The sequence below is a fragment of the Genypterus blacodes genome, unplaced genomic scaffold, assembly GCF_046128005.1.
Source record: "Genypterus blacodes isolate CSIRO-AG114 ecotype Tasmania unplaced genomic scaffold, CSIRO-AGI_Gbla_v1 ptg000438l_1, whole genome shotgun sequence".
Classification (NCBI taxonomy): Eukaryota; Metazoa; Chordata; class Actinopteri; order Ophidiiformes; family Ophidiidae; genus Genypterus; species Genypterus blacodes.
In genome coordinates, this window is record NW_027467208.1 from 4271171 (window position 1) to 4415349 (window position 144179).

The following is a 144179-nucleotide window of genomic DNA, read 5'->3' on the forward strand; positions in this document are numbered from 1 at the left end:
GTGTGTCAAATCTGTGTGTCCAGTCCGGTCCCCAGTCGCCGCCATGACACCTCATCGCTTTGAGCCCAGTTGACTACCTTAAAACACATTACAAGCTTCAAAATGCTGGTGAGTTTGCAAAACGGGCACACAGCTGATGTCCAGTGTCTGTGTGAAGATAAACGCGAGCTGGCCAGGTTTCTTACAATGTTGCTGTTGTGAAATATCATGTTCAAACACTTTTTGCCTGTTTTATGGAAGCTGGTTTGTGTGATGTCATCGCGTGTGAAAAAAGTGGTTGTTTTTTAATTGTACGGCAGGCAGAAGCTTGAAACCTGTTGTGTGTGGTTGTAGCATTATTCTGCTCATTTTAAAAGTGTGTGGTAGTTTTGCATGACTGATTGATTGATTGATTGATTGATTGGTTTGTCCGAGAATTGACACCTATGTGGGACATCGCTGACTCAAAAGAGGACAAGCTGTGGCAACAAGGCCCATAAAATGGAACTAATGCATCATTAGGTATCTGTATTTACAAGTGGAAATCTCTTTGAAAACGCAGGATTATTCACTGAAATACTGCAAGTCATTTATCAGCCATTCTGAATTTCTTTACGATGAACTTTGGCGTACATACAAACTCCAATGTTCATCATTCTTTGATTTGTAAAGAAGCTGTAGTAGTTCTATTTATCTATCTCAAATGTGGAACACAAGTAGAAAACATATAGATATTCACAAAATCAGTTCTTGCACATTATCATATAGTTCTCTTTAATGGAATGAAACATCACTGTTCCTCTCAGCAGGGTCAGGTAGATGTTTCAGTATAAATACATTATGCTGTGTTAGGAAACAAAGGGGCGCTGTGTGCTAATGACTCCCTAGTACACAGTATGTACTATAGTGCATGTGGGAAAATATTCCATTAACTCAGGTCAAGCTGAGGTGTCGTTCCAGCTTGGGTATGCACTAAAGTTGCTGTCCATCAGTGATAAATCTGTAGAGTCTCATTTCAGAAAAATCAGGAGAAAGGAAACTGTGCTAAAAATGTTGTATTTACATGTTGAAAAGTACTTCAGGTTGGTGTTGAATTATCATTGTATACTCTGTCTGAGCTGCTCAAATATCACAGAGCTGGTTTTCAATTAGTCAACAAGCAAAGAATGAGGAACTTGGAAACTTGAATCTGTTTAACATTATTATTTTTGGCTGTGAGAGTGTTTGTATTTCAAATGGTGTTTCCTAGTGACATATTTTCCATATCCATGTTCCCTCTGCTCTATCAGCTTTAGGCACAAGTGCTTTGTAGTTTAGAGTTTAGTTGGCATAATTAACATAGCAGGTTGATTTAAAAAATACAAGCAGGCGAGTAGGAATTCCTTGTGCTATAATTGCATGAGAGCTGGCAGGTCAACCGCATACCGTTCTATTGTCTGAGTGTCACCTGTGAGTCATTTCTGAGAACTTGTTCACACCCGTTACGGTAAGCAGTTGTTTTTGATGGGAAATTCCAGTTTTGTTATTATGGGTAATTCATTACAGGCTTCATTTTCAAGACAACTGATTTGTAAGTATAAAATCATTACTCTACATTTGCGGTGAGTCATTCTGAAATTATAAATTAAATTAAATTACAATCACTACACCTGGCAGTAGGATGCCTCATCCAGGTCAGATAACATGCCAGGGATGATGAAAATGCCAAACACTAAAAGATTTAGTACAAAAAAATAAAATCAAACTAGTGATCATGACATCCAAACCTAAATCCAACCTCACATGATTTGAGTAGAAGTATATGTCTATGTAACTCAGTTCAGACTTAACTAGCTGTATGTGGTAGTTTTTGTGACTTATAATGGCACAAGCGGAGTGGAGGGGAAGCAGGACTACTGACGCATTTGGCAGGATGAGCAGGGGGGTGAGGAACCTTTTAAATGTTGATTTATAATGGAGACAGGGGGATCTGGGAATTTTGGAACTTTGAGAAAACATTGACAGAAGGTTTTATGTAGTCAATGTCAGTTTCTTTAAAATTAAAACCAATCTCAATGACATAAATCAGGCTCAGTATGTCCCATGATGCCCCTCTTGTTTCACTGAATGAAATCATGAAGCCATTACATTTATTTCATTTTCATTTTATTATTCAGTGGTCATTTCAAGCAGATTTACCACATTGTACAAATGAATGAGACAACAATATCTCAATGCACAAGTGAGAAAGACAAATTGATGACAACACACCACATTATTGTGTAGCCCATTATCACAGACACTGTCTCCAAGGGCTTTAAAGGTCAGAAAGCTCCCAAAAACCTAATCGTACAAGGATAAATGTGGATTTTCCAAATTATGTGTTATTGTACATTTGTATCCCTATGAATTACAGCTGGAAAAGTGAAAAATTTAGCAGAAATAGACTTAAAAGAAGTCCTCTCTCTCCTAGCCTCTCCTCTCATTGCATTTCAGTTAATCACCCCCCAGTGAGCTCCAATGGATGTTATAGGTCCACTGTGCCGACCACTAATTGAGATCAGCTCGCTCCTGTTGTCTTTCGGATACATGTTGAAGGACTGTCCGTGGGGCTGCCCTACAATCAGAGAGCGGCCAATGCTGGTGATGAAAACCAGTCCATTCACATAGTTATATGAGTATTGCCCAGAAATCTGGATAATGGCCTCTCCTTCAAACAACTCGATCATCTGGGACGGACCATAATGGTAACTAGGATAGGAAGCCCAAATGTTGCCAAAGCGGAACTGGATTCTGAAAAGTGGAAAACAGACATATATTGTATATCAGAATGGAGCACTTGCCACTGAAAAAATGGACACAACCAAGTGTGATGACCAATTGTTACCGACCAAACTTTAATTCAGGTTTTGCTACAGATTCTGAATTAGTCACTACTTTCTTACATCACGGCAATCCAGCAATATCTCCGGGTTTTTTTCAAATGAAGAGTTACGGTACATTTAATAAAAAGTCTCAGTCCCCCACTGTCCCACAGCTTATGCTTATATGCTTATTGTCAACATTCACCCTCGGATGTAGTGGAAGAAGTCCCAGACTCGCACGGCAGTGATCCTTCCTTCTCCTACCAGGCTGAAAGAGTTGCCATATGCCCCGTGCCCCGCTTCAGGAGAGTAGGAGTACTCGGCTGTGGAGGCAAGAGGGGCACTTTCAGCCACTTTTCAGGAAATAAGTGCAGGGGATGAAACTTTGAGCAGGAGACCGCTGACACTTATCTCACACTTATACTTACTTAAACTTAAATATGACTGATTTGACAATAAATTTCAGATAAACCATAGCATTTGGTCACTTACATTGAGCCAAAGGAATGGCTACCAGCACAGCAAAGATGGCAAGAAAATGCATTCTGTGCATAAAACAAAACAACATTTTTATTTTACTTGGTATTAAATTGATTGACTCATTTGTCAAAATTTAATTGAAAATATAAATTTCTCACCTGTCGGATTTTTCGTTTAAGCTCACGCTGTGACCAAGAAATACCTATATTCAATAGTAAAGAAAGAAGTGGGCATCACAGGATCAAACAAGGTAAATACTCACAGCTCAGTTGTGCATCCAAGCTGGTGGCTTGTCAGCATCAGTAATGTCACACATGGACGTGTGGCATTATTTATACTGCCATCAGCTGTGCTCTTTGACAACGCCCTCCCGGCAAGCAGGTACATCAGCATTACAGATTTGTAGAAGGAAATACATTGTGGCAGTGTTCCGTGGTAATGGAAGGTAGTTATCTTTAGTATTTGTTTTCTGTTCATATGGGGATTAAATTTGGGGTTAAAAAAACGTTGAGCACAAAACAGATCATGCAGTATGGCTTGTTATCGTGTTCTGAGATGAACATTCATGTGTGTGTGTGTGTGTGTGTGTGTGTGTGTGTGTGTGTGTGTGTGTGTGTGTGTGTGTGTGTGTGTGTGTGTGTGTGTGTGTGTGTGTGTGTGTGTGTGTGCGCGCGCATTTGGCACATTGGTACTCACCGAACTGCATTTCTGGCTGTGGCACATAGTTGGTCTCTGTGCCAGACCACAGAAAACAAACATAACAACTGAGGTGAGATCAACACAAGTATCTACCAAAATAGAAGCATAAAGTCTTTGGATATCCATCGACCAGCTTTAAGTGTCTCTTCGTCCCCCTTTAAGTTGCAAGATAAAGCCTGGTATTTATTGCAAATTTTGGAGTTATGGCTGAGAAGATATTATAACTCCATGTGATGGCTTAAATGCCCCACTGGGCAGACGGCTGATGGACAGCTTCTGTGTGATTGTGTGAAGCTAAATGCTTGTTAATCTGCTCGGCTAGGTTGCTAACGACTTTGCTGTTGTGAAATACGAAAAGGATTGATGGTTTCTTTGAGAATTGACACCTATGGGGGACAGCGCTGACTCAAAAAAGGCCGTGCTGTGGCAACAATGCTCATAAAATGTATGTATTTGCCATTAACCCAAGTGGAAATCTTTTTGAAGAAACAGAATTATTCACTGTAATACTGCAAGTCTCGTTTCAACCATTCAGAATTTATTTTCCATGAGGTTTGGTTGCGCAAGGACACCAAGGTTCATCATCCACTATTTGATCTGTATAATCACTGTAGTTCTATTTATCTATCTCAAATGTGGAACAAGTAAAAAACATATAGATATTCGCAAAATCAGTTATCGTATAGTTCTCTTTAATTGAATGAATCAAGCTGTTCCTCTCAGCAGGGTCAGGTAGATGTTTCAGTATAAATACATTATGCTGTGTTAGGAAACAAAGGGGCGCTGTGTGCTAATGACTCCCCAGTACACAGTATGTACTATAGTCAAGTGCATGTGGGAAAATATTCCATTAACTCAGGTCAAGCTGAGGTGTCGTTCAAGCTTGGATATGCACTTAAGTTGCTGTCCTGTTAACTGCAACATCAGCGGCTGGGTAACGATCATGTCGTCTCTGTTGTTTAGGTGAGGAGCATTTGTGCCAGAAAATATATCACGATTTGGGACTGATGCGTAACACAAGTTCAATCGGTGATAGATCTGTCATGTGTCAGATTGGAAAAAATAAACAAAAGTAAATTGTGCTAAAAATGCTGTATTTAAATGTAAAACGTTCTTCAGGTTGGTGCTGCTTTGATTATTATTGTATCTCGTGCCTGAGCTGTTAGTAGGTTGCTGTGCGTACTGCTGAAATATCACAGAACTGGTTTTCAATTGTTCTGACAATAAAGCAAAGAATGAGGAACTAGGTCCACTTGGTTGTCATCATTCACATTAAACTGTCACTCAATCAGAGCTATTCCAGAGAGACATTGAGAGGCCTTTACCTGGCGGACGGATGCCTCATCTAGGTCAGTAACATGACAGTGATGATGGGAGAATATATCTGGATAACAAATACAAAATGCCAAAAACTAAAAAATGTACTACAAAAACTAAAATCAAACTAGTGATCATGACATCCGAACCCTAATCTAACCCCTCTTGATTACAATGGAGTCGGTTATCCAAATTAATATGTGAATGTATATAAGTCTATTTGACTAAGTTGTGACTTAACTAGCTGTATGTGGTAGTTTTTGTGACTTATAATGGCACAAGCAGAGTGGAGGGGAAGCAGGACTACTGACACATTTGGCAGGGTGATGAGGAACCCTTTATATGTTGATTTTGGAAGTTTGACAAAACATTGAGAGAAGGTTTTATTTAGTCAATGTCAGTTTCTTCAAATTAAAACCAATCTGAATGAAATCATGGAGCCATTACATTTATTTAATTTTCGTTTTATTATTCAGTGGTCATTTCAAGCAGATTTCCCACATAAACACATAAATGAGGTTACAATATCTGAATGCACAAGTGAGAAAGACAAATGGATGACAACACACCACAGCAGTCTGATTGTGCCACACAACCAGGTCAGGTCTAGTTTAGTTTATTTGTGTAGCCCATTATCATAGACACTGTCTCCAAGGGCTTTAAAGGTCAGAAAGCTCCCAAAAACCTTAACATACAAGGATAAAAAAGAAATCTCGGGTGAGGCAATTCTAGAGACAGTACACATACATTCCCTCTACTCAACTGGCTAAATGTGCAATAGGACCTGCGAGCAGCACAGCAATGCAACTGTGGTCGATCGTAAAGTCTCAAATGTGGATTTTCCAAATTATGTTTCATTGTACATTTGTATCCCTATTAATTTATTATTCTCCTAACCCTAACCCCTGGAAAAGTGTACAAATCAGCAGAAACTGACATAAAGAAGTCCTTACCTAGCCTCACCTGTCCTCTCATTGCACCACTACCACTAGTACACCACTAGTTTGCATTAACCTCGCCCCAGTGAGCTCCAATGGATGTTAATGGTCCATGGTAGCGGCCACTAAGTGAAATCAGCTCGCTGCTGTTGTCTTTTGCATACATGTTGAAGGACCGTCCATGGGACTGCCCTACAATCAGAGAGCGGCCTCTGTTGGTGACGAAAACCAGTCCATTCACATAGTGTGAGTGTCTCCCAGACAGCTGGATAATGGCCTCTCCCTCAAACAGCTCGATGGTCTGGGATGGGCCATAATGGTAACTATGAGGTATGCTAGCCCAAATGGCACCGAAGCGGAGCTGGATTCTGAAAAGTGGAAAACAGACATATATTGTATATCAGAATGGAGCACTTGCTACTGAAAGAATGGACTAAACCAAGTGTGATGTGTCACAGTGTTCACAACAGCAACATCTATTGAGGAAGATCACATAGTGTATCAAATTAACAAGATTTCATCTGGACGGCAACTGTGCAACCGACCAAACTTTCATTCAAGTTTAGCTTCGAATTCTTAATTAGTCACTACTTTCTTACATCAAGGCAGTCCAGCCATATCTCAAGTTTTTTTGATATGACACATTTAATTAAAAAAAGTCTCAGTCCCCCACTGTCCCACAGCTTATTGTCAACATTCACCCTCGGATGTTGCCGAAGTAGTCCCAGACTCGCACAGCCGTGATCCTTCCTTCTCCTACCAGGCTGAAAGAGTTGCCATATCCCCCGTACCCCACTTCAGGAGAGTAGGAGTACTTGGCTGTGGAGACAAGAGGGGCACTTTCAGCCACTTATCAGGAAATAAGTGCATGGGAGGAAACTTTGAACAGGAGACTTCTGACACTAATCTCACACTTATACTTACTTATACTTGAATATGACTCTGTAACTGATTTGACAATAATTACAGATAAACCATAGCATTTGGTCACTTACATTGAGCCAAAGGAATGGCTACCAGCACAGCAAAGACGGCAAGAAAATGCATTCTGTACAAAAAAACCCCAAAAAACATTTTAATTTTACTTTGCATATAATTGATTGACTCATTTGTCAAAAAATATATAAATTTATAGAAAATATTAAATTCTCACCTGATTGATTTTTTTGTTGAAGCTCACACTGCGACCAAGAAATACCTTTAGAAAAAGAATATTATATCTTTAAATTAATGTTTTTGCCCATATTAGTAACAAGTGGCCACCACAGGATCAAACAAGGTAAATACTCACAGCTCAGTTGTGCATCCAAGTTGGTGGCTTGTCAGCATCAGTAATGTCAAGCGTGGACGTGTGGCATTATTTATACTGCCATCAGCTGGCAACGCCTTCCCGGCAAGCAGGTACATCAGCATTACAGATTAGTAGAAGGAAATACATTGTGATAGGCGGTAGGTCCTGGCAATGGCATGTAGTTATTTTTGGTATTTGTGCTCTGTTCATTTGCTGGAAATGCATTGGCATGGTAATTTACTGTCTGTTCATGGGTATTATGGGATTTTTTTTTTCCATTTGTAGATTTTTCACACCGTTGTCTGCTTGCATTTGTGCATTCTTTCGTAAAACTTTCCAGATTGTGATGTGTATAAGGACATATGTGATGTAAGCTGCATTTATTATAAACTATCCAATGGTTTGCCCAATAGTTTAATATAGTTAAAAAAAAAAAAACATGTTTCAATCATGTGCACATATTTTTTTAGCAGTAAATCTCTTAACCTGTACTTGGCCTTACCTCCACCCTCAATCATTTGGCTCTTGTCTTTCCGGTTCACTTCGCCCTGACAGCAACAACTGTCTTACAAAGCTACAAAGCCTTTATTTATTCTTCAAATTCGGAGAGTGGAAATTACAAATTTTGTTGAAAGTGGAACCCAGATGGAAACCATTTGTCAGTACCAGACAATAAGGTGTTACTCTCCTGTTTGGAGATTCAGGGCTCTGAAGTTTAGCCCCTCCAATTTAGCTGAACAGGGCAACTTGGAACTTTTTGAAATATTAAATCCTAAACAAAAAATGGTGACGTGACAAAATAGTATGACCAAAAAAAAATCACAGTATATTTCAACTTTACGCATATCATAACTTTTCCATCATAGTTCTAATAACTCCTCTCTAAATCAACAAGTACAAAATGATTATTTCGCTTCATCCGTAGTTTGGGGTTAAAAAGGGGATGAGCAGAATGCAGATGTCATGTCGATGCTTTCCGACCTGCATTTCTGGCTGTGGCACATTGTTGATCTCTGTGCCAGACTACAGAAAACAAACATCACACCTGAGGTGAGATCAAAACACAAGGAGTGTCAGAGCACGCATGTGCTTGATCAAACAAAACGACTTTCTCTGAGAAATGTTGAAACTGACACAAGTAATCAGACTCCACCATTCCATTCTTTATTCCATATTTAACAGATCTGACACATGTTCCTGTGACCCTGTCTCTAATATTATCTGGGTGTTTAAGGCCCATGCGGCTTGATTCTGTTCTCTAAATTCCTCTTCTTATTTAATACTATTGTTTGGCTGAATGTTATCACTTTGTCGATTTGTAACCATTGTAAATGAGGGTTGTTGCTTTTCGTCCTCAATGTGTCAAAATAAAGGTGTCTGTAATGCATAATTATAAATGATGTCATACTCACAATAATGAGAAAAAACTCTTCAAGTATCTACCAAAATAGCAGCAAAAAGTCTTTGGATATCCATCGACCAGCCCAGGTCAAACTGTCTTTTCGTCCTCTTAAAGTTGCAAGATAAAGCCTGGTGTTATTCCGCAGGCTTCCAGTATATCCGGAGGTCAAGGTCACACCAGCAGAGTGATGACCACAGCGTCATCCTGTCCTTGCCACAGCATCTCCACGTCGAACGCCATCTTCCCGTGTTTCCTGGCCCTCATCAGAATCCCCACCACCTTATCCGAGATCCGCACGTACGGTTCACTTCGCCCTGACAGCAACAACTGTCTTACAAAGCTACAAAGCCTTTATTTATTCTTTAAAATTCGGAGAGTGGAAATTACAAATTTTGTTGAAAGTGGAACCCAGATAGAAACCATTTGTCAGTACCAGACAATAAGGTGTTACTCTCCTGTTTGGAGATTCAAGGCTCTGAAGTTTAGCCCCTCCAATTTAGCTGAACAGGGCAACTTGGAACTTTTTGAAATATTAAATCCTTAACAAAAAATGGTGACGTGACAAAATAGTATGACCAAAAAAAAATCACAGTATATTTCAACTTTACGCATATCATAACTTTTCCATCATAGTTTTAATAACTCCTCTCTAAATCAACAAGTACAAAATGATTATTTCGCTTCATCCGTAGTTTGGGGTTAAAAAGGGGATGAGCAGAATGCAGATGTCATGTCGGTGCTTTCCGACCTGCATTTCTGGCTGTGGCACATTGTTGATCTCTGTGCCAGACTACAGAAAACAAACATCACACCTGAGGTGAGATCAAAACACAAGGAGTGTCAGAGCACGCATGTGCTTGATCAAACAAAACGATTTTCTCTGAGAAATGTTGAAACTGACACAAGTAATCGGACTCCACCATTCCATTCTTTATTCCATATTTAACAGATCTGACACACGTTCCTGTGACCCTGTCTCTAATATTATCTGGGTGTTTAAGGCCCATGCGGCTTGATTCTGTTCTCTAAATTCCTCTTCTTATTTAATACTATTGTTTGGCTGAATGTTATCACTTTGTCGATTTGTAACCATTGTAAATGAGGGTTGTTGCTTTTCGTCCTCAATGTGTCAAAATAAAGGTGTCTGTAATGCATAATTATAAATGATGTCATACTCACAATAATGAGAAAAAACTCTTCAAGTATCTACCAAAATAGCAGCAAAAAGTCTTTGGATATCCATCGACCAGCCCAGGTCAAACTGTCTTTTCGTCCTCTTAAAGTTGCAAGATAAAGCCTGGTGTTATTCCGCAGGCTTCCAGTATATCCGGAGGTCAAGGTCACACCAGCAGAGTGATGACCACGGAGTCATCCTGTCCTTGCCACAGCATCTCCCCGTCGAACGCCACCTTCTCGTGTTTCCTGGCCCTCATCAGAATCCCTACCACCTTATCTGAGATCCGAACGTACCTGTCGAACAGCTCCCCGAACGTGATGCGGGTCAATCCGTCCCTGTCCGGGTCGGCCATTGTCCGGATGACGTAGCACATGTCAGCGATTTCGCGGTGGATGTGCTGCTCGGCGCGTTTGGCCCTCTCGGCAGTTTTGGTGCCCTCCTTTGGACGCCCATAGCCCTCTTCACCTTTCTGGATGCGTAGGGACATGGAGTAATCGTGGTCAAAGTACTCGCTGAAAGGGTTTAGCTTCTGGTTGACTGTGTGTTCTGAGGCCCAGTTCTGCCAGCGACTCTTGAGATTTCCCACAGCACTGTATTTCTTGGACAAGACATTGATCTTGTTGGCGTCCTCTGCTTCCTTTTTATACCTGAGACATGTTTAGAAAATAAATCATGTTGTAGTGCAATACGATTTTAGTTAGTTTGAGCGTCTACTCACATTGAGACAGAAGGTCGTTTGATCTTCATGGCAGACTCGGATTCCCCCATCTTTTGCTCCTCTTCTTGTCGTCCACTCTCTGCGTCCACTCTCTCCCTCTCCGTCTCAGGATTGCTGCCGTCCTCTCTGTGTCCCTCCCATGCTCCTTCCCCTTGTCTTGTAGGTTCCTGCTGCCTCTCCACCTCCTTCCAGCTCTTTGTCAGGGAAGACACCATGTTGGAGCACTTCCTGCGACGTGTGGGCGAGCTCTTCTCCTTAAGCTTCCTGTCAATCTCCTCGCTGAAAGGCAGAGCTTCCCTGACGAGCATCTCGGTCAGGAGTCCAACGCCGGCGCTTTTCTCTTGGGCTTTGCTCGTCACAGTCTTCACCACCTGCTTTGTCTTGATACAAGACTCAACTGGTGGATCCTCACCTTCTGTCTGAGATGCACGCTGGGTCTCCTCATGGGAAGTCGATGTCTTTTGAGTCTCTCCAGAAAGACTAACCTGAGTTTGAGATGCTTCTCTTGGGTGTGCCTTCCCTGCAGACGGTGCAGCTTTGGAGCTCCGCGTCTTTGTGGGCTCCTCTGCTGATTCTCCTGTACTCGATGGAGCCCAGCCACTGGGTTCGTTGGCCTGCTTGGTCTCGTTCTCCTTCACCCACCGCTGCCAGCTGTGCGCCAGGCCGCACACCATGCTAATGGCGCGGAGCTTCTTTATGTTCTTGTTGGTGGAAGGTTTCCTCTGAGAGACTTGGCCAGACGTTTTGTCAGACATGATCACGTATCCAGGCACGAGCAGGCAATCTTCCAGAATAGATGTCTATGTGGCTGAATCTCCTACGATTAAATGCATGAATCTCCTTCAGTTTGCTCTCCCGGTTGCTTACCACCCTCACGCTCGCAGCAGTAGCACTAAACCAGGGTGAGCAAACCCTAACATGATGGAAAGTATGTGAGTCATCCCGGGCCGCCACACTGATCGTCTTTCCCTGACACTTGTCACCCCTGAGGAGTCGCGTTTCATCCCAGATTGCGGTGCTACATAAAGAGGTAAACAGGCCAGTGGAGCAGAGCGGTTAAAGGTAACCAGCACCAGGGTGAATGTACACGCAAGTACACGCAAAGTAAAGACGCAGTAAAGAGTTTTATATGTCGTTTCGTATTTTATTGATTCATGGTGTCACTTGACAGATATTCATCTCCCCACACTGCAGCCACAGCAACATGCAGCAGTTCATTTGAAATATCTACAACCATGTGACTAAGACTAATCCGATTTTAATTTTAAGTTAAAAGTTTTTTTTATTGATTGAAAATTCCTTACTTTCATTTTTCTCTTAGAATTCCATATAAAATTCTTTATTTGAGGAACCAGCATTGAGTGTCATACACCTTTGATGCTTGGTGTCCACTTTAGCTCTACTTTTGAAACTAAGATTAACATTTTAAACTTTAAAATAAGAGCATGAAGTCATGATCACAGATACAAGGAGACATTTAATCTGAGGCACGGGGGAACTTGTGATGGAGTTCGGGTTTAGTCTTGCAACGAACACAGCTGGTGATGAGATCGTGATTCGCTCAAAGAGCAGCGACCCATCACGACCCTCCACAGCTTGCAATTTGCATTCTGAGGCCGCTGTGAGTTTCTATTGATTGTAAAAGTGAGCATGCGCTCAGTTGAACGTTTGGAAAGTTTTATGCCTGCTGTTTGTGTGTGTGGGTGTGGTGCAAGTATAAATAGATGTGGCATATTCACACGCACAGCACTGAAGTTACAGCTGTTGGCTCTCTATCATGAGAGCGGAAGTGAGTGTAGTTCTCAGGCTGTGTCGAAGCTGGCGTCATAGTCCAGGCTGAGAGGGAGGTTAGTGCGCCCCTAAGAGGACAACCTGCTTCATTACTTTATTTTTTTTAAACAAATGAGGGGAGGAGAAGAGAATAACTAACTTTGCCAATTCCTTAAGAAACAGCAAAATGCCTGAATGATCATATTTGCTAGTCTACACACACACACACACACACACACACACACACACACACACACACACACACACACACACACACACACACACACACACACACTGATGTTGTAACAAGAAACAATTCCATTCCAGGATGACCATATTTGAAATACCTCAACATCACATTCGGTTAAAATAACAACATGTAATTCTAAAGATAGCACCCTGTCAATGGTATGTAGACACAGCACATCCTTGTTCCTTGTATGTCAAATACAACCCATGTTATGTTTGGGAGCTTTGTTTTGGATTAAGTAGGATGTCAAATGTCAAGGTTCTGCTTCCTGATTATTAATTAAATAGCAGATTCATCTTTTGTCCATAGTATCTGCCCGGATATCATCAGGGACTTCGTTGCAGTTTATAAGGGACGGAAATGAGAGTGGATGTGATGGCAGCAGCTAACCAGCAGAGGTCGCTCTGACTTAAATATTGGGAACACTTGAGTGCCAAATGATATTTCCAGGGTTTCAATATCTCATGCTTAACTCAGTGACCGCCTCTCCTGGACAGCAAAGTCATTAGTTTCTTGATTTTTTTTTTGAAAATCTTAAACTATAAAACACACTTCAGTTTATTCTTTGTAGAGTCAGCTTTTCTTCATAAATTCCTATCAGTAAACCCTGAGAAATAGCTGTGTGTTCACAGTAATGAGAAATCTTACTGAGGTCTTCCAAAAGCCTCATCTGATATCCAATATATGCAAATAATACAAGTAAAATATTTATCATTTCTGAACAGTAATATTTCATACGTAGGCTGCAGAATTAATATTGTGGGAAATTAATATTGGCGCCATTTTAAAAATTTAATTCTGCTACTAAAAGCTCTATTTCTGAGCTTGCTGGCTGCTAATCTAGATTCTATTTTTAATGGCCTCAGTTTCTCGGTTTGATTTTCATTCATGTCTCTAAAGGGATAAGCATAAGCTGCAGGTGGAAAGCTGATACTTTTCTAGGTGCTTGGTATTGACTGGACTGGGTGGTCCCACACACTCCAGGCCAAGGAGGTCCAGATCTGGAGTGAGTGCACCTGTGTTTCCTGGTGCTTATCGACATGAGCACTGTTGCTCCTGCTTGTTTACCCGTTCACGTCTCTGAATCTGCAACTACTTTTGAGATTGTTGTTTGTTTCTGTCTGATTATTTGTCCGAATCTTTGGTTTATCGCGATGTTGAGATTAACTGATTCATGATTCATTTTCATGTTTAAAGATCATAAGAAAAAACACCACTGGCGGGTTTGGAAATGGGGTCAACTGAGAACCTTTCTCTTCTCAAGCCGGCATTCCATATTTCCCTGGAAAGCTCTGGCAAGTTACAATCCTGTCCCTGTGTGCCTTGTGTCGGCCTGGCTGGTTGCCATAGCTACAAACTAGTTGTGGTGTAGGCACATCATTGGAAAAAAGCCTTTATATCCACCAAAGCAGTGCTAATTGATCTTTTGGAGAGATGGGCAAGATGTGCACATTAGTAGAGGTAGATCATGGTAGAAGTAGTAGAAGTAAACATTTGATTATGTTGTGAAAAGGACACAACATATCAAGCTTACTTAACATCAGATTCTGTGGTTTGCCAGATGTTGTTTTGAGGTCAAAGTCAACATTCTCCCAGTAGAGTTTGGCCCAAATGATGACTATGACTAGGAACATACCAAGATTCTGTTTCATCAATCACCAAAAATGTTGAAATAAGTACAATCCAACATGATGAAATGCTTAAAGGATTAGTATTTGCTTCTGTTGTGTTATAAATATCAATAATTGTGATGTGTGTGTGCCCTGTGATGGAGAAAGGATGCGTTCATTTAGCAGCAACACTCCAGCATGTGATTCTGATACAGTAGTCGCTCAAAATTCAGTTTAACATATAAAGCTCCATCTTCAAAAAACAAAATACAACACAGCTGCGACTAGAATCAAGAGGATGCTGTTGTCTGTAGGGTTTGATGGATTTACTGCTGTTTCCAACCTTATCAACAATAACATCTGAAACTGTCAAACAGGCTGCTCTTGATGAGTTATTTATTTCAGAAAAACAGGATAAGTGACATTTTTTAGACTGACCCAAACTCTGTCCTGGCTCAGGGAAGTAAACCATGGCAGCAGAAACACTGGGATCCATTACTGCTTCCTTCTGAATAGGCTGCATGTTATTGATTGTGTTTGGCTGTGCCACTTGGCCCTCATAAATAAAGGTGGAGGGACAGTAAATTGAGGCTGGGCTCTGGACGGGGGGTCAGTGAGGGCTCCTGCAGGGGGACCGACAGGCTGATGGAGAGCGATGACGGAGCCAGAAGAACTCATTAGAGCCGGCGAAGGAGCAGTGAAGTTCCCGGGTTTGGATTTATAAGCTTCATGACAAAAGTAGGAGGACGAGGAGGATGAAAGAAGGACAGGGAGGAATATGATAACACGGGGAATCAGGAGTATTTAGGGACAGATGGTTAGAGAGGATTTACACAGATTACTGCTTCAATGATGTCGATTAGAGACGGTTTTTGTATTTAATTGATAAATGATCTTGGCAATCTTAGCTGCTGATGCTTCCATGTATGAGGAACTGATATTAGTATCAGTTTTGATGGCTTCTGCTGGAGCCGACAGCCTTTCATTGCTACACAGCGGCTGTCAGTCTCACTACCACAAACCATCAAATCATGTTGTATTCTGGAGGATGAGGGAGACGCTGACCACAGCTCATATTTTCACTCTTCATCACTTATTTGTCTAAACCACAGGCGTTAGTACTCAAACCCAGCGTTCTGCACCATGGACTTATTATTAACTACGCAGTAATCTCAAGGTGTTTGTCTCCACTTGGACATAATGTTACGCCAATAGCAACCATTTCTTAATCAGAGAATCTAAGAAGCCAAGATAAAAGGAATTTCATGCATGTGTTGAGAGATAAATTGCAATCTTTGGCCCGTGGGGTATCTTGGATATTAGATTTGAATCGTAATGTTTCTTAAATCACTTTATTTCATGAGAAACGCAGATTTTTGTCTCCAAAGGTTCAGGTCAACATATTTTGAAATGTTCAGTCAATTTGGAAATCTCCAAAATACATGAACATGATATGAGTGTTTATTATTTCTTTATGTATTTGGGGGGAAAACAGTGATTCAGCGTATGATCTAAGCCCCGACGTTAACAACACAGACACTTTACAGTTGGTTGGGGACTTCTGAGTGCGACGTTGATTTGAGGGTCTTGATGTCAGTATTAAATGTGATGATTTCAGCTTGACTTGCATGTGGTGAGTTTATGGTCTCATTGGCTCCCTGGTGCCGTGTTAACATCATACTGGATGTTGTGTCAGCTTTTAAATATGTTTTTCCTAATCAGCGGTTGATTCGGTCCCAGTTTTACGGTTGAACCGGAGACATTTTGGTCATCGCCTCAAAACGATCCAGTGTTTAATTTGACTCTTTGAAATTTTGGCTTCGTCTGTTTCCGCGAAAGCCAAAAGTAAAAGTAAAAGGTGATATTTGTAACTATGGTATGGATTCATGCAGTTTGATGGCTTTCAGGCTACAACACGGAGGAAGTGACGAGGACTTTCCACTTCCCTTTGCTTTGTGTTCATGTGTAAGTTGTCTCGGTGGGGCGTCGTGGCCCCGAGCCTTCACGCTGCAGGTACTGTATTCTGTCGTATCTGATTTGGATACGGTCCAACGCTGTCCGTCTCCCGTCTGGGCCCCGGCTCCCTGTGGGAGGCCCATCGCCTCGCAACTTTCCGATCCCTCCTTCTGCCAACGGCAAAGGATACACTTTCAACAGAGCAAACCGGCCACGCAGAATTTACAGTGGTCATATTGCTGCTGCTGTGTGTGTGTGTGTGTGTGTGTGTCCTCACTGTCCATGTGATGGGATTAACATTTGCCAGAGACTAAACTTCCTGTAAGCAGTCCTCGGCTCTGTCCCCACACGCACAAAGAACAAGCATAATACCCACATAGGTGTGAAGATTGTCACTGTTGCTAACCGACCCTGATGCATCTCTTAATAGCGAGAGTGTGTGTGTAGACCCACTTCACACTCCACTACCTTTAGACTCTATAGAACACATTCCAGCGAAGGTGTCGGGTCAGTGCCAGCGCTGAAGGACACACAGAGGTTTACAGGCTGCAGTAATTTGTTTAACCTCTGATTAGGCCGAGGAATGTCAACTATGAAGAGACACTACAGGTCCCGACAGCATCGTTTGACACTTTGGCATCTGTCACTGCCATCAGCCAGCGAGCAAGAGAGCTCACCATCTCAGACAATAGCCGCTCCTTTGCCTGGGCAGAGAGGGAGGCTAATCTTTGCGCCATCTGGTTTGGTCCTGAGGCGGAGGAGGAAGAGAGCATGTTTCTTTATCTGTCTGATTTATCTCACGTCTTTCTGTGCCAATAGGCTTCCTTTGCATGACATATAGCTTTTGTATAAAAAGATTAGAGCTGATGGTGAAGATATCATCATGAAAGGAAGCTTTGTGGAGTTGAGTGGAGTCTGCATAGGGAGAGAGGCAAAGTGGGCCAAATCTCTAAAACCACGTCTATCGTCACATCGATTTGGAAGGAAAACTCCACCCTAAATACAGATTGAAATCATTAGAGCGGCACGTGACACTGACCACATGTTCCAGAAGGTTTTTTAACGAAGGTAAGGTAGTAACTTTGGTGTTTTACGCTCGGCTTCAGAACATCATTGTAGCTCTGGCAGAATGAAAACAGAACAAGAATAGCTTTCCCTGGTTTAAGCTGTTTCCCATGCACACATCAAATTATGCAATTTCAGTATGCTAATAAACATGTCACTGTATTGATTTACAAGGTCCAGATCCACTTTATCCCTCCTCCATATGTACTTTTCAGTAAATATTCTGCAGAAGTCTGTATTGTTATAAGCTGGAAGTTATGCAACACATCTACACATGGATCACTTGATGGAATCATTAATTTCATGCTTCATATCCAGCTCAAGATCTTTAGTTTTTTTCCCCCCCGTGTTAATGAGAAACAGAAACTGGCTGGTCAGGGGGATGTGGGATGTTGACGTCTCCATGACAAATACACTTGGATGTAACTGTTACTTATGGCTACATGTTGTATCCACACAGACAAAGAGGCAGCAGTGTTAATTTGTCCCTTTTTTATACACAAAAACAAACAGAACAGACCCCCATGTGAGAACAATCGAATGGGTAACATCAATAATCAAGACTACTTTGTTTGCAAAACAAGCTCACCGCAGTTATGATGGATCTCAGCACTGGAGTCTGAGAAATCCCATCGTGACTTCAATCGATCGAGTCGTACGCTCACATGCGCGCCAGCCGGGTTAGAACTAGCCGACGGCTGACAAATTGGGGTTAGAATGAGGTCTGACTGCTTCAGTGTCTGTCTGTTGTTAATGATCTTGTATTCAGGTCACAGCTTGGAGTATCGTGACCGTGTACATGTCTACAGTTGCGCCTATGTGGAAACAATTACATGTGGATCACCACCTTTAATATTGTGATTATAGAAAGGTCACGACATGTTCTTACATCTCCCATTACTTCTCGCTGAAACATGCAAACGTACATTCTCCATCCCTCCCAAGCGCACAGCTGTAACACAGTAACATCACAGATTACATACATCTGCGCTAAAGAAGTAAACTGATCACTCCGAATCTGAACCTTGGCATGTATTTGTCTCCTATTGGCCAATAAGCAAGCCAGACGGATTTCGGTTTCAGGATTTAATCCAATAATAATCTTGCATCTTGAACTGAAAATAATCACACTGCAAGTATAAGTGACCCCCGGAAAACTATTTTTGCTAAACGGACTACACACTCCACATATCAACATCTACATTTATAAAGGTCACCTTACAAATGAGCGTGCGTCATACGTGATGCAGATACAAACACATGTACTGTACAATACAAGACACTTACAGATCCGCTCACTTTGGATATGGTATACTGTGGGGATAAGGAATACTAAAAAAGAACACGCACAATATATAATACAGTTGACAGGTTTATGGTTTGCATTCGTCTCCTCTCGGTTCAGTTCTGTCCTGCAGTTAAGGAGTCAGTGCTGTTTTCCTGTTTAGAAAGGTGCAGATCTTTGCAGAAAGTCCTCCACAAATCCCAGGGAAAATGGAGATATCATGGTTTGACATTATGCTTGAATTGTGAGATAAGACACACACATACAAGTTCGCTTATGTAGTTCAAGTCTGTGACCGTGTGTGCAGAATTCAGTTCAGTCAAAACAGGTCCTGGCGTTCTCTCCCCCCGTTTCCATATCTGCTTCTCAGTGCGGTGAGCTGGGAAGGTTAGTATGTTAGGGCCGTAACATTTCAGCAAGATCGATCAGATGACCCCCGTGTCCGGCGAAATGAGATGAGACACGACGGAGGAGAAGGCAGGAAGCACCTGTCCAGCCTGCTTACGTCGCCTTCTGGAAGGTGAAAGAGCTGAGAGGTTCCAAAGTCTAGGAGAAGTCGAGCGGGCGGATCATCATGGTGGTGGCTCGTAGTGAGTAACTGGGGCCCTTGAAGTAATGCCACTTGATTCCGTTCAGCTTTCCCACGTGTTGCCCGTGGGTGAAGTACATGCCGTTGAGGTTGGACGGGCCACAGGCATCGAACCACCAACCTGTATGGCAGAGGGCAACCAAGAGACAGTATGTTATGTTCTTAATTCAGTCGTGATGAAGGTCTAGGTCTAAAGCGGGTCGTGGCAGGGTTTCAGGCACTATCCCGCTGCTATCTCAACGCTGTGTTGCTGTCACTGGGAACGCCGACGTGCCAATACCTGTCGCTGAGCCCTCCAGATCTCACCCTATTTAAAGCAAGCGTGCGTGTGCAGGGGTGCTAAGTGGGACATTAGAATAGAAAATAGCACGCATCAGTCACACACAGTCCCAGATGGCAGAGTCTCTCCTCCATGCAGACCTGAATGCCACTGTGACCAAATGAGATTTCATAATCACCCTCCAGCAGCCAGGACCTTCTCTGCCCTTGGTTTGGGAAATTTCAACATTGACGTCTTGATTGTCACACATTGTGTACACAAGTAGCCAACATCACAAATAATGTAACCCAGTTAGTTTACCATCTTTTACAGCTGGCAAATTAGATCCCGGTACTAGTTAATGATTAGTATCTAGTCAAGTGTGAAGGTGTGTATAATTTTTCATGAATGCTTAATAAATAAATCACCTGTTGAAGGGGTTTTCCACAATCTAATACCTCAAGGCAGCAGGGAGTACAAATAGAAAGTCCTAAAATAAATTTGCTTTGCTATGAATGTGGTTGCGGAATGTGTGAGCATTTTCCAGTAAAGACTCTTTGCTGTGTTTGTTGATGGTCTGGCGCAAAGTGTGTGTCATGCAAAGTACTGTATTACTTTATCGGCATGAAAGTTTGCACAATGCAGTGAATCTGTCTGTTCACTTAGTGCCAGTTTGAACTACAGGCCACACGCAGACACAGTGTCACACACATAAACATCAGTGTGCAGAGCAGAGATCCATTAGATTTATGATCAGTATCCTCTCACTCTGCAGGCCAGGGACTTTTACTGACTTGTAAAAACAGTGGGGGTGTCTGCTCTTGGAAAAGGGGAAAACAAGTCACTGTCATCTTGCCTCCCAGTGTGGCTGGATACACTGTATATAGAGAAAATGTGTGTCTGTATGCTGCCCTTACAAATATGTCAATCCTCCATATCCTCTCACACAGGATGCTGCAGGTCGTGCTCATAAACGTAGATGAGAAGTATTAACCTCTGACTTTTCCGAGACACTTGCGTCATTCGATCTCAACTCTCCTCTTATAAATAAAAGCATTAAATAAATCAAAAGGTGTGTGTGCTATAGTTAGACACAGGCACTGGCAGGGACCAGCGCGGCCTCTCAGAGCAGGGGTGTTGATTGGCGATTAGATGCCAGTTCCCTTTGACCCACTGCATTCGCGGTGACCTCAGAGGTAACGCTGATCTTAAATCTGCTCGGGTATTTAGAAACGCTTGATTAGTACCAGGTCAGGTCTCCTCGGTAACAGGGCTGCCATGCGGTGACAGCTAGGGTCACCGGTCTCCGCTTACACGGCGGGAGAAGCAGAGTCAGTTTAAATCTCCCTGACACTTTGAGCCTCGCCCAGGCACTTTTAGAATGCGCGTGTGTTTCCGACTGCAGCGCCGTGCGGCCGAGAGAGGACGCAGAGTACCGTCTGATGGATGGAGATAGGTCTGCGATCAGACATGTGAGCCCACTACAGGGACAGATCAGGCTCATAATGGCCAAAGTAATGACAAAGGCGGTGCACATTATAAGGTGGTCATGGAGCCAATCAGAGAAAAGAGGTTCTGGAATGGTGAATAGAGTGCATTTGTCGGTGTGTTGTGTCCTCATAAAACACTTGTGTTGTCTCCCCGGTGCCATTTGGAGGCATAACCAGGCTGCAATCTTTCATTTTAACTTCTCAAGTGTGACAGGACTTTCTCGTTTTGCAGTGAATGCGTGCTTAATCCTTCTTATGAGTCTGGCTGCACTTACCCCCAGTGAGCATGAGGGCGCACTTGCACATGCAGTTATCATTGTCCACGTCCTTGGTGCTGAAGTCTGCTCCGTGGATCACCAGGCTGCTCTGTCTGCCCGCGGTCCCACTGTGGCTCTTTAGGAACAACCTGAAAGATGAGAGGAGGAGGAGAAGGAGGGGAGGAGGGAGAGGGGAGAAGAGCACAGCGGTGTGAGCAGTGTAAGCAATAAAGACTGCAAGCAGACATAACATGTTGTAAGAAAACGTCTCCCGCGAGGTATTTCGTTTTGCTGTGATTGAGCACACGTGGAACACCTGGAACAACATGAGGGGAGTATATCTATATATATATACATATATAAAATAAAGACGGAACGAGAGGATACATATGAAAGATATATAGACGGGAAGAGAGAGAGCGAGAGAGAGAGAGAGAAAGAGCGAAGAGCAGAGGCAGAGCTAGGAATGTCCGGTAATCGTGTTTCCATCTGCACAGCCACTGTTCATTTATTTACACCGTGTGAAGCGCAGAGGATATGAAGATTAAGTCATCAAATACCGACCGGTAAGAGTTACTCAACTATACGTTCAGCTGTCTGTGAACCCTGTGTAACTCCATGTTCACCCACAGCTGAATAGGTTGGACACACTCCCAGACAGTAGCGCTTCAGTGTTTCTCTTTGTGTTTGTGTGCCCAAGAGTGCCGTCCAAGTCCAAGTACCCGGCTGGACCCAAACAAGTCGACTTGACGGCTCTTTTTTTATCCTAATCGGTAAATAGAATTGATATTTGGTCAGTAACTCAGTGCGGGAGTCAACTCATTTTTAATTGTTTCAATTGTGCGTTGTGAGGACCCTCAACAATCGCTCGGCAACCAAAGCTTCTGACATTGAGGACGATCACATGCTCGACATACCCGGCTGAAGGAATGTTATTATTGGCTCGTTCTCCCTGTTGAATCTCTTGACAAAACATGGTGCATCTATCAGACTGATAATAAGACGCTGGAATGGTTTTTTAAAGTCCCACACATGCTCGGTGCTTTAGTGAGCAAAATTAAATATGAGCTTTTTGTCCAAGGAGCGTCCCCCAGTGAAATCACTCTCAGGCCGAGTGGGAAGAGACACAGATCCATCATCAGAAGCAGCACCAGATCCTTTGGTAACGTCCCTGAAAACACTCGTTGGCTCGCCCTAACCTACTACAACAAACCCCTCGCATTTTTCTCTTCATGTTCTTTGCTTCTCTCACGCTGTTTCTGCTCCGCTGTCTCCCCAAAGAAGAGCTCGTGGAGTCGCCAAAGAACAATGTTGCAGCACCGTTGCCAGCGAGACCTCATTGTTGTTATGGAGCGCGGGTTCATTCTCAGCGAAAGTAATTTCCTGAGTTGCTCTCTTGTCAACAGGGGACCATGGGCGTGTCGCGACCCTCACGCCCTGTTTTTAAGTTTTCCGATGAGAAAGTAACAAAAAGCAAAAAAAAACAAAACCACAGAAAGACAGTCGATATTTTGAAGCGATGATGAGATGAAGCGTGTAGTTCGAGAAATAGGGGGGGTTGAGTCCCCAGGAAAGAAGGTCATTTAATGCGAACGACTCCTGTATTTGGACAGCTGTGTAAATGGCTGATTTGTACAGCGAGAGTCAAAAAGTGTGACTGCAGGTCACAGAGGGGAATTCACCAGCCAGTAAACCAATACCTGGAATCCTACAACGTCAAGGGTGAGTCATAAGTCTAATCAGGGGCACAAAATGACCGCTGGACATGAGTTTGGATAAGGGCCTGTGTGTATATTACAGCACATACATAGGAGAAGAAACGTACTGGTTTGAATAAGACGTCACCCGACTTTATTATCAGATATCTACACGGCAGCAGATGTCTCCGTCGATGTCTCGCAGCTCGCATTCCCAAGCGCTGCCTCACTTTACGGGCAGCGCCGTTTCTATCGGTCTAATTCCCGATTCCGAGGAATAAGCAGGGCAACGTCAGCGGCTGAGCTCTGCTACCGCTCTGATACAGACCAGGCTTTTATTGCGCTTTCACTCTCCTTTCTCTCTTCCAAAGCCTCTCCGTTGCCTGTTGCCAGAATGGCCAAGACGGGATTTTCAAGCTTGACACTTTGACAGGCCACTTTAAATAGTCCACTGAGCCTGTGTTTACTGTGTGCGCTGTGTGTTTACCAGGGCCCACAATCTCCCCCACCTCTCCCCTCAACTCAACGGACATCTGCAGTTTTTCTTGTCAGGATCCATTATGCTCTCAAGTGATAAGTGGGATAATCCAAAGACGGATCGAAAGATGAAGTCAAGGGGGAGAGATGCTTTTGGCCATTCTTCAGAGAGAGCGAGAGAGAGAACGAGAGAGAGAGAGACATGAGGTCTGGCAATACATGTAAATTAAATGTATTTAGGTACCAACATCTGCTCCGCCAGATCGGGGAACTTACCAGGCAGCGAACACCTGCTGATGGTTCCCTCTAAAATAACTCGGTAATGAGACGGGCCTCGGCTCATTAATAACCAAAATGCTGAGCTGTGAGGGCCACGGCTTGGACTTTCTCAACCACACCTCCAGGGAGGGAGCGGGGGGGTTTGGTGTCGCGCCATCTCATTCCTCTAATATTCACCGGGGATACTGGGATTGTTTGTAATCTCTCAACATGTTTAGAATCAAATCAAAGTGGGGACTTGCAGAAGTGGTGCACGTCATCATTAAAGCTTTGCTGCATGATTCAGTTATAATGAGCCAAGGCCCTGGGGTATTACAGCTGTATGCTGTGTACGTGGGAAATGGCTTTTATCAGGGTTAGGTAAGGATGACTGTGATGTGTTTATGTGCGATCATTTCCAAGTGAAACTAGATAACAGTGATTGACATTTTATCAAACTATCTCTTAAAAACATTCTTATCAGACGCATTAAATTAAAATCTGAGAAGCTTTCATTGTACTAGTAAGGAGCACAATGCATTCTGTGTTGTAGCATCACGCCTTCGTTCTTGATTCTCTGATTGGACAAAAGAAGGCTGAGAAACGCAAAATCAATTGGCAAAGCTGGTCAGGAACAAACTTAGCTAATGGTTTCTAATGGTTCAGTAACGTTACTCATCTGTTGTACAATGTTTGGCACATAAAGGGTTTTGGGAAGCACCGCCACAAGACATGCTTTCCCTCAAAAGTACCTTAAAGCGTTCCTTTAAAACCCGATGTCAAGAGGTTAAAATAAAACCTCAGTCTGAGTGTCCAGACATGAAGCACTGTGCGACTGCAGAATCTCAAAGTTTGTCACTAATGCTTCAAAAAATTGTAAGTCTAACTTGGGAGGGGGGGGGGGTCAAGAACCTTTCCCATCCCCCCAACAGATACTGAAAAATGTCCCCATACAGAGCAGAGATGTTGCTGGTCTACAGCTGAGCATGCTGGGATCGAAGAGGGAGAGCGAACAAGAGAGAGAGAGAGAGAGAGCAAACGAGAGAGAGAGAGAGGGGCCCCTTAGCTGCTAACATGTCTCCTGTTTGCACTCGTTCTTTTATCTGCCATGTCCCATTTCACAACACGAGGCGTTACTCTGAGCAGAGGATATAACTGCCACACTGTAACTCTAAGAGAGAATTCCCCCCAGAAAGGTGTGATGATGAAATGTGTGTCACGCTGTACAAAGTTCAATGGGTCCTCCCGGCGTAACACTCACAAATGAAATGTTGAAATATGTATTTGCAAGGCGTGAATCATTACTTTGAAAGCTTTAGATTGGACTCAACCTGCACTTGCTTTAAATGCCCCCTCTCGTATTTTGCCAGACCAAACGGATCCCTTTGCTCGTTTCCTTTCATCTCCGACATGAAGGCGAGAATCCAGTCAGCTGAAAGCCCAGCGCGTGCTGTTACACACCTGGCAGCCATTAGCCTCCTGAACTAAAGTCTGATTGGCTCATTGCAGAGGTTAATCACCCTGACCAATGGTTTGCTTCCTACCGCGGGGGGCCACAGAGTCGTCTGGCTGACTGGCTGCTCCTTTGCCACTGGGTGTCACATACGCAGCCTCATTGAGACACGTGTGCACTCTTATGGTACCATGGATGGATTATTGGATCCTTGTTGTGTCCTTTTTAAGAATCAGCTCAACTTGTCTCCAGCAAGAACAAAAAGCTGGCAGAGACGAGTCAGGAAGGGATTATCAACTTGTTCTCCGTCTGCTGCGGTTTATGGATGTGGATCAAAGCAAGAGTCAGATTTTTGAGATTTCAGTTGTGCATTTCGGACACTGTCAGAATTTTGTCTCATGCCGTCTTTGATCACAAGGCTGCTGAACTGTCAGCCTTCCTGCCTCATACTGAGATTAAGAGATGCTGGTTGTGGACTTTGACAGTTCTCTCATGTCTGTTGACCTTTGAGGTAATCTCAGAACAGAACCTAAAGCTTTTAGAGACGATGTTAAAGTGGGCTTTACTTTAGGTATCTCGGCATTTCAGTGTGAGTGTTGGAAAAGAGAGAGGTCACAGTGCTTTGGAATCCAAATCTCTGCCAATTTCTTACCTAAATCCCTCCATGCAAAACATCTAGAGGGGATTCCATCTGATTCCACGGGAAATGGACAGGGATTTCTGTCCATTTCCATATGGAGAACTGAATGGAAGAGGCTGGTCGTCCGAACAAGAGGGGATATTGAATAAAGATGTAACATCTTTTTTCAGAAACAAACATATATCGTTCCTTCTTTCCAGCTGTCTCTCTCTCAGTGTATATCTGAAGCATTCTTCTCAGCTTGTGCCCCTGCATAGATTCAACTGCTGTGCGTGTTTCTGTCTCATGCTATCGTGAAAAAGATGTTTCTCCTCAGTTTCCAGGGTGCTACATACTGTGTATTGGGCCTCCACATGCACATTCGTGTTTTAAGACGTATTAAACTGTTTAACACACTCCAGCTCAGACATCCACTTGACCCACATACCACTGCTCTGAAGTAGCTGCATTATACATTAAATTCTTATTGCTGTAAAAATGTTTACGTACGTCCACGGCCTGGCTTTATGTAGAGACGGTTAACGCAAACTTATGCATTACACAACATCTGCTGTCCTGCATATATCTCTTGCTCTCTATCTTTCTCAGGAGACTCATTGAACCTCTTCTATCCATTGTACTCAAACAACACTGGTGTACTTTCAACAACCATACACAATACTCATCATCAGTATTTAGTAATTAGACTAAATGCACCTATACTTTCCTCTCCCTGTTTGACCTAGCTCACTATTAAAACTCCATTTGATACATTTAATGGGGGAAAAGTTCCTGTCTGCACAATCATGCAGATTTAGTGGACCTTTAGTGGTCCAGTTAGCGTAATAACCCGCAGGAGGCGAGCCAAGGTGACATTAGGACGTCACTGATGATTTGAAATAATTAGAACTTCGACTAAAAGCCATTGGGCTGTTTTTATTTCACCTTGGGGGACATTACAATCAAACAGATGGATAATTAGGGTTCGCCATAATTCAATAATTCTTAGCTGCACTGTAGGAGTAAAACCTAATGTGATGAGTGTAATGTGCCGTTTGCCTCCTTCTCCTCTGTCGTTCCCTCTCCACCCCCTCAATTTCTCTGATTAAGCCCTTCAATCTCTTTTACGTCTCTTTGCTATTTCTGCTCTCCGTGTCACACAGGTCTTCTTTGATTTCCCCCCCTGTTCCTCTCCGTATTGATATCTGGTACAAAGCGTACGTTTGGCATCAAAGCGGCGCTGATAAATGACTGTGATTACCGAGTGTGTAGATCTGATGGCTATCACTACAACAATATTTGCAGGTCGGCAAATTACATATTTTCTTTTATTATTTTCTTTTCTGTAACCCTCGCTTGTATCAAAGCCAACCGCTCGGCCGCAATGACATGCCACTACTTGCTTTGTAAAGATAGTAACCTCTGCAATTACAATGTACCCCCGGTTACAATGACGAAGAAGAAGAAGAAGGAAAAAAGCTCATTTCACAATATTATGCGGTTGTGGTCAAGTGGGAACTTTTTAGGTCTGGTTGACCCACATTTACTGCTCAAAGTGTTTGTATATTGTACAACATTATAACAACACTGCTGATGTTAGCTTACATTGTGCAGATGTTGCTGTTGTACATTTGCCACTTTAGCTCTGCTGCTGCACTAATGATCCACTTATGAGAGTCACTAGTGTACAACTGCCGCAGTACCTGTGAATGTGGTATAATGTGCATGTTATTGCTTACTTAAATAACGTTTGTTTGATGATAATATCGCATAAATGCATAAATAAAGACGTTCTGCCAGTATTGATATTGCTTTTTTTATATCACATTTTTTTTCCCTCCCAAAATGTCACTTAAACATTGAGGCGCCACAAACCCTTGAAGTTAAAAATTGTTTTGGATTGTGCAGACTCGACTGTGCTAACAAGCTGTAATGACTTGTCACCTTATCAGTTATGATTTATGGCAGCAAACTATCAGAGAAGAGGAGTGCATAACTCTGAGTGGCCTTTCAACCCGGGCAAGAAAGAGACGACTGGGACTGCTACTTTTACTGATCTTCTCTGAGAAAACATGTTGATTTTTCATAATGATTGTAAATTTTGGAAGAAGTGCGGATGCTCACACGGACTTTCCGGGGACTTAAAGCAAACACTGGGCTGTCGTTACTTGTAAAATATATATCGGTAGTTACAATAAAGCCATCCATCCTTCAGTGTTGTATTTACCTCCTCAGCTACTAGACACTGATGTCACACAGCCGGAAACACCTAAACTCCCACTGTTTATAGCCTCGCAGTGTTTCCATTGTCACAGCTTCAATGGTAACAATGAAATTAAATACTACCTAAAGGATTTCATTTTGTTTTAATTTCGTATTTACTTAACTTTGTTTGGTTTGACTTCATTTATTTCTTACAGATTATGTACTGATGTAACGCTAGAAGGTGAACCTACAAAATTGAAGTTGGGAGTGAAACAAGAGAAGAAGCAGGCGTTTTCTTTGGAAATCTTTACTTTGGAGAGCACGGTAATAAATGTGACATTTATACCGGGTACGCAATTTAATTTATGATGGATTAGAACCCTATATTCCAGAGAATTGCATTCCCCCCTCTCTCTCTTGCGCGCGCTCGCTCGCGCGCGCCAAGCAGAGTAATTTCCGTCTCGGAGCATGTTTAGATGAAACCGTGCGGCTGGCAGCGAGGCAGATGTTTCCTGGCTGGTGACGCTCAATATTGTTCATGATAAATGCTGAGGCGCGTGGTAAGTTGGACGTGGACACTATTAAAACGATCCTGACCAGTCTCCAACTGGTACTTGTCAGTCTGTTCGAGTGTGAGTGTGTGTGTGTGGGTGTGTTTGGTCAGTTAAGTGTTAGCATGACTCAAGAGTTCCAGTAAACCAGCACGGATGATAAAAATTATCCCAAGAGAAACCAAAATACTATCACTTATTACTAAATCGCTTAGAATGCCACATCACTTAGTGCTATCGCTATGTTCCCCACGCAATAAACCCAATCTGGAGAGCTTGTCGCAGACATTTAAAGAAGCAGGGAGGTGCCAAAGCAGAGGGAACAGAGAGAACACGGGCAGCTTGGGTTTGTTTGGGATCAGGCCATGTGGTTTGTCTTGGCTGCCGTTTCAGAGGAGCAGCGTGCGATTATCATACCGCAACTACTTTCAAGAACAAATCTATTTATAGAGATCCGCGTGATAATTAGACTTTGGAGCAAGAGCGAGCCTGCACCAGAAACCTGCTGGAGTGGACGGGACAAATGCAACCACTGCTTTACTAATTCAAAAGAGCTGTAAATGATATAAATTGAAAGAGATTCAGATGATTAATCCAGATCCGTTTACCAAAGTCAGTTTAAGCTGATTTCTATGTGATTGCATGGGTTGCATATGACAAATAATGGCCCTGTGTACTTGCTAATCCATGTGCTAAACTGAGGCCAGGGTCAAAAATATATATAGTAAAGGTAACCGAGGCGATAGAGTTACACTGGGTCCTCACATTGTGGTCACGCAAAAAACCTCAACTGTGTGTGAAATTCAAAACAAAAAAACATCAGCATGTCTTCCACCCGAATGAAATCCATGACTGCAGCTCCTCTGAGGAAACCGCAGAGCTCACACCAGGTACGGGCCGAGATGGAAACCTTGTAAAGTGAAACCCTGTCACCGCGAAGACAGTCGCGTAAATTAGATCCGACAACCAGCCCGACGGCCCCCCGCTACAGGGAAACACTTGACACCGGTATTCTTCTGTGGAGCTTGGGTGCAAAGAGTCAGGAGAGGTCGGAGGTAAAGGCTTTTAAGCCATGAAATCCCTTTCCCATATTTCACCATTCAAAGTTGAAGAGAAGGCATTTCAAAACTAAACGGAGCTCTTATCAGAAGAGAGGTAATCCACTGAAAATTGCAAAATTGAGCCTGTCGGACCTTTTTTTCCCTCTCCAAAGCCAGCAATTGCTCGGAACGCCAGTGCTTCCAGTAGTTTTTCACATCTGACGGCTCCAGGCATCTGCCACAGTTTGAAGCCTGTTATCATCAAGCTCCTTCCAAAGGAATAAAGAGAGCCGCTTACAGGGGGCAAAGCATCAGTCGACGGTAACAAAGACTGGCTCGGGGGGGAATTCGCAATGAGACGAATATTGGAACCGATATACATGACGGGAATGATTTGATTGAAGCGTCTGGAAAAGCTCAAAGTCTCTGACCGTGCTGAAATCTGAGGGCTTTTCATATTTGTAAGTATTTAACCTTGTCATCGTTGAAGTACTTGTGATTTTGTACTGTTTTCCTTTTGAAGGACAACACACTTGAGTTTGATGCTGCCGACTACTTCGATTGATTAAACGATCATTGATCCATTACCAATGAGGCTCCACAAAGTAACTTTTGGTGAAATTTGCTAAAATCCTCAGAGTGACCGCTAGGGGCATCAATACCTCAACTTTCATTCACGTCTCATTGATTCTGGCTATTTTGAAATATGTCAAGCACAGACTGCAGCCTAAACAGGAACAAATACAACAAAAGAGAGAGGAAAGACGATCCTTGTTGAAATCTTTCCAATACACTGTCGAAATAAAGTAGAGAAAGACATTGTGGTTGTATCAGTAAACATCAGCATTCACAAGAAGGAGCTGTAATGTGCATGTGGAGGCAATCAGTCAGTGAAAGAACTGTTTCTAGGGCCAACTGTTGTATTGTGTCTCAGTCCTGTTCTGAGGACGTTGTTGCACTTTGTTTACATGTGTGTGAAGTTGCAGTAGTCGTACCTGTAGTTGTATTTCTCACTGCCGATGTGGAAGCGGTCGTAGAGAGAGAAGGCCTGGTGTCCGTCCCAGTCGGTCAGCTCCACGCGGAGTGCGTACTGCCTCTGGCTGGTCAGCAGGTAAACGTACTCGTTCCCCAACCAGTGCTCCGCAGAAACGCTGCCAAAGCCCTGTGACGGAGAAACACAAGGCCGGAGGATTAATCTGCGCTGAAATACCACTAAAAATCCCTTCTGTAAATCACAGGCTCTGAGATAATTCATCACCATCTCTCTCTCGTTCTCTCTCTCTTTTCCCAGAGAGATAAAAATCTCGCAACACTTGAGGATTCTGGACTGGAACGTGGAATTTTCCAATTTGTTTATTCGTGAAAAACGCCAATCATAAATGAGACGAGAGAGAACAAAGCCTGTTGATGAATAATTCGGTTAAGATTATCCATCACAAGAAATGTTTCTCTGCTGCATAAACACTTTCTATTTGTCACTTCTCCAAACTGCAGTGAAGAAGCCAAATGGCTCAGAGTGAGTTCATGCAGATTTTAAAAAGTAGAGGATCGTGTCGGATTACGTCTGAATCACTTTGTCTGTTTATAAAAATGTGTAAATTGCGCTCTTCTCATTCTCGTCATTCTCGTCGTTATTTTTACGACATGAAAGCAAAATTCCAAAAATACATCCTGCGTTGAGCTAAAATCAGCTCAAATGCTTCTGACAGCAGCGACTGTGACTGACACTGCGGCTCTGACCGGACAGTGTGGAACGCTCGAGTTGGGAAAGTGGGGGGCGGAGTGAGTGATCTAGCAAAGCAAAGTCGGGGAGAAGACTGTGTGTGTGTATGTGTGGTGATTCGTAACGGGAAGGAGGGAAAGTAAATATGAGGCATTCCTCTGGCCTTAGGCATGTCCTGCTGTGTGGGTGGAAGGGAGCATGACTGGGGTCCATTAGGCTCTTTCTCTTTCTCTCTGTCTCTTGTTTGCTCCCCGCAATTGTTCCCAGTCCTGATGAGACGTTCTCTACTGACTGTTTTGTCTCTGTTCATCGTCTCCTGCTGCGACTCATGGCTCACCTCAAGAGCCCCCGAGCAAGGCATGCAGTCCATCCTCGCCATAGGCTTTCCTTAGTGCAATTCCGGCGGAATCTCTTCGCTCGGAGAGGATGAGGAGATTGTTAGTTATATTGTTGGACTGATCGCTCGGTTCGCACGTCAGCATTCTCCTTCTAAAATGATTGAATGAATTAAACTTTCCTTAACGACGAGCATTTATATTCTTTTGCAAATCACCAGTGAGACTCCAAAACTCTGCGCGCGTTCATTTAACACGCAGATGAAAGAAATGTGTGGGTTGCCAACATCCTTTATAAGGTCTCTCGTGATGCAAAATCATCTCTGGTTATGTAATTACAAACACTGGACGTTCTTAAGATCATATTTTAATATGTGGAAAAGGTCCCTGCAGCCAAACGTTTCTCCATCCTCCCACAAAGATGAAGCAACTGCATCGGCTTTGAATTAAAGATTTAAGAGTCTATTAAGTCTGTGAGCTCAAGCCTATAGGGACTGAGAGTATGGCGATGAATAATAAAGCAAAATAATATCGACCACCTCCAGTGTGTGTGTCTCTGCTGAAACGAGATGCCGAGCGGTCAAACCAAACCAAAGCCCCGACTTGAAACGGCCTCGGAATTACAACATAATTAATTCTAACGACATGTTTTATTGGAAGGAAAATAGTGCGGAAAAGTGACCCGTCCACAATTTGCGGTCGCACTTTTTTCTGCGTTCACTCGGGAGTTCTCCGGCTTAATGTCCCGTGAAGTCTTTGAAATCCTCCCCCCCACATGTAAACGCTGCATCAAAAGCGGAGGAGAGAGGGGGAACAACTGAAGCGGCAACACAAAGGGAGATTACAGTTGATAGGAGAGGTTGTGCATGTTCGTATTGAGCTACAGTTACACACAGGTGACCTATACCGCACAAACAAATCCAAATTTACCGTCTAAACACGACTAAGCTTGAAAGCATAACACCCCTCCAATGCAAACATGCATAGATTTCTCCTTGATGACAAACAGATGATGTTCTCCGTTCTGGCAAAGTGCGAGAGACTAAACAAATAAGTTGTTTTCGGATTTTGGTAATCATTTCCTGTGAAAGGAGAGGAAGAAGAACAGCTTGTCACCGCGGCCTCAGCCATAGATTCAGACACCCTGGATAAAATCGCGAATACGAAGCGACGGGGGAGCGATCGCTGCACAGGGAAGGATGACATCTGGTCGAAGCGTTCCAAATGCTCTTGGATCAGCAAATCCTGCTTTCTGCATGTTAGACCAAGGCCAGAAACACACACACTATTTGTCACAATCCCGCTGCGGAAGTACATTTTTGTAACAGGATGTTTTTCTCATTGCAGAGATTTCGTAATTTACATTCAATGGATTAGAGTAGTGGATTCCCTCCATCTTCTCTCGCAGGCTTGTGTTTAAATAATCACGATCATGTTGTGTTTAATAGTTATAAATGAGCGTCCGCGTGCTGGCTGAGTGTGTGTTTGTGTGTGTGAGTTGGCACGTGAGTGTGTTTTACCGTCTTGTATTCTTTCCATGTCCTCTGAAAGTCGACGCTTCCGTCCTCCCTGCGCTGGATGATTGTCCAACCGCCGCCGGCTGTTTCCATGTTGCAATACACCTTCAGTTGAATACAATAATGCAGAAAGAGAGAGGGAGAAAGAGAGAAAGAGGGAGAGGAGAGAGACGGCTGAATCAAAGTGATGGATTTAGAAGAGAGTAACCTAACAACCTCAACATTCAGCGCGACTCTCAGCGGCATTAGCAAACAATGAAGGGTCATTTGGACACTCGCTCAGTTTCAGAACACTCCTTTTCCCAGCCTGCATGATGAATCATCTCTGGGAATGTGACACATCTGAGTCCTCCTCAAACTTAATCAGCATCTCCTTATCCCTCGCCAACTCCCCGGAGATGCTCCTCATCAGATGCTCTGGTTTCTGCAGATCAAAGTGGACGTTCCTGGCTGGAAACATACCAGCGGGACACCTGGGTGTAATGTGGCCCTTAACCTTGGACCTCAGTGTGTGTAAGCTGATAACATGAGCCAGGCCAGCTCTATCTGAGGCGTCGCTCTGTGTTTTGAGGAGGAGACCCCGGGGGTGTGGAGCGGAGGAGGTCTCTCACCTCGGGCCTGCCCACGCAGCTGAACACACACGCACACAGCCTGGGTATAATTAGGGAAGTGCCCCTGACAGAATCATTTTCTCTCCTCCAGACAGAAATGGGACTACTCCATCATTCCCAGTATACCCGCACAAAAACGTTCAGCAGCAGAAAACAAACCTGCTGGACTAACACACACTTACACACACAGATGCACCATTGTCACTCTCCAGATCGGCTCAGTGAGCACCTGTTCCCCCCTCTCCCCTCCTAAACCTTTGCACTCACAATTCTGCCAAGTGTATTTTCAGCCTTTAAACATTCAGCTTTGGATGATGCCCAGTGGTGTTTCATCCAGTTTAGCTAAGTTGAACAGAGTTGAGCTCTAAATATAAAAGTATAAAACAGCTGCCTAAGAACTGATGAGCATGCAGATATTTTTGCGTGGAGGCGTTGTACCTTCTTGGTCTCCTGAGGGCTGATCTGGATGTTGTAGACGCCGTTCTTGTGGAAGCCAGCCTGGAAGAGGTCGGCACAGTCACGGAACTTCTTCTCTTCGTCCACTCGCTTTGTGCTGTTTGGCACCGCTGTGGGTCAAGAAATGTGAACATTCTTTCAGACTTTAAAAGATTTTAAGTAAAAGACACAGCAAAGGCGAACTGTTCCTTTTCCTTTTGTTTCCATAACGACTCTGGAAATGTCCATTAAATGGTCTGTTGTTGCCGTTTGCTGACATCAATCCAGCGTTCCATTGTATCACAGAAAAGTAAGACTTTATTTGACATTTATTCAATCTTTGCCAGTTCCATCGAGCAGTTTCGATTTAAAACGTCAAAATCTGCCTGAATGTTTTTATTTGTTGCAGCCAGATTAGTCTCGGCAATCAGTCAGTCGCAAACAGAAGATAAAGCTGATTGAGTGCTGAATACTTTCTACATTACAGCCAATAGAGGCTTATCTATCAGCGCTGTAAAAAAAAAGACTGTCGACATCAAATTTCCTCAGATCTTAAACGTCTCTGAGAAGAACGTTTACAAGGAAACGGCGGCAGAAGCTGATCGGTTGGGTCTCGCTGTGGGTATCTGGTAACCGCCAGATAACATCTGAGGGCGACTAACCCTCGTATTCGCCAGAGAAAAAGCAGTTGGTTCAGTCCGGATGATCTCTCCCTCAGAGAGAAGGCCTCAGACTTTGACGGGACCCTTGCAAAGAGGCAGCTGCATCCATTTCCATCTGTAGATAATTAGGGCGGCACTATTTTGAAACCAAGCAAGGGGCTAAGGACAAAACACTACAAGCTATAAATTTCAAGTTCCTGTTATAACAAGTGGTTTATATTTACCTTCCATGCCCTTATTATATCGTTGGAAATTCCTTTTTTTCTTTCCCTGGTCCCCTTTCCCCTCCCTCGTGAGGCATTCATCTCAATTTTCACACCACTGTTTTTATTGTTGGAATCATCCAGGCAAAGGGAAGATGTCAGTGAGAAGCGAAATGCTTTGGTGATCCTTTCCCTTTTGATCCCCCCCAATCCCTCTCCACCCCTCGACCTGATCCTGAGTGCGGAACTTTCCGGTGGAAGCGGGGCGGGTTATTTGGCTGCGCTATCTTTGACCGTTTTGACAAAGTATAGGGTGTCAGCGACAAGAATCTCCTGCTGTGACAGGTTGACAGAGTGGGACCTCACGCTGTAGACTCTAATACAACAAAGCCGGCGGTGTCAGGCGGTAATTTACCCCAAGCAGGCAGACAGTGGGGCGCATTTTAGAGGCCGGGGGAGATCAACGTCAGAGGGGAATTCTATGGTATTCAAGCTGTTAGAACGCGGACAATTACTTCACAATCACCGCTGAGATCTTACTGGGTGGAAGAAGAGCGTCTGCTGAGGGACTGGACGCTCCGCTGTAGGAGCGGCTCCGTCGAACAGCTTGCTGCCCAGCTCTACAAATATTATTTATGTCCCCGTATTTACAGAAAAATATTTTGTGGTTCAGAGGGGACTCGTATTCCGCGGGGGGTTCATGTGAAAAGACCAGCGAGGCTAGGGTGTTTGCATAAATCAGTACTCTTGCCAAATGAGCCCAAATTCTAGAACTAAGGCGGGTGAAAAATGCGCCTAATGGGCTGCCATAGACATCACTGCTCCCATGTGAACGTTTTCAGTTTCAGGGAAATACCACGGAAATATAGCGATTCTATACAGGGCCTTGCTGTGGTTTGGATATAAAGCACGATGAAACGGTATAAATTCATTCCCATAGTGTGTGTGGCGATAATGTATAGTTCTTATGTGGGGAGGATTGTGGGAATTATGTTGTGAACACTTCCAGCTGATGTGTTGACGTGTTTAAGGTTCAAGTATATATTTTCTCAATTAAGTAGACCCTTATTCTTCACTTGGCATTCTTTACCACAAAATAAGATGTAAAATGGGGGTCAACCTGGGTCCAATCGGTTCCTTGGAACCATGACTCAAATCGGGACCCGAGTCAGGCTGAGTCCAGATTATGTTCAGTCCAATCACGTCTGGTTGGAGTCCTGTCATCATTTTTCGTAATTGTGAGAAAAATAAAGTATGAGGTAAAAAAAACTTTTTTGTTTGGGTCTAACAACCTATTTTGGAACATATGCAAGCTCTTGCGTCTCTATTGGATCAGCTCTCTTCTCTTATATTGGATCAGATCCGAAACTTTGGACCCGTGAAGACTTCTCACGTTGCCACATTTTATAGTGTTTTAACAAGCACCCGTGCAGCGCTACATTTAATGTCATAATGAAAGAGTCTTGTTCTCTCTGTCAAAACCGAAATGAGACGTGCCATTACCAGGTTTATAAAAAAGGTCATTGAGGCTGTTGGCAGCAATTGTACCGTATACAAACATATTTTACTGTGTCGCAGCAATAACAGGTGTCAGTGAGGCATAAAAATAATTACGCAACACCTAAAAATTTGAGCGTGCCTGGATCACAAAGTGAAGTTTAATGAAGGCGTTTACCATGCTGTCATGTCAGAGCATTACACACCGCAAATGTCAGTTTGAGGCTTTGCACAGACCCGTAAAAGAAATAATCCCATTCTGTTGGACTCTGGGTAAGTGGCAGTAAAATTGATGGATGTCATTCGTTTAGTGGGATAATAGAGCGCTATAAAATAAAGTCATATTTAGTAGCCAGAAAATCGTAAGAGTGTTGCTGAGGTCAGTTACTGTTAATGACACTGTGTGGCTCATTGCACCCTAATATGGTTTAGGTAATGAATACAACCTAAACCAGAACACTGCTGCGTCTGGCCACATCGAACAAATCTGCCACGTAAGTTTTTAATGTGGAAAGAAAAACACGGGCCAAAAAAGAGAAAGTCCATGGTGATGTTATATCCGCCGTCTTCTCTTCTCAGAGCAAAATCAGTGACGATTTGAGTCTGAGCTTGAAAGGAAATGCTCAGGCTCAGCTTTCAAAACAAAGTCTAAGGCGAGCAGACGCCACTCGATGGCATGAAACGCTAACCCGTCCCTCAAATGAAACCGCTAATCCATCTCTCAAACAAACAAAAGCCCTCCCCTGAACGCAGAAAACAAAATACGAATGTCTCTGGCAACGTTGGGGGCAGTGTGTCACATGATCAGTGAGATCTACCTACTCCTTCACCTCCCTTGGACAGGCCGTCCCCCAGGAGCCATTACAGTTTGACTTATTTGGGCCGGGGTGAAACAAGGGTGAGACCTCTGACCTGCGCGCCCGTCTCTACCCTCCACGCCGCCGCCGAGAAGGATGGGACCAACCACAGAGCAGCAGTGGCCGTGTTCCATTTCGATCGCCTTACATTAAGGCTGCCACCAGTCACAGGCTGCCATAAACACCTCAAGTCTCTCTGACAAATTCCTACCAATCTTAAGATTTATTACCAAGCCAATTCATTTTGTTATTTAACATAATGGAAAAATTATATTATAAATTAGTGTCTGTGTCAGAATCAGTCAAATTACAGCATCCAAAATAGACACTTGAATCGAGAAAATTCCTCTCTATCGCGTCTCACACACTCCCTCTCGAAAGCCAAGCAAAACAGCAAAGGCTTTTTTTCTTGTTGTAGATTTTAATAACAAATGTCAGCAAAGGCCTCAAAAGTATTATTTACTGTGAATTGCATCCAACACAGGAGATTATAAATCCAATAGAAAGGGAGAACCTAAACTATGTTATCAGTTACACGCATGAAGCTCAACAAGAGGAACGTAGTGATGATACATGAGCAACTCGGTCCAAAATGGTCTCCAAAGAACTCTGGTAATTAAATGCAACATACACAATTGCAGACTAAACAGATGGCGTACAAGGAGACCTGTGACCTTTATTGCACGCAACATTAGAATTACAAAAAGCACCAGCACGATAAATACAAAGCGTGTGTTAATCATAAGCGGACTCCCGTATCCGTTTATGTCCTCGTTGTTTCCTGTCTGATGGGGGAAACTCAGGAAGCCACGAAAGCTCCCGAGGCGTCTTTGCAGGAAATCCACAAAGGGAAATGAGGGTTGCCAGTGATCCTCCAACACCATGTGTGCAACCACTGCCTCCATGTGAAATCTCCTGTGTCCGATGGGATTTAAGGGCAATGTTGGGATCAAGTGGGCTTGGTGTTTAAACGGCTGAGAATGGGGTAATGAGTTCATTGCGTTTGACCAGACTAGATGGTTCGGGTCAAAACTAGGGCCAAAAGGGAAATCCCTGCACTCGTATTAGCGCAATAGGGGAGACAGAGAGGGATAAAACAAGTCTATTACTCAAAAATTGGTGGTTGTTTGACAGTTAAGCGGAGCCTGGTGCCTGGAGACTTTACGGGGTCGAAGCCTGATAAGCAATTCTTGCAAATAGAGCACCATGCTGGTTTAAGAGGAACGCTTCACTGGGTTACAATAAGAACAGTGTTTGTTTCTCCGTGTCATCCTCCAATGAGGCTGAATTTAATCGCCGCAACATCTTTGTCTCTTAGCATGTGGTCAGTTTTATAGCAATGGTGTCATCATCATTTCGTACGGATCACAAAACAAGAGAGGCTGCAGCAACACGTCTTGGCAGGAGATCTGAGTATTCCGGGAAATGTTTTTGGGGAATCCACAAATTTCTCTTCACGTGGTCTGGCGAGGTTCAGTTTGTATTTCGCTTTGGTTTGTGGCATTGCCGGTGGGAGTGCACCTTTGGATCACCCTTTAACTAAACAATGATGACTGACAAGTGTTGAAACATCATCATCATCAACCTTCACCTGGTTGAGCCAGCTCAGAACTTGGGTTTGCTGTTTTCAAAAGACAGAACACTGTGACCTTTATGGATGTCTTATCACATTTCAGTTAAACTATCCAAGGAATATTCACAGGTCTCTGTTTAAGCTGTTGGCCTCACGTCTTTACAGATGTTTTTCAAAATTGCGTAATGAAAGCAGAACATGCAAAAATCAAGGCTGGCTTCAAAGATTTGGCTAAAACTTTGCTGCGGCTTTGTTGTACATTATTCCTTCATTCCACCGTTTCAGCCTTCAGCAGAATGTTCCTCAGACTGTTTCAAACATACCTCCATCTTTGGAGCAGAGGTTGAGCAGGTTGTGGACAGTATCCATCATCTCCTGCTGCTGCCTCTGCAGAGCCGTGCTGTTCCCCGTGGTTCGGCTCAGCTGGGCTTCCAGCTCTCTGATAACGCCGCTCTGCCGCCCCACCAGCGTCTGAAGACTCCCTTTCTCCTGCTTCAGTGTCTCCAGCTCGTCCCGGTGTCTAACCTCCATCTCCAACATCTTCTGCTCCATGAGACTGAAAGAGAGTGACATTTTTAGTATTCCTATCCATGATGAATAGATGAAATGTGATGAAACAAGAATCCCCTGTGCAAGTAATTATATTCCACCCCAGTGACATTCCTTCTTAATTTTCCCATCGATTTATCGTGGTGAGTGGTATGAGAACACATACAGGAGAGAAAGCAGGAAAGAAAAATGAATAATTAGGTGTGTAGGATTGGTTGCCATGTGTTCGGCACACAAAATAAACATATATTTCATCCCGTGCTTTGCAGACTCATCTGAGCTCAATGAGTAAGCCCTTGTAGTATCCACTGTACAATTTAATGCCTGAAACGCGATACAAGCTGACACCAAATCCATTAACTAATCATATCTTTCCCCCCTATCGTAGATTCGGTAAAGGGAAAAAGAAAAGACAACACAGAGAAGATGGAATAATTTCATAATTGCTCGAGCTTAAGAAAATTGCCCCTAGCAATCTACCTCCATAAGCCTGTGGAATAATGTAAAAGTCAGAATCACCAGAGACTACTTTCTCAAAATGGTGTTCTTTTTTTTCTCAAAGTGATTGCAAAGAGTCCCCTCGGATGTATTGGCCTGAAATGAGCAATGTGGACCGAGCCCTTTTTAAACACATCATCTGAGACAATCCTACTGGACCGATTGCTCCAAAGAAGTAGATTAGGAGACATGAAAACAAATCCCAAACCCACTTTTGTTGTGCAACCAAAGCGCAGCAGTCATGCATCTACCACTGATTTACATGGAGTACGAGCTTCCTATTATGCTTTTGTGTATACAAGTGGATGGTTTTCTGGAAAATGGACAAACTGTGGTAATCAATGAGCAATAGTAGCTTTCTGGCGGTTTTGTTAACTCAATCCAAAATGCAAAGTAGTAGCCGGGAACACTTTTTTGCATAGAGTAGCTCTTGGAATCATTGTTTCCTACATTCTCTCAGTCTTTGCTTTGTCCGGTTTGCTGCAGTGTGAATAGTAGTAGCGTTTTGTTGCTGATCGTCTGTTTACCTGTTTTTGTCATGGAGCTTGCTGATCTCGTTGGTCTGGACCATCAGCTGCTTCTCCAACTTGTTAGTGGAGAGAGAGTTTTCCAGCAGCTGGATCTCGAGCCTGGAGGTCTGATTCAGAACCTACCACAACAGAGAACACAACCATTACATCATATTTGATCTTCCTCCATACCGATGCATGTCTGAAAGCATTCAGTTGCGATGTACTCAGGCGGAACATTTCTAGGAACACAAGAACACAGTGATGAACCAAGACTCATGTTAGCATTGGACACATTGTTCCATTTTGTAGTTGCTCCTAATCGAGGGTTAGCCGACATCTTAGAATACTCAGCTTGTTATGTAATTAGCTTGTTTTTGGACATAGAGGAATGGCAATAACGTTTTTGAGACCTCTAGGAACTTGTAACATAACAAATAAATTAATCTCCTCACTTCCCTCCTTTGCTTTGTTTTTATTGTGAGAATGCGGTGATGAAATGTTGGCGTGACTTACTCAAATTCTCATCTCCTCCCAGCTCCCACGAAGTATAAAGCATTAAACTTGAAGTAATGTTTTCATTTTGTCAAGCGTTCATCCAAAGCATGGTCATATAAAAAACATTTCATGTTTTGCTACTTGTCTAATCTTTTCTAAGTTACCTTTTGGTGCATAAGCAATATTTGCCCACCGCTGACTCCAGAACTTTCCATCACCTCCTCCTCAAAATCCTCCATAAACAAAGGAGGAAACCAGAGGCGTATCACTCAAAGACAGGGCGGGTTTTATATAGCGTCGCTATTATCTTTGGCCTGTTCACTGTGACCTTTTTGGGTAGTTGAAAGTGGAATAGTTGGCTTAATGGAGCATGAAACGGATCCTCTCAGTGTTTGTGTGTGTCAGCGTGAGGCACACAGACACAGAAAGAGAGGGAGTAGTAGTAGTACAGCATCTGCTTTCGTGATTTTCAGACATATTTTTACCTGCGTCTCCACATCCGTTAGCTTGCGCGTCTGCTCTGCTGTCTGCGAGAGCAAGTTGGTGCCCATTTCCAACATGGCCGCTGTGTGGTTGTGGACAGCGTTCTGCTGCAGCTGAGCCATTTCTGTCTTCATACTCTCTTTGATGTAGTTTTCAATCTGCCAAAAAAGAAAGGGGGACAAAGAGGATGAAGGATGAGAACAACAGAATAGGGGGGAAGGTTCCAGAAGAAGCTGACTTGCACAAACTTAGATGAAGATGCCACGTCGAAAGACCGGATGTTGGTGGATCCGATTCCTTTTATGTGCGGTAAAAATAGTACTTAAGAATTTAGCCCGGCTCCTAGTTTGCCTTCATATTACCAGATTTATGACTGTCTATAGGCCTGAAATTCCATGGCGGTGTACTTAAAATGGGATGTGGAAAATTACATATAAAAGCATACATAAACCGTTGTGACTCAGTTGGGACTGGTGATTCTGGCACTGGTTCGAATCCGGCTGTTACTTTTTGCCAGTAGTCATGGGGTAGAAACATTTTATATGTATGCTCATACACATATTTTACCATGGAAACTGGGCAGTATTTCCCTCTGAGAGGTACACGACCTGAGGAGAGTGATGGTAATAACATCTTGCAGACCTTGCTTGTGTCCTCGCTTTGTCTTCCGCCGTGAGAAATTGTGTTTCTATTCCTCGCCGAGCGCACACGGGTGAGAACGTATCAGCGCTGAAATGTCAAGGAATTTGGCAGGGATACACAGTTTCATAAATAAATTTATTAGAGAATAGCTGAGAATACAATTTCACTGGCTTTCTAGTACATTTGTTTGATGAAGTGTGTGCTGTTATTAAGATAAATTCCAATGAAAACTCAATAAAATAAATCTGTTTCAGCGCTCACCTCATTCTAGCTGACAGACTCACGCTGACGATCCTTGATGACAACAGGCTTAATGCGAACCATATACCTCCAAGGGACGATATACTTTATTTAATCAACATTCCTTCAGTTACGTATATTTAAAAACAAACACAAAACCATTTTTTCCTTTGTTTGAGAGCCACTCAAGTGATGAATGACTTCAGTCAATACAGGCACATCCAGATGTAGGCGGTTAGCTCAGATGGAAGAAGCAGAGATGGACAGATAGTCAGTGGGGTGTGTCTGGAAAAAGCCCTTTTATTCTTATCTCTCTACCCAAACAACAAAACAAGACGGAGGTGGAAGTTAAGCTTGGGTAAGATTGTTCATATGGACTATATGGACCATGTGTGTGTTGGATTCCAAGCTCTCTGCACAGCTGTATGGAGAGTTGGAAGAAATAGAGTGGGGGATGGTTTTCATGGTCGAACATGTTGCGATTAATTTTGTTAATCCAGTGTCGTGTCCTGAATGACACAGTGTCAAACTTACGCCATGTTTAAGCTTAAACAGGTAAATCATGTAGGATTTACTGAGTACGACCGTGACAGTCTAATTCTCTGGCCAAATTCAAGTCTCTGGGCTCATAAATCCATGAAGGAAAAAGCTTTGTCATGTTTAAAAGACGCCTCTAGAGAATATGACTGATGACAACGCTCTTTGCTTCATTTCTCTGTCCGTCTCAAGGTACAGATTGTTCCCATTTATGGGGTTAGGCCCAATGTCCGGCAATACCCCCCTTGACAAACCCGCCCAAAGGGATCTGAACATATGTATTCCTCTGGGAGCAGGCTTGAACTGTGACTCCTCGACTTCCACAATGAGGACAGCAGGCCCCAGTGAAGATAACACACGTGCATAGATACACACAGATAAAAACACACACACACATACGCACACACTCTCCCTCTCACACACATTGGGGCTGCTTGCAAACCTCTCAAACTCCCACTGATTGATGTGGTGCCGTAATGGGTTTGTAAGATCTCAGAGCTTTAAGGGCTCTTTTCCTAGTTTGAAATCTGAAATACTGCTTCCTACTGAATAGATAGAGATAGAGAGTAACAGAAGAAAGCTTGGGAAAAAGTGGGCTTACATAGATGATATGGAAACCATCAGTGAGTTGAATGCAAAAATGCTATTACACCAAAAGTGTATCAATTCAGTTACTGAATTCTGATTAATATATTTAAACAATTTTATGTGAACATATACACTTGCAGAATTAGTCATATTCCCTATTTGTAACAAAGAATTAATCATGGTGTCAATCACTCTGAGACGGGATAGATAATAACAGAGATGGAACATTTTGCTGTCATTTCTCAGACATTGGTGCGACTCTGCCAAGTCAAATTAGCTTTTAAATGTAATATTGTTTTTTGGCATTAATCTAAAAGTGAAATGTAACGTTTCTTTAGGCTGGATTTCACATATAATATAGTTTCCCCTATCTGCGAAGTACATCAGACTGATATAAGTGTCACTTTCCACAAAACCTCCAATGGTCTGGCCCCAGGAATTGGAAAGAAAACAGGCAGTCTGGACTCCACAAAGCTCCAGTAATGATGGATTACCCTGCTGATAATGAACCATAGAGAATGACTGTGCTTAGAAACGCTTCTCAGTCCGACTTTGAGTGTAACATCTTAGCAGTTGGTGGATGGTGTCGGTGAAGGCAAGCCTGGCTTCAAAATCTCTATTTCAACCTCAGGATTCGTACCACGTTGCACCTCCTACACCAGTATCTTCACTCTGCATCTGCGTCATCTCATTTCTGTCCTCTAAGTGGACAACCAGAGCTTTTTGGACGGTGTGAGTCACCTTGAGAGAGATGATAGTTCCTGTCAGAAACCTAAACCTGGCACTCACTTCACGTCTCGTCTCAGTGGGAGCGTGCCTGACTCATGCCTGCCTCTTGTGGGTGTCATCAATGGAAAGTACCAAAGAGCAACAAGATTACACAAACGCGCCCTATCATGTAAAATCACTACTCGGGTTGCAGTAAAATGAGTCTTTGTGGGTTTCAGGGTATAGACGGTTTCTAACCTCCACTTTGGTTAAATGCTCTGCTTTTCTAGTCTGTGTCTACAATTAGAAACTCCTGCAGGCAATGAAAGCAAATAGTCTTTTCTTTTTATTGCAAGAAGTAAAATGCAAATTATGAGGCATTTGTGTCAGTGGGGATTGGGTTGGTGAAATAAATATGAGCTTGTGGTGCGTTTGTTACTCTCAAGGTTAAACCGTGACATTGCCTATGCCAGAGGCTGATTATCTGTGACGTTTGAGCAGAAAACATAATACAGCGTAACCTTAGCAATTAAGTTATCCCCAAACTGGAGCAAATTAATCACAAAAGTTGCAGACAAAATGCTTTCAACTAATGAAAATGGCAAAACCAAGCGGTGATTTTGTCTGATAGACGTTGAGCGTAAATTCCAGCTCACTGTCAAGGTTTTGAGGAGAAACAGGTGTCAGGCTAGTGCGACTTGGCTCAAGGGCTGTAAGGTTTGGTAAGACTCTTGGTGGAGCCCACCGACTCAGGGTCAAATGAAACAAGTTGGGGTCACGCTGAACCACACAGACAGGTCTGACCTCTGGTATGACAAGGGAGGCTGAGATTGAAACATGAACGTCTCACAGCTCAAAAACAGAAAGACCTCTAATATAAAATAATAAACATAAATTAAAACCCAGATTGCTGGTGACATTTAGGAGACATTCCAGAAGGTGCAGCTACTACAAAATGTAACACAATTGCTGCTTGCTTAGAGAGTCACACAAAGAGAACATTTTGTCTCCCTAACTGCTACTTTACACTGAAGCCTACGCGTTACAGGCTATATGTGTTTGGCTCAGCGTTCATGTAATCTGCCTGTGATTTTACTAATAGTGCTGCCAAACGTCCTGACACGCCAGCGAGAGATCCATTTGTGCGTCAATTGCACCCCGACTGCGACCGTCTCAGCATGTATAGGCCCGTTCGAGTAGACGCTTTACGACTGCTAAATAATGAGCTATAATTGGCTGTTAATCTTAACACAAGTTGCTTCAGGATGCCTGGGACGTAAATGACAAGCTGTGTGAGAATGTAACGAGGTGGAATTGAATTGAATTGAAGCATAAAGGACCTTGTTTCTCATAGAAATGGACACATGTTTAGGTTACTGAATGAGCCATTCTCTGTGTGGACACTTTAAAGGAAAGTATCACAGACATAAAGGCATGAAATCCATCAGCCGAGCACCCAGACAGGCATATTCTGTGTCCGAGCTGCTAAATTACAAATGCTTGAGAGCCAAGAACAGGATAATCCCTCAAGATGATACTCCCTGCTTCAGATTAGCTCAAATGTTTATGACTTTTCCTACTCAGAGTGACTTCCATTCCAACAGGGGGTCTTGATCTTTTCTAAACAGCAGTTTTCTAAACAGGGATACAAAACGGAGGGCTTGAACTGTTTAAAGCAGGAGCTCTGTCACATCTCTGCTTATCTCTGGCTTTCTGTGTGCGTGTGTGTGAGCTCGGGGTAGGTGATGGTGATGGTGTATCGGGGCGTTCTGTGTTCTGGTATGCATCCTTTGCGCTCATCCCTGGGACCCTTTCAGACGGCTTTAATGGATAACAGCAAGCAAGGGCTATTAGAACTCCCCTCCACCCCCCACCACCTTCAAATCAGCACCTCCCACTGTAATCACGAGCCACCACACCACTGCTGGGACCGCTGCCAGTGAATACACTCACGCCTCCTTATCTTAGGCCCGACAGTGAAGGGTGAATTTGATACACGGCTCAGTCACCTGGGCCCATGATTCTCCCTGGTGGAGCTTTAAAAGGTGTGAGCTGTCACCCTGCAGGATTGTATCATGCAGATATGGAGACCCTCCATCGTAAAAAGCTGTCTCACCTTCACACACTCTCTGACTTGTTTGTTTTCAAAAGCACCTTGAAACTGTTTAAGGCTCTTCGTCTTAAACTCTGTCAAGATTAGGGTGAGTAACAACTCAGTCTGAACCCACAGCTGACCTCTGTGACATTTGCCCCCGGTGGCAAACAGCCAGCCGCTCTTTCAATTGCTGCCACATTTTTTTCCTCTCTGTGAATGTCACTGGCGAGCGAGGGAGAGAGAAAGAGAGAACGAGAGAGACAAACGTCCGCCGTATCCCGAGTGAGTGGACGACATAGCAGCAAAGGCTCAGAGTCAGAAATGTGCGCCTTAAGGTGGCAGGGAGAGGTGAGGTGGGTGGTCCAGACTCGAAGTCTCCTTGCTTGATCTCTTATGCCAAGTTGGAATAGCTCCTTTCTGAACAGACAAAGCCTGCGATTTCTATGCCGTCACTGTTCCGCTCTATTGACAGCGAGTTACTTTGTCTATTGACGAACAATACAGGAAATGTTGGCGTGTGCAGATGAATTCTGGTAGATTTAAATATGATATTCAGGAAATCAGCCTGTGGGAGAAATTTCTGATGTGGGCAGTAAATCAGACTGAAGCAGAATTAATCAACAACTTAACAAATAAGAATGGAAAGAAATCTTATACAAGGTCTGCCTGGCCTGAGTGTGTGTGAGTTCAGAGCTCCCCTCAGCCAGAAACTCTGCAGCCCTGAAAATGACCCACTGTTCTTGAACTCGTTTTCCCCCCTCTGATGTTGTTCCATGCCCTCTCTCTCCCCACTTCTTCTCATTTTCTACCTTTGTCTCCCTGTCAAGATGCTATTGTGCTGATTTCAATTATGCATTTGGACATAATGAGCCTTGTGTGTACACAAATTGAAACCAAACCAACCATCCTTCTTTGTTAATCATGGTGCTTATTCTAAGTGCCCAAAATAGTTTAGCAGGTCCAAAAGCACTCCATTTTCCATCCATCAAGGATTTACTTGTCACAACATTTTGACAAAAGTGCAGAAAGTGAAAGAAAAATGGGAATATTTGCCCGTTGTAAAGTTTCCAAGACTGGCTAAATCCTTTATGGAAAAACACATGAGAGCCTCAAACCTATCAGGGCAAATGTTTTTACGGCCAAATTGATTTTCCGTGTTCGTTTCATCAAATCTACTTAGACTGCTGGCCGTTAAAATCATTATTCAACGCGACGAATGTCATTATTCAAGAAAACCGCAAAATGCAGAAGCCTTGTGCTGTAACAATTAGACGAGTGGAATTTTTCACAGGAGTAATGCATTTCCTGGATAGTTAATTTATTGTAGCAATAATGGAAATCCACAATAAAAATACCAAGGCTTGCTTTCAAAATGTCAGAAGTGGCACCACGCAAAGATTTTGGTCAATGTGAAGCTCAGATTTGAAGGTTTATGAGGACGAGGTCAAACTTCCAGAGATATAAAAACCCTGAGAAGCGACTTTAAAGTTTCTTTTAGGGAAACGAACATACTTCACAGTCGTTAGTTTGGCGATTTATCTTTGAAAATCCCTCGCTCTCTCTTTGATGAACCCGCCTAATAGCTGGAGAACCTCTGAGGAAGATTAATCTAACAAAGTCTTCTGTGTCTCTGCTGCATGTCAGATGAAACCCAGTTCATCTCCGAAAGTCAGATGTGGTTAACAAAAGAAACGGAGCAAATTAAATTTTCACACCACGCTTTGAAAAACACAAAGGTCATGAGGTACTTTTGACTCCCGGGGCGCAAGCACATCCAACAGAAATGTTTGCTTTTCTTTTATTGATATTGGTGCAATGGTGTGGACGTTCACAATTCACTCCGGAAACGAATTTCCAGAGCCGAGTCTAGACTCTGGGATAATTTAGCTCTCCTCTGTGACCGGATTCCAGTGGCAGCGCACCTACCACAAGTCATAGTATATGTGTGGAAACATTTTTGCTCCTTACAGAGAAGTGAGAGCGTTCTAACGCGACGGCATATGGGTTAGAACAAAACAGTGATCACTCGCTTTGTCATCTTCCCTTTCCTGTTTCACTCACACCTCCAGAAATCCAAAGATCTCTATCACGCGCGTCATTTCTATTCTTGTGTCGTGGAAATAAATACAGTGCAGGCGAGACGGTGCATGAATGTATATTTTCATTAATCCCCCACTTACAATGAGACTCTAATGTCAAAGCAGGAGCAAAAATTACTCCAATTAATTATGCGTATCTGGACGTATGGGAGAGGAAGTACTTGCATTCACCCAAGACATGGGAATGCGTGACGAAAACCAAACAAGCAAACAAACTCAAACCTGCTCGTTCATCCAGGCTGCTAAGACTCACTGTGGACCCCAGCTGAGGGTCAGTCTGAGGGACAAATGACTCGTTTGCCATTTGACGCAAGTTGGCCAATGTGGGAATTTTTCCTCTGGGACACATCTAGACAGGAATGCGCCTTGTGATGGCTTTCCCAATGTCAGCCTGCCCTATTCCTGAACCACAAAGGGATACGAGGAGCCCACCATCCCACAGGGGAGGCATTTACATCCAAATAGTTGAGATAGCATTGGTGTGTACCTTCTTTAACATGGTGGCAGGGGATTCCTCAGCCAAAGAGTTGCAGAAACAGGTGGAAGCTTGAAGATCTCCCATGACCGAAATGCTGCGAACGCATGCTGAACCTTCTTCTGGGCGAGGTTTCAGTGCAAAATGGATCCTATATGACGTAAGAGCCGACGTGTGTGCCAGCACCGCCGGCTATCACACTGGGTGTCTCTTGTAATCAAAATGAATGAGCATTTAATGACAGCGGTTGTTTCCTTCAACGTCACATTGGTGTTTATCTTTCGTCCTAACATCCCATTAAGCGACGACTCCAGAGTTTATAAACCGTCCCCGTAGTCGTCCAGGGTTACAATCACCACAGAGAAATCTCCAGGCAACAACAGCCCTTGTTCTCCCTTGCAGAGATTATCTCTCTCTCTCTCTCTCTCTCTCTCTCTCTCTCTCCCTCTTTCTCTCTCTCTCTCTCTCCTTATTGCTGAGATCTTTGTTATCTCAGGGACTCTCATTTGCAAGCTACTGAAGCATCCTCACAGCTATAAATTCCCGGTTGATAAATGTTTTTAGGCTCTTGTTGTTACCTCACAATGATTCCATTATTGTGCCTCGTGTCCCAGCATATATTTCACTGCCAAATCCCGATCCTCATCTAGAATCTGGAGCAAACTGCACATATTTATATTCTCTCATGCAATAAATACGCCAGATAAAAGAAAAAAATTCCCTGGATTTATCGCAAGGTCGAGACCCAAAATCGAATGGGTTCTTCTCTGTCTGACCAGAATGAGATCCTAACTTTTCTAGAAGTCCCACTCAACAAAACAAGCATACAAATCTCTGTGACAGAGGACAAATATAGATTCTAGTGTGTTGTTTTGTAGCAGGAGGAAGGGCTTTAAACCAATAACACAGTATCGATGGCGGCACTGGTCCACCATACAGGATGGAGCGAGGAGCGAACAGAGCCCTCTCTGTTGGAATGCAACGCTGCGTGCATTTGTTTATGTGTATCTATACAGTGTGTGCAAGCTAAACACACGCGCGTGTATGCATATGTGCCTGCTTTCCCCCTAAGTGACTCTGAGCCGACATCCAATCTAAACAGAGGAGATCAGAGGAGGTGCAGTAGCCAGACTAACATCTCCACATGGAACTGCTTGGGTCTGACCTGCAGTTCACCACGGCTGTTGGACAGGAGGGAAATGGATGCTGCTGTTAATGATAATGTGCAGCTCATCCATAGCCGCTTATTGTATCGCTGCCATGTTGTAACATTGGAAACATTCGCTGCTGTCTGACCTCCAGCTCCTGATGAATGGAAACACAGATAACGTGCATGTTTCTGTATCTTTAATGTGTGTTGTTCACTGTGTTACAACTCCAGCGTATCTCTGCTCAAAATGCATGAAGGAGGACGGAGAAGAAGAGAAAGGGAGAGTGCAGGACACACAGGGAGGAAAGACAGTGCACCATGGGTACACCCCCTGGCCTTTCACGTGCCCAGGCCTCCGTTTGTTTTTGCATATGTCAGACTGAATTGCACAAGGAGTGTGTGTGTGTGTGTGTGTGTGTGTGTGTGTATATATACACAGGGAAACGCAGAGGAGGGATTGAAGTGATTGAAAACAGTGCGGGCAAGCTAAGCTCATTATGTTCAGCAAACATGCTTAGATAGACTCAATATGACTCATGAGTCCATTTTGGGGAAGAATTTAACAAATAGTTGTTTTGTCTTGTTCCTGTGTAGCTCGGGGGAGAGAATGTGCTTAAACTAGTAGGAGCATTGGGTAGCCTCATCAAAATAGACGCTCTTAATGTGCAGTGTTGTGCTTTTTATTGAAGAATCTCTTGGTAAAGTTCAGACTTCAGTTACATGATGAAAGATTTGCAGATTTGCAATTAAAATCTATTTTATTCTTCAGTAATTTCTCAAGGACATGTCATTGCAAATTCAGTACCTTTGGAAATAAAACATTTTGAAAGATTTCAGCTACTTAGTTTCAACCCTATAAAAAATATTTAATAGATTTACCACAAAGAGAATTTTTAGAATTAAAATTCTGCCGATGTAACTTTAAGGGTCACTAGGATGTCAAAAAATTCAAAATGCATTGATCGTCCATGTGGTTATGCTCATGATGATGCATGTTTCTGTTACTGCCTCTAAGTGAGGCATCAGTAACATTTGCAACATGAATACATCATCGTTCATGAGGAACAGAAACCATCGGAGCCCTGCGAGCACTTTGGCGTCTTCCGATATGTCGCAGCTTCACCTTCCGGAGAGGAACATCCCAGCGGATCCTCTCGAGACCATCAGTTAACCTAAAAGGTCCTCTCATCCAAACACTGACAAACACAGACTCTTGTAATGGACTTCTGTACGTCAAACACTGTCGTGCCCGAACACAGAGCAGAAATGGATGTGAAGGAGTTGCAGACGCAGCACGGATTTACAGAAGTACACACACACGCACGCAGACCTCTAGAGGCACGTGTAGATTTAAACAAACAACTGAGCATTTATATAGTGATTGTTAATCCAAAAAGACCAAATTCAGCTATTTAGTCTATGAGAGTTGCTGTGTGATAGCTACAGAAAGCAAAGCAACTTTAACATCCTTCCAACTCTTGCATCCTTCCATCCAAAGCCTCACTGGATTGTACTTTGCATTCAAATTCGACCAGGAAACGCCTTCTGTCAGCACGCATGCTCGTATCTCCTCATCTGTTGGCACACTGGGAGTCAACAAGCTGCCCCTGTGATTACTTACTAAGAATCTCCTGCATTAGTCATGTTTAGCTTGTGGGTCTGCGGTTTGAGGGATTTTGCAGCGCGCCCTTGCCATACTGTGCCTTCTACGTGCTAACTGGATCAGCACGCTAACAGCTTAAAGCAGTGCTAAATGCCAAACATAACAGTATTGCCATTTGTTGCTATAAATGGATTATCTTGTGACCCCGAGTGGTCAGATTGGCATGACTCGGTGTCGCAGTACACTTGGTGTAAACAAAAACTGAAGCACATGCAGGTCAATTAATATCCGTGTTCTTTTCGTGTTCGTCAACAGTATGATTGTCGTCAAAGCATTGGAGACAAATGCCAGGCAACAGGTTTTGGCTGAACACATACTCTGCCTAGGGTCTCACCACACGTCTTAGCCCACAGTGTGTTTTCAATCCCCGGTGGTTCACAGAAATGATTTTGTTCCCTTGCTGGCGGCGAGTGTAAATCATTTCTGCGGGTGTTTGACTTAAACCGCACGTAGCCCAGTGATATTCTTTGACAAGCGGAGGATAAGAAATGGCAGAGGGGTCAGCCACTTTACTGTAGTCCTATCTATGTCTCCCCTTCTTGTCTGTAGTCAGGGTGCCAGCTCCAGCCTTGGTATTGTGTGTGGAATGTGAGAAGCTTGGCTCAGGTCCCAGACAAGCCAAACAAAGCTCCGTGCAGGGTTAAGAGCGTGTTTCTCCTTTCAATCTACAGTATATGTGTGCATTTGCGGTGGTATGTGTGTGTGTTGGTGAGCAAAGCTGAACGAGGTGTCACACCAATCAGTGCTAAACCACTAACTCAGGACCTATAACACGTCCTACTCAGGGAGGGGGGGAGAGCAAACCACCCACAGCAAAAACAGAGAGAGGCTATAATCAGGCTGCCATGGCGAATAGCTCCAGACTGTCTCCCTGAAGATGTGTGGGTCTGAAATTGCACGTTAATACATCACAAGATATGAACTTTGAAAGGGGGGAAGAGAAAGAAAGCAAAGACAGGCCATCGTTTGGATTCCACCCACCGACTCTCTCTGTACTCAGCTCTCACCCACACCAGAGGACAAATACAGATTAAGAAAATAAGTGAGGTCATTTCTGGATGCGACACGAACAAGTGGCTCACATCCACACGAACCAAACAAAAACAATGGAAGCTGCTATTCATCATTTTAAGATCTATCAAGCCCACACTCTGTCGGAGGAGGAAAGCTGTTTATCTTTCACCCTTTATCACTCTCTCTCTCTCTCTCTCTCTCTTCTTCTTCCTGTCATCACTTATTTCCCCCTCTGATATTGCACCCTGCCATCTTTTTGATCCGAGCATCTGATTGTGATTCTTTTGTTCGCCGTCATAGGGACAGAACAGTCTGTACGCTTAAAGGGGAAATGGAAGGGGAGGAGGGGGGGTGGGATTCCAGGCAAGGTGAAATGGTTGAATCCCCTAGAACCTCTGGAAGCCCCCCCGCCCCCCCTTCCCCCCTGCATCGACAGACAAAAGCGTCCACTCAGAATGCAACATCTGTCTGTCGGGAAGAGGGGACGGACTTTGGACGGACTCTGCGGGGAGCGTCAGACGCAGGGGCAAGCGTGTGGGGAGGGTTCAGGAATTCTGACCTTACATCGCAGAGTCAGAGCTTCATGAATAATTGTCCAGATTCCAATAGAGTTTTGAGTTGAACTTGACAATGCGTTCCTATTCCTCTGCTCTCAACCGTTAAGAGCAGGAACGTTATCCGTCTTGCAGCTGCAAAAGTGACCGATACTTCTTTAAGTAAGGTCAGTTTCAGTAGCGGGTGCAGTGGAATGCATTTCGAGGAGCTTTCTTAATAGTATTTCAGTTCCCTTGACCGCCATCAAACCTTGATTTTTCAGAGCAGAACTCGAGCGAACGCGACGCTCTGAGGAAAATAAATAGAAGCAGATATGGGTGAGTAATATTACCATCTGCTCCGCTTATCAGGAGTCATTATAAAACAAAAACACAGCAGAGATAACAGTTGGTCCTGTGATTGAAAATAAGCCTGTGATTTGTTGGAGCAGCAGGCTGTGATAACAAAGCGTTGCGAGCCTGCTAACTGTGCTCGTAATGGCTATAATTTCTAATGTTTCGCTCTATCTGAGCCATTACCGTCTCATATTTGGGTCGTAAGCAGTAGCAGAGATGTAGTTGTCCATTTTTTGGCCCAAAACAATATAATATATGTCCATAAATGTGAAAAATCATCGCATTTGTCTCTGCTGTTTTAAAAGAAAATATCTTGATTCCACAGTAGGTCTGAAATGTTTCAGTACCAGGTGGAGAAGCTGACTGACGCCACCTGAGTGACACGCTGCAGAACACTCACATTTATGAAAACTCCGGCGACCACGTGAAGACAAATTATCACCAACGCGGGCGCGAACGCACTCACGGGCTCGGCGTAACACAAATCTTTCACTTTTTACTCCACAGACGCGGCGTTGGGTGCCAAGCTACAAGCGAGCAACAATGTTTTCAGAAGGGAAGTGATAAATCCTCTGCGCATTCGGGCCAAAAGTATAACCTCGCAATTAAAGCTAAATAAATCCCCCTGAAAACGATTCAGCGGGGAGCGATTTGCTGAAATGAATGAAGGGAAGGAAACGTGCGAATTTGTGATACCCTCGCCTTCATGTGAATTAGACAGATTCAAGAACACCAGCGATATGACCAACAGCGTTACTTCATAGAGGCATAGGTGTAGACTAACTTTCTGCCAAATATCAAAACTTCCACGTTCGGGGGGCCAGTGAAATATGATTTCTGGAAAAACGGCGCTCTGAAAACAAAGCGTCTCACATATCGACTGTGACAAAACTACTAAATGCTCCTTTTCCTGCAAATCAGGAACACTTAAGACGCCGAGATCCATTTTCCTCTATTCCCATGACACGTTAAGCAGCGGTTTCTGTTTCCTTTTTAGTCATGGTGCAAGTGCAACCCCCCCCAAGAAATGACACAAAAAAATGGGAAGCTGTTATTGTAGTGTCCTTAAACAATTTGCATGGTTCCTTGTACGAGTTTTGGGGTCAGGAAGGAAGAGCTCTTTATCCCTCTGAGCTTTTCCTAGCCTCTCTGCATCATCCGATTGTTAGTCTTGGCCCACATTATCAGTGAAAATAAACACTGATAGAGGAAGTCCACCGCTAAAATAGATAGGTTTCTCTTTGGATCCCTCCACATGCTGTGTGGCCATCTGATAGCAGCAAGTCGAGAAATATATTCACCCCTTTTTACGTATGAACTTCCCAGTATGGACGGGAACAAGCTGCTGCCCACACGTATGTCCTCCTTTTAACCACTGTTTAGGCCCATCTGCTGTAATCGTGTTCTGCAAGAGGCTGAACGATGGGAATTTCACAGGGATAAGACGCTGCCGATACCAACCCCCCCCCCCCCCCCCCTCCCACTTCTTCCCTTTGTTCAACAGCTTAGTTTGGCACAGGCCGGGCTTGTCAAGAAACACTACTCGCCACCACTTTCGACTGTCTCCTCCAGCAGGGGAAAGGAGAAGATCTACGACTTTCACTCCCAAACAAATTTTGTCTTGCTTAACCCCTCTTTCTGCCAAATTGACACGGCCCTTGAAATTGTAGAGAAGTACAAATGGTAGTGTGAGAATAACGCTGGGAGATTCAGATTTACTGTCATCTCCAAATTCCTATGTGCAGTCAATCTCTTCCTTTACGTTCGTATTTCCGACAACTGATCCTTTCGACCCGGTCTACGACTTTGCCTCAAAAATATGGAAAGTCATTCAAGCTTAGATTATATCTATTCCTTCAGGAAATGTCGATCAAATCTCTCTCAACTGTTCAGCTCATCCAAAATACAACTGCCAAAACTTTAACTGACATAAATAAATCTATGTTAGGTTTCACAGGCTACTGGGGAGAATCTGTTTAAAACATATTACTTGTTACTTTAATAAAATGCAAATGTAGCGATTCTACGGGCTCGAAAATGTGTTTGTGGGGTCTGGAAATGTTTTGGAAAGTGACGAGAAATCAAACTTGCCAAGTCAATCTAGAACACAAGAAGAATAAAGAGGCTCTGGTTGTCTCGTAATTTAGCGTTTTCCCTTTTTTCAGGTGATTGTTGAAATTGTTGTAGTGGGTTGTTAATGTTGCTCTGTGTCTACTGGTTGTGTAAGGAGAGAAATGTCATGTTTGCCACAAGATTACAAGATGATATGTCAGGACTGTGTGTTGGTAACATTGCCTTGGAGTTATTTGGCCATCTATTGGTAAAACATATGATTATTTGACTAATTAGGTAAGTTTAATGTTGTTCAACTTCTTCTTCTCTTGTCTTTATCATTTACCTGCTATTGTAGATTTTGCAATTTCTGAAATTTTTGATGATTATGTGTCTTTTAAGTTAAATTTAAGTTAAAAGATGGTTAGTCTTCCTGCAGGCAGGCTTAGGACGTAATCCCTGAACAAACACAAGCCACCTTTGACTGGTCAGGAATGTTATCAGGGCCCATATACTTCACCCTGCGTTGATGAAAGAAAGATCTTAGACTTATAATGCTTCTCCAACAGCTGTTTGCTGCATCACTCTCTATCTCTCTACCCCCCACACTGGACGCAAGCACCCAGACATGGTGTGTGTGTGTGTGTGTGTGTGTGTGTGTGTGTGTGTGTGTGTGTGTGGAGGGGGGGGAGTGATATCTGCTATGGTATCCTTTTGTCAGTTGCTTTCATCAAGGCTCGCTGGAGCAACTCAGGGTGAGCTTTCCCTTATACGAGGAGTAAAACGCTGGCATGATTAAGATAGATAGCTTGGCCAGGATACTTAATCTTCTTTCCAATGAAAAATGTTAACTGCATCCTGATGTTCCCCCCCATGCAGTGTAATTAGGGTGAATTACCACTGTGTGTTTAAGAGTCCCCTCTGAAATGCCTTTGCCAATTCCCCTCTTATGCTGATTTGTTCACTTGTTGCTGTGTCTTGTGTTTACCAGTAGTCTAATAGCTTCACATGCATCCAATTACTGTTTAATGTCATTCTGTCATCGGACATTCAATATGGTAGCCAGTAGTAAGAGCAGAGGATGATACCCGAGTGATATCCTAATTTTTTTTAAATCATTTTCCATTTGAGATGAAAAAATGCCTGTGGTCCCTCAGTGTCAGGAGAGAAACATGGTGGTATTTGTGGTGATGGCAGACGTTTTCACATGCACCCATTTATACATCTGAGAAGAGGTTATTCTAGAAGTCTCATTAGTCAAACCTTCAGTCTACCAATGCTGCCGTTGTGTTTTCATAGTATCACTTGTACTATCACAGACAGATGAGGTCCACTGAGCAAAGATAAAGCCGGTGTTATTTCACCCCTGGCCTTTCTTGACACACGGATCGCTTTTGGGAGCCGTACAGAAACACCGGGGGTTTTAAGCTCAAACTGACGCTGTCGACGTTAATAGGGAGTGAGCGTGCGTAGACATGAATCGATGAAAGATTTGCACGTAATATTTCAGGAATGATGTCCGGTGCAGGTACAGGTTAGTCCTGGTATTAAAAAAGTGTACATTTCTTATTTAAATCATATATCTTATGCATATTTGTCTTATCTCTCCACACAGCTATGTAAAAGAAATGTTTTACTATATACCACCTCTTGGACATGCACCATGTACAGTAAATTCCTCTGCTAAAGTGCGATAAACTCTGTGATATATGACCCAACGATAAGATGATATTGTGCAGATTCTGTGCTGGAAAAAACCTTCTGATGCAATATTTCACCCAGACGTGAGACTTTACCTCCCTAATTACAAACTCAATCAACATCTCACTGTAACAAACTGTGACCGGTGCCTGGCTAATTGATGAGAAATTACTATTTCCTCCAACCCGAGGAGTGAAAAAGTTTACATTATGCGAGCAAATGAAAAGCAGGCACCAAATGCTAAAGGGTATTGATGAAGTTCAGGTTAATTAGTTCTCCACTTCCATAGCTATCCATCAAATCCATTAGGGTATTATATGTGCATTCATTTCCATTTTTTTCTAGTTTACATAGACAAACATAAACCGTTACGTCCGATAAATTAATCACAGATTGAACCTGCGTATCTTATTTTGAGATAGAGGCAATATTTTTGAAAGTAGCTGTACAGGCGAAGTGTGAGGTTTGTTTTTGTGATTCATGTATTCATTTCAGAGAGATAGTCTCGCTCTTTTTGGAGACAGAGAGTCTCACAAGCTTAGAAAAGCAGAAGGGCTGCCAAGCAATATCAGCAATGGCCTCACAACGCTCAAATCATTTGTAGCGCCGCAGTTTAACTTGGTAAACAAAAGCTAAAAATAACTTGGAATTCAGCTTTTGTATAGTAATCAAATATTTATTTTACAGTTAAAACCTTTCAATCTTGTGTAACACGTTACTGCCTCTGCTCAGGGTGATGTTTTTTTTCCAGAAAATGTGTGAATCTGTGTTCTCCAGTTATAGTCACAACTCCTAAACTTGAGTAAATAAAGGCAGCATTCTCTGTTTCTCTGTCTTTCCCCTTTCCCTGTGTCTCTGGAGGCTCTCGCTGACTTCCTGCCATTAAAGAGACAGCCCACTGGAGAACTGGGGGTGACTGACATGTAACTACCTCTGCTCTATGACCGACGCGCTGTGGAACTCAACTGGACATGTGTGGAATTTACTCAGGATTTGCATAGAGAGCGAGAGAAAAGGGGGTACACGTATTCATGTGGAGCAGAAAGACGAGATAAAGATGCAGAACAGGAGATGCATTTAGAAACGTGGGACAGCTGAGTGTCCTCCAGCAGAAAAGGTTCAATGCAGTTCAAGTACACACACCGTTACGTAACAGCATAGAATAGTTCATATACATTCTTTTATGTTTATATGAATTCTGTTTGTAATTCTGGCCTCTGGATTATAACATGCATGTTTTGTTGCCATGTGATGAAAGCTTTGTTTTTCCAAATTGTCATCTTCTCACAAAGAGAAACAGCTGCCTGGTCAGATTGACCAACATGTGTTTTTTCCCACCAGTTCTTCTAATATTGTTGGAGACTCTGAACCAAGGATGACAAAATGTTCCCGACCAAAAATAGTCGCATATTATCTTCTATGTGAACTTAAGTAATGAAAATCAGCAAAACAGGAATTATATAACAGATTAGGTCTGCTCCGATCAGTGCATACTCAGTGACATGTTAGCTGTAGTTTCATTTAAAAGTTTGTGTTTTTTTCACATTGTCTGCAGCATTTATGTCAGTCGTGTGATCACATCCACTCCCTGACATTTTAGTTTGAGGTTTGTCAGCGGGAATGGTGCAGGGGGGAAAGGAGCTCAAATCACAAAGCAAACTTTCAGAAACACTTTGACAAACACCATGATGACGGTCAGATAACAGCAAACACTCAGGTTTTAATCTGCGGGCCTCCTTCACAAACCAAAACAAGTTATCTAGCGTACCCACAAACATACACACTGCTGAGACCACACACCCACGGAAACGCAAACGCCTCAACAAATACGTTACAGTGCGACCACTTCAAAGGAACCGACGCGGCATCATGCTGGGGTTCTTACGGATGCATTTCAAGGACCTACTTTGTGTAGCAGATATTAAACTAAAACCTGATGTCCCTGAAGTTTCAACTGTGTCCTATTTCAGTCCACCAGCATGATGAGAGCGAAGCAGAGGTCAATCCTCTTCTTAAAACACTTTAAATAGCAGATTTGAGTGAAATTGTAGCAAGCATGAGATTGGCCCTTGGGCCTTCCTTACCTTCTGCAGCCACTGGGTGTAATTCTCCATTATGTGTTCGAGCTGCTGGATCTTCTGGCTGGAGAACTCGGATTCTGGTGGTGCGTCCCTCTGGAGAGTGTTGTACTGCGGGCTCCCTGGCTTCGCCTCCTTGCAGGAGCTTGCTCCAGTCCCCTCTTCCTCGGGCAGGATGAAGGTATAGGTGCACTGGCCGCGCTGGATTCTATGGAAACGTCTGCTACTGTAATTACTACCACTACTACTACTACTACTGCTGCTACTACTACTGCTGCTGCTGCTGCTGCTGCTGCCGCTGCCACCTGCGTTGCCGGTGCTGCCGTCTGCTCCTCTCCTTTGCTCCCCACCTCCACTGCTCACAATCACCAGGAGGGCCGCCAGCGAGATTAAGTGGCAGCTGGATTTGTACCACATCGTAGCAGCCGGAGGTAAAGGTCACAGGTGACTGAAGTGCTTTTATCTCTAGAGTCTCTTCCTTCGTTGCTCAGTTTTGTGGTTGTCTCCTTTTTCAAGCCGGATCAGAAAACGGTGAAGAACACCGTTGACGTGGAGTATGTGTCATCCATCCTTACATCGGACACCCAGCATAGGCATCCACTACAGACAATTCCTGTAGTTCTCACTCACACACGTAAGCACTTACACATGCTGCGCCTTCAGAGCTCCTCTAACTTTTTGTCCTGGCAGGAAAACTTGTCCAAGCCTCTTGCAGTCTGACAGCTCTGTTCTCAATCTGGAGGTTCAAAGCCAAACACAGACTTGCGCGTGTGTTTGCATTTATCCGTCAGTCTTTGCGTCTCATTTTGGGATCTGCTGCATGCGTGGTGATGGTGTCGTCAGACCTCCCCTGGTCTCTCTGCCTTCCTGTCCTCCTCTGCTCTGTGACTTATCGGCTGGTGAGAGTGAGAGAGTGAGAGTGAGAGAGAAAGAGAGAGAGAGACGCTCAGTGAAGAAACTGTTCCAAGCTCCCACCACACTCTGCGCCTGCCCCTTGTAGAGCCTGCAGAGGAATGTGTGTGTGTGTGTGTGTATTTGTGTGTGTGTGTGTGTGTGTGTGTGTGTGTATACGGATGAGTGTGTGCGCAAGCCAGGCAGAAAGGGACCCCGGCACAGAGGATGTGCTCAGACTTTGAGGATCGGTTTACAAGCTCATGTGGTGGCCCTGCATTTTTGTGTGCGTCTGTGCACGTGTGTCTGTGTGTTGACAAACCAACATGTGTGTGCATGTGTGTATAATTGATCTGTTTCTTTATATCCTGCTTGGGGCACATAGGAAGAGGCACTGCTTTGCGCCCCATTATATAACGACAGGTGCTGAATTATGAATCTGACACAAGGGGGAAATTGTAGACATTTAAATATCTGAACCTTCGAAAAAAGGTCTAAATATTACTTTCTCAGATTGTGGAGAAATGATGAGAAAGGTTGAATTCTGATGAATGTGCACACGCAAAGCTCAGTCTGCAATGTCCATTGTGTCTTTCCTCCACCCACTCCATCTCCATTACACTCTCCGTCCTTCCCTCACTCTCTATATCTCTATATCATACATGCACAACACCCTTTGCAAGAAAGTAAAAGCGAAATCCAAGAATGAGCGAGCGAAAGAGGAATGTCTCTTTATCATTAGGGCCAAAAGAATGAGGCAGAGTGAGGAAACACAGCGCTGAAAGGCCCTGGGTCAAAGGTCAGGTGCTTGTTGTGGACCGTCCATTAAAAATCTCTGATTCGGGGAGACATAACTGCCTGATTCCTGGCTGGACTTCAACATTCCTTTTTAGTTCAAAAACAAGCAAATCTGTGTGACAGCGCGCGTGTGCATGTCCGTGCCCGCGCATATGTGTGTGTGTGTCTGTGTGTGTGATAGTGTACATGCTCTAGCAGCAAGTGGAAGAAGCACTCAAAATTCTTTAATCGAGAAAAGGATGAATATCATATAGCAGCTCAAGTATCCAAAATAAAGTGGATAAACCCGTAATTTATTAGTTATAAAAATTCTTAAAAGTCTCCTGAAGCTTTCCTTAGAATTGCAGTGGAGAAGTTGAATGCAGCAAAATGGAAATACTCAAGTTAAGTACAGTGTTTAAGTAAATTGATGACTGCTTTCATCCTTTACCATATAAGTGCGTCTCCGTCTGCCTGCACGTGCTCACGTCTGCAAGTCCTCCTAATCCTGCGTGTGTGTTGGTTTCAGTGTGTATTCAGTGATAGCAGGAGGGGGGGGGGATAAGATCATCGCTTGTGCCCTAAAATCTGGGCGCCGGTCGCTGCATCCAAGGGAAACGGAGGCGGAGATTATCGCCGAACGCTGGGCGACCTTGAATGTGTAAAATGCAAACTACACTTGACTTCACAGCTTCAATAAGAAAGGACGCAGCATGGTAAGGCAAATATCCTGCAAAGCTGTAGGCGGTAATTGTCGTTGTAAAAAGTATTGGATACACATGCTTTTCATTAAAAACTGTTTAGATACACAGTGTGTTTTGCCACATCAAAACCAAAAATCCTGATATTTTTGCTGTATTTCTGCCAATACTGGCTCGTCTTAGCTGACCAGTCGACACCCTGGAAGGAAACACACAAGCTGTTTATATTTATGACACGTTAATTGAGTTTTGTAATCTCAGATCTGGAATGTAAACCTTGAACTTAGTGAGAAAACAAACCTGGATTTCAAAGCAACGAGAGCGCAATCCTTCGTTAACCCCTTGGGCTCCCATGTGGTCCGTCCAGCGCTGCCTGTCCAGCACACACACACACACAAAAGTTTAGTAAAAATGTGATAATCATTTTGCTCGTGACAGTGGAGCACAGTATGGGTCGTGTCAGTTGTGTGAGGCCTAGAGGCAGCTGGGCTTCATGGGAATCTGGCTTATGTTGTACTTGTGAGAAGTCTGGGAGGACATTTTGTATAGCTCAACATCAATCTGACTGACACCGCCCTTCCGCATCTAATGTCAAATTAAATATATGATGTGGGAACCTAGAAAATGACTCGGCTTTCCTTTTTTCCGACTTTCTTGATGAGGTTTTTATGTATGGACGAGTATGACAGTGACGACTTACTGATGGCAGGGTTGTCCTTGATGCTCAAGAATTAGGCTTTGGAAAGATGCAGCACCAAAAATATTGCAATATTCCTAACATATTGAACATAATCTGACATTTAAGCGTAAAATATCACAGGAAATGAGGCAATAGTTGCGTATCGTGTGGATTCTACCGACTAGGGACCTGGTAAGTGATTGCCCCCATACATTCCCTGAAATTCATGATATTTTGTAAAATCGCCGGTGTATCACTTAAGTGGTTCCAGTCTGGATTTGGGACTTATTGGGATTTATGTTTCTGACCGCACAGCACTTCCAGCAAGACACAGAATTAAATCCTCCAGATCACATAGCAAGTGTAGGTGGACGTGTCTCTGGACATACTGTCAAGTATAAAGCCGTGCTTTAAGCCGCTGTGACACCTATAGGGAGCACTCACTACGCTGTAAACGACCTAAAGTGAACATCAAAGTTGCGCGCTGCTAATAACACATAAATTAGCTCATCATTCTTTTATCCTGGAACGTAAAACAAAGAAAGAAATGGTGGGTGATGAATGCAGTTGTCAGTGATTGTGAAAGGGAGAAGCGTTCCGTTTGACTCCACAGAGAAATCTCAGCAACTCATTCACACCAGGCTGAATAGCTCCGGCACCCAGAGTGTTTACTCGCCTCCTTTATCTGCGAAATGTGAATTAATTAAAGGGTTGTGTAAGGCACTTGAAACCCCCGATGGCACCGTTAGCGAGCGCGGCACAGCTCTCGCCCCCTCGTCCGCGCCGTTTGTCATGGCGATGGTGATTAAAGTTTGTACACACACACACACACACACACACAGAGGATGTCATGGTAATGTTGAAACCGTGCCAGCATCTTTGAGTTCTAAGCAGTGAGACCAATTTGCGAGAGCTAATGCAGGTCGCTCGAGTGCATCCACTTGTTTTGACTGCAGGGCGGAGCTGTCATATTGAGATCTCCCTCTCAAAGAGCCACAGTCCGGACTCTTTGGGCTTCAAGGGAGCTTTCATCTCACGCACAATAGCCTTGTTAGCATTTTGCCCACTGATGACTTCACTCTCCATGCTTGATAGTCTGAGAGGTGACGGTTAAGGGAGTTCCTTTGTGAGTTGCTTTGAGTGTATCTTAGGTTTTGCGAAGGGCTGAATGTTGCAGCGTTCTGAGGACTCGTACGGCCTAGCTGCAACAGCGGCTTTCTCTACAAAGCCACTTCAGCAACCCCAGGAAGTAAGCTTATTGAGCCATAAGCTCACATTTTACAGTCTGTTTACAGAAATCCTTTTTTGGAAGTAATACCGCGGCTCAATATCTGATGGATTTCCATGTTGGGATAAACAAAAGGATTATGTGGAAAGTAGAAACTTAGCGGCACATAGAGTAAAAACAACAAAGGCCCGGTGCAGCCATCAGTTCTCAATAATCTGATTAAAACGTTAAATCCTTATTAAATTCTGTAGAGATTTATCCCTAATGTGGAAAATAGCACATAGTCACTGAAAGAGCTTTGATGCTAAATAATGCTCCAACGATACAATTGCCAATACAACCCTTGGACTTACTTCAGGCTTGATGGTGTTTCTAAACAGCCCATACCGCTCGCAGTGATGATGTCACCAGGGCGAGAACACTGAAGAGGTGACACTGCGAAGCCATTAGCACAAGGTGGCTGCCATTCTTCATCATCCTCCGGGGGCTCCCTTTGCTGCGCTCACCACAGGCACTGGCCTCTGTCTCCTGTCAGAGCAGCCGTGCCCAGTGCCTGTTCCCCTTCAGCCCCACCACCCCCATCCTCCACTCATGAGGTAAAAGAGGAAAGTAAGGAGGTTTCCATCTGTCGGGATCATGTTTAAAAGCTGTTATTTCAGTCCTGTTACTGAAAGCGTGATTTTCACTCTGCGGCTCAACGCTGCACACTGAAAACTGCAGCAGGAGAGAAAACAAGATAATGAAAGAAGAAAGGGAGTAGTAGTGGTCAAGGTAACAAGTCTATCTAACAGGCCAAAATGTTGGGAGCAGGGTCACCATGGTAACACAACAAAATAAATGACAAAACATGAGCAAACAATAGCAACAGACAACATGAAAAAAGTAAGTAAGAGAGAGAGAGAAAAAGAGAGAGCTTTGGATCCGTCTGCCTCCAAATGCTTTTCCAGTTAACATCCTGTGTTTGTTTTGCCTCTGTGCTTTGCTTGTTCATCAGCACAAAATCAATTTGAAAGTTGTACTTGTTATGTATATTTTCTAAGACCATCCGTATATTTTTCTACCCTGCGTTTCTCTTTTGCCCGTCTCCTCTGCCTGTTTCACAACTTCAATCCTCATCCGTCCAAAAATCCCAATTTTCCGCCAATCACTCTGATCGGATCTGTCACAGCACAGTTTATGTGATTTCATGTGAGTCCTGCTATCAATTCGCAATCAACACTTTGACCGCTCGAGTGTGCAAACAAATGCGTAAACAAAGCATGATCTGTGCAGCTGCATTGCCTGTGTGTTGCAAAGGCCCTTTGCTCCGACTCTAATCTAGAGGGTCGAGTAAACACTGAACAATGTAGGTCAGCGGGAAACAAACATAAATTACAACAAACGCAAACACACCAAGACGAGACAATGATAAGACGTACACACACATATTGAGTTTCTGCAGGTAGGCCAGCTTGTGGAACTTTCCAGGCCCACCAGTGCAGGATGGGCAATGGCTGAACTTTCAAATATGTCCAACAGCACGTAAACCTGTTTAGAAACATATTCAGATCTGCAGCCAATCATCCTGTTTTGGTTAAAAGCGAGCCTGCGCTTTGCTGAGCCAAGTGATAATTCATAGATGACTTGCTGAATCTTCCCACACTTCCTTAGAGTTTCTTCGTTTTAATTTCCCTTTCTTCCGCTCAATGTGGACTGTCCAGTACATGTCCTTGCATTCCTTGTCCTTCTCTGTTGTAAACCGCCGTGTTCTACCTCCATGACACTTGATCGTCACCAAACAATACACTGTTTTTGTGCAAAACCAAGGTCATTCACTAATCCACATTTTGAGATAAGGGATAAAAATAGTTTCCTGTATTGGGTAAATGACAAGTAGACCTTCAGTCTTCCAGGTAAAGCCTCATAAATCTCTCTCACGGTTGCGTGCACATGTGCAGCATGAGTAGACCCCTACACACATCCAAACACACAAATCATGGAAGCGTAAGAAATACTGTACATCTGCTAGGTGCATACGATCTCAGCCAGTGACTCCAGGTCCCTCACCCATCGCATTCTTCATCTTTGAGCTAATATCCTCTTTGTTCACTCTCCGTCCTCTTCTGCCACATCAGATAAACTGACATTTAACCATTTAGACAACAAACTAGACAGCAAGCCGACACTCGATACATGATGTCTGCTGATATCGCGTTTCCTGTGTCACAGCAATTTGTGTGGGATTGATCTGTTATGATAACTACAGGTCTTGGTCATACAAAGAAAAATGCTTTTCTGTAATCATTCTTTACCTCATCACCCCCCTCCCTTCCTCCCTCTCTTCGCCAATACGCTCGCCCTGCTGGACTGGGAGTGTCGCAACTTTACCGCCTTGGTATTTGTCAGCGTTCCATAACTTTATCAAACAATGGAACCCGATCGGCTGCGGGCACGAGGCAGCGACGCAGGCTTAATTAGCTCTAACTCATTTAGCCTGGCTACTTCGACCACTGTTTGACATCAGTCATGTTGTACGGGTGCCAGAGTCACTGATGGAGACCCTTTATTTGGCCCCGGCTACATCGGCCAATGTCATACATCAGACGAGACACGGTAAGCCTTGCAATATCTTCTTACTTACTCTGCTAATTTCCCTGCTGGCAGGCGTTGTTTGCTCTCTTCATCTTTGTGCGCAGCCAGCTTGCTGCCATTTGTCATGTTGTATTTCCCTCTGTGGTGTGGGGCCAGGCGGTCCTAACATGGGAACAGAGCATGACATCAGCCCGTGGTTATTTTCTTGACTTAACCTGCCTGTGGAATCAACAACACATAGTGTGTGTGTGTGTGTGTGTGTGTGTGTGTGTGTGAGTGTGTGTGTGTGTGTGTGTGTGTGTTTGCACTCATGAGATCATACATGTGAGAGCAATAAATACATCCATCTTAGACTCCCAGCCTTTGGTCTATTGAATTGCATGTTGCCTATCACATTCAATGACTCACACACACAAGTAACGCGGTGTCGAAAATGAATGTCACACACAATTTGCCACACATAGAGTTCCACAGTTCGGTGCGTCTCTCTCTCTCTCTCGCTCTCTCTCTCTCTCTCTGTCTTTCTTCAGACTGTATGTTTTGGGATGACGCATAGAGGGAGATGAATGGTTACACCTCCGGCTCCACCTCAGAGCCCACTCCCCTCCGCATGAAGGATGGTGGGTACGGGATCTGATAAGAGGCCTGGTGAACAAGGGTTGGTCTGTACGGCCCACCTACACCTCATCTCGACTCTGTTTGTGAACATCGTGAGGTATTACACCAGGCGTAGCAGGGTTTTGTCGATTCTGTCACGCTGATAATCCTTTAATGGACAGTAGGTTAGTTTGCTGAGAGCCCAAGAATGTTCACAAGAGCTTTGCGGTGGCAGGTGATGTATAACATAAAGGCTCTTGAGGAGAGACGGATGGTTGCGGTACTGTTCTTGATGTGAGATCCATCTTCAAACTTGTACTATCTCTGAGTGATAAAGCAATAACAACTTAATGCAGCTTACATGTGGTAATCACAACAGAGAGGACACAATTGATTTATTGAATACCTTAAAAATGGGTTAACATTCCCTTAAACTTTGACATTAAATCTGTCTGAAGGCCTGGGAAATCAGTTTTGTGGTTGCCAATGAAGAAACAGTTGCTTAAATAGATTCTTAAATTGAAGTTGTACGTAGGAAAAGAAAAATATGGCGAAGGCTTAAAAAATTATTATTCAATGAAAAAAGGGGTAATTACCTCGACCTGGATCAGTCATGTGAAATTAATCATTCATTTATGTTTCTAAATGTATGTTTGTAAAGAAATTGTAAGTTCCATCTTCTAGTAAAGCACTGTCCATTTAGTATTGATCTCACCTCATCTGTTTTTGGTTGACAAAAGAATAGTGACGCAAAAGGTAAATAGATATGAGTGATGGAGTACGTACACAAACACACACACAGGCACGCACACACAATGGTCTGTTTTCCATTTTATGCACTTGATGTCTATTGTATTTGATTCACCTGATGACAACACACAAGTATCTTCCATCTCCTTAAACCTAAAACATGCAAACCTTTCTCTCTGGAGCCGTTAGTTCTTTTGACTGGCAGATTAAAGGATTTTTAGAGGACAAGATCATCAATACACAAAGACCTCATACCTGGAACAGCTTTTGTCTATAACACACTCTGCTGGATCAGTGTGCAGTGTTACAAACATGACATTTGCTGCACTTTTTCCATATAATGATTGTGTTAGTTCAGGTTATTGTTCCAGCCTGTATTTTGGCAAAAGGACACTTTTATACTCTTTTATGCCAGTTTTTTTTTTAAGATGTTGACTTGAATGCACAACTTAGAACTCAAGCAGGTAGAATTAGCTAAAGCACACAAGGGGTTTGGTACAGAGGGCGGGAAACATTAAACTGAACGACCAACAGGTGAGGCCAATCAGCAACAGGTAAAACTAATCAGGGTGGGGCAGGCAATCAAGCTCAAGGGCGGGAAGTGAAGTCACAGTAACGAGAGGAGAAATGAGTACTTCAAAATAAAACAGGAACTATGAAACAAGATGAAGCAAAATAAAAGCAACAATGCTGTATGTAAAAGTATTATTTGGGAGTATTTTACTAGTAGTGATTCATGACAGAACATTGAACATACATTGTTTGGCACATACATCAAGCGTTGACCACCCATTAAAGCTGTGATAGCACGTTGGTACTTTTCCGCTGACCTCTTCCAACTATGGATTATTGCCAAACTTTGATTTGTAACATACAGGGAGGATATGTTGGGAGCTTATTTTTATGACAACCATATGGGCAAAGGCACCCAACCGATATGATTAAATCCCCATGCACGCTCATAAAACTGAATTTCTAAGGGTCCCTTTCGTCTCTTGCCACAGTTGATATTATGCAGTACTTCTGTAAGATTAAGCTCGTGCAAGGCATATTGTGCAACGTTTAGGTGATATGAATTAATAAATCACACACATGAGAACTGTTGATAGTACGTCTAGTTTGCTCTGACAGGATTCTCTGATAACTAGACACATTTATGAAGACAGAGTTAAAAAAGAAAAAGAAAGAGGAAGGAAAACACATGGCAGAAAAGCTTTTCTACAGTTTCGTTGAATATGTAAAGGGCCTGCGAGGCCTCATTGCGTCAGTGTCTGGTGATGTGTACCGAAGTCATTAGAAACACAATGAGGTCAGGGGAGTGAGTGACGGAGTTTCGCGTGGTCCTTAAACCCCTCACAGAAAGTTTGAGCCATTAGCTGCCTATTAAAAGTCGAATAGTTAAAGAGCGTGACGAACATGTTTATAGCGAGCTGGCAGTGATTTCAGTGGATACGTTACAGCAATCAACTGTCACGATCACGCATCCAGCAACAAACCAGACTTTCACCTTCACCTCCATACTGGCACGCCGGTCGCTTCTCAGTGTTGAATTTGTCAGTTGCTGATCAGAAACAAATGTTTCATTAAACTGTCACCATTGATAAATTGATTCCTTTAAATCGGAGTTATCTGCTCCGCTAATTTGACCCGATCAGTTTCACCTCAGGAAATAAGTTGGAAGATGGAGGATGGTGTTCGCTCAGCCACACCGGGTGTATGTTTACCAGTATTCTGTCACGTCAAATAAAACCACGAGTGCGCCAATGGTTTACATCACGTCAGGTTGTTGTATGGGTCAGGAGGCCAACACCAAACACAATCAATGACCGCCTCGCCTCTAGGACACACCAGAGAGGCTCCTTAGTGCTTATTTGAGTTTGTGTCTACCAACTTGTCAGGCAGCGAACTCACTATTACCATGTACAAATAAATGGAAACTAATTTAGCAAATGGGGAGCAAAAGCACCGCCACATGGTACATGACCTCTGTGACCTTGGGGGTTTGACCAACTTGCCGATCCGTCTGCTCCGTGTTTGTTAATTCAAGTCTCCTAACAGTTTACAGAGCCAGAGCCTGAAGGTGCACAGAGCTTCCTAGTTTTCACAGATGGGCAGACAGCTGAGACCCTGCTATCCACCCCGCTGTGTCCCAGCGAAACCCCAGGCTCCGCACATGTACACGTGGAGATAAAAATAGCTTGTAGCGCCTTTTAAAGCTTTGATTTAGCAATACAGGGCATGCCGTTTTGTCACACACGTGCTGTCTACGTGGCATCAATTAGTAAAATTGTGTCACTCCGAGATTATGTTAAAATATTGTTGTGTTATGATAAAAATGTCCCTGAACTGCTCAATTGAATTGTATCACTAGGGGACATATACCTACAAATAGTCCTGTTCAACCCAACTATTTTGTTTTAAAGCTTTGGAAGCAGCACACATTTAACAATTAAACAATTTGGGGGGAAGTTGTATAATTTCTTTTAGTGGTACATTTTTCACAGGATGGATTTTGACGAAAACAAAGTTCCACATGACGACATTGTTTCCTCCTGTGTGGTAAAGGAAGTCGTTGACTCATTGAATAGTTGCCTGCAAGGTCACAGGTAATGCCTTTCAAAACAAAAATGACCATTAAAAGGTCAAAAGTCCTTTCTCGCCTGTTTGTATGTTGATCACTTTCAGGCTAGAGTTCTTCCTCGTAAAAGAACATACGTCTTCTTAATGATGCAGTTGTGCCAGACTGCGATTTCTGTGAGCTGAGAACATACATGCATCCACCCATACCCTCCGTACAGATAATCAGGAACGAATGTGTGTGAAGAGAGCGTGTGTGTCATCTCCTGCTTGTCTATCAGAGAGCACCACACAGGATATTTCATCCTCCTCTGGATACCAGCCAGCCTTTCAACGCCGAACCCAACCCCTGCTGCTCTTAACATGCTAGCCCTCCTTTCCTCTTCCTCCCTTTTCCTTCCACTACCATGATGAGGGAGACGTTTTGTACTAAACACCTTCATATGCGGTGCGTCGGTTGCCAGGAAAGCTCTCAACACATGGAGATTGGCCCAGAATGATGGCCTCTCTAGGGCTTATTAGGTCCCAGGTTGCTTGGTCCCTCCCTGCCACTTTTTAGGTCCAACCAAGCACCTTTTGATGCCCTTAGAAGACGAGGAGGAGGAAGATCTGTCTGACAGACTGTTTCCTCCAAAGCTGCGTGCTGTGTTCTGCAGGCTTTGTAAGATGACCCAGATCCTTGGCAATGACACGCTGGGAACATCACGTTTAGATGATAAGTCATCTTTTCTCTGACCCGGAATATGCTTTTGATCATCGTAATACAATGTAACAACAATAAATGAATTCCAATGGAAACTGACTGAATCATGGGCAGTGTGTACCTTTGTGTAAATGTGAGAGCCTGGGCACTGGGATAGTTTGTACTCTCCTTTGTTGGTCAGTCATCGCAACGGCTTTTGAGGAATTACGTGGTTTTCATGATGATTTAAAGAGAGCAAAACCATAAACTGGTGGCAAATAAAGACCAAAGTCTAACCGATCCCAGCTCTCTCCACTTTGGCTTTGCAGTCTCAGCTTCTCAATCAGAATTTAAAGTCAGTTTGTGGGAAATTGGCTTGTTTTCGTTCACAGAAACAACTACAAATGACTAAGAGTGGCTAAGAGTACATAAACGGCAATTTTACAGAGAGAGGTGAAAAGCTACAGATTGTGTGAAACTTTGTTAGATCATGCTTGGAATTTGTGCCTTGTGCTGTTAGTCATTAAACTCTGTCTCTTTCCCACATGTGGCTGGCAGTGGACCTTACGTAACACACACACACACACACACACACACACACACACACACACACACACACACACACACACACACACACACACACACACAAACACCCTCATCAGGTATCTGAGACATAAATGTATTTCTATGATTTTTTGGGTTTCATGATGACCTGTAATGTTTGGTCACCCTTTTTGTAATAGTTTGGCTCAGGTATGGTTCGGCTCAGAAACAGAAAATCTCACTTAAAATCCCAAAATTAACGAAATAAAATTGCACAACTTCATAAAAAAAACAATAAGACATAGTTACATTTCATTAATTGTGTCATTGATCCATCTTTGCTTCCTTTAAGCTCCGGTCTTGTGACACTCACACCCTTGATGAGAAAGGTGAAGGGCAAACGGATAAAGAGCCAGCACCCAATCTGTACACGAGGCTAGCCAAGGGTCACAAGCCTATAAATAACAGCAGCGAGAGCTAAAGATGGCAACAGAATATGTACATTAGGTAGATGCCTATGAGTGTGTGACCTGAGGAGGCTAAAGGTAGAAGACGAGCTCGGGGTTTAAACTGTTTCCAGTACAAATGACCTTTTTATGGGGTGTATTACAGAAGAAGGAAAAATCCGAAGGCCAACCTGCCAAACGAGAAGAAAGAGAGGGATGAGGTGTACTAGGGGAAGGAAGAGAGAAAATCCATCTCTCGTGGAAGCCGGTAAACTAGTGACGAGGAGGGGAGTTGTGTTTATACCTGGAGAGAGACAGAGACAAATGGAGGGAATGGAACTTGTAGGAGAGGAAAGCTGATGGAGGCCTAGATAGCGGCGGAGAGAGGGAGGATGTGGGAAAATGGAGATATTAAGAAAGAGAAGCTGTGCAGACGGACTGGAATAAATCGCACTGTACCTCCGCAACAACTTAGATCCGGAACAGAGATGGTAGAGGAACAAAAGGTGCCTGCTCTAGGGACATCCAAGGGAAACGATAAATAGATGTAACAGCAGAATGTCTACTTGTTCACTCAAGAATCGTTGCGTCCTGTTCCTTGCAGACTATTAACGGCTCTCATTAAATCGATTGAGATAGTTTTGTCCTCTTGGAAACCCCAAAACAAGCTAACTGTCTTGGACATCGATGGTGTTCACCTGATCAATGAAATCTTAAGTCTAATATTGACTCTCGTTTCACCTCTGTTTTGGTTTCCACCAACTCCTGACACAAAGATCTGGCTCTGTAGCTCCATCAGTGACCTGTCTGTCATTTTGAGGTCGGCAAATGTACAGTTTTTTGCGTCAGTCATATGAACAACATCTTCACATTACAGACAATCATCCAATTTGGCGATATTGATAAAGCTTTGTCTCACTTTGCCTTACTAGGAAGAGAGACAATTACATAATGAATCAACCAGAGGACAAGAGGAGCCTGACATCCATTTTGTACCCAAACATTTAAAACCGCCCCATGCCGAGAAGCATTGGCGGCAAAACAAGCAAAAGACATTTGTAAGGACCCTGTTACACTCACAAAAGCCTTTTGGTTTATACCGCCTATAAGTGAATGCAAACAAGACTTTCCACAAAGCTGCAGTGATTGTTTCTCTAAGCCCCCCAAGATTACGGAGATAGAGCGAGTAAGATGAGGGAAATGTCGGGCACCACATGTGTCTCAGTAGCTCTGCTCCAGGCCTGTTTCTGCTCCAGTTGTGCAGGGACAGGGATTTTGTTATCATGAGTGAATGTAACTGTTTTTATATCTGTCCCGCTTTACAAACACACACACATGCAACAAGTGGCTCCGCAGCCAGATGAAGACGTGGCAATAACAGATTTTGGCTCCTGTGGCGTCAACAAGGAAGAGGAAACATGTCGAAGACGATGTGAAATACAGAGATAGATGAGGCATGTGTGGAAAAGTGTCATCAGCAAGCCATCAAAATGATTTTCGGAGTCTAGCTTAATGTTAACAAACGAGCATTAATGTGCGATGTGTGTTTGATAAACTCTCAGGAAAGACTCCGCAAAATATCCTCAAATTATTCCAGAGATATTGGCATCAATCTGTTGCAGATGTTGAGCAGACAAACTTCCTGCCAAAGCCACATTCTGTTGAAATCTAATATCAACTTACAGCAAGAATCAGGACAGCATTGTAAGCTTTGGTAAGTTGCACAAGGCCGCTAATGGCTTGGACCCTCGTAGCAGAAAATAGAAAAAACTGCTCAAAATGTACATGAATGGTTGTATAGGGTTCTTCTACTTGTAGATAATAAATCTTTTGGCTCCTTGAATCTAATTTCTCTCATAATTCTCAGGCAGTGTGTAAAGGTGAAGTGTCAGAGGTGTGTGTGTGGTATAGTGACTAGCACCCTCTTGTGATATCACCACAGCCTCCCCGTCACCTCGGAGTTGGATAAACAGTCCGATTCGGTCCAGCTTCTGCCTGGAAATGTAGAGTCGTGATCCAACACGGGGCACCGCCGCCGCCAAACTATTTGGGTCTTTGCTTGGCGATAATGTGCAGCCTCAGTGGCGCTCTGTATGCAAACGCTCTGATTGTTGAACAAAACTTTATCTCCAAAGCAAAATAAATGTCTCAGATAGCAGAACGTGCAGTTTAAGACTCAAATAAATCGACGACTTTTGCCTTGATGTGTATGTGTGTGTGTGTGTGTGTGTGTGTGTGTGTGTGTGTGTGTGTGTGTGTGTGCGTAGGTGCTGCAGCCACATGAAACATGCAAGTGTGTGTGTGTGCCTGCATGCTTGCCTGGGGTGTTCGATAAGATAAATTAAGAGTTAAAGCGTGGGGAAGGGGTCTTGGTCTGTTCCGCTCAGCGTCCAGCCTCCTCCCTGGTGTCACCGAGGTGTCAGGAGATTAAACACACATACCGCCTTTCCTCTCAAAGGTTAATACCACTATGGAAGAACTGCTAAATTAATTATGTGGCCTATCTGCTGTGAGGTGTCAGGACAGAGGCCTTTGCAGCTCTTACACCCTCTATTTTTACCAGGCCCCTGACAGCTGTACAGTGCCGTCAAGTTGGGGCGGCACATGAAACCTATTCTGACATGCTGTGGAATGACCGGATGCCAGGCCTCCATCCGCTCTGATCCCAGCACTGCAGATGAATTGATTCTCCAATATTGATATAGTCCCGGTTTTACGCCTCATGTATAACTGAGACCGGTCGACCTCCTCCGCAACTTCCTCGGCAAGTTCCAATTGCGCCTGCGGGACTTGGAACCTCATTTGTCAGTGGTTGGGATAAAAAATTTAATAAGTAAAAAACACACCGTCAGCCATCATGTTTCATTACAACCGGTTTCCTTTTTATTTCCAAAATAACAGACTCCAGCGGACGATTTGTACTTATTCATCTGCGACGTCACATTGTGTTAACAGACCACCCTAACCCTACGCGTGCATTGCTTTAGGGAATTTCGGCATGTCTGAGATGTCTTCGTTTATCCGTAATTTACATTCACTTTCACAGCTGCTCGGTATTAAGGTCAATTTGTCACAGGAGCGTTGATACGACCCCACTGCGCTGTGCCACACTCCACCGCGGCGGTGATGTATTTGATTTGGCATCAGGATGCGTGTAAGCGTCTCCGTGACACAGCTAATGTGACAGGAGCGGCTGTAACCGTGCCAGTGCGCTGCGTCAGCGTCGAGGTGATCGATGAAAAAGAGGTTTAGCAGAAGATTTCCACCCTAATTGCATGAACTTCGTCTCGACTCCACCAACAATGTGTGTGTGTGAGCACGTGTAACCATGAGTAAATGTGATTAATCTGAAAACCGACATGTTCCCTCGAGTGGCCCTTAATAAATCTGACCTCAATTTAGTGGTTTAGTCCAGAAAGCTGCTTCATTTCATCTCAGCCCGGTGTTTAATTCCCTCTCCTCTTGACCACGCATACCTGAGACTGTTCTGCCAAGAAATTTCCGAGCTTATTACTGCCACGTCTCTCTCGAGTGTCCCGTGCGTAGCGGGAAAGATGGCATCTGCGCGGAAAGGATATTTCTGCCGCGCGTGATGAATGGCTTCTTTGTGTGACCGGCTCAAACCCGAGTCCTGTAGAGTGTCACGAAAGTGCTACTCGTGTCATTGTTATCTGAAAACGGATAGAAATGAGTTCCAGGCTTGTGTGAGATGTTTTCCGTGGAGGGTGGAAAAGGAAAAAGTGTGCTATCTTAGATCTTGTAAGTGATTTGTCATCCCCTTTAAAGGGCACTTTTAAATTCTGGCATCTTGTTTTCAAATATTGTCATTGTGACGAAGCATGAAAATGACAATTCCATTCGAGTTGGTTCAGTTTGAGATCAGATGTGCTGGAGTCGCAGGGTGTAAGTCATGTTTTCCATAGCTGGTGGAGCGTATCGCAGAATGTTCGTAATTATAAATCACCGCCTCGTTTAGCTTCGGTGCATCGGCTTCATTTTACTTTAAGAATCCGTCTTTCATCGAGATGTAAACCTCACTAATGCCTTCTCTCTGCACTGGCAGCCAAACTAAAGCAACGGCGATTTCATCCGTTTGCACCTCTGAACTCACACTGGAGACGCAGAGCAATGAGCGCACAGTCGGTACTGAAAGACAGTTGGAGCTGGGTTTGGGGCTCGTCAGATTCCACTCCGTTAGATGGACAGCTGAGCTCAACGGTGACATCAAGGACGTTAATTTGCAGCTCAATAGTTTACACAGATGGAGGGAATGATTTGTGATTATTTAGACATTTGATGTTTTTGGATAAATGATCAGATCACATTTTTCTGGCATCAATAATTTGTGGACGCTGCCTTGGTCTGGCACTAAGTCAGCTCTTAACTTGGGCTTATTGCTCTATCATCCATCATTGTGTTTATTTGTCGGGTGATTGATGTTGACTGATTATTGCCTTGATTTTGTAACATTTCACCTTTCTTGTCACTTTCCAAAGCTTTCTGCAAAACTTTCAACAAGTCAAATGTTCAGTCTGGATTGGCGCCTAATAAAGTTAATTCATGCATAAAATGATTCTCCACTGGGGGTAATTAGTGTAGAGGTAGGTCAGGTATGTGGCGTGTCCCTGTGTACCCCCCACTTGTACCCTTGGTTGTGCGATAATAATAGAGAGTTACACAGCGACGGTCACATAAGGCCTAGAGAGTCCTGCTGTTTGTCTCCGTTCACCTTGACAGTGATGAAGTTCTAGACAGACACACACACACAGACACACACATTTAAACATATATATACATTTTCATATGCCAACATGTTTGTTTGATTTTAATTCGTCATTCAGGAACCTGAAATGCTACTACACTTAATTCTAACAGTTTCCTAATTCGGAGTAATTTACTGAACTGAAGTCACAGTGTAAAATGTTTGGCACCCCCTACAGGAAGGCCTACAAATTACATGCATCTTAGGGATATGAATCAAAATGACCAACTTTGCCATGTTTAGTGTCCTGCAGGGGAATATATTGCATTGTTAAGATGAAGGGAATTTAACAGTGTGTCTCAAGCTCAACCTTTGCAGTATTTGACACCATTCCAACACACACTCCTTACTATATTACAGCATATAAATGAGCAGAAATAAAAAAAATAAGAAACATGACTAGCTGACAGTCACACAGAGGCAGAGAGGGACTTTGCTGCTCCGTCTTCCAGGAGTTCTAGTCTAACTCTAGTTTGAGCAGCAGCACCTGTAGCCTCCAACAGATGACGAAACCTTTGTGTGTGTGTGATGCTCAGATCTCTGAGGAAGGAATATTTCCCCATTACAGCCTGGGAGGAGAGAGGAGGATATCTGCACAGGATTTAGAGCCTGCACGCGTTAAAGTGCTCTGGAATATTCTCCTGAACTATTTCAACACCTCATAATCATCTGGTATTAATTTCTAATGTGTGTGTGAAATGATTTTTGGATGTGTGTGTGTACACAGAACTTTCCACTTTTGAATGAGTGTTGATTTTTCAGTGGCATTTATAGCTGAGAAGTGCTGATTGGAGCGTTCTTTGTCTGCTCACAGAGGCAGTCGAGCAAAATTAGCTACGGCGTGAAATCGGCCCTATGGTGGGTGTGAAACAGTGGCTTATTCAGAGTTTAACAAGTTTTTAACAAGTTTTTGAGTTAAATATGAACACATTCACAATCTTCTATGTGTGTGTGTGGCTAGGAGACAGACTGACAGAGGGGGGACAGGAGGTTTCACACTCATTCAATCATTGACTTCCGAACTGTCATCGCCGATGGAAACAAAGCAGCTCTAAAGCGCAACATTGAGAAATACATCTGAACCCAAACTAACAGATTGAGGCCAATTTGTTCGCACCTTCTCTTTCTTTACAGCAAGTAATTGTTTTCAATTAGAAGCAGATTTCAGGGAAAGCAGCTTTGAGATTTGAGGACTCCGTTACCTCAAACAGCTATAGTAGGTCAGACATGGATGTGAGTCTGATTAAAACCATTGGTTCCTCCCTCCAGAGATTACTGATTAGAGAGGGAGAGGGAGAGGGAGGATTCTCCATTTGAAAGGCTGATGTAATGGTGTGTATGTCCAAACAATCTCACTTCATCTTTACTGCCGTGTCTAACATGCTACATTTTCTGTGTGTGTGTGTATGGCTGTGGTAAATGGGTATATTGTGTGTACTTATGATGAAGCGTGTGTGTGTGTGTGCATGTGCGTGCCCACATTGAGATCGATGGACAACCAGCGACGTCACCAGATTGATCATCGGCGTGTAACTCAAGCCAAGACGTGAATTAATCAGTTACCAGGCACGCGACTGTGAAGGGGTCAGAGGTGAATCTCTCACTAAAAGCAGTTAAGACGGTAAATCAGTCTCTCTCTCGCTTTCTCTGTGTGTTTGTGTGTGTGTGTGTGTGTGTGTGTGTGTGTGTGTGTGTCATGGTGGAGGAAACGGACCAGACAACTGATAGCAGTGCTCGGAGCAGACATGGGTTTCCTTGACCACAGAGCCACCTGGGCTGAAGCAGACTCCCTTTAGTGTGTCCTTGAGATAAACCTGTTAAAGACAGACGCACGTGACTGGACATTCACCCCAACAAATTGCTCCGTGACCGCAATGAACCGAATTCGAACATCTATGTTTTCACGGTTTTCCTTCAATTTGAAACACTGTGAACATTTCTGTCACCACCCGTACTTTTACAAAGCTATTACTGGTGTTGTGCCCGCCGTTGCCTCATCGTTGTTAACTGGGATTTCATTCTGCCAAAGTTCTGCCTTACTCAAAATAAAAATAAAAACCCAATTAAATCAATTTCCAAATGGATCTAAACTGTATATAGAGCACATAGGGTGTTCTGTAAACTGTGGAGTTGACCGAAAACAAATTTCAAAGCGCTTACAGTCTTGTGTTCCGTGAGCCTGATTCCCCAGGAGTCACTGCCTTTTCTGCAAACAACCAAAGGAGGCATTATGCAAATGGCGGGAATCTAATCTGGAAGTTAACCGTGTCTGAGTGCTCTGCGGTGGAGATCAAAAGAGTGTGTGTATTCCAGCCGTAGACCAACAACCCTAGGGGCAGATGGGTCATGAAGGCCCTCTGATAGCCGCTGCCCCCCCTGAGGGTGGTGGGACTGGGATGAGACGAAGGAGAAAGGAGTTTGGAAAGTATTTATTAGGCCCTATGTTATCTCTGCAGACACACACACAGTGCCAATGTTAATGGTGGTGGTGGTGGTGGGGGATTAGTAGGGGTTTGTGTAGATGTCAGCAAAAGAAGAACCTGGTGGAGGAAGAATTTCTGATTCCTCTGTGTTATGTTATTGCAGGAATTGGGTTACGATCATCATTTTTCACCCGGCCCACCAACAGTACACCAAGCTATAAAAGCAGTCAAGTCTATAAATCTCTCTCTCTCGCCCCCTCTTTCCCTCTCTCTCTCTGTTTGGGAATGTCATGATGTTGTGCACTGGGAATAGCATCATCATACCGTAAATGCAGCCCACAGAGATCCATGAGTCTTCATGTATTGATTTATTTATCTGGTATGTGGAAGAGATTGCAGATGGTTTATGGCGCTGACGCAAGGGGAAGATTTAACATCAGTCAGTGCAGAGAGATTCTTCATCCAGGTAATGAGCTTGAGACATACTTGGACAATGTTCTGTAGCTCAATCACAGGGTAAATTGTTTTTTAAATGCTGCAAAGTGGAAATTAATATAAGAAAAGATAATCACAAAGGATCAAAGTTAAATGGACATCTAGTATCGATGGCTGGTTCTATTTTAACAATAGTATGCAAGCAGCAAAATCATGTAAAGGAAGGTCAAGTGTTTCCTAGAGTCATAAAAAGGCACAATGAAGCATGACTGCCCCCTGTTGGTCATATACAGACATGAGAAACAAAGCTGAACTTGTGCTAAATGGACCTCCACAGTTTATTTAGCTGTTTCAACAAACACAACCCACTTCACTCCGTCATTGTGACATAAGTAAACGGACGACACCATCAATGTGTCGTCTCTCCAAGTTCAATAAAAATATTGGGGAGGGGAAATTGGAAAATATTCCAAGGGCTGTAAAGGGAAGCAAAGTGGACTGAGAAAAGAGAGAGAGGGTTTATGACTGGTCCACATGGACAAAGTCTCACACACACACACACACACACACACACACACACACAAGGTTGTGACATGTGACATAGCTGGGGGAGTTAAGTCCCAGACATGCAGTCTAGCAGAGGGCTCATCACTCTGCACCCCAAAGGCTCTGCTGCTGGCTGTGTGTTGTAAAATGTAAAATGTGGGGCTATTAGGGGCACTAACATTTAGTGAGAGTGCAGTGGAGGAGAAGAAGGACATACCTGCCTGTGTGTGTGTGTGTGTGTGTGTGTGTGTGCGTGTGCGTGCGTGCGTGCGTGCGTGCGTGCGTGCGTGCGTGCGTGCGTGCGTGCGTGCGTGCGTGCGTGCGTGCGTGCGTCATATTAAAAGGGACCGAGTTGACATTAATCATATTTTTCTATCTTACTCATCATCATAAACATTTGACCTGTCATATTGGATATTCTAATGTGTGAGTGTGTGTGTTTGTTGTCATTCGGCATCTCCACAGGGGAGATAATTGCCAGATAAACACAAACAGGCTGTTAATCTCCCTGTGTTGTTATATTATATTGTTATTCTCTGTGTATCTGACTGAGTGAAGACAGGGGGTCAGAGTTCACAGTTGAGTCCTATAATGGTTTATAGCTCAAGGGCAATGGTACCCATATACCTGCATACAGTCGCTTCTTTCCCATCAGGTCCTACTCCTGCATGTCTCAGCTTTCATTTGGGCTGAACCATAATGAAATGACAATGGGGTTTATGCACTTTATTTTCTGTCAAATAATCTCAGTGCCAGGCAATTTGTTTTATACCTTATCACCACTAGATGACAGTAGAGTATTCAACATCAAACACAACTTCCTTCCCTATCCATGGAAGAACATACTGTTCACCTAAAGATGTTGACATGTGGAAACGTCCATCCTTGGCATCTCATGTGCTTCCTGGCAGATTATGCTGCATTTGCATTCCGTTTTGGAATAGAACAAATATTCACTGAGTTTAAATGTACTTTGTAGAATAGTAGAAATAAAGTGTCAGCATATTTAAAGCTTTTCCCTGTTTCATGTGCTCCTGGAGCAGAGTGTGTGGAAAGTCTGGAGACGCTCAGAGCAGAGCTGCCTTTTATTGACCCTTTTTAGTAGTGCAGCAAGTGTGACAATAAGCAATGTTCCACCCTCCAGCAGCTCGACTGAGACCAAACCAAACTATTTTACTTTGTGTTGCAGAGGGAAGAGTTTGATGGCCTGCACAATAGTCTAATGTTACGCCCTTGTAACTCTATTGTATATAGGCCTGGTCTCCTCCCTGAACCTGATACTTGAATAGGCGAGTGAAAGTTAACATGAACGGGCCTCACCCTACGTCCTTATGACATGTTTTACCACCACGCATACAGTAGTGATGTATTTGACGTATATTTAACTGCGTTGTAACTGCTGATTTAAACGTACTTACATACAGAAGCATAAAAAGGGAATTTGAGTCCCTGCGGTTATTACATAAATGATGACTGATGCATTCCCTGTTATGAAAACGATGATGAAAAGAACTCCAGAAGCCTTCACAGTGAATATCAAAACCACACACCTGTCAAACAAACACTTAATCTACGATAACTCCTGCGGAGGGAGTACAGACGTTTATACAGACTGTCCACATTCCCTCTTTGCATTAAACATTATCAAGTCCACCTGGTGGGTTTAGAAGAGGATGGAGAAAAGCTGGGGAGATCGGAGTACTAACATACGTTCTGCACATTCCCTAAATTCAAACCCCTCTCTCCTCCCTTCGTCTCCACCCCAAGGATTTTTTTTATTTTTTTTGTTTTGGAGTTTGGATCCTGTGAGGCTATGCCAGCTGCGCCCGGGCTGCAGAGCGCTCCTCAAATATTTGAGCTCGGACGCAGCCAAGTTGACTTAGCTCGGAGCACGGTGTTCCCAGAACTCTGATAGGGTGCCTGTACCAATCATGGGGGCTTTCAGTCAGGCCGCACTGTGCGCCTCTTATACCCGTCGCCCGGTCTCGTGCCTGGGGAGTAATTCAAGGTGCGTTTGAGCGCAGACAGGCTCGGGCTGAGGGACAGACAGCCACATGAGAGAGGCCTGTGGTTTCCCAACCATCAGACAGGCCGTGCTGGTACAGGCACTCTGCTGTCCCGGGTTATGGACTGGTGGAGATCAAAGTTCTCTCCGGGCTGGCAGGTTTTGGGTGGACACCAGAGGGACGTGCACGTGTCTTTGAGGAAATGTGGAAACCTCTTTAAAACGTGTGTGGCTCCGAATTTAACACCAACATGGGTGTACAAGTTTTCCAGGTTGTGATGAACTCCAAGATGAGCTCATCAGGACTCACAAGAGTTATTGGTACTGTAGACTTCTTAAGGCAAGTCACAGGTTTGAGACCAGGACAAACTCATCAGGGATTCAACCTCAACTTCAAGTTATTGTTTTAACAGTTTAAAAGTGATTGAAATTCCTCACAACTGTGGGATTCACCTCTAATGAAGTTATGTTGCAGCATAATTCATTATTTTCTTCTTCTTCTTTATTATGATCCCCAGTAGTAGATAATTTACTTTTCTGCTTCTTATTCAAAACAACAAATATTTCAGCTTCATTCTGAGTTGTTTTGATGCATTCTGAGATGACAGCATCCAATGCTGCTTTCCATTCAATTTTCCATTTCAAGACATTTCAGAGACAGCTCAAGGTTTAATGAATGAACATTTTCTGCTATTTGGCTTTAGCTGATAGCAGCGAAGAGCAGAAATCAGGCGAGCTCCTCTGACAGAGTGACAGACTGGATCTGAAAGCCTGAAATGAAACGACAAAGCCTGGCATGATAATAGACAGTATACACGGCGCTGAAATGTGCAGAACAATAACACGACAGAGCCTGAGTGAGCGAGCCCAGCCGGGAAAATGAAATTCCATGAATACCTCTGAAAGGCTTTGATTTTTCTACGAAAACCAAATCCATCTTCGTCCCCGTGTAGGTTAAATAGGAGATGTTTGCAGTTCGGAGGGGGGAAATTCCCATGGTAGACTACAGCCCCGTTGTTTCCATGAGAAAGAGGAAACCGGGCCTACGCATGTACAGCAGCGCGCCGCAGCCCACGGAGCTGTGTGCGTGTGTGTGTGTGTGTGTGTGTGTGTGTACTGAGCTGGAGGTCGTCCAAGAGAGGCGAGTTCTGACAACGAAGAGACCCGCCGGACCATAGGGGCACACATGCAGCGAGGCCAATGTTCCCCTGCTTCTTCTTCTTCTTTTGCCCCGGTTTGAGCTGTCATGTCTGATTTGGGAAAACTGTTGAAGTTTGGCCCGAAGGCTGAGCTGATGGTTCCACTCGTCCATCCCCCGTTTGCTCCCTCAGCATCTTCCTTTTTCCTTTCCTTTTCTTTCCTCTCCTCTGACATGTTCACATTGGCAGCCTGTCTTCAATCAACCTTTCAAAACATCAAGACTGACATCACATTTACATAAAAGGAGAGTTACATAAGATTTAGATTTTCTGTGGACGTGGATGCAGCTTCTACTTCGGCAAACGTCATTTCTCTTTTCACAACACATCTTATGTCCTTTATGAGGGATCAGTGTCTTTATCTGATATCTAAATTCCTTTATTGATTGATTGATTGATTGATTGATTGATTGGTACTCTACTTAAAGGGTTTTTCATGAGGTACGATTTCAGCAATCTCCTTCAAAACTCATCATAGTGGTTGGACTACTTAAGTATTTTAAGCACTCGATATGATAATGGAGTCCAAAACCGTTGCTACCAAACCAAACAATACCCCTGTTGCTTTCAGCACAGGGTATAATTTTACCCTAAGTTCAACTGACATTAGAAAAGTTTAATTAATTATCCTTTCGGTGCAGATTCCTATTCATAAAACCTCAGGACTGTTACTCACCTTCCTTTACACACACACACACACACACACACAAGAGCCTACACTCTGCTTTGTCCGGTTGTGTGTAATTAGAGGCGGCCCTCATTTGCATTTTTAATTAAAGCGCGCATAATGAGGATACAAGGCAGAGATATTGGCGTGATATTTAATGGCGTTGAGGCAATTGGAGAGATGACTGTTAATTACAGATACACAGTCTGATTGCTTTCTGCTCTCTAATGAACGGCCTGCCAGGAGAAATGGCTGCCGTCCAATGGAAGAGGGCCAAGTGAACTCGCCCGACCACCAGGTTTAATAGCGGGGATTTAAAAGATGAATTTTTGCTCGCGTCCATTAGTAAAAATGAGAACAAAAGTACAACTACAATTTAGCATAAAGAAGTTTTGTGTGATTACAAAGTTATGGGGATTCTGATGTAATAGCGGTCCGGATCATTTCTATCTATCTTTTTTATTCAGCACATTTCTATTTCATACACAGGTTGTTGATTTTTCTCTTACTTTGAGCAGCCACTTCCCAGAATGCCGCTCTTCTCCCCTCGTGAGCGCCGTGGGTGACGATGACATTCGAGGCAGAATGTGAGCATTGATTGCTTTCAGGACGCTGCAGCTCTTCTCTGTGGGAGATGTGACAAGTTTTCTCCACTGAAATCGCCTACATATTTTCCATTTCCAGTTTGTTCCATAAAAACAAAGGAGAGGATGACTTAAGGCAAGATGACCAGACAAGGACACACACACACTCTCAAACACACAGTCGCATTAACCGCATTAAAGTATATTTGTCTGACGGCCACACACGCGCCTCTCACTCACTATCTGCAGCGGTTCGGTCAGGATGTTCTGACTCAGGATGTTGTGGTGCGCGTGAGCGCACACAGCGTCCTGAGTGGTCCATTCCTTATTCACACAGCTGTGAGCATCACACACTTACACACATACACACACATGCACACACTGCCCTCAACTGAGTGAATGTCAAGATAACGTTAGCATCTAAAATATCCTAAGTAGCTCCTGCTCTCTTGCTTATTTTGACGCAATTTTACTGTTGCAAACAAGTACAGGCTGCACTCACACACTCACATGCACACACACACACACACACACACACACACATAGGAGTACTGGGACTTGAAATGAGCACATCCCTCTGCTCTATTTAAAAATGCATGAGTCCTGGCATCCCATTTGGATGGAGGAGAAGAGAGTGATGGCGGTGAGGGGGAGCAAAGTGACAAAGCTGAAAAAAAAGACGGTGCTGAAATGCTCTTCTTATATTACCTCGGAGAGAGATGAAATGAAATTAGGATGATGGAGAAACGAAAGCCTTGTTCAGGAGGGGGAGAGAGAGAGAGATGCAATTATCGTTAACGAGTGCGACAGGTGGAGAATGCCCTCATCAGCCATCACCATGGTGATTCCGCATCGGGATGGTGCGCGAAAGAAAGGCGGCCAAACAGGATGTAAAGATGATTTCTGGGTCAGAGAGAGAGAGAGAGAGAGAGAGAGAGAGAGAGAGAGAGAGAGAGAGAGAGAGAGAGAGAGAGAGAGAGAGTGAGAGAGAGAGTTTGAGGATTTATAGAGTAGAATTGGCAGAAGATTTATGCTGATCAGCTCTTATTTGCATGAAAACGAGTCAATCTATTGACGTAGAAGAGGAGAACCAAAAAGTCATCTCTTCAAAATGAACATTCATATTTCTACACTTTTATTAATTCAACAAGCCATTTCCTGCCTCATTTTGGATTCTGTGGGTGCTGCCATGGTGACTGACGTTGGATTAGATGAAACTGCCCAGAGTTTAACAGCCGGAGCTCCAACTTCCAAGCTGTCTGGAATTCACCTCAAAGACCCGAGCAAAGGTCTTTGCTCTGGGAGAAGCTCTGGCTGGGGAGAAGAAGCTCTGGCTGGGTGCTCTTGTCGGCTCTGACGTGGCGAGCTGGCTGACGGGTTGGCACAGCGATGGGCCCTGCAGCTTGTAAAAAGACGTGACTCGGCCCACGCCTCCGTTTGCACAGCCTCCAAGCACGTTTCCTTCTTCTGGGGTTGCCAAGGTAACCTCAGGGTTGGAAGGAAAAACATCCCACTGGCTGTCTACACAGTGAATCAGTAGACAGGGCGAAGGGAGAGAGAGAGAGAGGGAGAGAGAGAGAGAGGGAGAAGAAGTGAGTGAAAGCAGAGCGAGCTAAGTATACAGCGATTTACATCCCGTGTAGACAGGTACAGTAAGTGTGTTTACCGGTCGGTATGCGGTGTTGTTTATTTACAGTCAGGCCCTGCCATAGTTTTTATTGTCCAGCTTCCAGTTCTATAAAACGCGTTCTCGTAAACTGGCAAAGTTTATACTGTTGAAGTCACACCTGTAGGGAGACGCGTGAATGTGCTCTTTCTTTCAAACCAGAAGCCACACACACAGACACACACACTAAGAGAGGATGACATGACGCACCACAGAATAAACTGTACGACCACAACGTTTAGAGAAATGTGTCACCGGAATAACATCCGACTTGGCTTTAAGGCTTGGAGAGACTTCATCCATCCAAGGAAAATAATCAAGGAATAACATCTGTGAGAGAAGACGCTGGCATCACTTATTACAGGAATTAGACCGATATTGAGATTCTTAAGTTTTATTTTGTTTGTTAGTCTTTCAAGAAAGAAGTCGACTTATTTTAGGAGTTTTAGACATTAGTAGCAGTAGCTTACAATAAGATAGAATAAAGCTCTTCTTCACTGGATCATTCCAAGTGCTTCATTCTAAGAAATATTCACAATATTAGAAAATAATATGTCCCAGTGTGAATTCCATCTTTGCACTAAATATCTAACCCTCCCTTCATTTTTATGACTAATTTAATCTGAAAGTTAACATAAACCCACAACAACATCATCAGTCACACTAAGCACCGGTAAATGTTGTGTCATTTCCTCCCAAAGAACATATATAAACTACAAAAAAGATGTTGAATGTAACCCTGCAGCAGACTTTAAGTGTGTTTTTATATCTGATACTATAATGACACACCAAACCTGTACAGGGATTAGGAAAGCTGCTGACAATATGAGTTAGCATTTTTCTATGAATGTGAAATGAGGCAGATGGCTCCACGTCCTCCGTCTCAGCGCAGAGATCCTGAAATTCATTTCAGCGGCAGCCCGTCACAGGAGGTGCAGAATTCAATTCCTTTTACAAAGTGACAGAATTGTAAGCAGAGAAACACCAGAATAGCTTCATTTCCTCAGAGAATAAAAGGTAGTTCAAGGGTCGTCGTCTGAAAATGCAACAAAAGTGTCCAAACTCAAACACAAAGTATGTTACTGATGCATCCCGTCGCTGAGAATCACTTTAATTGCATGTAATATACATTTCAAATTCATTTTCACAGATGCTATAATTCTCGCAGTCACGCCATCAACACCTCAACAAACACCTCTCATTGTGTCAAGCATTGTGTCAAAATCAATCTGACACGACAAACTTAGTGATATTGTATAAAATGGAATTAAATCTGAATGTTCTTTAGTGTTTTTAAATGTATTCTTAAGAGGCAATAATGTATAAGTGCCACAGGCTCTCACTGGAGAGCAGCTGTTGACGGAAGGTTTCACAGCGCATAAAATCTATATTTTTGAGGCGACACTGGCATTTACCACCTCAGCTCAAAGTTATACATTATTCATGCCCGAGTGCTGAAGTGTTGAATTTGATTCTGTCCTTTACAATATTGGAACAGACCAGTAGATATTTACAGTATTTGTTTGTGAAGATGATGAATCATGTGCCTGGTGAGAGACTTAGAAGCGCCAGTTGGTGGAATTATTCCCGTAATAGTCCGAATAACAGTCAGCCGCAGATGTCATCCCAGAACAGTTTCTGCCTGGAGACAGATGGACTCAGGTCACCGCGACAACCCCTCACTTTCCATGTACAAAACCAGCTCATATAGAAGAAGTTGTTCTGAATTATTAGAAAAACAAGCATTCGCAATAAGACGAGTCATGATGAAGCACAGCCAAGTTAGGGGAAGAATAACCTCCTGAGACCCTGTGTCCTCATATGTGGACATTTCTCCTGCCCAACACCTTATGTGCTTTACTTCAACCTGTTGTCCTCATGTCTGGACATTTTTCTTCCTTTTAAGGGCATTGGGACTTTTCAATCACATATGAGAACATGAAGCCGAAAAGAAAATATGTGTAGACAGAGAAGAATGAAAATGATTTACAATATCATAATTCTGTGATATAAAGGACTTCAGGGAGCCGAAATATACTGTGTGAAGTTTGGTGCAAAGTAAGAAAAGTTTTGAAACTCTGGAAAGGTTGTGGTCTGTCTGTCATATTATGGGATGGCTGCTCTTGCGTTATGCATTTTGGAAAATATGTGTTATTTTCTGGCACTTCGTATTTTATGCATCAAGAGCAGTGATTTGATGTTGAAGCTTATTACGTGTGGTTCTTTTCATGGATGTGTTGAGCACTGCAGTCCTCAATCGCACTCAGTGAAGTCCAATGGGGAAAAAGGAAGACTACAGCTTCAATTACTTTATGTATTCCTCTTTGTTTCTTGACCTTATAGTTTATCCAACTGCCACTGATAAAACTGTATCTATGGCCATATGAGCTCACCATAGATAGTCTGTGTGTCTCTTTCTGTGTGTATATGTGTTTAACTGCCTCCCCCACTGTGTGAACCATCCCTGCAAACTGCAACAATGAACAGTGCTCGGTGCAGTAGGAGTAACTGATAGAACATATAGAGCCACACTGTACCGTCTCCTTTGGATCCCCCCCTTCCCTTTGTGGATGGAAACAGATCGCTGTGACTTGTCGGTATATATGAAATCCATCACCATCAGACCAGACACAAAACTCCAAACACAGGTGAATAAACTACAGCAACAATGCGTCAGATAGTGCAGAATTCTGAAAACACACACACGGCATATTTTCAACCCGCATCATCGCTAAGCTTTCTGAGCAACAAAAGGAAATGGAATTCGAATGGTTGATTGGGATTATGTCAAAGCGATTCAGACAGAATTTGTGTTGCAAAATGAGAGTTTGCCCTGCAACATAACATCTCTGGCATGACCTCATCATGTGAGTGTGCTGTTTCTTAGGTAACAGATATTTTCCCTTTCACTGTAATATACATTTTTGCGTTTTGGTTTTTGAAAGCATCATTTTAACATTCCATGCAATTTTGAAATTCCTTCATATTCAAATCTTTTTATGAAATTAGTGTCAGGTTCTTGGGCCTGCAACTCAGTTATTCTCGTTTCAAGCTTAAGGTGGGAAGGAAGGGAGGTAACCGGGAGTTTGATGAGGTCATCATAATCCCTTTTCTGAAGGGAATCGTGAGAGGGAAAGTTGTCCCGCAGAAACAAGTGGAGCAAAGGCCTGTGCACCGCCACACTGGCCTAACAAGAGGTCTTATCAACCAAAATCAGTGAAAACGCATATGAGAGTGTTCCTGGTGGTTACTCAAGGCCTTTATCTTAACCTCATTATCGCTTCTTTAATTAATTTCATTAATTAAGATAGGTGTGGAGACTTCTTACCAGAATAAACTACTATATTTCACACTAGTTTGTCAACAGGCTGTTTCCTACGTCTTAATACATCACTTGTGCAAAGTTGGCGGAGACAGATTATAGAGTAGTAATTTTTTGTTTGGCTGTGCAAAGGATGGACACGTTTCATAAATAGCGCGAGAGTGATTTGCGAGTGTGTAGGGACGAGGAAGAAGAGTTAAATGAAACATGAGCGGTTTATTGCGTATTCTGAGCCAGTAGCTATAAATCTTAGTAAACATGTTTAAATATGGATACACTTTTCTCCATGTGCATTTTTAGATATTCATTAGAGCAAGCAGTACACATTTACCATTGTCAGGCAACACATTTGTATTAATAAAGTCCTGATTAATCTCCATACTTTAGTCAGCACCGTTGCACAAACAACCCGGCCTGGAGTTATGAGTGATACTGCAAACCTGCACGGGGGAAGTTATATAAGAAACGATAAACAAAAATACCAACTAAAGTTAACATTGTGTTCATGCATTATCATGGCTTTTACTGTGAGCTTTTAAAGCCAGACCCAGACATTTATTTTGTATGTATTTATCCTTATCCATAGCTATTTGGGGTTAGTGTGACCTTATAAGTATACAAAAAAAGTGAAGAGCATGATGATATGTGTGCTGCATATGAACACAAAGACATTACAAACACATTTCTTCCTGTCTGCTATGTAATCTAGCGACCCAAACTGGTATTTATACCACAAGGGGGCAGTGAAAAATGTCCAGACATGAGGACGACAGGTTTAGGTTGAGCACATTTGGTGTTGGGAATGAAAAATGCAATGTCCACATATAAGGACGCAGGGTCTCAGGAGGTTTATGTCAGTTTGATATTATCTTCATGAATTTGAATTTCATTTGTTTTTAATGCAAACATTTAGCCAAGCAAGCAAATAGATTCTCCCTCTATGTGATATTTAAGGATTCATTCTGCTTGTAACCTTCTCAGTGAAAAGCCTTGCTCATTAACTTGGCTGGAATCCCATACTTACATACATTCTGTGCTGCTGTATATCAGCATTACAGATGACATTAAGTACCTCCGGTCGCGAGCTTTACATTGTTTGCATTTCCTTTCTCTGAGGAGAGATCGAGAGAGAGAAGCTATAAAAGAATCATCAACTCCCACATGGTTCCCTCTCTTCTTCTCCGATTCAGGCATGTTAACCGACCGAGCCTCCTGTAGGGGTTTTGGATCGTGCAGCAGCTTCCCCGAGCGTCGTTGCGAAAAGCCTGATGCTAAATCATAATGTCCCATTGTGAGGTGTTTAGGTTAGCGCGTGCTCACCGCGGCCTGCAGGGTCAAGGGAGCGCCAACGATGGAACACAGTCAGCAGTGAGAGAGGGCATACGTCAACATGTGGTTACACACCTGTAACAACATGCCGTCCACCATCTCATACACGCCGCCGCGCACCTGTGAGCCGCCGTCCGGCCAAGTCAGCTGTATATTTGCTTGCATAGCCTTGCTTTTTTTTTCCAGCCTCGGGTGTGCGTTTGCTCTGTGGCTGAACGACAGTGTATTCATTCCGCAAAGGACAAGAAAAATGTAAAACGGCAGTGATGGCTTAGTGTGGTATCATATATTCAGGGGAGGTTATTGCCTCTGCACCAAAACAACCAAATATAGTGGTGTGTGATTTATTTTCTATCTCGACAGTGTATTACTTTACATGCTTTGGACAAATATTGGTAATGACCAAATATATGAAATAAAGAAATGGATCTGTTTTCCAAATCCCAGCTGGGTGTGTAATATGAATAACGATGTAATATTGAAGTTGCAACAGCACTCCTGTAACTACATTATACTTTTCTGTATGGAGTGCTGCAAAGGCGTCTTTATTATTACAAAAAGATGGATGTATAGGGATGTGTGTTTATTCTTTGTTTAATATTACTGATTTATCCTCAAGCCGTTGTTGCCGGGCAAAAATCAGCTGATGGATGATGTAGTGTGGACCTCACAGATTGTCCATAGGAGTATATGAGGTGATGGAGGAAACTCATGCTGATTCCGTTACCATGCAGTTGCTCATTCTAGGCAAGTGGGGCCCATGATTACTATAAATACTTCAGCACCTCCAACATTCCACATGAAAATGATCAAAGGCTGAAGGGTTTGATGGGAAAACATTCTGGAAATGGAGAAAATGAAGGAAAAGGGGACTTCTCAAGACTGCGAAACAGATGCTTTTGATTCTCCATATCTCCTTCTTCTGATCTCTCCCCTAAAACTTCCCATAAGCTCGGCCCAATCTCCAGAATGAAGAAACGCAAAATTATTTAGACAAGATGGATGAGGTTGTACGCCTCTTGGCACAGCTCAGGAAACTATACGTCGACTTCAATGAACATTATGTCCTCAAAATGAGACAAATAAAATGTTTCAGTAATTTATTTAGGGTTGTTTTTCCACTTTGAAAGCAGAGGAAAGTATCTGGCTTATTCAATTGGCCTCAATAACGAGCTGGATGAAAATCAATACACCCCTCTATAATTAGAAGTGTGTTTGGTCTATAATTACCTTATAAAACATAGTGACGTTTCTGGTGGGTTAGGTGGCTTAGGCACACAATCAGTGTCTTAAAAACAATAAAATACCATATTAAAGAAACACTAACTAAAACTGAAAGAGATAAATATTTCTACACAGTGTTCATTATTTTGCCAGCTAGTTTATCTCCTTCTTTTCTTTGCCCACTAAAAGGGCCTGGGTTGCTGTACGTGGTTATAATTGCACATGTGGTAGCAGTTAGAGCTGCGTACTTGGCACCATCGGGCTTTCTGTCGCTCCAGAAAAGTAGGAACACGTTCCAAGAGCAGCTCCATCGCAGCTCAGTTCCCCCCCGTTTCATCCCTTGGATTGAAACAAAAGAGCCGTTTGATTCCGCGGACAATGACCTTTTGCCGTTTTACGGGAGGGAGAACGGCAGAGCGAGACATGAAGAAGAAGAAGACATCTGCTGCTTTTCCCAAATAGCCTCTCCTTGATTCCTTTTGGACGCCATCGACCGCCACGGCCATAGCGCGTGACGATGTGGGGCGCTGATAAAAGGGAGCAGAAGAAGACACGCAGAGAGAGTGTGCACATGAGAAAGTGTGTGACAGAGGGTGGTGGGGGGGATGAATACACACCCAGAGATGATTTATGAGTGGATACAAGGCCTTCCTTCCTCACAAAAACTCTCCCACACATGTAATGATGATGATGTGCCACATGCTGCATTTCTGCCTTTTGGTTAAATAGGTATTCCCAGCATGTCTGTCACTCTCTCTCTCTCTAGGTGGAAAAACTAAATGGATGTTATTTTCCATGTCCCCATGGCAGGGGGAGGCGGTGAGAGTGTTTGAACAGCTGAGTCTTCGATCCATCCAACGTTAACAAGCTCTGCTGCACTGGTTCTTCCACTCGTTTTCTGTTTTCAGGATCCCTCTCGATCGGAGTACCTTGTTATTACGCCAGATAAAATGACTTTCAGATGATATAGTAGACGAACCTTCCCAATGTAGTGCAAATGCCATCATCCACAGCTGAGCCTCTACTATTTGGGTTATTTCATCTCATTTCTCTTTCCAGATGGGTTTCTAGGATCTCTGCTGCTGGGGTAAATACCTATTTCTCAACAACACCGCTCCTCCTAGCACCAAAGCAATCTAGACAACAACAGGATTTTAATTTCCTCCCAAACTATTTGTTGATGTATGTCTTCGGCACCCACTGATTTTCTTAGAAAAGCCACCTACGAGCAAGGCCATCGCTACCAACAGAGATTGTAAACATGGTTTTAAAGATGACTTTGACAGTCATCGACATTGGCAGTTGTTGTAGTAGCATAATCTTTTGACCTGTACACAAACCTTGATGGATCTGAGCTGCAGGTACAGTCTTCCGGCATGTTGCTGGGTTGAATACATAGTTGAAGCGTGTCATACACACACATAACACGCCTACAATCACGTTAATCCGCGAGTAAATGCTTGGTTAGCCAAATTACGGCTGCAGTACGAGTGTATCGAAGTGTGGCCAAGAAAAAAAAGTGCTGTGATCAACTAAACATGATTCAGCTGAGATGTGAATGTAATTATAAACACATTACCAGGTGCTGAGAGCAGCAAATACAGGACAAGGAAGAACAGTCGTACCCTCTTTGCTACTAGGTCACTTTACATATCTGCAACCCCAGCAGCTCAAACCCACAGCAGTCTCACTCTCCCATCTGCTGTTTGTGCTAGTCAGAGGGGTTTGATATGGGTTGATGTTGGCCTTGGAGTGGAATAAGAAAATTATGTTATTATAGTCGGTGAAATGCTCAGGCTAAACACTCATGAAGTCATGGTCATATCTAAAAAAATAAGAGCTTTTGCCCGCTGACGCATTTCTGCAGCCAGTTTGGTCATTGTGGAAGAGGAAATATGTAGCTGGGCTGTAACCACCACACGTGTAGCTGCTTATCAGAGGGAAATGAAGTCCTACGCCAAGGTCAAACTGTACAAACGGCTGCTTTTTAGAACCAAACATTCTATTACAACTACAATAACTGGGTGGCTCAGTGTTCAGTGGTCCTAGGTACAAATTCAGACTCAAACTTTGTCCTCTCTGCAGAATGGAATATGATTACAGCCCCCTCACCTCATCCATTCTATAATAACTGAGCGCAAAGTACAGGAATGTGAGGAAATGTACACGCATTTAACACACAGCATGTAACAAATGCTCACACACACACACGCGCACATACACACAGGCATTTCCATTGTTGTGGGCCAAGATAATAGTCGGTCCTTGATGAGTTTCACTTGAATGGGCCCCAGCTGTATAAGCGGCCATTCTTTGTCGACCTGATTAGATGACGAAAGCGCAGCAGAATTCGTCCCACGTCATCACTGGACCGTAGCTCATAGCGACGGTAATGCCGCAACATTACAATCAAGAACCTCCAAACAAACTGCAAAATGCACGTCTGCTGTTGTCAGGGCACACAGGCTTGATGGTTAATGTACTGTGGAGAGTTTAATTCGGGTTTTAGACGCTATAATCATGGTCCCAGTAGGAGAGTGAGTTCCATTGCCTTTTGTTTGCCAGAGCAGCTTTCGTATGTGTGAGCGTGTGAGAAGATTTGAGCCAATGCTGTCGCCTCAGTTGAAGGATGCTTGGCGGCGCACCTGGTTTCGCATGAGTATTGTTTCAGAGAGTAGAGAGGTTTGTTGGTTGTGACAGATTTAGAGAGTGAGAGCGAGCGACTGAGACGTATCGCTGGTGTGTCGTGCCTTAGAGGTGGAGACACCTGTGTAGCCCTGCTGGCGCTTGGTTCCTATTAAGATTAATAATGCCAGAATTTACAAGACCCAGATCTCCATTCAGGACCCAACAGCTGCCAAACCACCGGTGCAAGAATGAATGAGTGTGTGTGGGAGAAATAGGAGTGATATAGTGTACATAATGTGTGATTGAGTGCACGCTGCTGTGACTCTGTGGTTTGAGCTGAAACTTTCTTACAAGGTCACAGAATAAATACTGTATCTTTTAAAATGTTTAGAAAGAAACTAAGTCATCAGTTTAGGATTGATTTGCGTGTTTCAACAAAATGTGACGACAAAAACAGTTCAACAATAAGAATTGAGAATTGAAATTCAGAACACAGAGGCTCATCTTCGACAATGATCAAAGTTTTATTTACACCATGATTAGTTAAACCTCATTAGATTGGTCTCTGTAAATCTACTCTGATCTGGTTATAGTAGTGATAGATAGGCATTTGGAACCATGATACAAAATAATTAAACTTTACAATGTAGATGAGTATAAAGAGATCGCTTATGATGTAGACTGTTCTTGGAAGGACAGCAGGTCATTGAAGTGGACGAGGATTGTAAACTGGAATGTGGACACAGTTTAAATTACTGTTGATATTCCGGGCTGCAATCAATTTCTACTGAGTCTCAGATTGAAATGAAACTTTCTCGTCTTCCTCATTCTCTAACTTGACAAACTCACAGTCGCTCGGCTCTAAAACCTTGAGGTTTGCCTGGACAGTCACCAGTCTTTCTGCCCTGTCGGCTGAGATAGAACCTTGCGTTCTCGTGTTGCAAAAGCGCGACCACAGGCGCTCGCAGGCTCCTGTTGTCGGCGGGATCTGGAGTATGGCCGAGGCCACGGCAGAGAGGGGCTCAGAGGAACACAGACCTTTCCACCAGGTCGACGCGGACACGTGCTGGCACGAGCTCCATATCCCGGCTCCCTTCCATAAGCCTTGCTTGGCTGAGAACCTGGCGAAGCTGCCCAGCACCTTGCCGTCATCGAGGTTTAGATGGTGCGACAGGTTGGATATGACATAGTAAGCGCTGTTTATCTGGTCCCCGGAGAGGGTCTGCTGTCCGACGTGCTTTGGATCCAGCATGTACGCAGCGGCATGGATGGGCCTGACACAAAACTCCTGACACCTGTCAAGGGATGCCATGACAGCTTTCTGTTCGTTGCTGTGCAGCACGGACCCCGACAGGGAAGTTCCCATATGGTATCGTAACTGACTGAACATTTCAACAACGCCAGACAGTACAGCATCTTCTCTTTTCATGTAATCAATGTAATTCCCTATTAGGTAGAGGAGGTTTCTGCTGCTACTGAGCCCTTTCCAAAATGCTGCATCCTGTATGGTGGCCCTGATTGATGGTTCAATATCCAATGTGGCCGTGGCAGCCATCTCTTGCAGAGAGTTTTGACCTGCCAGAAGGCTGTTGTACATGTTCACCACCCCTGTCCAGTCTGTGTTACTAGGTAACACCAGTGTAGTTCCACTGTCAGTGTCAATTCTGATATTTGTAGTCTGCCAGCGTCTAAATGTGTCGGATAGACTCTTCCTCTCACTTACATACCTCACTACCTGCTCGGCTCCCCTGCACAGTGTCTTCAATGATGGCTGTGCCACAATGTCATCAAAGAGCCGCCGCACACCATATGCCGTGCAGCCAATAGCTGAAATGTGTGGGAAGGCTTCCTCTACTTCAGCCCAAGCAGCTTTCATTTCTGAGGAATCGTCCGTGACAACAGCAAAGACCTTCTGGGGTCCCACCTCACTTATGATATCTTTCAGTTGCTCTGCAATCAATGTGCTTGACTGTGTCTGCTCCTTGATCTGTATGCTTTTATAGAATAGCGGTAAAGGGGTTGCAACAATGGAAATGATAGTTCCAGTCTCTTGTATGTTGGACCAACCGTTACAGATGATGCTGACACAGTCCGCCTTCCCGATGGTCTCGTGTACCTGGCTCTGTACTCTGTCATACTCACAGTCCAAGAGATGAGAGGACAAAGCCTCTCTAGTGGGCGGACAGTAAGCAGGCCGGAGCACACTGAAAAATCGTTTCCAATAAATATTGTCTGTGAGACTCAGGGGGGAGGAAGTCGCATACACAGCTCTCGCCAGGCACTCGTCGGCATACGCCTGGCTGCCCTGATCCACTGAATCGATGAGGAACTGCCCCCCAGGGGTGGCGGAGGGCAAGAATGATGAGGAGGGGACAGGAATGGAGGCAGAGGAGCTCCCGTCTGGACCTGGTGACTGCTGGGAAATCCTTGAGAATTCCTTGCATTTCGCCAAGTGCATCTTTATCTTGGTGGCGTTCTTTGCGTTTGTCTTTAAGCAGTAGTTGCAAATGAAGGTTTCCCTCCCATCTCTGATGGCGTGAGTGAAGTGCTTCCACACACCAGACTGCATGCGTGGCATTGTAGTCTATTGATAAAAGTGAGACAAAAAAGTAACTTTACTGGTTTTTAAACACAATATGTACATTATACATATACAATGCAAGAGTCCAAGAAGAAATCCTGTCTTTAAGGAAGCAATTCATGGTGCCAGTTAGTGATGCGGAGCTGGATTGTCTGACAGTGTATCAAAACATGTTAGATTTGACCACACAATACCAATTCTGCATGTTGGACACCTGTATGACAGTGGAGTGTTTGGAGTGGAGGGAGATTCAATCATGGATACTCATAGTAGTTTGATTCATTGTTGATCAACTTTATTTGTCCTCGAAAGGCAATTTGTTGTACAGCACATGTGCATAGAAGACATCAAATACATGTTTACACACGGATATAGTAGAAGGTAAAATTTTACATATGAACGATTCCAATTATTGCTATTTTTATTGGAATAAATTAAACATACATAGGTTCCAACCTGCAAATACTTCATTGCCTTCCTGTTGATTATGAAAACAACTCCATAATTAGCATTAACACTAACATATAAACGACTGGTCGGCTCTAATTCACCTACCTCCGTGTATTTGGACACTATTCCACATTCAAACCGGTGTCAAGGCTCCTTTACCAGCTTTCTCCGGCTTAATAAAGTTCTTGTGATTGTAGCTTCTATGGCTAACGTGCTAGCCTGCAGCAAAAGCCTGAGCGCCAAGTCGAAGAAGATGAAAGAAAAACTCCACAAATTTACTCCCGGAAGGTTCGTATTGATCCCTGTCTGCGTCTATATTAAGACAATGTCACATAACCGCAGGGTTTACGGGTAAATATGTAAAAGAAAGTGCTACAATATGGTGGAGAAAATACGCTGTCTGGCTTTGTTGTCACGGGGACGCTACTTCCTGAAACCTCACGATGCTTTTGGTACGGAAGCTCACATGGGTCAAAACACCGTCGATGTGCCAAACGCGAGAAGATTTGGACAGAAAATGTAAATATATATAGCATAAATACATACGTTGAACCCTGAAACTCAGGCTACCGACTGTATATGGACGTTTATATTTTATATAAATTTCGGTGAATGTGTATGACAACTTACAGGTATGTTTCTAGGTGAGTATACTATTGGTGTCTATTGGCCATGTTTGTTTATTTGCGGTTTCCTTGTCTTTATTGTTTTAAACTATGTAACTCGCGCTATATAAAAGTTGAGGAGTCACATAGAAAACGTTGTTCTTGTAAATGGGCCAGATTAGATGAGTAGTTTGGCCGTTGTACTAGTTTGAAACCACAGCTATGGATAGAAGACAGACAGCAAGTAGCTACATAATCACTGCATGTTCACCACAGGCCCTTGGTAAGTTAGTACTTTGCTGTTGCTCTTTAAAGTTGTTTATATTTGTTGAATTAGGGGGGGAAATTATGGGTACAAGTAGTCAAATCACAGCACTGGTGTAGGTCTTTACTGGTTTCAGTGTTAATGGTCTGCATAGATTTGTTGTAACACTAAATGACAGTGATTATCTTTAGTTTGGAGTCACATTTCTGGACCATGTGTCTGTCATTAGATACATGGCTGGAGGTTGTTGTTTCTTTTACAGTATCAAGGGTTTTGTAGCCAAAGCAAACTACCTCCATCTAATTTTGGGGGCAATCTGAGCTGGTAATGTCAAGTTGTATCACAACGCTCTTCAGAGGGAAAGTATTCACATTGACACATAGGAAAGGGAGAGAGAGAGCAACAGGAGCTCACAGTGGTATTATTTTCCCATCTCTCAGTGTTGGAGGTTGTCTGGACGTTTGGAGACCATCAGCGTTCCAACCAGAGAGTTTGAAGTCCAGACCACAATGACACCAGTAGACAGGAAGCGGGGTGATGTCATGACATGGCAGCGACGAAGGTTTGATGTTGGTTTACTTGGCGGGTTTGGCTTTCCTCAAACCTTTTTGGGGCCTCATGGGAATTGTTTCGTCATTTAACGCAACGTTATACTTTTCATATTTAAATAACTTAACAGGAAATGCCAGTGGGGACAGAAGCAATGGTGCATTCATGATGGCTCGCAGTAGCAGAATGTGATTTAAAATGCAGAAAAGCACAGATTTGGAAATGCGCTGTGACAAATGTTTTTGCCTTTCGGATTTTGTGTTTGTCACAGCCATAATTTCCCCCGTCTAATCCCATTAAATGTGTATCTGTAACAAGATGACATGCCAAAAGCTCTATACTGCTGACATCTTGATTTAGTTTTCGCATTCACGTGTCAGATTACAGTAATAGAAGCCGTCAAAACAGTAATTCTGACAATTAACCTATTTATCCATCTATCTTTGGGTTGTTGTTAAAAATGTTGGTTCAAAATGCTTTAATCTTTTCTCTGCCATTGTCAATGTCTTTTCAATGTTCTGTCAGCAAAGTCTGGCTTAATCCTTTCGTGCGATCACTTGTGTGAGATAAAACCCTTTCAATTACCCTTCAAAATGCTGCTCTTTAAACATGAAATAGTGCCACACACTCAGACTTAGTGAGACATTAAATACTATTATTTTATTCCACTTAAACGTCTAAGCCCCATTTTGTGGAGCTAAAAAATTACGACACAGGATTTTTTCCCCCAGATAATGTGATTTAAATCTGAGCTTTGGCACTTTTAAGACTGAGAGCAGTTCATGGGAAAAGATTTACGGGCAGGATATAAGTTGAGCTTTTAGAAAATAGCCTTTGTTGTTGTGGTTTTCGCTCTCTCACATGTAAGAATTTAAATAATTCCCATATGAACTTCTAATTACTTCCATAAAACCTCCTTTCAAACACAGACTGTTTCAAATAGATATCTGGTTACTTTCTGTTCCTGTCCTCGACATGTTTACTTCAATTTATTTCAGAATTGAAATTTAATCTGAGGAATTAATTCGACTCGCCTCTCTGCCACGATTAAACAATACAAGCAAGGAAAATTGATTCTTGTATCCAAAACATTTCAGGTCATATACTTTGATGAGCTACATTCCCAACTGAGTTATTATTCAATCAAGCCTTTCAAACACTATTGCCTTTCCAGTCCAATTAAAAAGCTAAAAAGTGCTGTTCTCCAGCAGCGGTGCAAAGGTAGGACAGATGCAACATGTTGGCTCTCATAGTAAACTTTGGGATTCGTCCATGTCAATTATAATCTTCCCCTGTAGTTGGCTTAGTGTGATTCATTGACTTGAGGTAAGCATGAGCACACAGTGTAATCTAGTACTGAACAGATTTGTAATCATCAACTTTGTCCTGCTTTTCTGCATTTCAAAAACAGCCACTTGCTCCATACCCTGTGCCTGCAGTACACTTACCACCCAGCAGAGGCCACTGTGGCCAAGCGCCTCCACGTAGACCTTTGACGTCAATCCACCTTTTCTCTATCATGCTGATCATTGTTGCGTGGGATCAGTTACATGGCAATCATGCAACACACAAGGTGGTCAGAATAAGAGAAACAGCTGATCTAAAAGAGAATAATACTGTTGAAGACGTTAAATCAGCTTTGTTGTTAATTTTAAGGCTGCCGGTTGTTTTCTTATGACGTTTTGTATCTTGTAATTATCTATAAGACATTTCCCTTTTATGTAATTTAGACATTTTCATAACACAATAAAGTAATGGGCAGCTGCTATAGATCACAATCACAAAGTCACACAGTCACATGCAAGTGAGTCACAATCAGCTGAATGCTAATTAGCAGCACAAGTCAGTTTCGATAAACGTCTGACAAGCAGCGTTTGTGAGTAGTTTCCAAAGCGATTTAATGCAGATTGCTTTTGCAACAGTGGTAAACAACAGGGGAAAAATCAGTCATAGAGCTGTGATTCATTAAAGTGAATGAATGTATTATACTCCAAGGTGGTTTGTTTATTACCTGCAGGAAAGACTGCCGAGATGCAATTTGGTCTTATTCCGGATAAGGATCTGGATCTGACGAGCTAATATATGTGGTTGGACAAGGGGCACATGCAGGTAAATGAAAGTGCTGTGCTGATTTAGAAGAACAGAAGGGAGAGATAAAGAAAAATACAATGTTAGTTATCATAGGTTTTAGTTTCCATTTGTGCCACTATATTGTTAAATACACTGATACACTTAGTTTGTTGAGGCTTCTTCCTCTTGGCAGATGAGCTCTAATGAACATCGTTGTGTCTTGCTAAGTGAGTTACAGCCATTTGTTTGGATTAGTTGTGTAGCCTATAGGCCTTACAGTTCGACTCTAACAGGGTCATTAGTGCAGGGTGAGCTTCCCTGCATCAAGCAGTAATATCAATGTTTTTTTGATAAAGCAGAATGCAGTGTTTGTTCACAGTTATGCCATTAAACTCTCTCTCTCTCTCGCTTTCTCTTTGGAGTACTTCAAACTTCAGATGTGCAGAACACTTCAGAGAACAAAAACAATCGTGAGTGTCTGCCTACAAGCAAACAGTCATTTGCACAGATGCAGTGTCTCGTTATTCACAGAGCTGCGGACAACAGAGATAGAGACAAGATGGATGTATTGACCGACAAAGGCTTTGGTCTCCCCCTTGAACGCGGCTAATGTCCCGTACGGAGGCAGGTGTGAGATGTGAAGCCGATCGGCGGTGAAACGGATAGGTAATCATGCCGATGGAATCAATCTTTCCCTCCCACACTCTCCTCCAACTGTTTTCCATGTGAACACGATAAGCATGGGTGCCTCAGTGAGTCACACTTATCATTCAGCTCAACCAGTAAGCACTGGGGAATATCATCGCCATTTGTCTTAGAAAATCAGATGCGGGTAGAGTTTGTTGAGCCTTTGTGTAAAGTTGTGGGAGAAAATGTAACAGACTTGGATAAATCTGGCTACAACCTGCTGATACACTGAATTGGAGCAGCGTTAATGATTAAAGTTGGTTCACAGGCAAGAAGTCTTTGTAGATAAACAGCAAAAGTATTGTTTAGTGTGGCAGGCCAAGCAATCGGCAGGTCCAAGACTGTAAAAGAAGAGCGTCATTTCCAAAGTCTATGAAGTTTGCAAAATTGCTTTCAAACGCAATCTCTTTGTTGGAAGTTATGGCCTGTTTTTGTTACACAGAACGGAGCCATTTGGCCTTGAAAACTACATTTAAATAACAAATCAGCCTATAGCACCTTTGAAACTATTTACAGAACATTTCCTCTGTGTATACAATGCAATGAGCCGACAACTTGTCCTTTACGGATCCAAGTAAAATAATCAGTATCACAGTGGAAAATAATCCAATGTTTATAAAAGGCGTCCCTTCAATGTTCCATTCAACTAAAAGAGGTTGTGGGTATTCATAATATAAGCATATTAGGTCTAAATGAAGTATAAGTATATGTTTTGATAAGTGAAAGCTCACATTGTGAAGTGAATTTGGTTTTTGCTGTCATTTCAAACCTTTGTATCTCCAATTTCAGGGATTTTTATGCTTTAATATCATCAGAAAACAAGGACGGACAGAGGCAATAATACAATGCAAGTACAGAATGAATGATAGGATGAGAAGCAATGATTATGATTCCTTTGTGAGCTTGCTAAAAGATGAATCTGAACCTCCAAAGCAACTTGCAACAATGTAGTAGTTTGATGTAGTATAATGGGCTGAAAGCACAGTAGCACCAACCAAAACCTCTGATTTGTACTCGATTTGGTCCTATTTGTCTCTCACATCTTCTCAAACCTGATACATAAGAAGAAGTGTGCAAGGCAAAAAGGAGATTATGCAAAGAAAAACCCTGCAAAACCTCCAATTTGACATGCTCATAACTTATCAATCAATCCTTGTGCAGCATGTGCGCCGACATTTGTCCTTAGAGATTATCCGCTAACATGTGTCGAGATATCTTGAGTGATCTTTGAATCCTTTAATCTCGCTGCAAATCCGGAACGATACGAGAAATATATAAAGTTACAACGACGCGGAGACATCACAGAGAATTTGTAGGAGGCTCCATCGCACTGACGAAATCGCCGTGAAATCACAGAAACAAGCACTTCAAGTGTTTCAGCAGTAAATCACCTGCAGACAATTGAGATGGACGGATTTCTTCGTCTGTCACTTGCATGGGGAAGCCATTTTGGGCGAATCCCCCCCCCCCCCGTCATCAGAGGCCATTAACCCAAGCTGACCATCTTAACATTAACGCCATAAGATAAGATAATAAGTAAGATTCTTTATCAGGACCTGAGACTCTTCTGTGCCGTTTTTTGTCTGTAAGAATAAAGAAAGAGAGGAAAAACAGCAAAGGCAAATCAATGAGCGCGCACACACATTCTTCAAGTGTCAGAGGTTAAAAGGAGCCTTTTGGGTTGAGTGCACATGCTTCCAATTAGGCCTTAAATAGGCACGAGGAATCAGATGATTTAGGAATATTACTGAAGAATGACTTTAATCAGGCGAGGGACTGCGGGGGCTCAGCTTGGGCACTGCTGACGCCATCGAAAGGGAAAACAAACAGCGGCCAAGACGGCATTCATCAATATTATGAACCAACCGGGGCTTACTGAGGCTGAGCTCGGCAGGAAAAAACAAAAACACACCACCGGCACCGGGCCGGGTGTTTGTTTACCAAAGCTCATCTGATAAATCATATCTATTGGCGACAGATTGAAAGGAAAACGGCAGACCAGAATGAAAGGAACAAAGGTTTGGTCCTCAAGTCAGTAGGAACCACGTTGTTGTCGCTACCAGCCGGCACAGCTGGAGTGTGACTGTAGTGACTTTCACACCATCAATAGGCTCATTTGAAAGGCAAATAGAGCTGAAATGAATGCCAATATATCACCTCATCTTATTAGATTGAGAGGGCTGTGACTCACTCGCTTTGGATCTTTCAGCGTGCGGCGCCGTAGCGTTGATAATGTGTCGTAAATTAGATTCGGCTTTTTATGTTTTGTCAACCAGCACCGCATTTACTGGCTTATTAATATCAAACGGGTTGTAGTTGTATTTGAAGATGACATCAAGGAAGGTTAAGATGACGAGCGTAGTTGCCGGGACGTCTGCTGCCGTTCAGCAGTTCTATCTCGGAGACGCCGGTGACAGGAAACGTGGCTGTTCTTGTGAAGGTGACAAAAACCGCGACACGTTTTTGCTCCTCAAAGTCATTCTGTCACACGCTTGTCCAACGTGTCTCCGAATTGCAAGACGCTACTCCTGCAGGTGTCGTGTTCATCGGCGCCTCGGCTCGTGTTTCGTCGGCTCACCTCCTCAGACAAACGTCTTTGTATTTGAATTCCGATAACCCCTTTCAAATCTATGTTATATTCAGGGACTGATTTCTCCAGGTAAACGTCTCCATAAGCCAAATCTGAGTAATTATGTTGCAACTACCCAGGCGCCGGTGGAAGAAGCGTCTTGAAACCATTATGGGGCTTTGACAGCTTCTCTTAATTGATGGATTCTCGGTGACTAGCTGGTGATTAACAAACTGTGTGCTCACATGAATCATCTTATGCAAAAAAACAAAATGCTTTTATACACACACACACCGACAAACACACACACCCAGAACTGGAGCACATGGTAATATGATTCACATGCATGCGCGGGTGTTAATGAGTCCCCAAATGTTCCAGTGTTATCAACATGCTGTTTTGTAATTGTGTGTGTGTGTGTGTGTGTGTGTGTGTGCGCATGTGCGTGTGTGTGCTCCTCACTGGTGTGTCTTTCTGCTGTGTGTATCCTTTCTTAATAACCATGGAGGTTTCTTCCTCATGAGAACATTTTGTCTGCACACTTGACTTCACACACTATTTTCTGTGTTCATTGGCTTGTCTCTGAGGTCCTGCGTTCTCGTAACAATGAGAGACAAGCGAGCTTAGAGCAAATGTTTGCAGACGCTGACCGATAAAGCTGGTTTGACTTAATAAAAGAACACAAACACCAGGATTTGACTGTCGCCTGCAGTTTGCCTGATGCAGAGTGTGTAATTGCAGTAATGCCGGATCAAACAATGATTTTAAAAACTTAGGAGATATGTTGTGCCTCTTCTAATGTCCTCAACGCCACCATTAGACTACTGAGCAAACCTGCATGATCTGTATTATACTGCAAACACAGTAGCATGTATGTATTTAGTTTCCTTAAAACCGTAGTGCAACAAAATTCCCAATCCCAAAGCTTTAAAAACTCGGGTGCAGCTTGCAATGGGATCTGCTCACGGTGGCATCATACAGTGAGGATCTGTCTCCGTCCATTCACGTGCACTTTGTCCTACATATTTGTATATTTCTCAGAAAACGCGGCTCCTCTGCCCTCAACTGCTTCCAGATGTGGAATGCCAGAGATAATCTGCCCTTTAGATCTCAATGAGAGAAAGGGTGTCCTGCAGGAGCTGATGGCTCCGATTCAGCTCCCAGATTGTAGAGATCCTATACACGTGCAGACAAAGACCTCGAAATACACACACACACACACAGGCAGGCCGCTTTGGGATTTGAAACGTCCCCCTGTGTGAAATTCCAAGCTTTCTGATTCGCCGCAACTCCTGGATTGGATTTGTCTGCTTTGTATTTATGACAAGATTGAACCCTTTTCCTCTTACTTTGTGATGGCGCTGTTGAAAATGAACATTACAAAGCGAAACTAGCAAGAGGAAGAGGAAGAGTCCATGTATCTGTGATATTAGAAATATATTTTTCTTTTCCACGTCGGAGCCACCGATCAATCAGAAGAGGTTACGCAATCGCGATCTCTCATCGATGTCCAAGTTGCGTTGCGATGGGACTCAACCCAGATTCCAACTGGGCAGTTATCCAAGTGCATGTGAGATGAACCTACACAGACAAACACACCTACACACACACACACACACACACACACACACACACACACACAAATACTGCTTTTAAATGTCACAACAGAAAACCTAATTGCTATCTTCGGTTTTTTTAACAGCATTCACCAAAGTAAATGTTTCATATTTTCTTACAAACACTGTCAAGAGTTTGTTGTAAAGCAAGTATTCTTTCTTTTTTGGGATATCTTATACGTTTGATTACTGTTTATTCATCGCTCCATAATTAGTTTTTGACTGCGTTTTCTTAAATGTGGCGTTTCACTGGAATGGTAAGCAGATGTTTAAAGGGAAACGGGATAGATTCAGACGACAAGCAGCTCCCAAAACTGGCAGCAAGGTCAAAATGTGAGAACGTTGTCGATTAATGCGAGTGTTGAAGAAAACAAATCATAAACATGTCTGCGTTTATGATCATGGCGGAGGTGATTGCCAGTAACGGCTGCCAGTAAAGCTCGGAAAAACATTTACAACGCACATCAACGCAGAGAGGGAATTTATGGAAGTTTGTTAAATGCTGTGCTTGTTTAGATGTTCTCGGGTGTAATGTGTATGTGTGTTGCGTTTCGTTTCTAGGACATTGAGTTCTTCCAACGGCCAAGTAGCACCCGCGATCGAATCGTCCATGGCAACCGCGCAGAGTAATGTCTGGACACTGGAATGGACTGAAACTGAGTCCCGATGTTGCACCAAATCCGAACATTAAGACAAACAAACATGGAAATTGCGGGAGATTTAGCATCATTTATTGTACATCTGGTTATTATTCTGGCCTGCAGAAACAAAAGACTGGCTTCCTCAAAAGAGATTATCCCCGTTCGAGTTTCTCCTGGCACCCACCGGCGTCGTTATTAAAATGTTTGGCAGCTGTTTCCCTTTATGGATGAATTTGAGAGCGAGTTTCGGATTCACAAAGGGGGAATACCAGTCATCCGGAATGAGCCGAACTGGAATGACCTCAAAAATAGAAAAGAAAAAGCGGCCTCGTAAATGAGACAACGGTCCCTGGCGGCGCTGGAAAGGTTTGAAGTCGTCTGAACGTGCAGGTTTCTCTTATGGTCGGTGGGGCCAAACGTGTCAATAAGGCACCAGATTGTAGATCATAAGGCAAAACAGGCTCACGTTTCTCATAACAGTCTGCTCCTGCTGGAAGGGAAAATTGCTCCGGGAGAGAGAAGAGAAAAAATTCCAGTCTTCATGGCTCATTGTTTGTCTCTACACTGTAGCGTAGCGAAAAAATTTTGTGTGGGGGGGGGGGGGCCATCGCGTTTATTGGTCCAGAAGAAAAGCAAAAGTCAAACGCCAAATTCTGAGCGGGAAACGATCCAGAACTGTCGTTGTTCCGCGGTGTAGCTGCGAATATATACGTGCCGCGGGGACGTGTTGTGCTTGGCCACGTTGTCCTGCTTTTTCATGACTCTTTCCAGTAAGCCAAAAGAAATAAAAATCAATAGCGACTTTTCCTTTCTTGCTCCAGTCTGCCTCCTCCTCCTCCTCTTCCTCCTCCTCTCATCCCCTCGTCCCCTCCTCCTCTACAACTTAAACAAGTCATCTCATCGTCTCAGCGCTCTTGTGTCATCTCCCTCCACCCCACAGCTCACCTGAAATGTTTTTTTCCACGCTCCCCTATCTCGTCTGGTCCGATCTGCTCCCTCTTCCCTCTCCTCCCTCGCTCCCTCGCTTCCTTCCCTCCCTCCCTCGTTCTCCTCTCGCCGAGATGTGAGGAGCATCGCCCCGGCTCTCTGGCCTCAGAACAAGCGCTCGCCTTGTGAGCCTCTGTTTGCTTTGCGTGGTGTTTTCTCACATAGCAGCGTTTCACAGCCTTGCCTGGCAGATCACACCTCTAAGTGTGTGTGTGCCTGTGTGTGTGTGTGTGTGTGTGTGTGTGTTTTGCTCTTGCCAAGCTTGTGAGTTCATTTGTATGGTTTGTGCACATACTTAACTGCGCGAACGTAAGCATGCGTGAGAGCATCTGCATGCGTGTGTGTTTTGCTGCTTACACGCTCTCATGTCCTTAGAATGCAGTGTGTGTGTGTGTGTGTGTGTGTGTGTGTGTGTGTGTGTGTGTGTGTGTGTGTGTGTGTGTGTGTGTGTGCGTGTGTGCGTGTGTGTGTGTGTGTGTGTGTGTGTGTCAGAGAGCGTATGTGTTTACTATTCCAATGTGTATGTTTGGAGTGCGTGGCCCCCAGGCTGTGCGTACCTAAAGCCTTGCTCACAGTGTAACTAATGAACCAAGCCGTCCCTGCCTTCCTGTTTTCTTAATCAACAAACATTTAAGGAAATTCAGCAGGTCTTTAGGGGGTTTATTAGAACGATTAAGACTGAGGGTTTTCTAAAAACACTCTCTTTCCCTTAATTGCTCTCAAATGAAACCAGTCGAAAATGCACAGGAAACTGCACGCCGCAAGTGATAATCATTTTCTCCTGCTTTCAGAAATCGACTCTCGTGCCAAATCAAAATTCCGTTCTTAGCACTTAAACACGTGTGTGTGTGTGTGTGTGTGTGTGTGTGTGTGTGTGTGTGTGTGTGTGTGTGTGTGTGTGTGTGTTCAAAGATAAATATGCATTTCAAACGAGCTCCTGTGAATAAACATGAGGCTGAAACCTTTTGAGACTTTCTGGGAGTTGATAAAAAAGTTATTTAAGATTTTTTTTTTATTTCAGAAATATTAACGACTTTCCTGTCAGAGGTGCAAAGAATTGATGTGAGGAGTTCAGTAAGTGGCAACAGTGTAAAGCTGCCTTTTCACTCTGGGGAACACTACCAGCCACCATATTAATGATGATGTGGCCATTTATAACGCGAAGTAGCAAAAATATGAGGCATTTGGTATTAAAGCCCATCTGAGCCGTATTAGTGTCTGAGGTTTAGAGGCCGATTCTTCTTCCTCTTTAAGCGCTGATGTATGACTCTTTCCGGGCTGGAGCGGGCGAGCCTCCTCCCAGCAGCAGATGGCGGCCAGAAATATTCCATACCTGGACCTCCTGGAGCGCTCACACTCACATAGTGTTCCAGGTCAGATATTTGTTATTGTTTTGGTTGTTTTTTTAACTTTTATTTATCCGTAGAGGGTTTTTTTCCCGCTGAGCACGCACGCTATTTGTCAGCTCTGTGCACCTACGGACGCACAAACACAAGAGCGCTGCTGTTTGACGCTCAGCAGCGACACAGTCCTGCACTATGTAGAGTCTGACAATCAAGCGAGGCATTGAGTGTGTTGGTACTCTGAACGTTTAACATGGCCTCCAGTTCCAACCTTTTCTCGCATCCATCTATGTAATATTGATTTTTGTCCCTTTGTCAGCCTTTATCCATGCTGAAGGCCACCAATTGCCTGAACTGTTCAGGGCTTTGACACGAGGTCAGATAGACGTTTATATACTCTGTTATTATAAAGAAAAGCAGCGTTGTAAATCCCTGAACTGACCTTAAGGTTGGAATTGATTTGGAAAGCTTCAACTCAGTTTGAACTGAAGGAAATTACAAAAAGTGTGTGTGTGTGTGTATGTGTGTGTACGGAAGAAGCAGTAATAAGAGTCACTGTGGGCCTCATTACTCCAGCAGTGACTGTACTGTACTTAACATGCAATAATCCTAAAGGTAGGAGGCGAAGAGTAGTCACCTGTTACCAGAGGCGGCAATTAAAGAGGAGAGACGAGCTGAGGTTTGGCTGTAGCATATCTAACGATAAAAAGGAGGTGAAGAACACCGAGGAGTTCATCCCCTTAATCAGAGTCGGAAGTAATTATGCTGAATTATCTGTTTATTAGACAAATGTGCGGTTTAGGCAAGTTGCAACAGCAGAGGAGACGTCTTGAATGAACGCAAACAAGAGTGGAGTTGTGCCGGCTGGCCCCTCGCTGAACCAGCCATGTGATATCTGCACCAATCACAGCCAGAGAGATCAGTTATCTCAAGCAGATAAGACAAAAGATAAAAAAGTTTGCCTTTGGCGGGGAAAGAACCTGAATTACCTGAATCGAAAGTTATACTCCGCATTATGAATAATTCCGAGGCCTTTGCTCGATACAAGAGAGAATCCAATTTAATACAAAAACACCTTGGTGTGAGTCGCAGAGGAAGAAGGAATAACACATTACATCACTCAAAAAGCATGACTCAGGGCCTGGGAGGCTCGTCTGAAAAACACGGCGTTCAAACACTGTGTGGGTTGAGCCGCATCCGCACCATCTGAGCAAACTCGGCCGACCTCTCCGGAGATGTCTGAGTTCCCTCTGTTTTGAAGATTCCCAGACCGAAGCCAATGGCAGGACACTGACCTGGACCTAATCTGACGGATGGGATTCTCACAGGACGAGCTCAGAATCCCACATCACATTTGGTACATAATGTATAACATGAAGAATATCAAACCAATTCCTTTCTTTTCTTTTCTCTTCATCACATACAGACCCAGATGGGGTTAGCGTCGTCATCTTCGGCCGCTTGGATATCAGATTGAGCTGAGGTGTTTAATAATCCTGCCTCCAGTTTAATCTGACAGCAGCATCAAGGCTGTTTGATATCCACCAACCCTGAGAACAGCATCTGCCGAAGCAGAGACACACAGCACACAGCTTCAGTTTCCTGCTCCTATCACACACACACATACACACACACGGATACACAATCTTATCTCTGTTGCTCTTACAGAATATCGAATAAGATGAAGAGACAGACAAACACTTGTGCAACTGGAATTACAACACCCTGCCGTCACCGTGACCCCTCTCCCTTTCCCGCTATACGAACACAGGACGACTGCTTACGGGCAGACAAAGAGGAATTTCAGCACAGGAGCCAAAAATCAAAAGACGAGAGCGGAGATCAGGTTGCGTTTGGATGTAGTTTTTTGAGCTCACACTGTTATTACTTTCACTCAGACTGATAGATTTCATGGATTGGCAAAGGACAAGAACATGGGCTGTGACGAGGGGCCGTGTGTATGTCATGGTAATGTTCCTATAGGCCCAACGAGACAAACCAGAGCTAGTTGGAACTCGTATTATCGGCTATAAGAGCTGATGGTAAGTTTAAGGTGAAGAAAAGGTGTCAAGCTTTAAGAAATAGGATTAAAAATGTCATCCTTTTCGGAAAAACTTCAACTTCAACTTCAACTTCAACTTCCTCTTCACTTCTTCTTCTGTCTTTGAGCTGCAAAGTGGATCCATGCCAGCACATTCAAAGGTTAGAGATCACTTTAATGTCTAGCATCTCTCTACCATCTCATTAAAGCATTTGAACAAAATTGAAGATGACTTTCAGCTTTAACACACAAACCTTCCCTACATATGGTTGCTATGTCGTCCCTATAGATAGAAGAAGAGGCTCCGTCACCCTGGAGACATATGGGCTAATTCCAGCTGGGTGCAGATCGTCGCCTAAATGTGTCTACCTACAGGTCCATTAGCAGGTTCCAATTTTAGACGCTCCTACCCACACGTTTCCCCCTTTTTTCTCCTCACACCCTCTACCTCTGATTTTCTGTCTCACACTCTTTATGTCTGCCTGTTTCCTCCCTCCAGCTCCCCCTAAACACACATGCGTATACACACAGACTGAGGCTTTTTGCTGTACCCAACACGCAGTGATGCAGTTTTACTTTTATGAGACACCAGAGTTGGGGCTTGCGGCAGGATGACTGACCGACTTGTAGAGAGGACAGAGGAGCCATTTTGTGCCCCGCCGCCTCCCTGAATCCCTTTAAAATATTCATTCATAAACTCCTGGAGCCTTTTACTCCACATCAAACAGTGGACTCACAGGAAAAGCACTGAGCTGATGCATCCAGGGAGAAAAACAAAAATACAGGGTAAACACGAAATTAAACTCAATATTTATGCTCTAAATATACTGTGATACATTCATTGTGTTTTTATGCAAATGATCTGGATGGGAAAATATGCTTAACTAGATAAACAGCACAATGCGATGTCCTTTTTGTTCATTTTTAGATGAAGTAATAATATGGTAACGATCCAAATCATGAGTCAAAGGAACAAAGCATCACAAGCCTTCTGTCAGCTGTTTGAGGACAGCAACCAGACAACACGTGACACCGCATAAACAGCCTGTCAAGCACCGAGGCAAGGCACAGTTTAACTAGATGACAAGCTGAATAAGAATTACACACACTCAGCTGCTGAATTTCATATTATTTTCCGACCTCATTTCCCCGGCAAGTAGCTCTTCTTTTTATGAAAATCGCTCTCTGACAAGCTCAAATGTCAGCGTGTTCACCGGGTGCTCAGCTGTCCGGATGCAGCTCCTCACAGGCACTATGATCCCCCGTGCTAAATGTCACCGCTAATAGATCCTGACGTAACAGATATATGCTTTTAATCAGAGGAACAATACTCTGTGCCACCATAGGCAGACAGACAGAGGAGGAAAGGGGGATATGGAGGGAGGAACGGGGGATGATTGTGATTAAACTAAAGCCTGAGATGAAAGGAAGAAATGTATGAGTGTAAGAAGAAGGGGGCACACTGGGGGGTCCAAGGAAGCTGATTGGTGGGTCACGCCTGCTGTTCCAATGGTAGGAATCTGTCCTATAAAACAACCATCTGAAGTTAGTTTCCTCTGTAGATGTTTCTGTTTGTGATGTCAGTATGATGCTTTGTAATGCTGATATATGGGAGGGGATGAGATCAGTAAGTGCATTAGAGGAAAAGCAACTCTGCATCTTTGCGTTTTCCTCACTCTTCTGTGTTCCTGAAAGCACCTTCTTCTATTTAAAAAAAAAAAAATCTCATAACGTCAACACAGTTTGTCACGGCAGGGGCACCAAACATGCAGGCTGCCAAAACATCCCTTTTCTGGATGGGGCTCCCACCCCCTCCCCCTGCCTTACCCCTTCCTCTTCCTCCTCCCTCCTCCCCCCCCTGCAGACACCATAAATCACCCCGCACCTCTTCAAGGTTGACCTGCTGATGAACCACTCACTTTTAAAAAAAAAAAGTCTTTTAAATGGCTAAAGCAGGGGCCACACATGCACCACCACACGTACACACTGTCACACATACACACGCACGCTATGGGGTTAGAAGTTTAATTTTTAATGTTACCTTGCCACTCTGCAGCTACGGTCAGTGGAGAAATGCCTACAGAACCAAATCAAATTCGGCTGGGGAGACAGTATCTCCCCTCCAGATAATTGATATTCACTTTTTATTTTGATACATTTGATTGACACCATTTTGAATGTGGAACACGGTGGCAGAGGCAGAGAGAAACGGAAAGAGAGAAAGTAGCCGTAAGTGAAAGACAGAAGGATAGACTCAAGGGAGAAGCGAAGGAGAAGGATGAAAACAAGGAGGAGAAGAGAACCAGATTAGTGGAAAAGCAGACAAAAGTGTCCTGAGGCGAAGGCCTGCAGGAAATGAAGTCAGCAGCAGAGAAGAGATGCAGGATGAGAAAAGCAGCTGTGGGACAACTGACCTCCAAGGACCAAAATCTGCTGCCTAGCCTCTAAAGTTTCTAAACTCTATCAAAGGTGAGGAACACCTGAGAATAGTGCGGTAGGTAGGTAGGTAGGTAGGTAGGTAGGTAGGTATATATGTATGTATTTATGTTTGTATGAAGTGCTGGAGGTGATTATCGACTGCGACTGCTCAATCAAGGAGAACAGAACCTGTTCACGTAAATAAGATGTCAACAGAGGCAGGAAATCAATAAAACCACTCAATATCTTTACGTCTACACTGGAGCGCGTTTTCTCGGGGGATTGAGGTAAAATGGTTAGGGAGTGTGAATCACTGCAAGCGGAGGAGCAAAGTGAAGTGAGGTGCAAACTCGTACAAATGACTCAAATTATAATAGGATTAACCCTGATTATGGTTTTGACATGAGGTAAAAATCAATTTGTTGTTGTGGAAGAAGTCTCCCAAGAAATCGAATTTTAGGGTGAAGAAATCCTTATGCATGCGTTGCTTGTTGGAATAATTGGATTATTAGACTTTGTAGCATTAAATCCCAAGCTTAAGAGTTTCCATTGAATCGGAGGTAAACACGGAAGCAGAAGTCAAATGTTTTCAAACTAGATTATGGTAAAATAGGTTTGCACCCTCAATTTTGTCTCTGGAGTGAAGCTAATGGAGTTTCGCAGCCCTTTTTTGCCCTCGATTCCAAAGGCTTCACATTCCGAAGGGGATTATCGGATTCTACCTGGAAACAAAAAACCGACTGTACAGAAACTCCCAATAAACAGTGGGAGAAGAGCAGGATTCGTATGGGTGAAGATGAAGATGAGCCCGCACCGTGCAGGGCTGATTAATGATTAATCTGCCTTGGCCACAACAGAGAAGACGCAAAACACATCCCAGGAGAAGAGGCACTTCAAACCCTGGCAGAGAAAAGGAGAAACAAGGGCAGATATGCCATCATTCAGTTTGCTCACTGGACCTCGTACACATTGCATCCTTAAGTGATGGACCAGTGAAAGAGAGAGAGAGAGAGAGAGAGAGAGAGAGAGAGAGAGAAAGAGAGAGCTATTTAAGGCCATGCAGGGAGAGTGTGTGTGTGTGTGTGTGTGTGTGTGTGTGTGTGTGTGTGTGTGTGTGTGTGTGTGTGTGTGTGTGTGTGTGTGTGTGTTTGGGAGAGACCGAACGAGGCAAAAGGGAGAAAAGATAACAATGAAGGAGCTGGTTTTGTCATTCAATTGGTGTTTTTTCTAATCAAATTGCACAAAGAGATCTTAATAATAAAAGACTTCCATTAATTGGGTCAGCTTTAGATTTGCAAATTTCAAAAAAATACAATTAACCTTTTGTCAACAACTTCTGTCAAACCTTTGAGTCTTCACAGTCTTTTGATCTGGGAAAGCATTATGCAAATATTAGGCAAACATATAAGACTTAAATGTATATGTCTTATTTGCATATGTATATGTTTTGTTCTTCCTGTCATTCTGAGTAAACACACTGCTTCTGTTTCATTGAGTGATCCTGTGGTGCTGTGAGGTGAGGATGGCAATAAAATGTCCAAAAGGACTCCCGGTGTGAGGGAGATGAAGGTGGAGGGGGAGTGGCCGGCCTGTGAGTGTTCTAGGCGTGTGTGGGTGGAGGGGTTGTGTGTGTGGGTGTGTAGGGGGGCAGCTTTCATTTCATATACCAGATTAAAATCAAAACAGAATGACATTCAAAATGAAGCTGAAAAGGATTAGAGTCCAGCCAGCATCTGGGCTTTGATGGACTGTCAAAAACGCTGTTTCATGAGATTACCCACCTGTCACAGGAATGCTGTCGTGGACGTTATACAACACTGATAACATAATTAGATTCCTGTTATGAATTTGGGTGATGCCGCAAAAAATTCTACCGTTACTTAGTGTGTGTGTGTGTGTGTGTCATCAGTGCACCTGCCAAACCCAAAGCCTGGTGCTGCTTACGCAAGACGCTCAGCTGCACACTTGGGCCAATCTCAACAAATCACGCGTCCTGTATGTTGATTTATTACACCCCTACCCTACCCCTATTCTTGCTTCTCTCTGTCCCTTCTTCCATTCTTATCCTGCTCTCTTTGCATCTAGTCTTCGCTTTTGATCCAATAGAAGGAAAAGCTACTTAAGCCACTCTACCTTCTCTGTCAGCCCACAGTGGAACATGCCAGATGCCAGTATCTCAGTCCTCTGTAAGGGACTGTCAGACAAAATCATTTCACTGGCTAATGTTTCTACAGACACTTGCACAAAAGTAGTTCTGGGGTAATATGTGTGCAGCTCATAGTAAGTAAGCTGAAATGTGTCATCTGTAACATATTAGAGAAAGGAGAGGGAGAGAGGGTATTTGCAAATGAATTAGTGTCACTTTCTCTGTTACTTTTCCACAACTGTGTATTTACCACAACTTAATTAATTCTCAAGGTCACTCCTCTTCCTCTACTACTTATACTTAAGTTCAGTACTAATGACATTCTCCCTCCTTGTGACTGCAATGCAAATTCTCCTTTGTTGATCTTCTCTCCTTATGCTGGTGGGCATGTTTTCACTTTGAAGCAATGAAGTCAATGATTGCCTCGTCACCTCTGACAACAACTGCTGTACTGCGTTACCTTCAGTGCTGTAGTCCATCCATTGCCCATCTCGATTTCGTCCTATTTCCTTCCGTCTCTGGCTTTTCTTCCTTTTCTTAGCGTGCACATATATGATCTTTGGCGTGGAATCAGCTTCCATTAAAGTAAGGACAGAAAACAGAAGATAGGGGCTGATGTATATTGTTACAGTGTAGGATTAAGACTGTACAGTGACACAGTTGCTGGTCCTATTGCTCAACCGTGCTGCACTGCTCAGCCTCTGCCTTACATCTGTACACAGGCAGGAAATTGGAAGTGACGCAGGAGTATGTTGGAGTGGACGCAGCTCATTTTATTGATGTCAGACTTAGAGGGAATGAATAGAGAGGCAGACTCTCTTTTTTGTGTGTGGTGTCAACGGGAGGAGGAAGCAGATGGCAGATCTATATACCATGCCTGTGTGTATGTGTGTGTGTGTGTGTGTGTTTGTCGGAAAAAAGACTCAAGTTAATCACTCTAAAGTTCCCGAGGGGTCTGTATGAGCAGACAAAAGAACCCCATGTGTCCCCAAGGGACTATAGTCAAGTCCCTTTTCAGACACATACACAAAGAGAAAGTACAGGTTCAAACAGGTTACCTTATCGACAGACACACACACACCCACACACACACTCCCCCACCCTCACATCACACACCTGCACATAAGTGTACATTGGGTTGTGCTGAAAGCCGGCGTGTCATGTCTGACTTCTGTTTTTCATGATATGACGACTGTGACAGGCAGACTCTCTCCTTTTAAAGCCATTTTGAGGAAAGTGAGTGCACACACACACACACACACACACACACACACAGTAACTACTCACATTAAGTGCCAGGTTCATAATTGCCTTTACCTCTGCATATACTGCTGCCACTCACCATTTTCTTTTATGGGGCCCAGCAGAGGACATAAGGAGGAAATGAAATTTACGATTTATAGTTTGTCAGACAGAAAAAGTGAATTTAATCCCCTTATTTAGTTTAATCCGTGCAGCATCTTGCAGCACCTACACTCTCTTTATCATCCAGCTTCACGTTTAAAACAATCTGAATCTTAGTTGGGCCTTGCGTGTTGTGCGAGTTCATGATTGATGATTTTGAAACGTGCTGAGCTCCTAAAGCACCGTGTCAACTCCTGGTCAAACCCTCTAATAACGCTATAATAAAAACAGAAAAGGCATTTGTGCAGATTGACTCCATCCCGACTGCATATGGTAAACTCATACGCCAGCAAGTCCCACACTGCAGAGAGCCTTCATGCTGCTCTGCTGATGGGGTTTCTCCATATTGAAATCCATGAATTAAATATCTCATATTCTCTCTCTCAGTGCTGTTCTAATATAAATACACTTTAATCAAAAGATGGTACGCTAAGCTTCCCGTTGCGACATATAGAGAAAGAAAAATCGGATACCTACGGCGCTGTGAGGCAAGTCAGGCTGCAATGCGTCATGGCTGTGGGAGATTAGAGGAGACGCTCTGTGCTGTTTCAGAGGGGATTACAGAACATCAGGCAATGATTTTTGGGTGCCAAAATGAAAGTTTATGAATAACACAAGTCAGGAAGAAAAGCCCATCTCCACGCCTCCACTCTCTCTGGTAACCTTTGGTGCCATTACAAGTGTCACCTTCCTGACAGCGGTCACCCTTCTATGTGATTTACCTCACTCGCCAAAATGTATTACGCTGCAAAGTTCAGGGGGTGAAATTCAATCCGGCAAATCCTTCCCCTACCCCGAGCTGAGCAGGGAGACTGGTACACACAATGCGCATAGACAGTTGGCAAAAACACATGCGCGCGAGCACTTGCACGCAGTCGCACACGCCAACGCGCCGCTGTTACCTTTTCAACCCTCCTCGCCTGTTCTCTTCCCAAACATAAGCAGCATTTCCTGTTGTTGTTTTTGTAAATGTTTGCATCTGATATTCAGATTAGCACGGCTGCTAAATGTCCTTCTGGCCTGCTATTCTGAGCGATTACACTCCTCTCATTTCAGCAACCAACAAGCCCCCCCGCCCCCCTCCCCTCCACCCCCGCAGGCAGACGGCTCGGAGACGAAACAACTCACCGTTATTAATGAGGACATTTTTCACCTCACATGGAAAGGTAAACACACTGTCTGACTGCTAAGCCATATGGGCTGCTTCAGAGGACTCACATCAAAGACTGTCCAATGATTCGATCTGACGCAAGGACAGGACCGCAATAACAATGATCAGCCCAGGGAACAGCCACCCACCGCGTGTTTGACCGCCTACCTAACGCACATCACTATGGCAGCTGGTGCTTATCTACAGACACACATATGTCCAGTATGTTTGGTCACCATAGGATGATCCTCAATAGCCTCAATCAATATTTTGTTTGTATGATTGTAAAAGGGTTGCATGTCAGGATGAGCCCACAAATCCATTATTGCAGCTTTAATGTAACCGCATAGCCACTTTAAAGTTCCTCATTTATATGTATGGAGAAGATCATTCACCCATTACTCAGGGAGTCTGGTTTTTGGGTCAGGACATGAACCTTCACACCAGGAATTGGTTTGAGTCGTCCATCAGCTCAAGAGAAAACTGGTTGCTTTACTAAATTAAGGTCAATACTGCATTTTAAACATCTTTACTTTTGGGTTTTAGTTTTGAGAAAGGTAATGAAAATATCACAGAGTTATGGGATTTTTAATGTTAACAAAAAAGGCGGCAAGCTGTAAATCCAAGTGCTTTTCCATGTATTAAGTACTTTGCAAAAGAGGAAATTGCTTCTAAATTAATTCTAAATTAACCTCACAAACAGGATTCCTCTCTCTCTCTCCCTCTCCCTCTCTCTCTCTCTTACACACACACACTCACACGCTATATGGAATGACCCATTGCTCCGAGACACAGTCCAGTCTCTCATGGGGCTGCAGCTCTGTGCCTCACCAATTGGAACTGCACGAGGCACCGAGAGCACACATGGCTGCACCTGGTATTTCTGTTCCAACTCACAATCCCAACGTTGCGAACAGAGTATGAACCTTCATCGCTTTGTGGTTTCCCATTCTGACCAAGATTTATGGACAGGTTTCACAGTACACAATATTATTCCAGAACAGTCATCCAATACAGAACAGGGTATCATGGGTATAGGAAAGCCGGGAGCACGAGGTAATCGCAAGCCACAACATGCAATGATTAAAGAAAGTGAACCTAATGCAATGAAGACAAAGTAATTGGCTTAATTAGTGTAGGTGCACTGGTGGGACCTAGAATGTGCTACCCAAGGTTACCACATAGGAAAAGGTCCAAAATAGGAGTGTGAATAGGAGAAATAGCACACGGTAACATGACCAAAATAGATATAATGGCAAACGGCAAATCTATTCCGGGCTTGGACAAGTGGTACGTCTGAGAATTATGGGATCAAAGCAGGAAAGGTTAAAAAAAAGAGGTAAAGAAAGATGGATAGAGTCTGGAGAGAAGCGAGGAATGAAGCTGAAGTGAGTAATCCATGTCTGCGCCAAAAAACAGCAAAACCTCCACGAATTCCTGTCCAAGGCCAAATCCGCAAAATTATTCCAACAATAAGACAAAAACCACAGTAATGTTTTAATTTATTTTTTCTCTGCGGATGGTTTCATTTGGATTTCTACAATAGCTCAGAGGAAAAACAGAAAAACCCACAAACCGCACAGACTGGGCAGATCCAATAATGCCAAAGGAACACAACACAGAGAAAAGGTCAAAGTGGCACCGAGGACAAGGTGGCGAATGATTTCTTTTATTCAGGTCAAGCCACCTGAGCTATTCTGGGCGCTCGCCTCGCTTCACAAGTTAGCAGAAAGAGCACAGATCGATTAAGTGTTGTCATACTCGCATTCTCCCAAGGCTTCCACAAATGCCTGGCTGTTTGTCAAGGGCAATAACACATTTATCTTACGCACATCCTACTTTGTTTTGAAGCGCAACCCTCTATGAGAAAAGCATTATACAACTACTGTATACACAGCAGAGGAACAGACAGCCGAAGGAAATAGATGATTTGCAAGCGAACCTATTTTTTCTGCGATGTTGCTAAATGAATGCATATGCAAACACATTTTCTATGATATCACTTCCTGCCACAGTTTATCAGCGTTTACCTGCAGGAAGGCGCCTCAGACGTGGTTCAGGCTCCAGGCCAGGGTGACATTTTCACAGAGCCCTTTTAGGAGATTATATGAACAGTGGACGTCAACCAGATCCATCTTTAAACCAGCCCAGCATCCACACTAGCTTAAGGCCACAAGACTTCACAACAAATGAGAGGCCTATTACAGAGCACAGATGGTAATAAACCTGTCACGCTTGTTAAAAAGCTGCAGTAAGAAAGAATAAATGTTGAGCAAATGCAAGTAATGATGATGGTTTCCACTGTTTTCACTGTGTGCTGCAATATGTCCTTATAAATGGAATGCATTGAATTTGACAGTTGTGAACAATTTACTTTGCTCAAGTATTCCAATTAAGTCCCTGGGAAGATATGGAGGCTGTGAAGGGAATCAGATCTATGTAGCGCTGCAGAGAGATGAAAAGAGACCTGTGTTTTGAATTACTATAGACCTCAAGCTGCAGCCGGATCATCCCTAATAAAATTTTGATGCTATGAGATGAAAGATCGCAGGTAGCATGGGGAAGTTTATCACAACACGGATATGAAGCAGTGGCTCAGTGGGCAGTGCTTCCGCTTGGGAACCGGAGGGTCGCCGGTTCGAGCCCCTGCCGAGGTGCCCCTGAGCAAGGCACCGAACCCTAAAATTGCTCCCCCCTTTGGATAAAAGCGTCTGCCAAATGATCGTAATGTAATGTAATGTAATGACATGGAATCCACGCTATGGACGGAAATGACAACGCTAACCCCCCTGTCATCCAGAAATGTGAGAATACGCATTTCCTTTCCCCGTCTTTCTCATCTCCCTGACTATAAACATCATCCCACAGTTGGAAATGTGTTGTCTCCTTTATTTTACCAAGTTAAATGTTCTATTTTATAACAATGACGTGACAAAGAGGCACAGAGGCCATTCAGATGTGACAATGAAAAGCCGATGACATCATTCAGAATGAGTTCACAGGATCTGCCTGCTTATTCCACATTAACACACATAAATTTGAGAAATGTGCATTTTTTTGGAATCCATTTAGACCGCCTGCCCGTTTCAGAAACGTTGTCCAGAGCGGTCAAATCAGAAGAGGTCGTTTTAGGCGACGAAGGCTTTGGCCGCCAAAGAATTTCCTATGTAGGAAAAACCCTGGACGAGGGATTTACGCTACAATAACGTGCCTAGCAGAGGGCAGAAAGAATGGCAGATCCGATTGAACCAAAACACTCCTGTTGCAGGTGATTGGTAATAAATATCTAAACCAACAGCTGGTACAGGCAGAGTGTCACAGTAAAGTCACAGAGGTCAACCGAGCTGGAGCCAAGGAGACACTCACACTGGATGATCGTTAGTCACAGCAAAAGAAGAGCTAATAGACATTAGTGAGTCATTACTCAGTCTCTAAAGAAGGGGATCTTTGAGGGTAAATGACCTAAAGGCGTCATTATCAACACAATAGGCTGATAATGTGATGAAAGATCAGTCAGATGTGCTAATGTATCATTCCCCTGCTGTATGCTGAGAATAGTCACCATAAAGATCAAATTAAGCTTTGTCTCATCAAAGGGTAAAACATTTTCATTCAACTTCAGTGTTGCCAGATGTTGCAAGATAAATTAGCAACCAGGTCTGTGAGGAGAAGCCCAAAAGGAGGGAGTTACTCTCCAGAGGAACACCAAAATAAAAGCCCGGGAGTCGATTATAAGAAGATGACTTGGCAACTTTTACTTTTGAAAGGGAGCTCAGATTTTCACCCATATTTGTTGGTGGGATTCTTGTTTTTTTTGTTTATTGGATAACTCAACAATTTAGTGGATTCCAGATCAAATAGCAGACGGCTGAATTTTAATATGTATTTAACATTGATTGAGATTTTGTATGCAATCAAATCCACAAATCTCAATTTCATATCTTTATTTCTTTATCCCACGTTGGCCATCACTCTGTGCATTTTGGACTGGATAAGTTGACATGTTATGCACCCTAATCAGTACTCCTCTAGTGAGTGAGTTATTTTTGGGCATCACAATATGACGCTTCTTCCTCTGTCTGAGGATGTACCCGCGTAAATCCAGCACCCACTTTTTCCCAAGGCGCCACTCCAAGTTATGTTTGGAGCTTGAGTTGAAGTCACAGAAAGGTCGCGACCCAGAGCTGACAGGAGGTCACAGTCCCACTGACCTGTCTACATTTTCTCCGTATGCATGTTATTATTCAGGTATGCAGAGAGGAGATGGAGATCAGGTTACAGTGGAGTGCCCATTTATCAAAGCAACAGACAGAGAGAGAGAGAGAGAGAGAGACGGAGACAGAGGGACCACAGAATGATGAATATATCAGCGGCAGTTATCTACAAAACCACAACAGCAGACGAATAAAGTTCAACAGAGAAGCAAAAGCCACAATATTAAACTCTCAGAGGGGAAAAAAAGAAATAAGAGGAGTCAGACAAAAAAGAATGAAAGGGAAATGAGGGAGAGATGAAGTGAGGAAATGACACAGATATCCAACAGAGAGCCTGTCAGACCTGAGACGAATTGGCACAAATCTGTGTCGTCTTCCCCTCTGGCTAAGCTGCCCACGAGACCTGCAAACTGATTTATAGATTGGTGTAGGTTTTCCACGTCTCGCTCTGCTATCAAGATCCTGTGGGAAGAGAAACGGTTGTGCGTTATTAACCCATTATTTTTGCCATCTGGATAGTCGCCACATCCTTTGTCTCTTTTCCAGTCTATACATTCTTTATAGTCTTTTAGAGGCTATTCAGCGTAAGTGACAATACCTGCAAACGCCTCGTTTAGTGTGCGGCTTTTGTATCTGTAATGATCTCGTGAAAATGTATCCACTTTACACTTTGAATTGCAATGCAGTGTTCATCTTCTACATACTGTACTTTGAGAGTCTCTTAAGAGCTTCCAGGGTTTAGACGCAGGTATATGAATATTCATTATCCAAACAATTGAAGAAGCGCTTCATGAATATGAATAATGCCAGCTGCGAACAAAATTATTTCCTGACTTCAATTGTCAGAAAAAACAAAAACAATCCTCCCGTGCAGTCTTTTTCTAATCTCCCTCTGTGTCGTCTTCCCTGCATTCTTCCTCTCCTTTATTCTCTCTATCTGTCTGCCTCGTTCCCTCAGATCCACCAGAGAACTCCTGCAGGAGGATAATAGAGAGACTTAAACACTGCCCACCGTCCTGGCTCACTGCCCAAGTCCGGGGTGGCTGCAGGGGCCGGGATGAAGAGGAGAAGAAGAGCTCATGTCAGGTGAGTTACGAGAACAAAGAAAGATACGATACCTGACGGAATGCGATTAAATCATGATTTACACAAGAATTTTGATGCAAATTGAGACGGAGACAGACACACCTGACAGAACTACATCCCTGCATCCTCCTCACCCTTCTTCTTCTTCTACACCTTTCTTACTATCTCATCATCTTCCTCTTCCTCCTCCCCTCTCACACAAACATCTCAATTACACCCATCTTTCTCTTTCAGACATCTTCACTCCCCTTACTGTGCACACACACACACACACACACACACACACACAGGAACAGGAAAGACAGGATGGAAACAGATCTCTTAAAAAATCTTTCAAAACGTTGATGTTTAAATTGGCCTCAAATGGAGGACAACTGCTTTATAAGCTGCAGGAGCGTCTGCACTTAACAACCAAACAGATGCAGAGGCGTACGTGCACATATGCACATATAGAACCGCAGAGACGCACAAAAAAAGCCTGCGAAGGGGAAACACCGTCTCCCAAGCACATGTACGTATAACACACAAAACCGCCAGCCAATTAAAATGACCCCAGCTGTTGCCGCCCATATAGCGTGTGTACATACTATAGCATATGTAGAGACCAATGCTGATTAGTGTTCCTGTTAGGCAGTGGGATGGTGGTATGACTGTGAGCTCACCCACTTTGCTGTATGGATTCAACAATACAATGCAAAAAGCAATACGTCTGTGCATAAGCGTTTCTATAGCGATATGCAAAAACATAAACAAATTATCCACCAGAGGAATTTTGTACGCCCTGAGCAAATGTTTAGTGTGTGTGTGTGTGTGTGTGTGTGTGTATGTTCTGTCCCTACAGCGAGTAGTCCCTTGCAGTCTCATTAAATGGGGTCTCTGGCAGGGTGTATGGTGCTGCACACGTTCAGGGTGTGGTGCTGAGAGCTGGATAGAGTTTCAGATCGCTCTGTGGGACTGTGCATGTGCACATTCACACGTGTGTGTGTGTGTGTGTGTGCGCGTGCATGTGTGTACATGTCTTTGACTACTTTTAAGCTGTAGATGTCAATCTGACCGCTGATTGATTCCATACACTCACTGACCTCCTTCCAAACACATACGCTCTGTCTTTTATAAACATACACAACCCACTTTTCTGAACAATGCGCCTGCATACGCCTGTGTGTGTGTGTGTGTGTGTGTGTGTGTGTGTGTGTGTGTGTGTGTGTGTGTGTGTAAAAGGGGCCTGGACATGAACTCAAGACAATGCCGCTACAAAGAAATAGAAAAACCATAGTGGGCATTTGAGCCTGTATGCCTGGTAAAGTGTTGGCAAGAAATAAATGATATAATGCAATTCTTTTCCTCTTTATGATCCTCTATTCAAAAAACTTATTGTGTTATTTTCCGGCCTGCATCTGTTGAAGATTTCTCTCCTGTCTCCCCTACTTTGCTTCTCATTTTCTCTGCCCTCTTCCTCGCCCTCTCCCCCCCTCTCTCTCTCTCTCTCTCTCTCTCTCTCTCTCTCTCTCTCTCTTCATCTCTGCTTCTCCCCGGCTGGTTCGTGTTGGTAAAAGTGTGTATTTCATGTGTCGGTGTGGAGACTGCCACTCTGCCGCTACTTGTTGGGAGCATCTGACAAAATAGAGCCGCAGCCGTGGGTGTCAGAGGTCTGTGATGTCTGAAGCAGCGGCAGAGTACAAAGTTCACCGGGAGCATGAAATAGTTTGGCCCGTGACTATCACACACACTCGCATCGACGCTCACACACAGACACGCACAAACCCAGACTGTTCACAGAGTACAAAGTGTCTCATCTCCGGCAATGCTGGCTGAGGAGAAATCTGTCTCCCCGCCTGTGTAATTTCATCTACATATTTGTCTGTCACGATTAATAGTTTGTAATCGATTATTCGATTAGAAAAAATAATCGATTACATATGTATCTAATAATCTATTCATGCCCCGAACACAGACAGTGTAAGTAGTATAAATTCTATACTATAATACTTGGCTGTATGTGTGTATGTGCCGTATGTCGTTATGAGTTGATACACATACAGAACATGTTGGCTATTTGTGCTCGTGGGATGAAGCTAAATTGACAATAGCAGTAGGTTGTATCGCCTCGGTTACGACGGGGGTTTCAGTTTTCCCAGCCTATTGTCAGCAGTAAGTGAGCTTTACACCATGACAGCTCGCAGGGATTCAACGTGAGGTTTAGAATTTGTTCCCAGACTAAATTGTCTATCTAAAAATAAGTGTGTGTGGCTTGTTTGTGTGTGCTCTTCTCCTATCTCCGAGTGTATCTGCGGTTTATGACACTCTGATACATGGAGCCTCTGTATGTGACAGGAAATGTACCCAGGTGAGAGGAGGAACGGAGACAAGGGCAGTGTAAACAACCCGAGAGCAGCTGCAGCGAGACGTGAACATGATTAAGAAGGTGAGGCTGTCACGAATGCACATGTATCAGGACGTGATGATGTGGTGCAGCGCCAGCTCCAGGGGTGTCACATCATCAGGACACACAGACACACACACACACAATCGCACACTCCCACAAGTGCACGTAACGTATTTCTGATATCCACAATCTATACGTTTACGTTTTCAAACACATACACACTCACAGAGACACCCACACATATATACCAGGTGTGCACTTGACACATGGCGATAATGGCATGCAGGCATGACGAATACGCAGAGCCTTAGCGGTGAGACTCGGGGTTAGCCTGGGCATATGGAGATCATCACTCACACCTAGTGAGCCGGCGATAGCGGTGGGAGAAGATGTATGGTTCTCAAGGAGGGCCCGGGCCCTGGCCTCTCAGTTCCAGAGCACATTACAGGCAATCATTTACTCTAAATAAGCACAGCCAGGGCTGATTAAAGGAGAAGGGTTAAGAGAGAAACCCAGAGAGATGACACAGAGAGCAAGGGAGTCTAACTACATGAATCATCGGGAGGATTGTGTGGAAAGAAACGTCACATCTCCTTGGTTAAAGATGGCTCCCCTCACCCAGGAACCCAAATGAAGCAGGTACCCTCTGATGTTGCCAGAAAGGTGTCATCCCAAATTTATCTGCCAGTGCCCCAGCTGAGTCCCCGGCATTTTAAACTCCCCTTTTATCCTCGCAGCCGTCCGTTCCACAAAAAGCCCCATCGCTCACAAGCCCCCCCCCCCACGTCAATAAGATAGGCAAGGCAGATCAGACTCAGATGAACACAGGAGAGGGAGATGAAAGGATTAAACAGAGGAAGAGGAGGGGAAGTGTTAGATCTATGAGCTGGTTGAGAAAGTACTGTCATTACGCCACAACCCCTGCTAGGAATATTCAGGCTAAAGCAGCTCCGGCACAGCAAGGCGGCCTTGGTTTTGATCTGGAGGCTGTAATGAACTTTATTGAACAGTTTTTTTGTTCAGAATGAGTTGCCTGTGCTTGTGTTTGGATTGTTTGTCACTGCACTTACATGCACAGCGGTTTACATATGCAAAGAGAGGCAGGATAAGAGGATAAAAGAAGAGAAAAACACAGCACATTAGCAGCATACTAATGTTTGCCCCCCCTGTCTCCTACCCAAGCCATGTATTGCTCAATTGTCTGTAAAACCACACAGCAATCTCCTTCCTTGTCAACCTGTCATGTAGGGAACGTTGACCTTTAAATGTTTCTGTCCCTGCCGCTGTCACAAGCTGTGGAATAATCAGAAATTATAGTTTTGTAAAGATAACACGAAAAGAGAGAGAGAGAGATGGCTGGAGTTGCTATCAAGCCAGCAGTGTGGAAAAGAAGTACTTCAACTCATTAGAGCGCATACCTCCACCCAGGCAGAACCAGCCCGCGTGAATGGTGCTATAGGAGAGTGTTTGTTCGTCACACTAAACGCGTTGCTTCTGCCAGGCGGAACCGACACACACGCACTGCAAACAGTGTTCAAACTTCCACGCAATAATATTTTTCTGATGGTTGTTGGCTTTAATTTCCATAGTTGGATCCTGCGTGAGCCCCTTTTACATCCTCTTGCTTCCCTGCGCTTTGTAGTCTATAGAGAGCCGCGCTGAAGCATTGTAGCTGAAATAGAAGGCCTATTTTCTGCTGCTGAAATTCTGTGTCATGGAAAATAGGACAAAATGGAAATATTCAAGCGCCGAAGTGTGTAAGTCGAGCGAATATGCAAAGTTACTTTTCATGCCTGCACCACATCACCTCCACATCGGCACCTTTCGGATTAAGAAATCCAGATTAGATGTCTACCCTTTAGGCAGGATTGTAGGAAGGATTATGTTTATTTCCCCGCCGCAGGAATTCCAAAGGCGACGAAGCCTGAAGCCTGAAGCCTGAAGCCAAAGCTTTACAATCTGCATCATGTGAAATACGCCATGATAATACAATTCTAATTCCGGCAGGTGTGTGTGTGTGTGTCTCTAGATACTTCAAGCAGTTACTCAGAGCACGGAAATCTGCAAGAATGCTGCCAAGGCATCCAGGTTTATCCCTGCAGAGGCATCGAGGGGAATAAGGGGGTTCCGGATTAATTTGCTCATTATTACGACGATTCGGCTCATTACAGTTTTGACGCTGATACATGTAATCCAGCATTCTGGTAATGAAGCAACATCTGTCCTGATTGGCTGCTATTAATTGATCTGACAAAACCGAACAAATACAGTGATCATGTTCTAAAGCTCAGTGCCTTGTGACAAGCCTAATTTATTTATTTAGCATTTAGCCATGAAGTATATGAGTAATGGGGTGAATTTGGGACATCTAAGGTTCAAATTGTTCTTTTAGGGCCGCAGCTTGGATGGTGAAGTTGGTCTAGATAGGATTTTGCTGACAAGTTTCATTCTCTGAGCAGATCTATAAAGTGAGAGTAGATCTTAGTTGTTTGTATCTATGTGCTTGGCATTAAGCTTGACATTTCTATTAACACCCTCAAAGTTACACCTATTTACCAATCCTCCACTTATACATAGCTAAATGTCAAGGTGGCACCGTGCTGCCTTTAGAAGAATAACAGAGCAGAGACAGAAGATGATTGTACTATTCTGAGTGTACAATGATTGAAAAAGATCAACAAGTATTTATTATTCTGCTTTATCATTCAAGCAGATATACAAACACACAATAACAAAAGGACCTTTCTTTATTTATTGCTCAATTAACTTTCCAAAGTACATTACATATCAACAGAACAGAGATGCCTTTCATATATTCCCTCTAATCATAAATAGATAATTAGGAAAATATACTGTGGTGTACAGCAGTTTACTGTAAAATAGCAGTTTTGTTATGCAAGAAATAGGTTTAATAAGGAAAGAATTAAGAAAGTAGCCACACTGTCCCACCCAGAATGAATGCAAAGGATTGTATTGTAGCATGCATGCCACATCTGGTAATGCCCTCATGGTGCACCGCTGCACATAAACAGTGGGGGAGATAACGGGGGTGAGCGCGGTGCAAAGGGGGAGCAGGGTGGCTTAGCAATAGGAACAGATACAGCGAGGATGATGAGGTCTGGAAGAGAACAGCAACGCACTGTAGAAGCATGAAGGTGGAGGAGGGAGGGAGGGAGGGAGGGAGGGAGGGAGGTGAGGCAGAGCTTGTTCCTGATAATGGTGCTGATGGCGGTGAGGTGGGTGGAGGGAATAGGGTTTATCTGAGTCGCTGAATGTCCTCCATTGTTGAGGTCCCAGCCTGCTGGCCTCCTCGCAGATGTGCTTCAAGAAGACAGACGGGGGGGGGGGGGGGGAGAGCGCAAAGGAATTTCACGACCTGCAGTGCTATCTGTGAATCTCCACCCGCAGCTGCTACCGAGCCGTACCTCCATTTACCTCCCTCCACTTCTCTGCCTCCCTCACTCCCCTGGAGTCTATGAAGTCATTTGTCAAAAGTGTCATTGATTGGATGCAGTTAATGCAAAGCGCACACACACACACACACACACACACACACACACACACACACACACACACACACACACACACACACACACACACACAGGAAGCTCATGGAGTGTTCACAGAGGTCACAGGGTTTTGGACTTAGATTTTTTGCAATTTATCTGAACATAAATGTGGCGCAGTAAAGTCAATCACGTATTATAGTAACGGCGCATTACAACAGTGTAGAAGTACTCCTGAAGGACAACATTTAAGGATAGTTTTGACATTTAGACATAAATAGAATGAGTTGTAATGTTGATACATGAGTTTTAGCTCCACGTTCAAATCTTCTCAGTCAGCAGGAGCTTGGTTTGGCTTTAATAAGCCATAAACTGTTGTAAATATCCAATTACACACAACAATAACTCAATTTTCTCGCTGTTGTTTAACTCGGACGTACTTTATGCCAGTTTAGGCAAATTCACTTGAGCCTAGAGGCCAACCACCAAGGACAAGGCGACAAAAACAGGTTGCAAATTGACATCATCCTTTTTATGAATTCAACTGTCACTTCTTATGTTTCTCCTGGGCTTGATTTTCCAACACCACAGCTCCTGGAAGCAGTGCTGTTTGGCAGCTACTCTCATATGTCAGATAGTCTTGGAACCTTTCCCCTGCACACAAACAACAACAACAAATACATGCCGGTTGGCATTTCCACCACACAAAATTACTATGAAGAAGTAAATACAATAAAAGCTGTAATTGACACCTCAGGCTGGTTTCAAGTCGCTGCAATTTGACTTTTGCGCTGTACTGAGATGAATAGAAAAACAAAATTGGCCTGGCAAAATGACATTGAACAATAAAATATAAATAGAATGTGTTTGTGTGGCTAAAACACAAGGAAAAAGCGGAAATAAACATGAACGTATGACTTGAATCTGGGTTTAAATGTTCGATTTGGGTGAAAGATTCTAAAATTAGACAATCATTATTATATAATCACTGTTTAAATGCTGTAAACAAGAGAAAGACTTTGACTCAGCCTTTCATCTACCTCACACTGCACAGACCTGTTTTGAAGTGTGTATGACAAATCTCAAGCTAAACCACCTGCTAGCTGACCCCGGCATCCTATAATGGGTTACTTATTTTGTCCAGTTGCCATGGACTCACATGGCACAGAATTGGATGGAGGGTGATGGTATTAGTGAGAGGAGAATGAGGTGTGTGTGTGTGTGTGTGTGTGTGTGTGTGTGGGTAAAGTGCAGTTATTGTGACACTGCGGTCACTGCTCTGATAATAGACAAGGTGGCCTGTGGCAAACACACACACGTTGTCAGTTGCAGGACAGACAGGGACAGCGAATGGCGTCGTCTCAGTGTTCCAATCAGAGAGGAGAATTCGAGCAGAAGCGCTGACAAACGTGTTACGATAGAGTCACACGAGTCGTGGAGGTAGAGATGAGGATAGATACACACACACACACACTCACACACTCACACAATCCACCACTGTAAATCTAAAATGAAAGCTTTATGTTCAGTCTGGCAGCATAGGCAGCCCACATATGCAGCTCTGGTCCAGATCTGATTATTAAACTCTATTAAATCGTATTTAATCTACTTTGGAATGACGCATCGCTCTCCACTCTCTGTCATCTTTTCTTTTCATCTTGTTAACTAAATACCACTCACTTAATCCACCAATTCCTGGACCTTTTGTCTATTTGGCATTTTGGTCAAATGGACCTTTAACACAAATGTCCCTGGGTCACTGTGATGTAAGAGCTGCAGACTAACAAGATATTCACTTTATTGTAAGATAGTTAAATTCAACTGGGGGATGCTTGAAATAAATTGAACATTGTAAAAGTGTCTGAGGGGTCTGACAGCATTATAGGGATGCATCATGGTGTCATAACTCTATTCTCTGTTAAAGAGCTCAGCGCCGTTAAGGGAAGTGAGAAGAAATTAAAAGACTTAAAGGCAAACTCAAAGATCAACCAGCTTAAGCATTTAAATACAACAAAACACGCAAATTTCCCACAAGAAAGATGTCTACATAATATCGTTTTCCCATTTCAAGTGTGTGTATGTAAATGTGTACTTGCTGGTGTTTGTATTATGGCGTTGAAGTGCTTTAGGTGGAACAATATCCCTCCTGTGCTGCAATGGAGGCTTTGTGACTGAGTTATCCAGTGTAATTGAAATGTAAAGCAGGAAGTACCGGTGCTCCTTGGTGCTGTGTCACATGGTGAGCACAGTTGTTCCGTTTACATGCAGTGGCCTCAGCGGAGGATTAGCTGTACAATAACAGACCCTGTGTTACACACGTACACACACATACGGTCATTCACAGCCTACAACGAAGAAGAAAGGATGGAGAAAATGCTTCCACCTGTTACAGATCATTTCCAGGCTCATGCTCTTCCTCCTCTTCCTCCTCCTCTTTGTGTTTGTTTGGAGAGCGCATGGAAAATAACAAACAATTACCCCGCTACCTTGAGGTTTGGCACTTTCCTGAGCCGCTGTGACTTCTTGGGGCAGGCAGGCGCGTGGGCGGTTTGGGGGGGTGGGGAGTTATGTGACACCGACTTTGACCTCCTGACAGCACAGCTACTGTTAAACTAAGCGCACAATGTCCACACAGGACAGGCACTGACAATTGGATAACATCCCCAGCTGTCCTGCAGCTTTCTCCCTCACAGCTGCTAAGCTCAGTGTGTACATAACATTAGGCTTAGCCATGTGAATTATTGTGCTTGCCTGTGTGTGTGTTATCCTTATTACCATACCTACCTAATGCAGATTTAGCAAAATACCTTTGAGTGGTGTTTCCGACTTAGTACACACACACACAAACACACACACACACACATAGATACATTCTGACCTCTACACAACAACAGAACAAAGAAATAAGAGGAAAATACTATGAGTGTGACAATGACGGTAGACGGGCGAGAAAGTGAGAGACGATTTGGCAAGAAATGGCTCACTTAAGGCTGTTTAAAGGGACGTGGACATGAATATGAGTCTGCCACGTAATCAGCTTATCCTGGGACCTCGCTCAGTGCCTCGCTTACGCAACACACACACACACACACACACACACACACACACACACACCATCTGAGAGCCTTTCATTTAGTTTACATTCAGGGGGAGGGGGCCGAGAGACTGATATACCACATCCACTGCTGGATACTGCTCAGCTCAGCCACATCCATCCTGTTCTAATCACGCCTGCTGCTGTATGAATGTGCGTGTGGTTGGAATTGAGTTGGTCAAGGGGGTTACGGGAGATTGTGCTCTTGTGTGTGTGTGTATGTGTGTGTGTGTGTGTGAGATCTACTGCTGGGCACAATCTTATTTGTGTTTGTGAGTGCTTTCATTGTCTCTGTGTGTGTGTGTGTGTGTGTGTGTGTGTGTGTGTGTGTGTGTGTGCATGCAGGCAATGAACGGAAGAAGGAACTCAATCAGATTTTCTTCTGGCCCAAGTACATATTTCCATCTTCTTGTAAGGACTGAAATACATCATGTTCCCTGGGCTCCTTCTGTGCAGCCTTCCCCTCACTCTTTGAATAAGTAAAGAATCAGGCGTGTCCTCTTTGTTCCTGCCTCCACGTCTAGGCACTTATTTACTTCTATCAATTCTGTGTAGAAATGTTTGTATATTACACACAGTAAAGTACAGATTTCAGTCATTTGTTCGAGTTCACAGTGTGAAAGTTAGATGATAAAGCCTTGATTTACAGTCTTGGTACACCTTACTTAGAACTGGAGGGTAGTTAGAGTTCACCCAACACTCTACTACTCAGTAGTAGAGCGATTCTCTTGGGAAATGTTTTATTCTGGACTCCAGCTGCCCATTTTTTACATTATTTTTTAATGAATTCCTGATACAAGGATTAGTCCTTAGTCCTTAGTCCTTGAAGCACAATGCTTTGCTTTTATGCAACCCCATAAACCCATTTTACATGTTGCAGGCCTAAATTGGTTTAATTTGGCTGATCCATTGTGTGTTTGTAGGATTGTGCTCAGTGTTCTGTCAAAATCTGAAAGAGTTGATGTTTTTGATCATTTTATCATACTAATATCCGTGCTAAGCATCTGATATGTGCTAGCATAAGAGGATTTATCTGTAGGTACAAGTCTTAACATAGAAATCTGCTCTTATAGTAAATAGAAACATGTCTGAGATTGTTTTTAAAGTTTTAGCCCACAAACACTTAAAGATCTGGCAGTGAGTGGATGGAAGCTGTTGCATTGATGAGTTAATGAGAGGCAGGTGTGCAGACTGGGCACAGGTGAGGTGAATGTGTGCAGGAAAACAGGAGACACAGAATAAAGGGAACACAAGGAAATGGTACAATGTGACACAACTTCCCCAAACAATGAACCTTCTTTGCCATCGCACAAATGTGGGAAAGTGGGTGACACCTCGGATCACAACTCCAGCAACTCTCGTATAACCACTGTGTGACTTTAACAACCCCCTGGTGTAAGTCCCAAGTCACATGGGCCTAAGGTGTGAATGACTAGCACAGGATAAATGCTGGTCTTACTGGCCTAGAACTGGAAAGGACACTGTGAGGAGTGAAATATCTTCAACTTCTAGCTGATTCGAATGACTATTGCTGAGTTGTATGACTAATAGACTTCCTAGACACACAGAAATGCAGCAGAGATTTCAGATTCTCTTTCATTTGTGTGTATCTGTGATGCGAGGTGCTTTGTGTGCGTAATTACCGCCAGCTCACAAATTACATCTAAGAAGTTTAACATTTAAAACGTGATATGACAGAAGTATATTATAGTCCAGTTTTCACTTCTCTTAAGTAATATTTGAAATAAGGAACCCAGAATCAACTCCTTGCTGCATTGATTGGGAAGATTCCACTTGAACAGCTCACATTTTACCCCGTTTGAATTGCCTATTGTGGAAATGTTGACTCGGTTGCAAGTGCAATGAAGACATATCAACGTGACGTGCAGTTTTTCACAAATATGAGAAAAATACTTCCTCTAACAAACAATATAGTGGACCCTTTATGCACCCGCAATAGTGTGAGGTGTCACAGTATCTAAATGCTTTTCTAAGGTAACTGCTGGCCCTGCAAGATCGGATGTAGACGTGGCATTTTCTGTACCGTTGCAACGGCAGAAACAGCAAAGTCAGTAAGACCGAATCCCAGGAACAGTGGAAAGAGATATTATATGGATACAGTATCTATTGTAGTAACTCGTGACTGCACCCGCCCAGATTTGATTTTTGCTGATGTCAGACTTCATTAGTCATGCACGATCTGAAGCACGATCACATCCATCCTCATTAAAAAGCATCTCTGTGTGACACAACACGTGTCACAAATCTGCTGCACTAGCCCTGCCTGTCACACAGCAGGGATGAGAAATGCTCAGAGAGGGTTCGCTGTGTGTCTGCGTGAATCTGTGTGTACGTGCGTGTTTATCTTGATTAATGTGTATCCCATCCTTGCGAACCGTCATTAATGCCACCGATTCTCAATTACACACTTGAAGTCTTCGCTATTGCCCACTATGAAAGCGCCGCTGCTTCACGTGAAGGCTTCTCGATACATCACTTAAGCTTGTGTACAGTCAGACACCTAAAACTATTATCCCGCTTCTTCCCGAGAAATGCAGCTGTGGCTTTTTAGGGAGGTGTTTTTGCGTGTATAGGCCATAACACTTTGCCTCAGACAGTAATCACATCCTGTTTCATGAAACACTGACGCAAAACAGATGAAAGTGGATTTGTTAAAGTGGAATCTCCCTTTAAAAGCTCGCCAAGGCCGGGACAAAAACACAGACTCATCCTCTATCCTCTGCACCGCACGAGTGTGTCTGAAGCAGACCCTCATGGTATGTTGATTGGGTGTAATACAAAACCTGAGGGTTTTATTAGGGTCTGTTGGGTGTGCGGCTCAGACAAGAAGTGTTTCAAGTGATGGCGCACCCACGTCTCTTGTCTAGAGGAGAAACAAAGGAGCCATTCTGCTCCCTGGGCACTTTACCCACTCTTGTAACAATAGAACCACACTTCTCTTCTCAGGCTGGATGAGGTCTGTCTCACGGCAATGGGCCTTTATAAACACGTGGTTGAAATAAAATAAGGAGGAAAATAGAAAGCAGGTACATCTATCTAAAGACGCAAATCATTACAAGGTGGTTTGAGTCAGTTATCCAAGCAATAATGTGGCCCTTTTGTTTTTAATGTGGAGAAAACCAGCGTGTAAAGAGCACTGTGGTCCCTCTGGCTCGTTGTTAGATTAATAATGGATCGGTTGAGGTTAAAGTGCATCTTTGTTGGTTCTTCCATACCTGGGGTGTTTTTGCAGATCAAACAGGCTGAAGGTTGTGTTTGTTGGAGGGATCAAAGTACCTGCGTCGCATTTCCCCAACCGGGAGGACGAGGTGACTGGCCACCAAATATGCAGAGGGAGTACGTTCACCTCACTCTCTAGGTAAATCATCCATCAGAGGGAGATGAAAGATTATACGGATAATCTTGTAATGTACAGTTCACCAATCAGGATAAATGTAATGGCAAGTTGGCAATTGAAAAGCTTGGGAATGACTGAGTAGCATCTGGTAATTACTAAAATGGAATGTATAATACCTATTAACCCAATGATAGGTAACAAAGAGACTTTGCTAGCTAGCTCACTAACACTAGCTAGCAATAACACTGGCTAGCTTTAGTCAGCTAGCTATTCATGCTAAGCCGTATTGTTGTCACGTGAGGCAGGAGGTGTGTTCTCTGTGTAACGTTATTACTTTTCTCTTATCCAGAGTCAGACAATATAAATGTATCGATTGATTTTTGCTCTGTTTGTTTTGTCTGAGCCTTAATACCATCGGGAATCAGCCCCAGTACTTAGACTGGATGTATCTCTCTCACTCTTAGTATTAACTGAAATGAACAGGCATATATAGTTTATAGTTTGAAGACCTGATGACAATAAGTGGGTCTGAATCTTTAACTACTGGATTTTAGCCACATATGTTACCATAAAATGTGTAATATTTTTGTCAAACTGCAACTGTGTGTATAAAATGTTACTTTTCATTTTTGTACACGACTGATGTCTTGTCTGAAAATTTCAATGGAGGAAATTTAAATACAATTTCTCATTTCAAAGACAAAATGCATTGTGCTGTTCATTGGTTTCAAACGTTTCCTGGTGCAGAACTCATTTTATGTACAAAATACTCTGTGTAACACCTGGAACCCCAATGAAACCAGACTATCAATTTTGCTGCTGACTGATTTAGTTTGATGTCACAGATAGATGAAATTGACTTCTTCTTCAATCCATGCAAACAGAATGAAATTTTTCAAGAATTTGACCAAAATTTTATTTTCGCCCAAACTTACAGCAAATGGTCCTAGTGCCATTTAGATGCCGTGTTTGAAATTCTAGTGCTCTGACTCCATAGCAGATATGGGCTTTTCACAAAAATGATCCTCGTGTCATGTAGATGCTGTGTTTGAAATATTACTGCTCTAGCTCTCAATTTCACCAAGATATGGGCTTCTTACAAAAACAAACAATTTGGTCCATTACACTGTCATTTTGAGAAATTTGACCAAAAATGAAACTTGCCCCAAACTTACACCAATGGATCCCAGTGCTACAAGGATGATGTGTTTGAAATTCAAGAGCTCTAGCTCCTTCCTTGCAAAAAAATTTCATTATTCCCCAATTTGCCCCAAATTCACACCGATTCATGCCATTTCTGCCTGGATGCTGCGTCTGAAATGTTAGCTCTCTGTCTCCTTCCTCGTCCGAGATTTGGGCGTTTCAAGTTTTCTCCAGTTTGAAAAAACACTGACCCGCGGGTCAACGTTTTTCCAATATTTTCAATATTCCCCAATTTGCCCCAAATTCACACGTATTTATGCCATTTCTACCTGGATGCTGCGTCTGAAATGTTAGCTCTCTGTCTCCTTCCTCTTCCGAGATTTGGGCGTTTCAAGTTTTCTCCAGTTTGAAAAAATCGCTGACCCGCGGGTCAACGTTTTTCCAATATTTTCCATATTCCTGAATTTGCCCCAAATTCACACTGATTCATGCCATTTCTGCCTGGATGCTGCGTATGAAATGTTAGCTCTCTGTCTCCTTCCTCGTCCGAGATATGGGCGTTTCAAGTTTTCTCCAGTTTGAAAAATCACTGACCCGCGGGTCAATGTTTTTCCAATATTTTCAATATTCCCCAATTTGCCCCAAATTCACACCGATTCATGCCATTTCTGCCTGGATGCTGCGTCTGAAATGTTAGCTCTCTGTCTCCTTCCTTGTCAAGGGTATTGGCCGTTTCAAGTTTTCTCCAGTTTGAAAAATCGCTGTCCCGCGGGTCAACGTTTTTCCAATATTTTCAATATTCCCCAATTTGCCCCAAATTCACACGTGTTCATGCCATTTCTGCCTGGATGCTGCGTCTGAAATGTTAGCTCTCTGTCTCCTTCCTCCTCCGAGATATGGGCGTTTCAAGTTTTCTCCAGTTTCAAAAATCGCTGACCCGCGGGTCAACGTTTTTCCAATATTTTCAATATTCCCCAATTTGCCCCAAATTCACACGGATTCATGCCATTCCTGCCTGGATGCTGCGTCTGAAATGTTAGCTCTCTGCCTCCTTCCTCCTCCGAGATATGGCCGTTTCAAGTTTTCTCCAGTTTCAAAAATCGCTGACCCGCGGGGTCAACGTTTTTCGAATATTTTCAATATTCCCCAATTTCCCCCAAATTCACACAGATTCATGCCATTTCTGCCTGGATGCTGCGTCTGAAATGTTAGCTCTCTGTCTCCTTCCTCCTCCGAGATATGGGCGTTTCAAGTTTTCTCCAGTTTCAAAAATCGCTGACCCGCGGGTCAACGTTTTTCCAATATTTTCAATATTCCCCAATTTGCCCCAAATTCACACCGATTCATGCCATTTCTGCCTGGATGCTGCGTCTGAAATGTTAGCTCTCTGTCTCCTTCCTCGTCCGAGATATGGGCGTTTCAAGTTTTCTCCAGTTTGAAAAATCGCTGACCCGCGGGTCAACGTTTTTCCAATATTTTCCACATTCCTGAATTTGCCCCAAATTCACACTGATTCATGCCATTTCTGCCTGGATGCTGCGTATGAAATGTTAGCTCTCTGTCTCCTTCCTCGTCCGAGATATGGCCGTTTCAAGTTTTCTCCAGTTTGAAAAATCGCTGACCCGCGGGTCAACGTTTTTCCAATATTTTCAATATTCCCCAATTTGCCCCAAATTCACACTGATTCATGCCATTTCTGCCTGGATGCTGTGTATGAAATGTTAGCTCTCTGTCTCTTTCCTCGTCCGAGATATGGGCGTTTCAAGTTTTCTCCAGTTTGAAAAATCGCTGACCCGCGGGTCAACGTTTTTCGAATATTTTCAATATTCCCCAATTTGCCCCAAATTCACACCGATTCGTGCCATTTCTGCCTGGATGCTGCGTCTGAAATGTTAGCTCTCCGTCTCCTTCCTCGTCCGAGATATGGCCGTTTCAAGTTTTCTCCAGTTTGAAAAATCGCTGACCCGCGGGTCAACGTTTTTCCAATATTTTCAATATTCCCCAACTTCCCCCAAAATTCACACAGATTCATGCCATTTCTGCCTGGATGCTGCGTCTGAAATGTTAGCTCTCTGTCTCCTTCCTCCTCCGAGATATTGGGCGTTTCAAGTTTTCTCCAGTTTGAAAAATCGCTGTCCCGCGGGTCAACTTTTTTCCAACATTTTCAATATTCCCCAATTGGCCCCAAATTCACACCGATTCATGCCATTTCTGCCTGGATGCTGCGTCTGAAATGTTAGCTGTCTGTCTCCTTCCTCCTCCGAGATATGGGCGTTTCAAGTTTTCTCCAGTTTGAAAAATCGCTGACCCCGCGGGTCAACGTTTTTCCGATATTTTCAATATTCCCCAATTTGCCCCAAATTCACACCGATTCATGCCATTTCTGCCTGGATGCTGCGTCTGAAATGTTAGCTCTCCGTCTCCTTCCTTGTCCGAGATATGGCCGTTTCAAGTTTTCTCCAGTTTCAAAAATCGCTGACCCGCGGGTCAACGTTTTTCCAATATTTTCAATATTCCCCAATTTCCCCCAAATTCACACAGATTCATGCCATTTCTGCCTGGATGCTGCGTGTGAAATGTTAGCTCTCTGTCTCCTTCCTCCTCCGAGATATGGGCGTTTCAAGTTTTCTCCAGTTTGAAAAATCGCTGACCCGCGGGTCAACGTTTTTCCAATATTTTCAATATTCCCCAATTTGCCCCAAATTCACACCGATTCGTGCCATTTCTGCCTGGATGCTGCGTCTGAAATGTTAGCTCTCTGTCTCCTTCCTCCTCCGAGATATGGGCGTTTCAAGTTTTCTCCAGTTTGAAAAATCGCTGACCCGCGGGTCAACGTTTTTCCAATATTTTCAATATTCCCCAATTTGCCCCAAATTCACACATATTCATGCCATTTCTGCCTGGATGCTGCGTATGAAATGTTAGCTCTCTGTCTCCTTCCTCGTCCGAGATATGACCGTTTCAAGTTTTCTCCAGTTTCAAAAATCGCTGACCCGCGGGTCAACGTTTTTCCGATATTTTCAATATTCCCCAATTTGCCCCAAATTCACACCGATTCGTGCCATTTCTGCCTGGATGCTGCGTCTGAAATGTTAGCTCTCCGTCTCCTTCCTCGTCCGAGATATGGCCGTTTCAAGTTTTCTCCAGTTTGAAAAATCGCTGACCCGCGGGTCAACGTTTTTCCAATATTTTCAATATTCCCCAACTTCCCCCAAAATTCACACAGATTCATGCCATTTCTGCCTGGATGCTGCGTCTGAAATGTTAGCTCTCTGTCTCCTTCCTCCTCCGAGATATTGGGCGTTTCAAGTTTTCTCCAGTTTGAAAAATCGCTGTCCCGCGGGTCAACTTTTTTCCAACATTTTCAATATTCCCCAATTGGCCCCAAATTCACACCGATTCATGCCATTTCTGCCTGGATGCTGCGTCTGAAATGTTAGCTGTCTGTCTCCTTCCTCCTCCGAGATATGGGCGTTTCAAGTTTTCTCCAGTTTGAAAAATCGCTGACCCCGCGGGTCAACGTTTTTCCGATATTTTCAATATTCCCCAATTTGCCCCAAATTCACACCGATTCATGCCATTTCTGCCTGGATGCTGCGTCTGAAATGTTAGCTCTCCGTCTCCTTCCTCGTCCGAGATATGGCCGTTTCAAGTTTTCTCCAGTTTCAAAAATCGCTGACCCGCGGGTCAACGTTTTTCCAATATTTTCAATATTCCCCAATTTCCCCCAAATTCACACAGATTCATGCCATTTCTGCCTGGATGCTGCGTGTGAAATGTTAGCTCTCCGTCTCCTTCCTCCTCCGAGATATGGGCGTTTCAAGTTTTCTCCAGTTTGAAAAATCGCTGACCCGCGGGTCAACGTTTTTCCAATATTTTCAATATTCCCCAATTTGCCCCAAATTCACACCGATTCGTGCCATTTCTGCCTGGATGCTGCGTCTGAAATGTTAGCTCTCTGTCTCCTTCCTCCTCCGAGATATGGGCGTTTCAAGTTTTCTCCAGTTTGAAAAATCGCTGACCCGCGGGTCAACGTTTTTCCAATATTTTCAATATTCCCCAATTTGCCCCAAATTCACACATATTCATGCCATTTCTGCCTGGATGCTGCGTATGAAATGTTAGCTCTCTGTCTCCTTCCTCGTCCGAGATATGACCGTTTCAAGTTTTCTCCAGTTTCAAAAATCGCTGACCCGCGGGTCAACGTTTTTCCGATATTTTCATTATTCCCCAATTTGCCCCAAATTCACACCGATTCATGCCATTTCTGCCTGGATGCTGCGTCTGAAATGTTAGCTCTCTGTCTCCTTCCTCCTCCGAGATATGGGCGTTTCAAGTTTTCTCCAGTTTCAAAAATCGCTGACCCGCGGGTCAACGTTTTTCCGATATTTTCAATATTCCCCAATTTGCCCCAAATTCACACCGATTCATGCCATTTCTGCCTGGATGCTGCGTCTGAAATGTTAGCTCTCCGTCTCCTTCCTCGTCCGAGATATGGGCGTTTCAAGTTTTCTCCAGTTTCAAAAATCGCTGACCCGCGGGTCAACGTTTTTCCGATATTTTCAATATTCCCCAATTTGCCCCAAATTCACACGTATTCATGCGATTTCTGCCTGGATGCTGCGTCTGAAATGTTAGCTCTCTGTCTCCTTCCTCGTCGGCGATGTGGGCGTTTCACGTTTTCTCCAGTTTTTGAAACTGGAGAAAACGTGAAACGCCCATATCTTGGGCGCGTGTCAATTTGGGGCAAATTGGGGAATATTGAAAATATTGGAAAAACGTTGACCCGCGGGTCAGCGATTTTTCAAACTGGAGAAAACTTGAAACGCCCATATCTCGGACGAGGAAAGAGACAGAGAGCTAACATTTCATACACAGCATCCAGGCAGAAATGGCATGAATCAGTGTGAATTTGGGGCAAATTGGGGAATATTGTTAAATAATGTTAGCTCTCTGTCTCCTTCCTCGTCCGAGATATGACCGTTTCAAGTTTTCTCCAGTTTCAAAAATCGCTGACCCGCGGGTCAACGTTTTTCCGATATTTTCATTATTCCCCAATTTGCCCCAAATTCACACCGATTCATGCCATTTCTGCCTGGATGCTGCGTCTGAAATGTTAGCTCTCTGTCTCCTTCCTCCTCCGAGATATGGGCGTTTCAAGTTTTCTCCAGTTTCAAAAATCGCTGACCCGCGGGTCAACGTTTTTCCGATATTGTCAATATTCCCCAATTTGCCCCAAATTCACACCGATTCATGCCATTTCTGCCTGGATGCTGCGTCTGAAATGTTAGCTCTCCGTCTCCTTCCTCGTCCGAGATATGGGCGTTTCAAGTTTTCTCCAGTTTCAAAAATCGCTGACCCGCGGGTCAACGTTTTTCCGATATTTTCAATATTCCCCAATTTGCCCCAAATTCACACGTATTCATGCGATTTCTGCCTTGATGCTGCGTCTGAAATGTTAGCTCTCTGTCTCCTTCCTCGTCGGCGATGTGGGCGTTTCACGTTTTCTCCAGTTTTTGAAACTGGAGAAAACGTGAAACGCCCATATCTTGGGCGCGTGTCAATTTGGGGCAAATTGGGGAATATTGAAAATATTGGAAAAACGTTGACCCGCGGGTCAGCGATTTTTCAAACTGGAGAAAACTTGAAACGCCCATATCTCAAACGAGGACAGAGTCAGAGAGCTAACATTTCAGACGCAGCATCCAGGCAGAAATGGCATGAATCGGTGTGAATTTTGGGGGAATTGGGGAATATTGAAAATAATGGAAAAACGTTTTTCCCGCAGGTCAGCGATTTTTTCAAACTGGAGAAAACTTAAAACGCCCAATATCTCGGACGAGGAAGGAGACAGAGAGCTAATATTTCAGACGCAGCATCCAGGCAGAAATGGCATGAATCGGTGTGAATTTGGGGCAAATTGGGGAATATTGAAAATATTGGAAAAACGTTGACCCACGGGTCAGCGATTTTTGAAACTGGAGAAAACTTGAAACGGCCATATCTCGGAGGAGGAAGGAGACAGAAAGCTAACATTTCAGACGCAGCATCCAGGCAGAAATGGCATGAATCGGTGTGAATTTGGGCCAAATAGGGGAATATTGAAAATATTGGAAAAACCTTGACCCACGGGTCAGCGATTTTTGAAACTGGAGAAAACTTGAAACGCCCATATCTCGGAGGAGGAAGGAGACAGAAAGCTAACATTTCAGACGCAGCATCCAGGCAGAAATGGCATGAATCGTGTGAATTTGGGCCAAATTCGGGAATATTGAAAATATTGGAAAAACGTTGACCCGCGGGTCAGCGATTTTTCTAACTGGAGAAAACTTGAAACGCCCATATCTCGGAGGAGGAAGGAGACAGAGAGCTAACATTTCAGACGCAGCATCCAGGCAGAAATGGCATGAATCGGTGTGAATTTGGGGCAAATTGGGGAATATTGAAAATATTGGAAAAACGTTGACCCGTTATATAATATAATAATATATTGTGTGTCTGAAATGTGATTGTGGCTCCTTCTTTGTCCAAGATATGGGCTCTTAAGGTTTTCTCTAGTTTTACAAAACGTCAACCGTGGGGTCAGCGTTTCATGTTTTTCTCAATATTCTCAGATTTGCCCCAAATTCACACAAATTGATGCCGATGCAGCCTGGAGGCTGTGTCTAAAATGTTGACACTCTAGCTCCTTCCTTGTCCAAGATATGGGCTTTTCTGGTTTTCTCTAGTTATACAAAACGATGACCGCGGGGTCAACTTTTTCATGATTTTCTCAACATTCTCAGATTTGCCCTGAATTCACACAAATTGATGCCAATGCAGCCTGGGGGCTGTGTCTGAAAGTTTAGCTCTATATAATCTATAATCTCTGTCAGAATTGAAGCTTTCCTCATGAGAAATATAATTTGGCTCAGTCAAGGGTTCGTGTCAAGAGCTTTGAATGGAGAGGAACAGCAATTAACTGATACAGAGAGGTTGACTGAGAGAACAGAAGAGGAGAGACAGAAAGCTGAGCAGGAGTGAAAATAAAAAGGCACAAATTTCATACCTACCTGGCAATCTTCTTTCACCGTGATTTAAC

At 43.5% G+C, this 144179-nt stretch overlaps 4 protein-coding genes and 1 long non-coding RNA gene across 5 annotated transcripts; all 5 read right to left on the reverse strand.

Annotated features, from left to right (window-relative positions):
- Positions 1 to 2107: 2107 nt before the first annotated feature.
- LOC142989716 (uncharacterized) lies at positions 2108 to 3664 on the reverse strand. Its single transcript, XR_012960708.1, has 5 exons — positions 3565 to 3664; positions 3461 to 3504; positions 3315 to 3367; positions 3028 to 3145; positions 2108 to 2751 (listed from the first exon to the last, which is right to left on the reverse strand). It is a non-coding gene; the product is annotated as an uncharacterized LOC142989716 (long non-coding RNA).
- Positions 3665 to 5766: 2102 nt separating this feature from the next.
- LOC142989880 (zymogen granule membrane protein 16-like) lies at positions 5767 to 7658 on the reverse strand. Its single transcript, XM_076139602.1, has 5 exons — positions 7548 to 7658; positions 7410 to 7454; positions 7252 to 7304; positions 6958 to 7075; positions 5767 to 6624 (listed from the first exon to the last, which is right to left on the reverse strand). Exons 3-5 carry the CDS (start codon positions 7301 to 7303, stop codon positions 6318 to 6320), a joined length of 477 nt encoding a protein of 158 aa, XP_075995717.1. The 5' UTR covers position 7304; positions 7410 to 7454; positions 7548 to 7658; the 3' UTR covers positions 5767 to 6317.
- Positions 7659 to 10081: 2423 nt separating this feature from the next.
- abrab (actin binding Rho activating protein b) lies at positions 10082 to 11705 on the reverse strand. Its single transcript, XM_076139596.1, has 2 exons — positions 10845 to 11705; positions 10082 to 10773 (listed from the first exon to the last, which is right to left on the reverse strand). The coding sequence occupies exons 1-2, from the start codon at positions 11597 to 11599 to the stop codon at positions 10290 to 10292; spliced, it is 1239 nt and encodes a 412-aa protein (XP_075995711.1). The 5' UTR covers positions 11600 to 11705; the 3' UTR covers positions 10082 to 10289.
- Positions 11706 to 17972: 6267 nt separating this feature from the next.
- angpt1 (angiopoietin 1) lies at positions 17973 to 60502 on the reverse strand. Its single transcript, XM_076139373.1, has 9 exons — positions 59564 to 60502; positions 41628 to 41783; positions 40663 to 40784; positions 39412 to 39644; positions 34300 to 34427; positions 33254 to 33355; positions 30671 to 30837; positions 21394 to 21524; positions 17973 to 19490 (listed from the first exon to the last, which is right to left on the reverse strand). Exons 1-9 carry the CDS (start codon positions 59972 to 59974, stop codon positions 19327 to 19329), a joined length of 1614 nt encoding a protein of 537 aa, XP_075995488.1. The 5' UTR covers positions 59975 to 60502; the 3' UTR covers positions 17973 to 19326.
- A 34810-nt stretch (positions 60503 to 95312) lies between these two features.
- Positions 95313 to 98265, reverse strand: LOC142989921 (uncharacterized). Its single transcript, XM_076139667.1, has 2 exons — positions 97926 to 98265; positions 95313 to 97373 (listed from the first exon to the last, which is right to left on the reverse strand). Exon 2 carries the CDS (start codon positions 97365 to 97367, stop codon positions 95574 to 95576), a length of 1794 nt encoding a protein of 597 aa, XP_075995782.1. The 5' UTR covers positions 97368 to 97373; positions 97926 to 98265; the 3' UTR covers positions 95313 to 95573.
- Positions 98266 to 144179: the final 45914 nt, after the last annotated feature.

Excerpts from the sequence above, each read along its gene's own strand:
- LOC142989880 (XM_076139602.1), bottom strand. The coding sequence starts at position 7,303 with ATGCATTTTCTTGCCGTCTTTGCTGTGCTGGTAGCCATTCCTTTGGCT. Across the intron at positions 7,076-7,251 it reads AGCCATTCCTTTGGCTCAAT|CCAAGTACTCCTACTCTCCT; the intron begins GTAAGTGACCAA and ends TTGTCTCCACAG. Across the intron at positions 6,625-6,957 it reads TACTTCGGCAACATCCGAGG|AATCCAGCTCCGCTTCGGTG; the intron begins GTGAATGTTGAC and ends TCCACTTTTCAG.
- abrab (XM_076139596.1), bottom strand. The coding sequence starts at position 11,599 with ATGTCTGACAAAACGTCTGGCCAAGTCTCTCAGAGGAAACCTTCCACC. Across the intron at positions 10,774-10,844 it reads AAACGACCTTCTGTCTCAAT|GTATAAAAAGGAAGCAGAGG; the intron begins GTGAGTAGACGC and ends AACATGTCTCAG.
- angpt1 (XM_076139373.1), bottom strand. The coding sequence starts at position 59,974 with ATGTGGTACAAATCCAGCTGCCACTTAATCTCGCTGGCGGCCCTCCTG. Across the intron at positions 41,784-59,563 it reads ACACCCAGTGGCTGCAGAAG|ATTGAAAACTACATCAAAGA; the intron begins GTAAGGAAGGCC and ends CTTTTTTGGCAG. Across the intron at positions 21,525-30,670 it reads AGTGAGAAATACAACTACAG|GTTGTTCCTAAAGAGCCACA; the intron begins GTACGACTACTG and ends CTCATCTTTCAG.
- LOC142989921 (XM_076139667.1), bottom strand. The coding sequence starts at position 97,367 with ATGCCACGCATGCAGTCTGGTGTGTGGAAGCACTTCACTCACGCCATC.